Source organism: Mytilus trossulus, chromosome 3 (genome assembly GCF_036588685.1).
Source record: "Mytilus trossulus isolate FHL-02 chromosome 3, PNRI_Mtr1.1.1.hap1, whole genome shotgun sequence".
Lineage (NCBI taxonomy): Eukaryota > Metazoa > Mollusca > Bivalvia > Mytilida > Mytilidae > Mytilus > Mytilus trossulus.
The window spans coordinates 51106267-51237290 of record NC_086375.1 but is presented as its reverse complement, the minus strand read 5'-3'; the positions used below and the strand labels follow the sequence as shown (position 1 = coordinate 51237290).

The following is a 131024-nucleotide window of genomic DNA, read 5'->3' as shown; positions in this document are numbered from 1 at the left end:
TTCACAGAATACCCCAAAAAATAAAAAAATGATTTCAATTTCAAAATATTTTCAGATTTTTATGGTGTTTAAGGATGCATTCTTATTTTCAGTTTAGTTAAAAAAAAAATATTGTTACATTCGTAATTAATCAGTTCCTTAACCAACTTTGCATTCCGGCAATTAGTCTCCAATGTAACAATAATATATTTATTATTGTTACATTTGCATGTAACCGTAGCCAGTGCCATGTTTGCCTACAAAAAACGATTTTACTAGAATTATGTACATCCCATTTCATTTTGGTCTTTTGAAATTTCTTAGATATGTATTTTTTTCAATCATTATAACAAAAAAGTTGAAATAATATGCATATAAACTCATTATAGATACCAGGACTAAATTTAGTAGGCCCTATATACGCCAGACGCGCGTTTCGTCTTCAAAAGACTCATCAGTGACACTCGAATCCAAAATTAAAATGTTAAAAAGGCCAAATAAAGTACGAAGTTGAAGAGCATTGAGGACCAAAATTCCTAAAAGTTTTTTGTTCTTAAAATTGAGCAAAATAACAAAAATACAAAATTGACAGCATACCGCGTAAATTTTACACAAAAAAAAGCGTCAAGATATGATAATAATTATCAAAAGTACCAGGATTATGATTTTATACGCCAGACGCGCGTTTCGTCTACATATAAGACTCATCAGTGACGCTCATTTCTAAATAGTTAAAAAACCAAACAAATACAAAGTTGAAGAGCATTGAGGACCCAAAATTCCAAAACGTTGTGCCAAATACGGCTAAGGTAATCTACTCCTGGGGTAAGAAAATCCTTAGTTTTTAAAACTTACTTTTATTAACACCTTCAGATTGGTCCACTTCATCTATATAGAAAGTATGAAAAAAAGTTTAATTGTGGAACTGTGATTTTTTTCACGATAATAGCCCAAAAATAGGTAAAAATCGATACCGGAAAAATTGAAAGACCATCAAAATTGGGTATTTTCAAAGGGCCGTAGCAATAAAAGAAGTGCACCACCATATGATTTTTTCTTCACCAATCATTTTGTTACAGTCTTATAAACCCAAAAATCAGGTTAAGAAAAGTTTAATTCTAGAAATTTTTGGCTCCTCAGAGGTGTACGTACATCATTAATTTTATCAGTTACAAGATCGTTAAAATCATCACATGTTATTATAGTATAAAGCAGTTAAAATGGTTTTTTTCAACATTCTATGAATAATTTTTGATTGCAGTAGATTTTTATTCGATTAAATTTTCTCAATTAAATAATTAACTCTATAGAGCTCTATATTACCACTGACCGCTGTGGATAATAAACTAGGACTTGATAGTAAATAGCAAATTTAAGTTATTTCTAGTATATCATGTTCATATAGTTCTGTAGAACACGAAACTTATTGAAGTTAATGGAAAACAAAAACATAACGGATTTTCGAGAAAAAAAGGGTAAGGGCAAACTGAAAAAAATAATTGTTCTGTCACAATTAAATTACCTATTTTCCGTATGTCAAAACGAAGATTTTACATTGTCAGGTAGTGCCAAAGGCTATAATAGCAGGCAAATATGTCTACCTGACATTGCAAACCTCCGTAATATACATTAGACGATGATTATATATAGGACCTAAATCAGACATACTTTCACGATAAAGATCAATAAAGAAATCAATATTTTCAGATTAACAGGTACAAAATTGACATTTCTACAATTTGAAAACCAGAAATCCTCTTACGAAAACCAACCGAAGTTCTGATAAATTTATTTTAAAGAACTAAAATTCAATTGGAAGAAACTGCTATTAAAGTTGATGTTGACAAAGGGAGAACATGGACATGGAATAAACTTCCTCGTTGCAATCACAGGCACTTGTTAGGGTCAGACCCCCCTCCCTTATATGCCCTAATATAACACTTCTGACTTCTGACGAATCACGATAAGGATATTTTGCCGAATCAATGTAAAATGTTAATCAATTTGATGCTAACGGTAGCCCAAACATGACAAAATTTGATACACCAAAACTATAAAAGTAAAGAAAAGAAAATAAGAAAGAAAAAAAAAACGACAACGACAACTGAATTAGAGGTTGTATTTTCTCTAAATTCAGATTGTGTGCTGAGAAAAAAATATAAGTTCTTTTTAGATGAAGAATGTAAGGACAACAACACGAACAATGCAAAATGTAGAACAAAACGGAAACACAAAGCAGACTGCAAAAAAGGAATATAATGATAACATCACAAACCATTCAAAATAAAGAACATAACGACAACACCACGAAAAAAACAAAAAGGAGAACATAATCTGTATCCAGTGTATTATCGGTAATTCGTATATTTTCCCTTTGATCTTACTGCCTATATTTTTGAATATCAGCGTACTGGCCGTATCACTGAAAATATTATACAAATATAGCCTTTGTATGAGGTCGATACAAGGATATATTGACCTGAAAGAAGTATATTGACTGAGGACGAAGTCCGAGGTCGATATACTTCTTTGGGTCGATATATCTTGTATTGACCTCATACAAAGGCTATATTTGTTATATTATTAATTTCCGACCATATTTGTATCAAAATCGTCATTAAGGTTTGTTGGAATTTTTAAGATAATACATTGTTTCCTAGACAATAACAACATATTAGTTGTTATTTTATTTACTTTTTATTTTTAACATCTTATGAAGATTTTTTTTCGTCCAATAATTGATCACAGATATCATGTGTTTCATAGAGATTAATACATGGCCTTTTCCATATCAGCCTGGGTATCATCCCGAGACCCCCATATCAGCCCGAGACGGAGTCGAGGCGCTGATATGGGTCGAGGGATGATACCCAGGCTGATATGGAAAAGGCCATGTATTAATCGCTTTATCATATACTTCCGACAATAGTTTTATGTAAGGCAAAAAAACCCAAATGCAACAACTAAAACAGTCAAAAACATTATAAAGAAGTTAAGTTATAAATCCAATATACTATAATTGTCAACCAACAGCATCACTACCTCCATATATATGTACATTGTATGGTAACATTTCATATAGAGGCATTTTGAAACATTGAATATTTGGAAGAGTTTCATGATCATTATTACTCCATGTTTGTTGTACTATAAAATGATTCATAATTGCCAATGTCATTTGTTAGCTAGTACTAAACTATCCCCACAAATATGGCGTATCATAAGGGTCAAAAGTATATTTTGTTGCAAAAGCTATATCTTCAATTGCAAATGCTATATTAAATACTGCAAATGCTATATAATTATTGCAAATGCTATAATAAATACTGCAAATGCTGTAATTATTATAGCAAAAGGTATTTTACCTGTATTTGTAGCAAATGCTGTATACTTACGTATCAAAAGGCCCAAAAGTATATATAATGGTGCATTTGCCATCACAAATGTAGCATTTGGACTTAGAAGTATAGCATTTGCACTAATAATTTTAGCATTTGCCATCATAGATGTAGCATTTGGACTAATAAGTATAGCATTTGCACTAATATTTATAGCATTTGCACTAATTAAAATACCATTTGCACTAATATTCAGTTACCATTTGCAGTTATAAATATAGCATTTGCAATAGTTCAAATTATTTAAATTTTCAAGAATTGTGGAAACGCCTTGTTATTTCGTTTTACTTGAGACTCCACCTATTTCTAAATTTACCTCAGCCTCTTTTAATTACATAATTGACATGGCAGAATAAGAACTCTTCTGACATTATTCCTGTAAAATTGGTAAACTTCTACAACATGTGCAGCGTTTTTACGTTAATGGCATCTTTTTGAGCAAGTAAATACATACAAACTACTCACTGAAGTATAATTACTTCGAAAAGGAGTTACAACAGCTTCAATTTAAAAAATAAAAGGTCTATAGTAGAGGGTTAAGTATGTTTTTATTTTTTAAATATAACGTCCAGAGAAGGGGGTTCAATGTAAAATACGAGGGTCGCCCCCTTATTCCGACACCTCATTAGTCCGACACTCCAATAGTCCGACAAAGTTTAATAACTATACAGTAATAGAAAATCTTCTTCATGAGGGTGTGGATGGTGTTAACGGAACAGAGAATAATGGGTGAACAGATACAGAATAGAGAAAAAAGGACAACGAAATAAAGAAAAGCATTTAATAAGATGCTAAAATATAAATAAAAATGTACATAAAAATTAAAGTAAACAGAAATGTATGACCCCCCTTCAAATCCAGACAATCCTTCGTAGAATCGTTGTTGACATGGTATTTGAACTACTATTTTTTTTATATTAGTATACCACAACAGATACATGTAATACCATACCATCTATCTGGTATTACTATGAAAGATATACCATGACTCGAGAACCTTGCAAGTTTTGATAAACATATACAAAATGTGATCTATATGAGAACACGTTGTACTAATCTAAGAATATGTCATCAGATGTGGAGATGTCTCTCGTCATAAAGAATAGTGTTTACATGATAAGGTCTCGGTAACAGTAAAAACTGTAAAAAGTGTCATTTTGCCATAAAGTGGGACTATTGTATCGAAACATTAATATTTACATTCATCTATTATACTATACACGAAAAAAACTTTAAAACAAACAGAGAGCTATCAAATTGTTAATTAATAATACGCTCAAAAATAGGCAAGTTTAAGTTTAAACTGTGACATCGATAGTAAAACTATCAGTCGGTGACAATTTTTCTATACAAACAAGTGTGGACACAGATCAGTGTGAATAGTACGTTTGGATGTTTGACAGTGTTTTCTGACAAAAAGAGTTTTCTGGTTGTCCGCATTGGGTTCTATGTTGAACTGTTGTGCCCAGTGACAGTCAACCTGTACCAAACACTGAAAATGATAGTCGTTCATTCAATATTGTGTTTTACCGTGATCAATATATATAAGAAGATGTGGTATGAGTGTCAATGAGACAACTGTTACTCTCCATCCAAGTCACACTTTGTAAAAGTAAACAATTATCAGGTAAATCAGGCCTGTCATGAAGGAGACACTACTTTAAATCAGTGCTGACCGATCATATATTTTATTTAGCTAGACATTGCTTTCAATATTAAATCTACATATTTGGAAGAGATATATATCTGCGTTTTTTCATGTTAGTTATACGACCAAACTTCACAAATAGATATAGGAAAATGTGGTATGAGTGCCAATGATTGATTGATTGATTGTTGGTTGCTTTACGCCGCATTAGCACAAAAAGGCTATATCGCGGCGAGAGCTAAACTCTCCATACAACTAAAAATATATAACAGTTATAGCTAAAGGGACGACCTTTAACACGGAGCCTTGGCTCACACCGAACAGCAAGCTATAAAGGGTCCCCAAAATTACTGGTGTAAAACCAACGGTCTAATCTATATAAAAACCAGAAACGAGAAACAAATTATGAACCACATAAACAGACGACAACCATTCAATTTGATTCACAAAGTGTGTTCGCTAATCCGCATCTCAATTATTCTAAATCATGTATTAAACGTTGTTTGAGTAAATATATCCCACTATTTTCACTAATACATATCTACCAACCAACCTTGATAAATTGCATTATCTGTTCTTAGTCATTCGATGGACAAGGTCAAGTGATTTTAATATATATTTACAATGCAAGTGGATATAGAAATATGATCATTTGGTTTTCTTCCGAATGGCAGTAAACCCTGGCCAAAGTTGGACGTGCGTTTGGTTGTGCGGGATATCATGCAGAGAAGTGTATATAGAGAGTAACACGCTCTCTGCAGGTTTAGAACCATTGCAACAACTTCTTGACGGGCTGTCGGTGATTTTTGTCTGAGTATATTGGAGTTGATACACATACTTATTGCAACTGCTCAGTTATCCTTGTTCTTCTTTCGTTGTTTGTGTGTCCACTGTCCTTCTGTGGTGTTCTAGTTCGCTGTTTCTGTTATCTTGATCTATTTTCTTTTTACTAGATCTTCGGTTTCCACCTTTCGTTTCAAGGGATTGATTCATCACTATTAACTACACAAATAAAAATATTCGAGTTGGATAACTCTATGTACCCGCCTTCTTTGGTCGTAACATTTTCTACCCCTTGTACATGTATCACTCATCCGAGTTTTATCTAATTTTGTAGCGAACATTAGCGACTAATGTAGCGTCAGCGAAAAATGATAAAATCAGGAGACAAATTCAAACCCAGAACCTTAAAAAATTAGATGTGGACGAAATATGTGCTCCAAATAGATGAGCGATTCCAGATTCTGTCAATTTATTAAGACGCCCAACCGTGCGATTTGATGAAAATCGTGGTGACCAATCAGACATCGATGACGACACTCAATATAGGGGTTCAGATTTTATATCGCGAGCTTATTTTAAAATTCTCCAAAACATGCTACTTTTATACTGGTTGGGGGAGGGGCAAGGCTGATAAAATATAAACAAACAAGTTACAAAATACAAGTATGACAGACATGAACCAACGACAACCACTTAACTACCAGCTTTACTGACTTGAGACAGGCGCTTTAAGAATGTGGCGGGGTAAGTTATTTGAAGGCACCAACCCTACCCAAACCTGGGAAAATGGTGTAACAGCACAACATCCTGAAAACAAACTATATCAAGAATGTGTCCATAGTACACGGATGCCGAAATCACACTATCACTTTCAACTTAATAAAAAAACTACCTTCACCAAAAACTTCAACCTGAAGCAGGACAGACGGACGGACGGACAGACAGAGGTAAAACAGTATACCCACACAGAGGGTATAGATTGGGTCAACATTAAGATCAATCTAATTAAATTGCATTAAGATATTACAATACTAGTATAATATAGTCCTTATTATATCACCATAAGCCTCAGTCAGAGTCGGAGCCAAAACAAAATAGAAATAACAACTAACATATTCGTGTATCAAAGACGGTGACGAAATGTCATCCTTTCTTAATTGCGATAATGGAGTTCGGCAAGGAGAAAACCTTTCACCTTGCAGTGTATTTATAAAAAAGAAGATGTGGTATGATTGCCAATGAGACAAGTGTCCACAAGAGACCAAAATGCTACAGACATTTTACAACTGTAGGTCACCGCATGGCCGTCAATGATCTTGAAGACTTATTTTTAGAGAACGATGTTCCCCACTTGCAATGTCATAAGACAATTGTCTATGATCTATCAAAGCTCTGTTAGCATTTGAAATTTTTTGTCTAAATGTTGTACAATACAATGTTCAAATCGAACGAATCAGCATTTTGGTGACCGGCCCCTCTTCTCTAGACCTATAGTCGCCTGTAATGAATCTAGCTGATCTGCGTTGTATTCTTTCCAATTGATTTATATCATGTTGTGTATATGGGTCCCATATTATGACACTATATTCCATAGTTGATCGTACCAATGATATATATGCGGTCTTTTTGCAATCTTTTGGGCAGAAGCGCAGAAAGCCGAGTGTCGAATTGACTTTCTTGGCTACATTTGAGATGTGCGTGGTCCATTTTAGGTCTTCAGATATTTGTAAGCCTAGGTATGGGTTGTGTTGGACTTGTTGTAGTACATGTCCGTCTAGACTGTACATCTTCTGGCTTTTGTTCTCGATGCTAACTTATATAGCACTTCTTTGCATTGAAGCGCATGTCCCAGTTTTTGGCCCATACTTCTAGGTTTTGAAGGTCTCGCTGTAGGAGTGTGTGGTCATGTTGACTATTTATGTTCCTGTACAGGAGGCAGTCATCTGCGAAAAGTCTGACAGATGGTTGTACTGAATCTGGAAGGTCGTTAATGGGACAGAGGAAGAGAAGGGGTCCTAGTACTGTACCTTGTGGTACACCGGAGTCAACTGAAGCTTCTTCTGATTCCTCCCATCTACGACCGCTTTCATGTTCTTTTGAGTTAGGAACATCTCCAACCATTTGTTTAGTGGTCCTCTTATACCGTATTCATAAATTTTGTGCAGTAGCTTGTTGTGTGGCACAGTGTTAAACGCTTTGGAGAAGTCCAGGATAGCTACATCAATTTGTTTTCCTGCGTCAAAGGCTTTCATGAAGTCATGTAGTGTGACTAGCAGTTGGGTTTCACAAGAATAGCCTGACCTGAAGCCATGGTTTAGTGATGTAAGTTCTGTGTACTTCTCTAGGTGTTTGAGTATATGTCTACAGATAATATGTTCCAGTAGCTTGCATGGTACAGATGTTAGTGATACTGGTCTGTAGTTTTCTGGTGCCTGTTTATCTCCCTTTTTGAAGACTCTTGATATATTTGCTTTTAGCCAGTCTCTTGGTAATGTACCAGTGTTGATGGATTTTTGGAATATCATCGTAACTCCAGGTGCTAGTTGTTTTTAGCATTCTTTCAATATACGGTTTGGTATGCCGTCTGGTCCCGAAGCCTTGGAAGCATTCAATTTTTTCAGCAGCTTTTCGACTCCATCTGGTTTTATGTCTAAAGGTGATAATGTGCTTTTTATATGCTTTGATGTTTTGGGCAGAGTTTTGTCTTTATCTCTTGTGAATACTGAACTGAATTGTTTAATCAGTGATTCTGCTTTCCCTTTGCTGTCATTGATTAGGTGTCCATTGCTTTAAAGGGGTGTTATTCCAATGTTATCATGTTTTCTTGATTTTACATATTTCCAGAAGGGTTTTGAGTTGTTGTTTTCTAGGCCTTCTATGATTGTGGTGTTGATGTTGTTATACTCAGCTTTTCTGATTTGCCTCCCTTGTTTTCTTTTTAAACATTTTCCTGATTTTATGATTGATCCAGGGTATACTGGTTTTAGATCGGATGAGTTTTGATGGTATATGGTTGTCAAGGATCGAATAAAGGTCTGTCTTGAACTTGTCCCATAATTCCTGTACTGTGGCGCCTGTATGGTACATTTCAATTATGTTGGTTGAAAGGATAGTCAGGTCTTTGTGTAGATCTTCCCATTTTGCTTTAGAGTATATGTAGCATTTGCGTGGCTTCTTACTCTGATAATGTGGTTTTGTGTCGCAGTCTGTTACAATCATATCGTGGTCAGATATTCCTAGAGCATTAGAGGATGTTTTGATAAGTGACGGGTTTTAAGTCAGCATTATGTCCAGTAAGTTATTGCCTCTTGTTGGTGTTTCGTGTATCTGTGTTAGTGAGTGCGATATGATAACTTCCATTAGAGCTCTTTGGATTTCCTTGTCTTGTGCATTTTGGTTTACGGACATGGTGTTCCAGTTTATGTCTGGGCAGTTGAAATCTCAAGTGAGTATGATGGATTGATTTTTGTTTGAAATATGGTCTAATGATTTATCTAGTTCCTTTATGTGTTCCATATTTCTGTGTGGCATATAAAATGAGCCTATTATGAGATCTTTTTTGTCTTTCGTTTGTATATCTTTACCCATTCTATCTCACATTTTGTTACAAATTCTTGGTTTTCAATTGCAATAATGTCGTTTTGTACAAAGATGAAAACACCGCCTCCGAGTGTACCTCGACCATTTCTGTAGGCTGTGTACTTTTCTGGACAAACTTCACTAGACTTAATTTAAACATATTTATTTATAGTGGATTGGGAAACAAGTTTTACAACTTATATTAATCCCTTTCCACTTTGCGGGTGCGAGTGCTGCCTTGTAGCGGCATTAGCCTACTCTTTTTCGAAATCTACAAGGGTGTCTTTAACGTGCAAGAGATATGGCTCTCTCTTAACACGGGTCAGCCATTTATCGTCCCCTTCCGACGGACTATCATCGTTTCCTCAAGACCATACTCGCAAATGGTGTCAAGGGAGAGCCGAAAATTGAGTCCCTGAAATTTTCATCCCAGACGGGAATCGAACCAGGAACCTTTGTGTTAGTAGTCCGATGCCTAACCACTACACCACGGCTCTCTGTTCACTAGACTTAATTGCATCTTTAGTTGTTTTATTTCCAGGATGTTCTCCTTTCAGCCAAGACTCTGTGCCGCAGATGATAACACCTCAAACAATGCAAAATGAAGAACATGACGATAACACCACGAATAATGCAAAAAAGAAGAATATAATGGAAACAACACGAACAATGCATAATGAAGAAAATACCGATAACAACAAGAACAATGCAAAACGAAGAACATAAAGATAACCCTACGAATAATGTCAAACGAAGAACACAATGACAACACAACGAGCAATGCAAAATGAGGAACATAACGGCAAACACCCCAAACATTGCAAAATGAAGAACATAACGATAATACAAATAAAAGAAGATAACAATATCGCTACGAACTATGCAAAAGGAAGAATATAACGATACCACCACGAACAATGTAACATAAAGAACACAACGATAACACCATTAACAATGCAAAATGAGGAACACAACGATAACATTCACAAACAATGCAAAATGAAGAACATATCGACAACACTACAGCAATGCAAAATGAAGAACAAAACGACAACACCACGAACAATGCAAACTGAAAAAAAACAGGGATAACACCTGAAGCATTGCAAAATGAAGAACATAAGTATAACATAACCATAACACTAGGAACAATGCAAAAGCATTACAATAACACGCTAAACAATGCAAAATGAAGAACATTATAATAATATCTCAAGCAATGTAAAATGAAGAACATAGCGATTACAAAACGAACAATGCAAAATGAAGAACAGACAAAGAACCCATGAACAAAGCAAAAAGAACACACAGACAACAATGAAACCATGAACAGAGCAGAAAAGGAAAGAAAGACTTAATAGTGATGCTCTGGTTTTGTCAGGAATTTCTAATCTGTAAGTGGCAGCAGAAATTTTGCTTTTGGAAAGTAAAAAAATCAGGAAATTGGTCACATTATGTGATGTGAATAAATGTCTTATTTGTAGAATAACAAACAAGGATGAAAATATGAAAAATATCATTGATCATTGTGGAATTCATGTTTATATGGTAGTGACATCACCAAAATTCAAACTTAATTTGTGACAATATGCATTAGTAAAAGTTTCAAAACATTTGGTTAAGGTAAATTAAAGATGGAGAACAGAATCCAACTTTGGGACATACGTACAGACAGTTAATTAGTTGCTTATTAATCTAAAATCACTAGACCATGATCTATTACATAGAGCCCTGAAAAAGTTTTTTTACTTATATGTACTACCTATAGTATAAATGTAACTTTATATAAAATATCTTTGATCTTTCACAAGAAGTACCTATTAACTAACTTAGGCAGAAAGCTTAACATTGAAAATTGATTATTGTTTCAGTCACTGAACTATGACTCAGGGGGCAGGGCCTCAAACTAGTTGTCAAACTGATATATACTGACAGTAATGAAACTTTATAGAATATATCAAAGATATATCACAAGAAGTTTCTATCAAACCAACTAAACAACTAGATGCATCAGCTAGCTATGTCTTGCTGTCCAATACTTCATCATAGGTGAGTAAAAAATGGTATAACACCACTTATGAGACCTAGACAGGAATACCTCTAGTAATATATTATATCTTTATGTATCATGAAAAATTGAAAATGATTTTATTGGTTCAGATACTAGCAGTTTTTTTGCAGCTTTCAAAGACTTGACCTATCCACCTGTCTATTGTGGAATGCAGCATGTTACCTGCTAGATGTCTTTCGGTATTTTTCTATTGTGGTTGTTTTCATTAATTCAGGAATTAAGTGTTAGCAAGTTATCCACATCGTCAATAGATTCCAAACAATTCAGAGTTTGAAGACTTATAATTTAGAAACAGGTCTATGGTTGAAGGCTGCATGCATCAATCTAGATGTGTTTTGGTTATTTTTATCTTTGGGTTGCTGTCTCATTGACCTATACACCTCATCTTCTTTATTCATGTCTTTGTTTGGACTTGTTTGTTTGCTTTTTGGCCTTGAATGTTTGTCCCTAACATTTTATTAACTGTGCATTTGCATTCACATATCGCAGATCAAATTTATTTCATAGTGTGTTAATTTAAGTTTTTTGATTGAGTTAAGCCTGTCAATTGAGATTTTATTGAGTGTTTTTCTATGTTGTGATGTTATGCTATTGTTTTAGAAAAAGGGAGAAGGTTTGGTACCATTAAAACGTTTAATCCTGCTGCAAATGTTTGCACCTGTCCTATGTAAGGAATCTGATGTACAGTAGTTGTTGTTTGTTGATGTAATTTATACATGTTTCTCGTTTCTGGTTTTTATATTAGATTAGACCATTAGTTTTCCTGTTTGAATGGTTTTACACTAATCATTTTGGGGCCCTTTAAAGCTTGCTGTTCGGTGTGAGCCAAGGCTCCGTTTCGAAGGCCGTACATTGACCTATAATGGTTTACTTTTATAAATTGTTATTTGGATGGAGAGTTGTCTCATTGGCACTCACACCACATCATCCTATATCTATAAAAATAAAACTCAGATCTTATAATTTAAATAAGCTTTATTAATCTAATTGCATAGATTAAGACACATACATACATAAAGTTCTGATAAAACTTCAGCACCATGTTTCACACTCTCTATCTCACTAATGATTTGTCAACCAGTCAATTCAGGGATTTGTTTTAGTAGGAATAAAATTTGAAAATCTTAGTAATACCTTATAAAATATACATAAATTACTTATGGGTGTCTTTGAAAGTATTATTTCATAATAATGCAATACTATTTTATCTTTTGTTTTAAAGGAATAGCTATTTAACTGTGTAGTTTGTAAAAGAATTCACAGTTGTAACTTGTTGGGTGACCATAAATACAAGACTACCTATATTTAAATTATGTTTAATAAACATATAAAACAATTCAAAACACTGGTGAATGAAATTTCAATAATTTATGACACATTTTTAAAGGTTAGCTGTAATTCATATATAATAATCTTTAATATTAAACCTTTTGAATTGAATGGACAAATCACAAAACAGAACAATTATTTCATTTCAGAATGCAGAAGATCATCTAATAATAAATATCTTATATCTCTTTTTGATAAGTTTGTCATAACAACATTTATTTTGTTGGAATCTAAGCAAACAGAAACAACTGATCTTTTACTTCAGAATTCAATGACCTAACAAAAGTATATCACAAATAGTTTGTTTTTGTCAAATAATTTCTATTGCCAAAATATGACCTATATAAATTTTGAAGGTCAGAAATGCAAAACAATATACATCAGATAGTTCTATTACATAATGGTACAATAAATGATAGTGCTTGTTTAATCTTATGTTTAATACTTCAATATGTGTGATTGTCATAAAAAATACTTTGGTAGTCAATAAATCTAACTGTATGAAAAGTCATTTCTCTTTTAAATCTGATGGAAGCCAAATTCATGACGTGTTTTATAATGATACTCAATGTTCTGTAACATATGAATTTCTTCAGATCTTACATGATAAGACACTGAATTCTTATCTCAATCTAAAACTTTCTCTTGTGTCATTAAGACAGTTAGTAAATATATTTAGGTTTAACAAAATCTGTAATATGAAATTGAATGAAAATATGAAAATCTAAATGGAATGCAAAGTTTTGTTTACACAAAATGATAGAGTTCTGTATGAACTTACAAGTATGTGATTGTATCGTCCTTATACAAGTAGAATAAAAAATATGAAGTCACATAAAATGAATCTAACAAATCTTGAATTATCTCCCCTTCTTTTACTTGCACAACATGACATGCATACTACCAAATTTTGATTTCATTCACACATCTATATCAACTACACAATGACAAATCTATAAACACTAAAACACAGTACAATAGTATCACTCTAGACAACTTGGTTGTCCTTTCTAATATAGCCATTTGTTTCATGTTTAGTTTTCCTTTAAAATATCAGATTTTCTTGGATTTTATGTTTTATAACAAAATTGTAAAGACGTATTCATGTATATTTTTTTTGTTTCAATCTTGTGTAGAATTTTTGCTTCTTTTACAATTATCATTGATAAATAGAAACTTGTTAAAATGACTGTACATATAAGTACTGCATTGTAGTTTATAAATTAAAGGTATATTATTTTGGTGTATTTCTACTGAGTTAAACTGTAGTCTGTTATTTTTTTTCATGAGGCATACACTAATTTGTTGCAAGGATTATAAGTAACAAAGTGACTGTTTATTACTTTGACTTCACAAATGAATAACATTTTAGCAAACACACTGCTATTACAAATCATTTTTATGTGCAGTTATACTGCTATGACATTCATTTTTTCTTTGCAGTCAAACTGCTAGAACTGTTATCTATAAAATAAAGAAATATAAAACGATATTTAAGGAAAACAAAACAGAAACAAATATTGATTCTCGTTAAAAAATAAACAGTTTTTTTCAGAATCTGTTAAAGTCTGTATCACTTTAACAATAACAACATAGTTCCTAAACATATATACAGTATTTTATACCATCAAATTTCTTTCTTTCTTTCTTTTTTTTCCCTAACAACAGATTTGGTAAACTTTTGGGTGTTTACAATACATCTAACAAATGTAGACAAAATGTCAGGCAATTCAAAGAATCATTGTGGATTCTTTTTTTTTGTTTTTTTTGCAGGAATTTCTAATATTTTTGGTTTATATAAACAACCAAAAAAATAAACAAGACATAATGCGAGTAAAGCACATGAAATGGTATCTTGATCTCCTTGTATATTAAAAGTATAATTATTCTTAGAAACTTGGACAATATTCCCAATTAATATATTGCACTCTAATTGGTATAATATTTCCCATTATTTATTTAATATCTCTCACTCAAATAGCTCTGGCTGTAATATAGCCTTTTTGTGCTGAGTCTGCATAAAGCAAACACCAATCAATGAATTGTCTAATATCAAATAATACCACGAATAATATTTCCCAGTCATCAGAAATAACCCTTTTTTAAATTTTCAATAGCTGTAAATGTGTAAGAATTATGAAAGTTAAAAGAATAAATCAACAAACTATTAATTGTATTTCATCATTGCATGGTCTTTTAAATACATTTAAATACTTTGCAGTTCCTATCATAAAACATAAACCATCTCATAAGGCAATGTCTTTAAGTATTTGTAGCCAAATATAAATAAAGAGAAAATAAAAAAAACTATATCAACATACAACTTATATGTAAAAATCACAGTATTTTACATTCAATTCCCTTATATTTCCAACATATATATCCGTCAGACATAGTGGTCAATGATAAATAAAAATTTGTAGATTTTCAATTACTTGCAGAAATTTGCACTGCACTGCAGAACAGTTATATATATATATGAAAATGTATAATGTAAAAAATATATACACAAAATAAATACTCTCTCTAAAACAGACATGGATTTCAGTTAGACTGGAGCAGTTGATTGTAGTTTTAAAATGTATTCTCCAAAGAATGAACAGATTTCACTAAATAAAGGTCTTTCCTTTGGACATACTGCAGTACATTTTGTAATTAGGTCAATAATCTCCTGTGGACACATGTCCACCATTGTCAATTTTAAATCTTCTATTTTTAGATGTTTCAACACTTCATCGTCTGTAAGTGAAGTATAAGGCAGGTCTCCAAGATGAAACACTTCCCAAACAAAAATACCAAAAGCCCAAATGTCACTTTTCACTGAAAATTCTCCATCAAAAACTGCTTCAGGAGGCATCCATCGTAAAGGAATAAGATTCTGAGCATAGGGGTAATATTCCCCTGCATATGCATCCCGACACAATGATAAACTGGTTATCTTTAGTTCAAGGCGAGATGTCAGCAGCACATTTCTAGATGCTATGTCTCTATGAATATAGCGATGATTTGATAAATGTTCCAGTCCTGATGCCACTTGGTGGCACATGTTTGTCTTTTGTACAGCAGTTAAAGGTGGCACACGAGGAAACTGTCCACTGAGTCCACCTCTTGTTGCATACAAGAACTGTTTCAAATCACCCTGCAAAATAGGAATATTACAGATATGAAAACAAAATCTGTCTTTTAACTTTTCAGTCCTGTAATCAAATTATGTGTATTTGCTGACATCAGTCTTGGATTTTACTCTTTCAAAATTTAACTTTTAAAATACTTTTAGGTTGTACCTAACACCTGAACTAAAACTAAATTTGGCTCGTTTAATTTTCTTTAAATTTTGACAAAGTATTTAGTTTGACCCTTTGACAAAAATATAAAAATTTCAAAAACTTTGAACCAACCGTTTAATCAGAAAAATTACACTGGTTATATAGCAGTTTGACAAAACTTATTTTGATCATTGAGAAGCTTAATATTCCCTTAACAACACAACGTCATTAAAGCGTTCTCCTGATTTTACAGAGTTATCTCCCTGTAGTGTTAAGTACCACCTTAAAGGATACAGTAATGTATGATCCATTAGGAAGTATCTTTTGAGATGTTGGTGCATGACAAGTGTCAGTGCCACATATTTGTCATGGAAACTCTGATGTATTACACAGATATACATTTGATCAATCAATAAAATGGTTATTTTAGATAATTCTTCAAAGATTAAAAAAAATCTGTATTTAGTACAATGTTGTATTTTCAGGGCTTAAAATCCTTAAATCAACTAGAGTTCAGATTTGTGTTTACATTAACAATAACAGTTATTTATGTCACTATTGAATGGCTTTTTCAAATGTAATATTTTAAAACATGAATCCTGTTTTCAAGGATTTGTTTATCCGTATTCCCAGCATGATCATAATACATTCATTATATCACTGATTTTCACAAGAAAAGAAATTTATGTCCCCAGTGACATTAATTAACTACTTATTCTTGAATTTTTTAAAAAGTTCATTTATAAAATATATTAAAAATGAAGTAAAATCGATCAAATATGTATATTGAAATAATTAGGACATGCCATTACACATGAGATTCAACACTGTCATTAGATAAATTTCCTTAATGGAAACTTATTTCAACTAAAGTGTTTTGAGTACATTTAAACTCTTAATATGAGCATGTATGTCATCTTTTCTCTGTTCATCAATAAACAGAACAAACTAGCAAGAGCCATGTGATTTTTTTTGAATAGTAGATTTTCATTTATTATTTAGTTAAGTTTTCCAATGTTAAGTATAATATAGTTTTCCAATGTTAAGTATAATATTGGCTGAAGTGTGCGAAAAACTGATTGAACCTAAATAAAATAAATAGGGAGCATGTCTGTGGGACATAGATGATACCCATGCTTGCATAAAAGTTATACTGGAACATAACTCAAGAACTGTAAAAGTGATGCTATCCAAGTTTGCATTTGAGTTTGAGTTTTTTGGTAGTAGGCATTGTGTTTATGTTTACATATAGTTGAGGGAAACTAAAAATTCAACATCAAAATATTCACATTATTTTGGTCTGTTTTATAAAACCCTTCCCATACATTATAGTTATACAATGATGTTACTCACCCAATCACAATACTCTGTGATAACAAACTGTGGTTCTATCTCTTTACACACTCCTAATATCTTAGCTATACATGGATGATCTAGCTTGGAGTACATGTCTAACTCTTGTTTGAATTCATAGTATAAATGTTCATCTTTAACAAGCAGTGATTTAACAACAACAAGTGTTTCTGGTTCATAATCTTTAATGCCTCGAGCTTTTGCTAAGAACACATCACCAAATAATCCTTTACCTGCAATTAAAAGGCATTGAGTTTAGTTTTACAGATTATTCTACTATAGAAATTGCTATATCTGATGAAAATTTATTAAGATTTAAGATTTATGTTTTTGTTATATCTAACTTCTGCTATATTTAAATTTCAACTAATTCAGTTTTCTTCAAATTATATGTTGGAAGAATTTTTAGAGTAACTTGATAGTAATAAATGTACTTAGCTAAGAATCTTCACCTAAAATATACTTGTTGTAAAGCAAAAATGTTTGACAACAGTTTAAATGTCAGAAGGAGAACAGTATATCAGAAAATATGAAAACCAAAAGAAATCTGTAGGTTCAACACTTGGTCCGCACTTAAAGATGTGACAGAAAACAACAAATTATTAAAGAAAGTTAACTCTGGTGTTTAGTGGTTGTCGTCTGTTTATGTGGTTCATAAGTGTTTCTTGTGTCTTTGTTTTTTATATAGATTAGACCGTTGGTTTTCCTGTTTGAATGGTTTTACACTAGTAATTGTTGGGGCCCTTATAGCTTGCTCTTTGGTGTGAGCATAGGCTCTGTGTTGAAAAATGTTCTTTGACCTATGATGATTTACTTTTATAAACTGTGACTTGGATGGCGAGTTGTCTCATTGGCACTCATACCACATCTTCCTATATCTATCTACTAGATCTGAAGAAAACCTTCAATTTGTATCTTTTTGTTTAATTCTGTGGAAAGAATTTCTCGCTACATTGACGACCTGTTGGTGACCTTCTGCTGCTGTGTTTTCTTATTTGGTCGGGTTGTTGTCTCTTTGACACATTCCCCATTTCCATTCTCAATTTTAAGTATTTTTAAAAATAATGAAATAAACAATAAATTCCAGAACCTTGTTTTTTTTGGTGGGGTGGGGGTTGGAAGAACTAGTAATAATGATTCCTACCAAGCATGCCAATAGTTGCCAGATCATGTCTAGGAAATACAAGTCTGTCATAACTCCCTCTTCTACTTCTCTGTGATTGTGACTGTGATGTTGTTGATTGAGATTGTGATGAATGAGAGGGATGTGAACTCATCCCTGACACATGTGACCTGTTATCACTGTCACTACGTAACTGTCCACGGGATTCACTGTCTCGATCTTTTACTAACAGTTCATGCTGTTCCCTGTTAGCGTCACCATTCTCTGATTTAACTATAAACAGGAAAAGATTAGAATTGATTACTATACTTTAAATAATAGTAAAATTTACATTTATAATTACTTATGATGCTCAATATTTAAACTGCTTTTTGATGCAATTTCATTTTTAAAAACTAAACAATACATAGTGTGGCATAAAATAATAATTTGATAACAAAATAAAACTGTTTAATTGCAGATTTCTAATTGCATGTCCATTTCATTCAGATGGTTTTCTTTAATGAAAAGTATATATTAAGCATGCAGCTTCATAGATTGATTTGTGTTGCTTGCTTAATGTTCAGTGGCAAATATTTCATACAAATTGAAAACAAAAAACACTAAACCAAAAAGATGGGTTTTAACCAGTTCTGCTTCTGCAATCTAAAGAAGAATAACTACATAACTAGAGTGAAAGCATTTAAATAAATGATAAAACTTTTCAAATGAAAAGAAAATTATTATATACCCATAGATTTAGCAAATCTTTTCCTCCTCATAAACAATCTGTAGCTAAAGTATGCTGTAAGTGCTATGACAAGTGCGAAGTAAGCCCCTGCACTACACACTGCAATTATAATGGTCTTCACCATATCTATTCCTTCTTCTTCTTCAACCCCCTCCTTTCCAAACTCAGATGCACCTGAAATAATGAACATAGAAAATGAAGGCATCAAGTACAAATATATTGAAAGTATTCTCCCAGGTGCTTAATTTATCCTTAAAACAAAGATTAGAGTTAGCTCATAAAAAAGAAATTAAGACTTATGTCCAATATATTAAAACATGATTTCATGATATACTAGATGGTATATTTTCCAAATGAAGAAATTCCATAAATAGCTAATCTTCTATAAATGTTGGAAGTCAAGCATAGTTGGGGAACATACACAGTATTTGTCCAAATCAAAGGATAGAAAGATTATAATGCATTTACACTGCGTTTTACTCCCCAACTCTTTAATATGAATTTGAACAAAGAAACTGATGGAAACACAATTACTCACATACTTTTATCATTTCAAAAACAAGTTACCAGTCAGATATGGCGAAATAGAAACCACATGAAGAAATGATCCAGACAAATATTTCCGTAACCTTGCCCAAAAATGCAACAAGAATTCACAAACAACAATGTCTCTGTCTTTTGAAGACTGGATTCATCATAATTATTAAGTAATTGGTACAAAACTTACAAGCTTTGACTTACTCTACACCTAAATGAAAATGATTTTACCACTCAACCTCTTCTCATTATGTCATTAATGATGGGTGTAATAGGTTAATAATTAGGCTGTTGACAGTGATAACTGATAAATTGTATTTCCTTATAAAAACATCATTCTCATCTTCCAGACAGTTGTATGTATATTTTGTACAAAAAATGACATATACATCTTAGAAATAATAATATTCCTAATATCATATATCCAGGAAAAAACTTTGAGAATTGCAAAATTAACTGGAGTTTAGTACTTTCAAACTTGTCGTCCTTAAAATGTTCAGAGATACATCATCTGACATTTGTCACTGTAAAATATACAAGAGTTTTGTCTAGCATGATTTGTACAGGTTTCAAATGTCTTAAAATTTCAACTTTCAAACATCACATTTCAGTCTCAAGACAAGACCAAAAATTGCCTTATTTTAAAACATTCCAATCAATATTTAGATATATTAAAGTAACATACAGCCTTATCAAAAAAGATGTTTGTCGACAAAAAGTTATACAGAAATGTTAGATGTAGGTAAAACTGTTTTTGATTGATGTCTTATCTCATGTACAAATATACCTTTGGAGGAAAGTTGACTCGTTGGCAATCATACCACATCTCCAAATTTTTATACTAAATGGCTATTTTTAATAATTCCCGTCTATTATGTCATGTCTTCCATATGACGACTAAAGAACTGATATTTCTGAACTAAACTGACCAGACTAAAACATCCATTTCATTTATCCGTTTCATTTATCTATGATTGTAAATATGATTGTACAATTTGTCTGCATATGCAATTGGCTACTACCCTATCAGACATGTTGGATATATGTGTTCTCGATCTTTTAAATGAAATAAAAGTTTTAAGTTCTTCTTCCACTCCAAATATTATCAGTTTCTGAGATTTGAAATGAAGTTTTTTTTGCTTATTTTTTCTTTCAAGACAGTGCTATATATTTTAAACATTTATTAATTAGTAGCCATCCCATTTATATTCTCTGTCAATATCATGCAAAACCATCAAATATGCAAAGCATAAATTCTTGCAAGCAGAAACTCATAAAATGTACACTTTTACAGAAAAAAAAGGAAGCAAAATATTTAACAATAACTTTTCAACATGTAAAATTAAAACATTATTATAAACCCATAAAAATGATTTTCACTAACATTACGAAAAATCCTTTAAGAAATTTCCAATCATGGTAAATAGTAAACTACTTAATCATGAATATACGTTTTTATTTTGGCAAAGATTGATATGATACAATACTTGCTTATTTGCCTAACAATGCATATATGATGGGTTTGCATTAGTAAAAGCAAAACACAAAAGACATATATTTTTCTATCAAATATAAAATCTTTATTTCCAAAATAGCGTCCAATAAATAATATAGTCAGATATGGCCATGCATCACAATATGCATCAACTTATCCTTGGGAATGATAAACAATGTGTCATGTTGGTTCTCGTATAAACAAACTGGTCCATAATATGTGACATAACACAACAAAAATCGTCCAACAATTTCCTGATATAACACTGGATCCTCCATTTTTATTTCCGTACCAAACGTCATACGAAGCTACAAAATTGCATGGATGTGCAATAAACAATGTTATAGAAGTAGAAAAACCTAATTTAGTAATGATTTCTGTGTGATGAAATCCTGATAGATTTAGACAATAAATTGAGCAGCTTTAAAGTTTTAATACCATATTTATACCCTAGATTACATATTCTGGTCAGGAGAAAACATTAATTTGATTTATGCCATATAAATTGATTTCAGGGTACAAAACTCTATTCATCTCTTGTCAATTAAGAATTTTTTCAAAAGCTAGTTGTTTTCAACCAGTGTCAAACAGTAAGATAGTTGCTGTGCACAATCAGCATTTCAACATCAAACTTGTCACCATAAATTGGCCAACACAGCCGTTTCTTTTCAGTAATCCTTTCTTATGAAACATTCAGTGTAAACAAAGTGACATAAATTTCTCTTGATGATATAATTTGTAACTTTGTCACTTTTATTTTTTATCCTGCAGAGAGAAAAATCCAAGCTTGTCAAAATGTGCTGTTAGACTATAATTTATCCATGATTATCTGTATTACTGAAGGTATTTATTATTTTACAGATTTGTTTCTGGACTTTAAAAGGCAAATATAAATTGTCAGATTTCAATATAATTGATGTAACATGTTTCAGTCAGACCTATCCATGTTTCACCCTGATTTTTTTTATCATTATTAAGTACACTACAAATGTACATTATTTTTACATCTTTTGTGTATTGTAAATTTGGAATATTTTAAGTGTCTTTATAAATCTAATTGTTCAGTAATGTACATCAATGTTAGACAAATTAATTTGATTTCAGAAAATGACGCATATAAATAATGCTATAAATTTTGAATTACAAATTCTTATTTTTTTAGACAAAAATCCTGTCATAATTTTAGCAAATGACTTTCAACAAGTTCGAATACCATCTGACCTGAAAGCTGCTTCAGACATTACAAGGTTCAAAAAATGTTTTAGGTCCTTAATTACATAACAACATTTGAATTTGTGGTTCACATGTACCAATGAAATCCACAAATATTAGTATGCAACGAAAAAAATATGAATCCATAGTAATTGATTATTTCTGAAGAGTTAAAAAATCATTGGAAGTCTGGAGTCATCTACTTTGGACAGTTTGCCTCTGCTGAAAATTCTAATTTTCTACTCTTTATACAACACTCCCTTGCAGGATGAGCAAACAGAAAATATCTAATATAAACTGGTGCCATATTTTTGCTTAATATTGAAAAATGTACTTTAAATCTTCTTTGTTTTAGAGAGCATTCTGTCAGTTGATTGGTAAATATTTTGGACTCAGCTTACAGTAGTTACTTTTTACATCGTAATATGTTTATATATTTAAAACAAAGTTTGAATCTTTCCAAACTGTACTGATAACTGGGAGATCTTCTACAAAGCCTATGATTTGTATTGTCGCTCTATGATTGAATGTGTTGAATACATGACAGCAATAATGCTACATGCTAAGTTTGCATTCAGCCTTATTGGAAATTTCAAAAACTAATTAAACTATTAAACGGAACTCGGAAGGAATAAAGTACTGCATGAATTTTATAAAGAATCCTCTTGTATTTCATATCCAATCAGCAAAATAACCGACCCAAAAAGAGTACTTCAACCGATGACAAGTGTAAACAGAAGCATTTCTCTAATTTCTATGTTCAACTACAAATATTATATTGTAATATAAAAAATAATTAGAAAAATTATTTTCACAATAATGTTATACTCTTTGCTTTCACCTAATTTCTTTATTCGACAAATTGTCAAATCCTCTACTTCATGAGAATTGATTATTGTAGTAACACACTTACTGAGATAACAGGTAGACTAGCAATAGTGAAAAATCTAAAATCTCACAAGGGAGTTAACTCTGTAATATATGATAACTTACTTGCTACATTTAAATTGGCTTCCATGCGTACATTCCCTGCAGTATTATTAGCTGTACAACCATATCTCCCTTTATCTTCCATATAAACTTTGGTAAAATGTAACGTCCCATTACTCAATTTCTGAAAAATAAATAAATCTGTTATAGTCTTATAAATATAAAATATTTGTAGTCTTGATAGTTTCAAATATATAAATGGTAAGGTTTGTATGGTTTATTCTTTGTTTAGACTGGGAATGTCCTATAATAAACATGGTGAACCATATCATTTGAGTATCAGACCTCCTGCTTATTTTCAACACATTCAATGCACTGGGGAATGGATTTTAATGAGATAAAAATCAAAATATAAACAAAAATCTTTTTGGCTGCAAAAAAAAATTGTTTCATTCAAACCTACTGCATTATGGCATGTAAACCTGTTCAAAAAGTGAGGCGCTATGACTAATTACTGTTTAAAATGCAAAGTACCTACTTCAAATCTGTATTGAAAATAGATAATTTTTTAACGTAAATCACAGAGCGGATTGTGCATACATCATTTTGTTTGACATATAATCTATTTATTAGTGTAAACTTTACACTTTGGAATCTTTCTTTTATTACTTTCACTTGGTATTATGATGATTTTGTATATCATCAAATTACTGAAATGATAATGAAAATAGACCAACCAGTGTTTTATGGGAGAAAACCTATTTCTGCATTTACTCTTTTAATCTGAAGGTTGTGTAATGATTATTTATTCAAATATACTTCTAATTGAGTAGTATTAAATATCCTTTATTCAAAACTTGTATTGTCTAATTCTTCTGTTATGATTCACTATACATTAGCATGAGAATTTCTAACTGGTTAATAATGAAAATAGTTGAGCTAGAATTTTTCAATTATTTGATGTAGATGTAAACGAAAAATGAGGGTTGAAAAGTGAAAAAAAACCCATTAAAGTCCAACGGAGTAGATTAATATGGCCCCTTTATCTAGTTAAAATTTGGATTTTAAGGAAATCATCTCTGACAATGCATCTTAGCTAAAACAAGGACCAGAAATTAAAAAGGTCTCTTTTCAGAAATCTTGCCTATCAGCATTTGTTTTAATATATAAAATCAAATTAAAGTTATCCACCAAATCCAATATAAACAGCTAGGTTAATGTTAAGGGACAAGTAGGGTTCTTAGCATGCCTACTACTTTTAAACGACTACAGCTAATATTAAAAACAGCTGTATCATGAATTCATGAGCAAACGTCATCAAATGTCTACAACAATGAAACAACTCCAAAACACCCAATCAGAAATGTCTACAACAATGAAACAACTCCAAAACACCCAACAGAAATGTCTACAACAATGAAACAACTCCAAAACACCCAACAGAAATGTCTACAACAATGAAACATCTCCAAAACACCCAACAGAAATGTCTACAACAATGAAACAACTCCAAAACACCCAATCAGAAATGTCTACAACAATGAAACAACTCCAAAACACCCAACAGAAATGTCTACAACAATGAAACAACTCCAAAACACCCAACAGAAATGTCTACAACAATGAAACAACTCCAAAACACCCAATCAGAAATGTCTACAACAATGAAACAACTCCAAAACACCCAATCAGAAATGTCTACAACAATGAAACAACTCCAAAACACCCAATCAGAAATGTCTACAACAATGAAACATCTCCAAAACACCCAACAGAAATGTCTACAACAATGAAACAACTCCAAAACACCCAATCAGAAATGTCTACAACAATGAAACAACTCCAAAACACCCAATCAGAAATGTCTACAACAATGAAACAACTCCAAAACACCCAACAGAAATGTCTACAACAATGAAACAACTCCAAAACACCCAACAGAAATGTCTACAACAATGAAACAACTCCAAAACACCCAACAGAAATGTCTACAACAATGAAACAACTCCAAAACACCCAACAGAAATGTCTACAACAATGAAACATCTCCAAAACACCCAACAGAAATGTCTACAACAATGAAACAACTCCAAAACACCCAACAGAAATGTCTACAACAATGAAACAACTCCAAAACACCCAACAGAAATGTCTACAACAATGAAACAACTCCAAAACACCCAATCAGAAATGTCTACAACAATGAAACAACTCCAAAACACCCAATCAGAAATGTCTACAACAATGAAACAACTCCAAAACACCCAACAGAAATGTCTACAACAATGAAACAACTCCAAAACACCCAACAGAAATGTCTACAACAATGAAACAACTCCAAAACACCCAATCAGAAATGTCTACAACAATGAAACAACTCCAAAACACCCAACAGAAATGTCTACAACAATGAAACAACTCCAAAACACCCAACAGAAATGTCTACAACAATGAAACAACTCCAAAACACCCAATCAGAAATGTCTACAACAATGAAACAACTCCAAAACACCCAATCAGAAATGTCTACAACAATGAAACAACTCCAAAACACCCAATCAGAAATGTCTACAACAATGAAACAACTCCAAAACACCCAATCAGAAATGTCTACAACAATGAAACAACTCCAAAACACCCAATCAGAAATGTCTACAACAATGAAACAACTCCAAAACACCCAACAGAAATGTCTACAACAATGAAACAACTCCAAAACACCCAACAGAAATGTCTACAACAATGAAACAACTCCAAAACACCCAACAGAAATGTCTACAACAATGAAACAACTCCAAAACACCCAACAGAAATGTCTACAACAATGAAACAACTCCAAAACACCCAATCAGAAATGTCTACAACAATGAAACAACTCCAAAACACCCAATCAGAAATGTCTACAACAATGAAACAACTCCAAAACACCCAACAGAAATGTCTACAACAATGAAACAACTCCAAAACACCCAATCAGAAATGTCTACAACAATGAAACAACTCCAAAACACCCAACAGAAATGTCTACAACAATGAAACAACTCCAAAACACCCAATCAGAAAATGTTTCATTATTCCAAAAGAGCTTACCATTACTGTATGCATATCCATAATATATGAGAGAATATATTTTGTGTGATTGAATTTAGGAATACATACCTGTATTCTACTTGGATCAAAACTATTTTGATAAAAGTTTTTGTCCCAGAAAATCATAGGTTTGGGTTCTCCAATAGCTACACAATGTATCATGGCTGATTGTCCCTCTAAAACTGTTGTATTTATTGGAACAACTCGAAATTTTGGTCTCACTGTAAATAAAGTAAACACTTGAATAATAATGATTTTAAATCAATAAATCAAAACATATAATGGTGTATTTAAGTCAGTTATATTATTATGAAATTATACCATGCTAACTAGTGTAAGGAATATACAATGCATTTTGGGTCATCAAGAATGCACAGAAAATAATTCCAGAAATAATATATCATTTATCTTGGATCCCCCAAAAAATTAATCAATAATTCCAGTCCCAGAAAATTGTACTTTGACTTCTCAATGTAATTACTATGACTTCTTTCATTTGACAGAATGACCAATACAAATAGGGGTATTTTTTGCATTAGGGGTTTATAAACACACAGTCATATTTGACCAGAATGGAAACGTTAATTCTTATGTTTTTAGTTGGAGGGGGTATATCATGCTGCCAAATCTTATGTTCTGTGTTGGTGGAGTATCATGCGAACTATTCGCTTAACATTTTATGTCCAATCAATGGTCTGGGATGACAAAAAGCCAATTTCAACTATTGTTCTATCAGCATGACTGACATTAACCTTCTTGGATGATCATATAATTATATCCTAAATATTTTTCATCTTTTGAAGACAGTGACAATACCACTGAGAGAGGTAAACCATTCAAAATGACATAAGCAGAAAATGGGATTTTTAAGTGTACTTGGAAATACATTTGTACTCGAGTAAATTTGCATGATAAGGGTTATTAGACTTACTGGTACATAAATGAGAATTACAAAAGAGTCTTAATGCTGGATTATGATGAGTTTAAGTACTAATGATACTTCCTATGGTGAAGATTGTCTTATATTAACTTCTAGTTCAAGGGTCAGTGACAACATGATAAGTCTTATATTTGAATGTGGCCATAATGAATGTGGGTCGGGGGTCAGAGCGGACATAGAGATTAATCTTATTTTGGATTGTTGGAGTGTGGTTCAATGGTAAGTGTAGACAAATCAAAATCACATAAATGTAAAATGTTGAACTATTAAATAATCTAAGTTTAATTTTCTTATTTGAACATTTCTAAATCTAATAACAGCTGCCATTGAATGCTACTAGGACAAGATTCTCTTGAATTACACTGCACTTCTCAGATAAACAAGTATCTATATTATCTGTTAAGAGAAGTAATCTGACTTCCTATATCAAGTCCATGTATATCCAATTTGGTGAGCAGACAATTCCACTCAATCATTCTTTTTCCAAGTATTTCAAGATGTCAAAGTAATATGTAAAACTGAGATGATATGTTATATTAAGCATATCATTTGGGGAGGTTAACTCCATACAGTGTTTAGTAATGGTAGAAGGCTAAATTCTAAACTATTTTGATGCATTAGATTGCTTCCAGAATGTTCTGTTCTATCCAATTAAACAGAATGATAACGTTTCATGCATGTTATGATTTTTTGAAATTAAAACTGAGCACTAGTTTAATTTGTTGTCATGTTTTATGGTTTAGGCAAACCCATCTTTTTTTTATTTTTCCAACATGAATCTTAAATGTCTGTACGGCATGATTAGACTCTTCAGCAATTTTTTTTTATACAAAGGGTATTTTTATCACCTGCATAAAAGTTTTTCAGTTGGTTTTGCTATAAAGAAATGCAAGTTCAGATTTAAAGGTAACTAGAAGATGCTCATAAAATCGCAGTACAATTGGGCAAGTGTCGAAACAGAGTTTTTAAATTTCGTGGGCAGTACGGTACATAGACTGAACATGCACAAAAGCATATAAGACATGGATTGATAACTGTCTCTGAAGTTTTATATTTTCTCCAAAGTTGGCATTTTCTGTGGAAAAAAGATTGTTTCAAAGACCGATTTAAGAAGTACAAAACACAACCTTTTATATGTCAAAGCATTAGAGTTATACACTTACCAACAACATCTATATTAATGGTAGAATTTATTGATCCCTGTTTGTCTGTGTAAGCCATACATGTATATCTGCCTGAATCTGACCTCTGGACATCTAGGAAGGTCAAAGTGCCATCAATGTTTGTAATGTGTTCAGCAATGTTGATACTTCTGTCTTTAAACCAGCGAATCTTGACCTGACCATCCCCTTCAGCTTTACATGGTAAAGAGGCATTTTTGTGTAATTCAATGTTGGAGTCTTGTGGAACGGGATGGAATTTTAATTTTTCTGAAAAAATAACTTGAAATAAAATACTATTGGAATGTTGCAACTAATAGTCAAGAATTCAGTTTGATGACTTTACTAGTTTAATTTGCTGTTAAGTTTTATGGTTACTGCAATCCCACTTAAAAAATAAAAAAAAACCCAAATAGTAAAGTCAGAATTCAGATTACTTACTCTTTAGTTTATACCTCCAGACTGAAGTATCCCTCTGTTTAATTGTACATTTTAACAACTGTTTCTTTGTCAGCTTTATAACAAAGGTCAGAATGAGACACTTTGCAGTTTTTAAGCATTTTTGTCAGGCAAAGTATGATGGATTTTTTGGAAGATTTCTCAGTTTTATATTCAGTTTATTGATTACTCACGTCTATGTTTTTCAGACATAATGCAGGGGTTATAAAAGTATCACTTAAGTTGACATTAGTATAGATTGATGCCTGGTACTGTTTACCTATTAGTACAGGCCCGTAGCCAGGAATTTCCAAAGGGGGGTTCGTTTGACTCACAAACTCGACTTTAACAGTCATAATTCGAACAAAACATCGACTTTAACAGTGCTTATTTGTTTTCAAGGGGGGGTTCGTCCGAACCCCCCGAACCCCCCCTGGCTACGGGTATGCAGTAATGACTTCTCCTGTCACGGAAAATGTTAAGGAAGGTTTAAATCTCAATATTTTTCTTAATAATATTAATATGGAGTATTTGCAGGAATTGCCATGGCCCATTTCTGTGAGCTTCAATTTTGACTTCTTTTAATAAATGAACAAGTTTGAAAAGTATCACTCTTTTGGAAACCCCTACTTGAGATTTGTAAAATTTGGTTCATCAGTTAAAAATACATGTTTGCTTGCAAGCCTGAGAAAGTTATAAATGAAAAAGACTATCAACACAATATCTGTATACACATTGTTATTAATGTTAAGAGCTGTGCTTGACTTAAATCCTAACCTTTTTTATGGTATATTTAAAATATATACTAATTCTCACTAATAAATATCGTAACTTGAGTGCAAATATCCACCACAAACTTGTTTTATCCCTACTGACTTTATTTCCTCTTAATGTTTAATGATGATCCAACATGATGAGCATAGCTCAGTTAGACAAATTATTACATAAGAAATACCATGCAGTTGTAACACAATAATTTGTGCTATATCAGAGATCAAAACAGAATGTAAGTTAGCATGCAATTCAATTATCTGTTTTTAAATTACTCTGAAATTAACATGGTGCCAAGTGAAAACAAACTCCCACTTTTTTACGAAGTTATTTCTTCAATTTCAATCTATACTGGCGTTGAAATTAAACATCCTGATTCAGCCACGTGGTTACAATTAGTTTGTAATCAGTCATATAATGTTGGAGAATTAAATCTGAATTTCCGCTCCAGGAGATTCACATAAAAGTGATTTGAAGTTTACCTTGGATATTAATGCACCATTTCTGCAGCAATTAACCTATACAGTACAGCATATAAAATGTCACCATCATATGAAATATATCTATTGCCATTGATGAAATTAATTTCACCTTGTCAAGTTTGTCATTGGAGTTAATTACAAAGATGCCATAATGTTAACCAACTTGCTGTGATCAAGTTTGGTACTTAAATGTGTTTTAAGTTTTATGCCTCCAAGTAATTAACAGTACACGAAAGTCATAGAGTTCTAGAGTGAATCAGACTTTATTATCTATGTTCTTAGAACAGAGTATATATCCCTTTCATCTTTTACCTGTCACTATATATATATATTTTTGTATGTCAAGCATCTATCAAATTTTCTTGCAAATTTATTGCAAGCTGATTGCTAAAGAAATGAACTCTTATCATTAATAACTAACCCTTTCATATTATCACTTCTTATAAACTTAACAATTACTTAGGTCAATGTCTTATATGAATTAAATCTTGATATAGAAACAGTGGTTAAAACAATACAAATATACAAGTCTGTGTTGTCCAGTTGTCTAAGCTACAAAAGTATAGGTTCAAACTGTCTGTACTGTCTGAATACATACTTGTGGATCTGAGATAAGTTTCACTAGATATAACAAGATCTTGACCAGTTGTTCTAGCTACACAAGCAAAATAAACTGCCTTCGATTCAATACTTACTTGTAACTCTGAGATATGCCTCACTAGATATAACAAGATTTTGACCCTTTGTATTGGCAACACAAGCATAGGTTCAATACTTACTTGTAACTCTGAGATATGCCTCACTAGATACAACAAGATCTTGACCCGTTGTATTGGCAACACAAGCATAGGTTCAATACTTACTTGTAACTCTGAGATATGCCTCACTAGATATAACAAGATCTTGACCTGTTGTATTGGCTACACAAGCATATGTGCCAGCATCGTCAATTGAAACAATAGGTATCCTAAGAATACCCCGTTCAAGATCCATGTGATGTCTTGATGACCCCTGCATAAAATTTAAAAAATTAAAAACTCCGGAAAAGAATGTATATGAAAAAATTATACAATTATTTATATTAAAATGGAAGTGAAGAACTGTACAACATGTACCATGATCTACCAACCAGCCCAAAAAAATACTTTATAATATCTGCATTGAGACCAGTCTAGCATCACTTTGTGAGATTTTTACATATTTCTTTTAGCATATCTTTGAGATGGCCATTTGGGAATAATGAACTGCCCTCTAAATATGTTTTAAAATATCATTCAATGTTTCATTATAAATTGCATATTAGGTCTTGAACTATTTTTTTTTTGCAAATTACAGCTTATATATGTTTATACACTGCTGTCATAAAGAAGACCAGTGGTCCCTGTCTTATTGCTGAAGATTGTAAATTTACAAAGACTACAATACTAGAAGTTTTATCATTTTGATTGTATGTCTATTATGTTTTTCTCCAATCTTATAAACTATGTTGGCATAGAGTTATAGCCTTTATCCCCTTACTTCTTTAAAAATACTTTTTATAAACTAAGAAATAAAAAAAATCTTACAGAGCTAATGAGAAGACCATTTTTCATCCATATGACTCTGGTAATAGGATAAGCGGTATCTGCTTCCACCTGACATTGTAAATCCACATTGCCATCTTCTTCCACTTCCTTGTCCTGTGGTGGTCTTGTAATTACGGGAGGTACTACAACAGACAAGGATACAGGTGTTTTACCATCCTGTTAAACTAAGGATATAACTCAAGAAAGAAAATAATAAAGGCAAAAAACATGTATCAATAATTTCTATAGTTAGATGCAAGTCCTATACATGTATCATAGTGTTTAAACACATATCTTTAAATGGGACACTGTCTACATTAAGTTTTATATTTATGATTTTTCATTCCACTGTATGGCTTTGGAGAAAAGAGTATAATATAACTGAAGAGAGGGGAAATAATTAACTTCACACTGTATATTGCTCATCAAATTCAACCATATGCTTGTGAGTTGGAACCCACTCATTGTCCTACTATTTCACTAACCTATCAACAATGAGGTGAGAACTAATCCCATACAGGGCAGGATCACTGGACCCTATACTCTTAATGGATTGGGATTGGCAGTTTTTCTACTGAAGGTCAGTGATTCATTCTGGCTATCTCCAACGATAAAAACTGACTGCCATGAAAATCACAATAGTGTTGAAAGTGGCGTTAATCACCAATGAATCAATCCATGGTAAAATGTATTCAACTCTGAACTTTATTTACAAGGTATCATGGCTCTCTCCACCAAAACAATAACTGACTTCCATGATAAAACCATGGTCTCTGAAGGAGGTGTTAAATACCAACAAACTTATAACAAACAATCTATGATACAATCTTCCTTCCAGTCTTAGGAGGTGTCAAACACCAACAAACCAACAACAAACAATCTACTGTGGATTTCTTTTATTTTCGTGGATACCAATTTTCCTGGATTGAGGAAAACTTATATGGCTATGCTCAAGGATATTTAATTTCGTGGTTTTGGAGAAATCTGCATACAAGCCTATAGAAAATTTGGTATTCCTTGAACATTTAATCTCGTGGTTTATCTGTTCCCACAAAATCCACGAAAATTGGTATCCAACGAATAATAATGAATCCACAGTATGATACAATTTTCCTTACAGACTTTGTACGTTAAAACCACAAGTGCAAGAGAAGACATGTACACAGAACATTTACACTTCAAATAAAAAATCTAATTAAAGCTATCTAATTAATTCAAACATCTGCAAATCTAATATATCATATATTAATTATTTTTCTTTAGTTATTTTGTCCTCGCTTTACACTAAGGGATGATTTCTTTCTATTAGTGTACAGACCACAAATTGGATACTGAACGTCTTGAATTAATTGCTTTACTAACTGATTTGAAGCATTCCTTATGCTTTATCCATTAGCTTGTGATCTTAAGCAAGGGGAGCCAACACTAAGCAGGAAGCATTTTACTTTAATTTCCGCAGGTCAAAAAGATGCAAATGACTTAGGAATCAATTATCTGTACCGTTTCGATAAGATAAAAAACCTTTTAATTCATAAACCATACAAGATTCAAAAACTGTTGAGAGGAGTCTAAAATAACTGTTCTACCAGGAGATCAGACACATACATTGTTATTTTCCTATAAAAGTCATAATTTGTTTGGAATCAAATCATAAGTTTGACTCCTCGACATCTGGTAAATATAATACTTTTATTCCATTAATTTGTAATTCAGCAAGCACTTAAAACTGATGAGAAGTTCTCAAATCCTGTTTCTATTATTACAAATGCCTAAAGAAAGGGTAGAGAAATAAAGATCATATCTGAATTATGAAATGAATTGAGTGTTTGGCAAACTAATTTTATGAAACTGAAAGATAAAAATGAAATCTTGTAAATGGGGTATTGAAAACTGCATTGAAGAAATGAGCTTAATAAACAGCTGCTTAATGTCCAGTGTCATGTACAAAAAAGACAACACTGACAAAGTTGTATTGTTAGCTATGAGTGGTAATGCTGACTATATCCTATACATGATGTAATCACCTTTAAGTTATTTCCAAGTACTATGCATATACATAGATATAAAACTTAGAATGAAAGTAAAGGAAATCATATGAATGTTTCCAAGCATAAATGTTTTCCCATATTTTTCAAAACCATTTTACCAACATATTCCCCTATCCAACATGGCTGCAATAACCATGAAAAGACCTGTTGATTATTGCATTTAAGCATTTTCTGAAATTTCGAAACAATATAATTTTTTTGTTTTATTGTTAAGGAGCTTAAATTTGGTAATATTTGAAAAAAGAAGCAGTCCTTCCGAAATATTATTTTCAAGATGAGTTAATAATCGAAAAATCAACAAGTCCTAAAATGTTGGTTTCCCCTTAGGTAAAGTATTTAGCACTATCTCATTATATGCCAAAAGACAAAATGTCACAATGCAATCATAAACATAAAATTAACCAGTACTTTATGGGTATCAAAGTAAAATTTCCAATCCAAAAGTCATAAAAGATGCTCCACGATTTAACAATAAAATGTTCATACTATATGCCAACAGTTCATTTCAATGGAAAACAAATATGGCTAATACAATATAAAAAGTTCATTTCATCTTACAATAAAACAAATATGACAATAAAATTTCTTTCTTTATCCAAGCAGTATATGATCAATCATATAAAATTTGATTGCTGTCAAATTTTGCCAATAATTCCAGTTCCCTTGATTGCAGCTATAAACAAATGCCATTATGTAATAACGATTCCTATCAGCCTCCGAACATCAAACTACCGACTTATTAAACAAATGTTTCAGTAAACAATCACTCTTTTTCTGCATTGTGAGCATCATGGAATTAACACTAATAAACATTTTGATATTCAACTTTATGCATATCGTATTGGAAAACTAAGATAATTTGTAGAACTCATGAGACATTTGGGAGAAAGAAGACAGTTAATTATTTTATAGTCATATTGCTTGACAAATATCAGGATTTAAGCATAACCTTTGCAGAGAAAGAAAATTCAAACATCAATTTAATTAAATTTTCAAACAAAAGTAAAGGTTAGAACTTATAAGTTTCAATATTGATTTTCAAATATCTTAAAAGCTGAGTTGAGTTTTGCAACCAGTTGTTTTCATGTACAACAATTTGTATTCTTATATTATCAATGGTCAGTATCTTACAACTTCTCTCTTATATTGTTTAACAGGGTCCTTTTTCAAACCTATTCAGATATCAATATTTTTCATAGTTAAATAACAATGTTGAAGTACTGAATTAAAAAATGCCCTATTCTTTTATATGTTATAGTGTTGGTGAACCATGTTAAAAATATCTCACAAGTTGAAATTCTGCAATTTAATTTTATCAATAGTAATTTCTACTTTTATTATATGAACACCATAAATTTAAATATGAATAGATAAATAAAATTGAATTATTATATTTAACTGCTCTGCACCAAATATTTGATGCAAACACTAGTGATAAATTTGCATTTTTTCTGACATTTTAAATTAGGAATTCACATGCAAGTGAAATATAGGATATGATGCCCTATATCATGTCATTGTTTAGTGAACTGCAAAATCTAAGTCAAAACCCTATTTAGCATATATTTTGAAAAGTTTACACCATTAAGAGCTGGTGTACAGTGTTTCAAATTATTGTGACCACAAAAGTGACTGAATATTTTTACTATATATCAACGGACATAAATAAGATCAATGGATAGAAGAAAATACATACAGATTAGAAAATATAATGCTCTTATCTATTGCATTACATTATAAAAACATATATATAATACATTTGTGAAGCTTGTAGGATCTGGGTTGAAAATTGTAGGAGTTGAGTACACAATTTAGGTACTTCCTTCACCTTGCCCCCCCCCCCCCCCCCCCCCCAAATCCTCCAATCTGCCATCTATAAACTGAGCAATGATCTATATTTTGACATACATGCCCTTTAGAATGTGATATAATTTCTTCACCTGATGACTAGAGAACAAAGTGATAGCTATCTTTGTTTTATATTGTACTAATATTTTAGAGCTTAAAGGTTTGCAATTTTACAAAAATTCGCGTCTTCTCTCACAGATAATGTACTACTCTGTATGAGGGGGAGGACAGGGGTAAGGGAGACAGGGAGAAAGGGGGTAGGAGAAAGGAGAAAGGGGGTAGAAGAAAGGAGAGGAAGGCTGGGAGAAAGGAGAAAAAGTTGGAGAAAGGAGAAAAAATAAAATATCTCTCCTTTAAAAAAATTATCTAATATTTCAAGAAAAAATATCTCAAAAGGAGATATTTTATTCTAATGGGAGAAAGGAGAACGGGGGTAGGAGAAAGGAGAAGAGGGGTGGGAGAAGGGAGAAGGGTACCCCCCTGTCCTCCCCCTCCTGTATGACAACCCATAAAACATGTGGCATAGGTCGAAAATACCTACCAGACACTATGGTCCAAACAGTTTGATTTTTGATTCCAGCTAGATTTGAAGCTCGACATGTATAGTTTCCAGTATCTATCTGTGCAGGGTGTTTAAATACAAGGTTGTTTCCATCTACAAATATGTTTCCTGTTGTTCCTATCTTGTCTCCATTTCTGTCAAACCAACTGTATTAAAAATAAAACATGTTTTTGTTTATAAATGTTCATGTTACAATGTGTTATTAACAAGTAAAATACACTTTAGATTATAATGCTATATAAATGCATATTAGTTTTCTCGCTTGAATTGTTTTACATTGTCTTATTGGGGCCTTTTATAGCTGACTATATGCAGTATGGGCTTTGCTCATTGTTGAAGGCCGTATGGTGACCTATAATTGTTAATGTTTGTGTCATTTTGGTCTTTTGTGAATAGTTGTCTCATTGGCAATCATACCACATATTCTTTTTTATATTTAGATATATATGTCAGTTCACATTGCCATAACTTAACACCAGACAAAACCAATTTTTTTTCAAAGAATCTTTATTTGGAATAATCTTAAAAATACAAAGAAAAGTTAACTTGGCAAGCAAGAAATTTATTTACCACATTTACTGTTGTACACTAAATGACAATCGACATAATTAGAAGATATATAAGTGGTATATAAGTGGAAAAGTTCGTATTACAATAAGTATGACAACGATGTTGTTGTTACAGACACACCACAATGATAATTCTTTGTTTAACATCTGGTCTTTGTTTAGACCTGTATAAATATGCTGACTTTATTGCAAAAAGATAAATCAATTCGCTTTCTCATTCAGGACATTATTTTTTCTTATGTGTTACATAAACAAAGTAAGATAATGTATCAAAGGGATGGGTTACACAATTGATAATTAATGTTTTGTCTAACTTGCTTATTTCATATTAATTTACATGTCTGAAGTAGATTTGTCTTACTTATTCAAATACCAGTGCAAATATCTGTTTTCTAAGAAATTGCACAAATACCTCAACTGCAAGAAGCTGCATTTAAGCAGTTTTTAATTTCTGTTTTTGTTTTTGCTACCAAAAACAGGAGAAAAAACCTGATAAAATAATTGATCTGAGCATTTTCTATCTGTATTAAGACCATCACTGTTTTATAGCTTTGGATGTTAACTCATGTTAGATTACCATAGCTATTAATGTTTTTAACAGGACATTGCCTTTATATTCTCATTAGTTCATGATAAATGTTGATTCAATGGCTTGAGAAAATAGCATAATAGTTAACCAACGTAAAAGTAATAGCACATTTACAGATAATCCTGTCAATTAATTCTCCTCCCTGATTGTCAAACAAGATTGAAATCTACACACAAAATACACACGAAAAATTTTATTGTAAATTGTAAAATATGTATCGTAATGGAATTCTAGCATCTTGATGTTATTCTTTGATTATAACTTTGAATAACCTAATCCAAATTTTGTTATCTTAGGCAATAGTTCTTGATAATGTTTTCTAGTTTCCCTACTTATTTCAAAGAAAATTAACTGTGGCATCAACTTAATTTATTAGAGAGAATTACAAAGGGCAGAATTTTTTTTCTAATTCTAAAATGATACAATGCCAGGGAAGAGAAATCCACACAATTACAAATCTATTAGGAAAACTGAAAATGACATTGTGCAAGATTTATAAATATAGTTTCTGATACCATCAGTACACCATAGGTTACCATACCACTTCAGAGAAATCTTATCAAACTTACTGATAAAATCACGAAAAAATATCTACCATTATGTAAGAGTTTCTGGTGTATACTGGTACTAAAATTCCTATTTGCCATTTTATGATTGTCTGGTCTAATTCATTTAGTTTGGACTATAAAATATTAATTCTTCATTATTAACTATCTACTACTTCATTATATTCAGAATTTTCCATAAATTGATCCAGATAATAAAGAGATGATTTTACATGAGGAGTCACAAAACTTAAATGCTGAAGTAATAAATATAATATTACAATTTAAATTGAAATAACTGTTATTTAAGTACATAATGTATTTCTATAGTCTACCTCAGACTTTACCAGCTCACAAAAGTTTATAAAGACATCAGTGCAAACTAAGTGTGTGGTTCTATGTCTATGCTGGGTTCCAGACTTTCTCATTTAAAAAATGAGAGGGGGTTGGAGGGGTCCTGATCCCAAAATCCAAGGTTTTAAAACATCAGATCCCGAAATCCTGGGCTTAAATACATGAAATCCGGAGGTCCCGAAATTTGAAAAAAGAATTCCCAGATCCTGAAAGGGTTAATCCTGAAATCCCAAGCTTAAAAACACCTGATCCCGGAGTCCAGATAAAGGTCCTATCCCCCCTCAAAAATTGGAAGATGCAACAGAATAATAAAGACATCTATAGTTAAAGAATGGTCTTCAACAAAAGCCTTGAATCATCAACCTCTAAAACTCAGGGAATTCAAGCTAACTACTGTCAGGGTTTATTGGAATATAAATAATCAACCAGATGCTCCACAGGGCGTAGCTTTATACGACCGCAGAGGTTGAACCCTGAACGGTTGGGGCAAGTATGGCCACAACATTCAAGCTGGATTCAGCTCTAAATTTGGATTGTGATTAAATAGTTGACACAGCATAGGTTTCTGACACAGAATGAATGTGTTCTAATGAACTTAATTTTTTTGTTTTCTCTTTGAGCAATGTACTATGCTGTTGAATATTAATCCTCTCAAAAAAATGTTTGAAGAAATTTTCTTTTTATTTATGAAATTTCAAATGAGAAAATTGAACCCATTTTTTTTAATCACATCCCCTTTCCCTTATTTCAAAACTAATCTCAATTAAAATTTCTTATGGAGTTTGCAACAATAACTACTCATTTAAATACATCATAACATATTAAGATGTAAAAAAACTGCTTGTTATCACTGAATGGTAAAGATTATTTTACAATTTATCAGTTTGTAGTAAAAAGTGAATATACATTGTATATTGTATATAACAAAGATTTAAGTTGATTCTGGACAAAGAAAGATAACTCCAAATAAAAAAAATTCTTACAATTGTAATTAGATATTTCTTGCTTACTATTCTGGACAAAGAAAGATAACTCTAATTAAAAAAAAAAATGCTATTTCACAATATTGTGCAATAAGATATTTCTTGCCATTGTGCAATACTGTGCAATTGAAAAGACTTGCTATTGCACAATACTTAATATAATAATTTTAGATCCTGATTTGGACCAACTTGAAAACTGGGCCCATAATCAAAAATCTAAGTACATGTTTGGATTCAGCATATCAAAAAAACCCAAGATTTCAATTTTTGTTAAAATCAAACTAAGTTTAATTTTGGACCCTTTGGACTTTAATGTAGACCAATTTGAAAACAAGACCAAAAATGAGGAATCTACATACACAGTTAGATTTGGCATATCAAAGAACCTCATTTATTCAATTTTTGATGAAATCAAACAAAGTTTAAATTTGGACCCCGATTTGGACTAACTTGAAAACTGGGCCAACAATCAAGAATCTAAGTACATTTTTAGATTCAGCATATCAAATAACCCAACCGATTTATTTTTTGTCAAAATCAAACTAAGTTTAATTTTGGACCCTTTGGACCTTAATGTAGACCAATTTGAAAACGGGACCAAAAAATAAAAATCTACATACACAGTTAGATTCGGCATATCAAAGAACCCCAATTACTCAATTTTGATGAAATCAAACAAAGTTTAATTTTGGACCCTTTGGGCCCCTTATTCCTAAACTGTTGGGACCAAAACTCCAAAAATCAATACCAACCTTCCTTTTATGTACATAAACCTTGTGTTTAAATTTCAAAGATTTCTATTTACTTATACTAAAGGTTTGGTGCGAAAATCAAGAAAAATGCTTATTTGGGTCCCTTTTTGGCCCCTAATTCCTAAACTGTTGGGACCTTAACTCCCAAAATCAATACAAACCTTCCTTTTATGGTCATTAACATTGTGTTTAAATTTCATTATTTTCTATTTACTTAAACTAAAGTTATTGTGCGAAAACCAAGAATAATGCTTATTTGGGCCCTTTTGTGGCCCCTAATTCCTAAACTGTTGAAACCAAAACTCCCAAAATCAATCCCAACCTTTCTTTTATGGTCATAAACCTTGTATCAAAATTTCATAGATTTCTATTAACTTAAACTAAAGTTATAGTGCGAAAAACCAAGAAAATGCTTATTTGTGCCCTTTTTGGCCCCTAATTCCTAAAATGTTGGGACCAAAACTCCCAAAATCAATACCATCCTTCCTTTTGTGGTCATAAACCTTGTGCTAAAATTTTATAGATTAATATTCACTTTTACTAAAGTTAGAGTGCGAAAACTAAAAGTATTCGGACGACGACGACGCAGACGACGACGCCAACGTGATAGCAATATACGACGAAATTTTTTTCAAATTTTGCGGTCGTATAAAAACAAAGAAGATTTCTCTGTGAAAAATACAGATTTTTGGGCTATTATTGGAGAAATTACATGCTTGTCAATCCATTCCCCATTAAAAATATCGCTTCCTTAGATACAAACAGGGAGACAGAGAATTTTACACTTATTGTCATCCAATCAGAACCGTTGATACAACATAATTGTATTAGAATTATGATGTCACTATGACATATATATCAAAACATTATAGTCCAATAAGGAGTAGTTCTTTATGTATTTTAAGTGACACTTGTTGACCATAGGTCAATCAGCGTAAATGTGGTCATTGAAAAATGTCAATATTTTCTTTCTGTGGTGTAAAAGTATAATAATGAAATGGAAAAAGCATGAATCATATTTTTATCTTGCTTCTAAAATTTTTTTGATAAACTAAAACTGAAATTTCAGGAATTTTACTATCAACCTTGACCATTAAAATCTTATTTTCACTAGTAGATTGTAGTTTCATTTCTTATAAAAAAAAAAAATAGCCATCAAAATGCACCTGTAAAAATAGCGATTTTGTGATCATATGTTCTTATATCTAAAGTGTTCATATCTCAAGTAATCAAAATCAAAAATTGTGCAGTTAGAGATTTTATCATTGATATGATGTAATAACAATTACATAATGAACACTGAAGTCTTGAAGGTCTATTTACAATGTGTTTGTTTTGTTTAAAAAAGATTTGTTTTATGTTTGTTTTATGCATCAATAGTCTACATGGGAGTATATTTTGATCAAATTATGCACAAAACATTATAACGTTAATTAATATAAAGACCCTAATAATTTCGACAAAATTAATTTATATAACTATGATCGCTATATAATTAAAACCATCCTTTGATATTAAAGCCTTCAAAAGAAAGATTCCATTCAAATCATGTTCGTGAGTCTATTTTCCATGTAAAACTTAAGAATGGTTTCTTATGACGTTTGAAATGGCTGATTAAGACTGTGTTGAACTGATCAAGTCTTCCTTTACACTCAGCAATAAAATTAATGAGAAATAAAATCATTTGGCATCAAAAACAATCTACATATTTCTTGCAAGAAAAGAAATCGTATTGTATTTTTTAACATTTTTTAAGAAAATCACTTAATTATGTTTTTGTAAGTAAAATTAACAAGAAAATGTTTAATATAGATTTTGGAAGATGTGGTGTGAGTGCCAATGAGACAACTCTCCATCCAAGTCACAATTTATAAAAGTAAACGTTAATAGGTCAAGGTACAGTCTTCAACACAAAGCCTTGGCTCACACTAAACAGCAAGCTATAAATATGAATGAATAGAAATCTTTATGGCATATTACACCATATAACACATCATACAAATAGAAGTATAAGACATAACACAAAATCACACATACTGTAAATAAATACTGTAGGATTTTGCTTATTTTATGCAATATGGGCTTTGCTCATTATTGAAGGCCGAACGGTGACCTATAGTTGTTAATGTCTGTGTCATTTTGGTCTTTTGTGGATAGTTGTCTCATTGGCAATCATACCACATCTTTTTTTTTTTATATAATGTTTAATTTGTATATAAATTGGGTACTCCAGACAATTACCAATAGTCTAATCAAGGTTGCAAGTACAATGTATTATACTGTTACATTTCCTATAGAGGAAAGTAAGTTAGTTTCTTACTTTGTTTTTTCAAGATTTTAAAATGTAAAAATGGAAGGGTATTTCATATGATTGCCAAAGAGACATTTATCTACTAGAGTTCAAATGACCTGCCTTTGATAATGGTAAAGATGGTCTGAGAAATGAGTCTTATCAACACAAAATACTGTATTTCAAATGTTTGATATATGCATCCCACATACATCCCAATTTAAAATTTCGATTTAAAAACAATAAACTTTTAATTTGGCTTCTTGTTTGTAGAAATTGTCAAAGACACTAAAATTCTTATTTATATGTTAGTTTATCGGATCTCTAAACAATTTATTTGTTATTCTACAAGACAATTACTTTAAGTACATCAAAATCATTAAAGGTTCAAAGCCAGACAAATGCTTTAATGACAGGTAAAATAGATATTGGATAATCTTTGGATTTCTTTACCATATATCGTTACAAGATATAATAAAGGAAATTATCTAGCTAGAAGTTTAATCCAACAATTAACCATTTATTCCTGATACAAATCTTTATTTCCTTCCATCACAGAAGGATGCTTCTTTCTTCCTGTAAAATTCACACATCTAAATTCAGAGCATACCTTATTTACAACTCAATTAAGACAGAGCATACCTAATTTACAGTTAAAGTCAGAGTATACCTAAGTTACAACTAAATTTAGAGCATACATGATAGAGAACTGAACTCAAGAGATAGTTTTACATAATTTTTAACTAAATATTAAGTATATAATTATAACCATGCATTTAAACCTACACTGTATATGATGTTTTCCTCAGCATCTATCATAGCTATGTAACCCAGAATTTGTTTTGCATGCCTTTCTCTTTTTGGTATTTTAATGCATGTATTATGATATATATGCTGAATATGATAATTAACATTTATGGAGGATGTTTTATTCACATTTATGTGGAAATTGTAGAAATTAAAATATTTATTTCCAAATTTTAAACTTTTAAACTGCCATGCTAAATTTGAAACCATATTATATTGCAAAATAGTGTGAAATATCTTTTATCAACTAAATATTTGCTATTGTCTACGTCGTTCTGAATCTTAGTTTTAAAACTGCTATTGCCAAGGTTAACCTGAGATATTTTTTTCACCGTTCCTTAATTAACCAGTAAGTGTCCAATACATTAGGTTTAATTTTAATATGGTTTAAGCTGACACTTTATAACAGATGTTCTTTAACTCGACATCCAGCAAGTTTTTTTCTACCATGCAACCCTTTAGATGTAAACAACACTGGCTAATTTAGTTTAGCCTTACCTGATAGAAGGCTTTGGTTGGCCATCTGGCTGGAATACTTTGAGTGTAAAAGGCTTATGTATAGGTACAACTATTGGAAAGTTTGGTATCAATCTTGGTTCAAATGAATCCATTCTAAAGTCATCTAACACTGAAAAAGAAAAACAAAATCTTTAATCAAGTGGTATACAATATACTATATATACATGTGTACTAACAATATTATTTACAACAAAATATTTGATCTGTTGAACTTTGGTGAATATATTTTTTTGTGAACATGCCCTATCACTTCATTCTGCAGTTATTGCAAACTACAAAACTGAAACTAATTTCTCCTGTTAAAGTGGTTGTTTTCCCCCCTTAAATAGTTGAGACCATACAGTGACCGTCTGCTGTTTACTTCTAGGTCATTTGGTCTCTAGTTGAGATTTGTCTCACTGGCAATTTCACCACATCTTCTTATTTTTATATTCACCAGTCACAATTTATATAGGTTTTTTATACAATTCCCAGTAATAAAACTTAAGTTTAGACCTCAAATAATTGGTTGCAGGAATAAAAAGGCTAGATTGAGGCAATTTTAAGTGTATGTCAGTCTAGATTTGCTGCAGAAAAAAAACCAACTGAAAAGATACATTGTGCAATCAGTTGTTCTTAAATTAATATTTCATTTTTATATTTACTATAATTCTAATACTGTATTGAAAAAAGGATGGAAAACAACTCCCTAAAAATCTTTTCATTTCTATGTCCTTGTACAACATTTTTCTGTTAAATTAGTCATTAGTGTCATGTGGGCCTTACTTAAATAATCACATACAAAGTTAACTTCTTTTGGACATTTGACATTCAAGCGACAAGTGATTTGTATGAATTATTGTCTGATATTGTCCAAATGACCACTGGTCAGTATGACTAACACCATGTTGCATGAGAAACAAGCAGATAATTATTTCCTTTTGACACATCATTATCCCATCATTACTTGTATAACAATGTCCAGTTTCCTGGCTAATCATGATCTATGACCAGTACTATTGACCAGTAATGACCTAAACATGAGGGTCAGTGTGAAGGATTATAAAATTTCAGCCCTGATTTACTGACCAAAACAACAGATAGAACTACAAAGAGATTGAGGTCTATAAAAAAGATTTTGGGCATTAGTCAATGAATAGCAAACCAACATTAAAGAAAACAAAAAAGATCTTTAGAGGTCACTAATATAAGAAAATATTATCTGGTTGCTAGGAAGACTGACGTGACCAAAATTTCAACAGATAAATGACAAACCTAATTTTATATATTGCTGCCATTCCAAATAAGTCTATTTTTATAAATGTCCATAAAATAATGCCTGCAAACTTTAATTATAATTGACAGCTATGTTTCTTGTAGAAAATTTCTAATAGTAAATTTGGTCCAATACTTGACTTAATGCCCCTTGACTTATTTTTCAACTGGGGGTCCAATAAACCCCATTTACATCCTCAGTTAAAGAGGGTGAATCAGTCATCATAGATTAAAAACAGGGGATCACATAAACCCCATTTACATCCTCAGTTTTAGAGGGTGAATCAGTCATCATAGATTAAACGTTACTTTTATCCCCACTGTATTAATGTCACTGTAAGACAAATGATAACGAATAGTTATTACTTCAGCTTATTTGTCACTAAAACAAGTAAATGAGGTTGTTTTATCCCAATCAAGAACTGCCACTCACGCTTCAACATCCGTTAAAGGCTTAAAAATCGTCAATACTGTGTAGAATTGTTATTAAGTGAACTAACGGACCCAATTAAATTGATTATTAGAGAAATAATAATTTGAAACTGATTAAGGTCTTCGTGATTCAACAGTTTTTCCGACAATAGTTGATGAATCTGACCAACCTGTTCCAATTCTTTATCTAATGGAATGTATTGTATTAAGGGAAGCCATGTAACCAATTACAAGCCTCTAGTAAGATTACATCTAATTCAATGCAATATTAAAACCTTTTTTATGTTCAATTTGCATCCAATTTATAGCATCAGATACTTATTACAGAATAATAGACTGAGCTTGTTTGGCTTTACAGGTCTCTTCATCAATAGTCGTCAAATTTCTTCCACGTCTGTTGCAAAATGCTCACTTTTTAAATTACAAATTTCCCTATAGGAAACACAATCCTAATAATAAAATTGGAATTCCACAATGAAATAGATTTCTCTCTTCTCTACAGATTTATCAATTTAAAACCTATCGGATGTTTATTTCTCAGCGGTGCCATATTATCATTCTTCATTATCCATATTTTGCGTTGGGAGGGTATATATAAATTTAACAGTTTTTTAATTATTTTCCACTACAATCTATCCATCAAAATGCTATTAGAGCATTGATTAACCTACATCATCTTAGAACTGAGTTTCTTAGGTTTATGAAACATTTTTTTTTCTTCAATTTTATCTTTATTATATAAATTTTAAAGTTAAAGTACAATATTCTATATCCTTTACTCGTAACAGTAACTGTGTTAAACAATATGTTAACACAATATGAGAAGTCATGTAGGATGTTGACCAGTTTATTCATATGTTTTGGAGTTTAGTATTGCATCCATTTTCTCTGAATAATAGTACACACATTTTTATTCATGGGCCAGCTGAGGCCTGCCTATAGGTGTGGGATTTGTCACTGCGGTGAAGACCCATTTGTGGCCTTTGTTTTTTCTGCTCTTGTCCGCTAAGTATTGTCTCTTTGACATATTCCACTTCCATTCTCAATCTTAAAGTTCGGTTATTTTTTGTTGAATTAGTAATAGGATGTCTAGTATGAGATGACTTCAACTTAGAATTATACAAAGTAGTCAGTGACTGTGTTTTTATTTACTAGCACTTATAGTAGAATTCACAGCGTATCCAGTGATTGTGTTTATTTACTAGCACTTTTAGAAGTATACTCAGTGTATTCAGTGATTGTGTTTATTTGCTAGCACTTTTAGTAGTATACACAGTGTATTCAGTGACCGTGTTTATTTGCTAGCACTTATAGTAGAATACACAGTGTATTCAGTGACTGTGTTTATTTGCTAGCACTTTTAGAATTCACAACAGGAGATACCAAATTCTGATGTTTTCTTAGACTCAGCAACAGTATTAAGTAACTAATTTACTAGCAAAAAAAACATGATTTTATCTTAAAACATGGTGTAAAAACACTACAAAATTAGCAGGAAATTCATTAATGAGGCTATTTCTTTATAAAAATCAACATGAAACCATTTATGATAGAGATCAAGGATCATGTAAATAAATGAATATGTTTTTCTTATGCAATCGAAAAAACAGAAAAAACTCATTTATATTGTGCTATAAACAGATAAAGAACTTCAAGTCTCAATTGTATACTTAGGTGTCAGAATGATTGTATCTGGTTCAATTTTAAATGATAAAAAGTCAGAATTTGTTAACAAATATGATAACCCAACGATTCTTTCTAACGTTTATTATACATCTGAAACTGGCATAAAGTATATATCTATGTATCTGTTTAACAGAAAATGTCTAAATACTCTCTTCTGGGAAGTGTATTTATCAAATTGCCATCAAATCTTATGATAAAGTGTCCATAGAGGGCACTTTATAGTCATTTAGTTGCCTGTTAACAAAGCAATAAAGTCAATTGTGCAATCAACCTTGGTTTTCTTGCCAAAAAAATCCTCAGACTAACATTCAAAATGCAATTACTGTGTTATAATAGTAATCAAATAATGGTCATTTGTTAATATTTGATGATAATGACCACCAAGTGGTATATAAAACTCTCACACATTCCTCCTACATGTAGAAAACAACATTACAATTATTATCAATCATTTGTACAGTTTACCAATTGTGGAAAATTACACAATAACTGATGCAAAATTGTTGAAATTAGTTTTAAAAATTCCCATAAGCTTTTTCTAAAATTACATGATAAACTTTGTTTTCATTCTGCGATTTATGTGCATGGAATGAAAAAAAAGTCATCAAATCTATGACTTTTTTACAAGTCCCCAAAGTAATAACATTTCTAAAACATTACACATTTAACTTTAAGTACTGAACTCATAGATGTAATTGGATTTTTTTGTCATGCAAACTACACACAACAGAACATTAGTTTAAAATAGTTTGTTGATATAAACCAATGTTATTGAATAATACATCCATAAATTATCTACAACTCAGTAAAACCATGTTTAATGCATTAAAAGATATAACTAATTACAGTAAATTCACAAATTCGTGCATGCAATTACAAATGCGATTTTTGACAATTGACAGTGGACAAAGTTGTAAGGTTAAATCATTATATTTGAAGTAAATGTACATATAAATACCTCTCATTGCAATTTTCACAATAGTAAAAAAAATATCAAAAAAAATTCTGAAAAACTTTTATTTCAAATTTTGTAGAGGTCAAAGTTTTTCTCTCACACATGACTTGAGTTAAGTCAATATATTATTAGATATAAAGACTGATGATTTATTTTGCACATGTTGCTACTGATGAACACCAAATATAAGTAATTTACAGCTAAGTTTATAGGGACCATCTACATCACGCTGTGAGTGCATTGCCAAAAACTTCCAACAAGACTGTCTAGATGAAGAAGTTCAATAAAATCACTGTAGCTTGGATGTAGCAGTTATTGGCTGGTATTTCTCATGAACACCTACCCCACAATTTTTTTAATCTTTTCTTCATTTACGGCAGAAAAGTAAAGTTTAAATTATATAATACCATTATACCAGTGACATTTTTTTTGTGTAAATGTGTTTTGTGTCGAGACATAACTACAGTTATTACTGGTACATGTAATATCATATTAATATCTTGACACTAACACTCTGATCTTGCTGCTATTTTCATATCAAAACTGATAATAATCGGCCATTATTTATGAACAATCAAGTATGAATATGATCAATAGATCCATTTTTACCAGGAAAGAGCTGCCTTTCAATAAGAAGGCAAATCCAAAATGTTACAGGTTTTTTTTTAAGAATAATATTTTGTTTTCTTTTCCAAATCATCACTTTTTATGATATTTTAGTAAATGAGGATTGTTATATGGGAGGTTAATTGCTGTATGATGAATTTGGGGGCTCTACATTGTTTGTAATGAGAATCAAACGAAGTAAGATTATTTTTTATGTCAGATCAAATTTGGATAGGGGAGGGGCAAAAACTTATACACAATTAAAGTAGTTCCAGCTGATATGTTCAGTTTAATAACACAAATACTTCATTTCATATGAAAAAAATAAATGAAATTGAATTTAATATACCAATTGGTGGGATTCAATATATATTTACATAAGAGATACTTGAAAGACCATAACAAATCTTTAGAGAAAAAAAACCCAAATGCGTTTCTTAAATTTTGTCTTAAAAAAAACCAAATACCTAAGATTGTCTCTTCCCCTCAAAATATATGATCTTCTATTCTAACCATACTGTAACATGACAGAGGTCACACTAATCAGCCGGAGACAATGAGTGCCAAGGGATTTCAAATATCACTTTCAGCTGTTAGTTCATTCTTCTTTCCTATTTGTCCAATGATGTAATTATTTTATGAAGACCAAATGACATTTTCAAAAAAAGCTCCTCATTTTGCTGTCGTCACTGCAGCATACTTTTATTGTAACATGATATCTTTTACATGACAAGTCCATTTATTTTCAAGAGCCAGCTGTTTTGAACTCTTTAAAGCTTAAAACTGTTTTATAAGAAAGGCATTTAACCCTTTTCTAAGTATGGGAGTGCAAGAGTCTATAAATAAAAAAAAGTGCATGAAACTAAAACTGACAGAAATTGCATGAGACTAAAGTTAACTGACAAAATTGCACGAGACATTAGGAAACTGACAGAAATTGCACAAGACTAAAGGTAACTGACAGAAATTGCATGAGACAATAGGTTACTGACAGAAATTGCAAGAGACAAAAAGCAATTGACAGAAATTGTACGAGACTATAGGTTACTGACAGAAATTGCAGGAGACAATAGGTAACTGACAGGAATTGCACAAGACTATAGGTAACTGACAGAAATTGCATGAGACAATAGGTTACTGACAGAAATTGCATGAGACAAAAAGCAATTGACAGAAATTGCACGAGACAAAAAGCAATTGACAGAAATTGTATGAGACTATAGGTTACTGACAGAAATTGCTTGAGACAATTAACTAAGGAAACTGACAGGAATTGCACGAGACTATAGGTAACTGACAGAAATTGTATGAGACTATAGGTAACTCACAGAAATTGCATGAGACAATAATAAACTGACAGCAATTGCATGAGGCTCTAAGTTACAGAAAAGGGGGGACTTACAAACACACTTCTGATTAAAAAATCAGATACTGAAATATATTTTTTCGTACATCCAAAAGACAGGTTCAATATTTTACATTGCACTTTTGTAAATTGGCATCAACTAAAAGACAAATATTATCTGCCACAGAGGAAATGATAATTATTTTTCTCTCCTATTTGCATAACTTGATGTTCTTTATCAGTAACTGATTAACGAGGTATTCATTAAGAAAACATATGCTTATCCAGAAACCAATTAATTCACCTGAAATTACTTTCATAAATGACTTCTTTCACAAAAGATGACATTGTCTGTTATAAATTACTCTAAATTTCCTGGTGCAATAGTGCATACATGTGCATTCGGATGCAATTACTTAAAGATAGGTTCTCATTCTCTTCTGATTTTTATAGCATATTAAAGCAATTTTCAGTCATTTATCAATTGCAATAAGTCAAAAGTGCATCTTTTATAAGTGGTTTCATTTGAAGATTGATTGATATATTTTAACCTAGAGAATTTATAAATTATTTTATAACCTTCGTTTTTACAGAAATTTGAAAAAGAAATACAGATGGATGACAAGTTTGAGAAATTAATCTCTGATCTTGTGAGGGTGTTGATTTCACCAGCGATGTAAGTATCATTCTGGAAAGGAACATGTCTGAGTTTGAACATCACTTAGTCACACAGAGATAGTTAATCATGTACAAGTATCCTTATTGTGAAATTTATCTAGTGTAGATTGAATTTCCAATTAATGAAATTTTTGTGTGGCCTCGCACCTGTGTCCAAAAAATATTGTCAAGTACAAGTGACAACCAAATACCTAAATAGATTCCTGTGCATATGTTATATGGTATTTATAGTGATTAAGGTGAAAAATAGCAAATTTCAAGAGGACTTTAAAACTTTTATTAAAAAAAATGAAAAAATTGAACATAAAACATATCTTTTTGAAAGAAATATTGATTTTCAGTTTGTTTAAATTATATCTATTATGAACTGTTTTCCTCTCAACTTCCTCTGGACAAGTTTTAAAAAAAAAAAAATTCACAGTAGAAAAAAAATTCTGAACAAAAGTAAAACTAGCCAAACTTAAAACCTAAGGACCTCTTTCATTTTAATTTGATCTGTCTACTTAAGATGTGATGGTTGAATGAAAAATCTTAACCTGCTTCCCCAATAAACTGTAATATTTCCTAAATCTTCTGTATTAGATTTCTGATTTATTACTATTATCAGATGAAGAAAGTCATTTTTGAGTCCAAAGATTAATGAAGAGAGTGAGAATTCACAGTTTTAAACTGCCAATTTGTCTTTCTTATGCTCGATCCAGATGCAGCATTACAAATCACTACAAAATCTGTTCATTTTTTTCCTTTGAAGCAAATGGGGTCAGCTACCCAAATGTATAAACTTGACATCTAATTATTTGTTTTGATGGTTGAGGTGAAACTGGTGTTTTTAGTTCAAAACAAATAAGATAATATGACTATAGGATAAAAAATTTCATTAATTTGCTTCAAAAGAGTTTGTTTTCAAATATTTACATAAGTCTGTCCAACTTTCCTTCACCAATTCACAGAAAAAATATAAGCGTTGCTAAGAAGTTTCAAATGTTTCTTTGATCCTTTCTTTTAAGTGAACAACACCCCAAAGTACTTTTTGTAAATTTTAACGAAAAAATACCATAGTAACATTAGGGTAAAGATTGTTTTGACAGTTAAAAAGTATATAAAGGATTACGTACATGTACATCTAAAAATCAGTTTAAAATGTTTTATATACAACTAGAAATGTCTTTAAAAGGGGTAGAGACCTTTAAAATTGTTTTGTTGTTTCTTTTTTTAATTATTGAATCTTTTTGGGTTGTTATTCTATATCTATCTACTTTAGCTTACTTCAATATCATTACAAAAAACTTGAAATTTGGAAATTTCTGAAAAACAATTTTTAAAGGAACGAGTTAAGTACATTTATCAGTTATTTGAGCAGAACTAAAAATGTGACCTGACCTCTTAACGACCATGACACAGGATTTTACTGGTGATGTGACCTCAAAACAACCGTGACATAGGATTTTACTGGTGATGTGACCTCAAAAACAACCATGACACAAGATTTTACTGGTGATGTGACCTCAAAACAAACTGTAACACAGGATTTTACTGGTGATGTGACCTCAAAACAACCATGACACACAGGATTTTACTGGTGATGTGACCTCAAATCAACCGTGACACAGGATTTTTTATTGGTGATGTGACCTCAAAACGACCACGACACATGATTTAACTGGTGATGTGACCTCATAACAACCATGATAGTGATGATACTGCTAGGTATCAATATCTTGCTCCTATTCAGTTGCTCTTATAACACCTTTAAATACCATCTTCTGTTCATACCTAAAGCATCACATACCCGTAGCCAGGGGGGTTTCGGGAGGTTCAGATGAACCCCCCTTGAAAACAAATAAACACTGTTAAAGTCAATGTTCTGCTCAAATTGTGACTGTTAATGTCAAGTTTGCGAGTCCAACCAACCCCCCCCCTTGGAAATTCCTGGCTACAGGCCTGCATCATTGATATCTCAACTGATCATCTAAATGAGACTACATATGAAATTTGAAAAGAACATTGCTTACTGGTCAACATTAACTCTGATGTAAATGTCTGAGCTGGAATGTCTCGACTACTTCCTAAGCCTTCACATCTGTAGCTTCCCTCATCAGCTGGACGAACACGAGGAAAATATAAAGTGCCATTTGGGTAAACTGTATGCCTATCAAAAATACAAATGGTAAAATAAAATACATTAATATTTCATAGCAGATTTTCATTATCATCTCATCATAATTTATATTTTCATATTTTTATTCAGCAGTAATAAATTTCTTCAAGAAAGGAAATTAATGGGTTTTGCCAATATGAATTCTATTTTCTGCATAATAAATTTATGTTAAAACTAATTCAAAGAAGCATTTTCATCCCACAACACTGATAACCAAACATTTTCTAGGAAAGTATAGTACCAGTAGAAGAGGTACATTTACAGTACGATGTGGTTTCTTATTCTATTGAAATGTCATGTCGTTTATAATGATATCATTATTCTTAAAATATTTTTTTAATAGATCATTCCCATTGACGGAAAGTTGAATTCGTAAAATCCCCCCAAAAAATCACAGTAAGAAAAAATTGCCTTTTTCTGTGCAAAGTTGTGGCAAATTACCTAGTATTGTTCGTAATCTTTTCATGCGTAGAAAACCAGTCTATTCTGTGTGCATTAACAAATGGACAATCTAACCAAGCAGGATCATTCTTCATGACTAGTAACGACCTTGTGAATTTGTCCTCTATCAGGTGTGGGGTACCAGGTGCTACAATAAGATAAATGTAAAATAACAATGAAACTAAGAACTTTGATTTTAAGTCTATGAAGTCTTTAGATGTTTTTAGCATTAAAGAATATATAGATAAGTATATGAACATGTTTTGTGTATTGTTACACATGGCCTGTACTGTGATCTTTGCTGTGGTCTCATACCACCATCATATAATTGACTTGGTTCTAACTACATCTCATCAAATGACAAATTATCCACTTGATAGAAAAGCTATTTCATAGTGGCTCCTTCTACATGAGACAGGGTTCTCACTGTAAGATTCATTGATGAATAACTTCTCATTTTTATTGTGGTGTCCCTAAAAACATTGACAAAGTCAGATACATCTTTATCTTATTAAGAATATGAAAGATAAAGAAAAACATAAAGGTTCTTCTCAAAGTTTATGCTTCCAAAAACAAATTGTGTTCTAACCATGTGCTGTTTTATGCAATACATATTGGCCTTGCCTTTTGAACATTAAGTCATGATCACAGCATACCACAAGCTACTATCAATTAAACAGATTGGTGTGTTAACATAGCAATAAAGAATTATTTATTGCTTATCTCTTACAATTAAACTCTACCTAAAACACAACATTGACAGATTACAGAATCTTTGTAATCAATAAAACTACTAATTAGTCCTAATAAATGGCAAAGTCAAAGAATTCTTTAACAATGAAAGAGACACAATGATTCTACCAACATCAAAGATGGGGACTGGGGACTATTACCACCAAAGATAAAAAATAATAAATAAAGAGTATCTTCAGAAAACAATGATGAGCACTGGAAACTATTGACATTATTCATTATTTAGAGGTGAATAAAGCTTTTCTAACCCTTTGTGAGTCTGCAGAAACCTCAGAAAATTTGTTGCAAAGGCATTAAAATTGAATGATTACTGCATCTTTGAAACCTTTTAAAACAGGCAATTACACACTCAATATACACTTTCTTGATCATAAAATACAAGCATAGGAGGTATTAACTCTATCCTAAGTAAGCCTGTAATTTACTGGGTTTTATTAGGCTATAGTACTTTACAGTTGTTGATCAAACTTATGCATTAGAAATAATGATATATATGGGAAAAGATTGGAGGGCAACAAATTGCTGTGTATTACATTTATGTCCCCAGATTGGAGGGCAACAATTGCTGTGTATTACATTATGTCCCCAGATTGGAGGGCAACAAATTGCTGTGTATTACATTATTTCCCCAGATTGGAGGGTATCAAATTGCTGTGAATTACATTATGTCCCCAGATTGGAGGGCAACAAATTGCTGTGTATTACATTGTGTCCCCAGATTGGAGGGCAACAAATTGCTGTGTATTACATTATGTCCCCAGATTGGAGGGCAACAAATTGCTGTGTATTACATTATGTCCCCAGATTGGAGGGCAACAAATTGCTGTGAATTACATTATTTCCCCAGATTGGAGGGCAACAAATTGCTGTGTATTACATTATGTCCCCAGATTGGAGGGCAACAAATTGCTGTGTATTACATTATGTCCCCAGATTGGAGGGCAACAAATTGCTGTGTATTACATTATGTCCCCAATGTCAAAAAGTTCAAAATGATAATAAGAAAATGTGTAGAACAATCAAGGTGTTCTGCAGAATAGGAGAGTTTGCAGAACACCTTATGAACGTCACAGTCAATACTTTTGCATGACATTTCACATTTGACATTTGTTTAGGTTGGCAGTAATACAAAAAATAGAATAGTGGTTTCTGAACTTATCTTTACTTGAAATATCTTCATCATTTGGGTTTTGTAAATCATTCTATAAATGCCAGAAAGTACTTGTTTACTTTTGATACAACAATTTCATAATCTTACATTATTAAATAAGATATGACATTACTTTCAATCTAAATACTTTTATCAACATTTCATTTTGATTAAATTTTTCTTCATATTTTTTCTACAGAATGAATTTCTTTTTATCTTTCAGACCATTGTCTGAGCAGAAAGTTGATGAACCAGGGTTATGTGAAAGAATGCCAACATATTTTTTCTAAAAAAAAAGTTCATTGGAAGATACCAAGAACTCTTTGTTAAATATTTTGTATCATTAATACAAATAATACATGTTGGTTTTGAAGTATAGATTCTGTGTTCTATATTCGTGACAATTTTAATTCATGTTATTTATATCCACTTCAGGAAAGTAGCGAAAAATTAATTGCAAGAGAAAATTTGTTACAGTATTTGATACTAAGTGACATACTACACAGTTGATTCAGACTGCTTCTATAAAGTGGGTCTCATTGGGATCTAAGCATGATGTGGGATTGCCGATTTTTTTTGTAAGCGTGACACGTGAAAGTCAAATTATTGTGGCGTGAAACCCCGGGACCTGGGAAATGCCAAAAAAAAGAGAATTGCTTACGTACATAGTGTAAGCGGGATATGGGAATCTGACATCCGGGATCAGAACCCCCCAATGAGACCCCCTATAAACATAGCAGGTAGCTTGTATAAAACTAATACTGTTGTACTGTGGACTTTGTATGCTTTACCTCTATCTGGCAATGAAGAGTTAAAAGAGCTGCAGTGCCTTTGTAGAACATGGGTTTATAACAAATTCATATGATCTGCAAAATGAATTAGGAAGAATACCCTTGATTTTGCCCTGAGAAGGAAGGGTCATCTTAACAAAATTTCTCTAGAAAAGAGATGCTCTTATTTAATTAATCTTCAAAGAGATGGACATAATCAAATGCAAGAAGTCTGCACACACAAAAAAACTATCTAACAACAAAATGCATATATTCAATTATGACCATTATTTTAAGAGCAAATAAAACTCTTTGTGCTTCTCTAAACATTTATAGATGTAACAGCACTAAAATGTAGTTATAATCTGATTCTAATTACCTCATCTTTGAAATCATTTAAACAAGCAGTTTTATATATGATATATGTTATTTTGCGCCAATAAACTACAAAAACCAAGGAGGTACTCTGATTGACCTTTATATAGAATTTTATAAAAGTCATGTAAAAGTTGTAGGTTTTAACATAAAAGCATGTTAGCTCATTCATCTTTGATGTATAAAACAAATGAATACAGTCATAACAAAATTCTTACAAGTTATCATAGAAGTTTATGGTTTGTTCCAATGTAAGAATGAGTATGACAGAAATTAAAAAATTAACATTACAAAAAGGAGATTTGGTGTGAATGCCAATGGACAAAGACAAAGGGAAACAAGAATGGGTCCATAGTTCAAAAGATGCCCCACTCACAGTTATAATTTTCTATGTAGTGACTTGTACAGTGGACCATGAATTGGGGTAAAAAATCTTATGTGGCATTAAAATTAGAAAGATCATATAATGGGGAACAAGTGAACTAAGTTTTCAGTTGATTGGAAAAAAATACTTTAACCTGAAGCAGGACAGACGGTAAGACAGACGGATGAGCGGATAGAAGAACACTCAGACTGGAAAACATAGATAGAGATGAGATTTCTTTTCAGAAATATGATAAAATATTTTGAAAATACATCTAACCAACCAGAATACTACATTCAATTAAGACATTAAAATTATATAACATTCAAAGCACCTGTAGTTTCAAAGATACACCGAAACTCTTAAAAAGAAAATATCTACCATTAAAACTTGAATATACTGTTAGCTATAAGAGACTCATAAGATGTTCTGTGTGGTATAAAGTAAACTATTACAATATTTGTTCGTAATGTTACATATGCTTGTCAAAAAATTCTACAAAAAAAGTAATATAAAATGTTTGATCTCAAAGAAACGCACTAAAACATTTCCATTATAGAAACCTGTATCTAATTACATAATTATTAAATACTGCAATTGTTAAACCATTAACAGAAACTCTACAAGACCTATGTGAATGTATGCAGCAGGCAGCAGTTTCTGGTTATGCAAAAAATCATGGAAATGTATGACAGAATTTTGACAAATTTTTACTGCAAAACCTGAAATTAGTGTCTCAAATGCCATTAAATTTCTTTTTCAACTAATTGATATAATTACAAGCAATTTGTGTCTAGTACTTTAACGAGAATATAATGATGTGAGCAATACAAATCCTTAGGATGTCTAGATGTAAACAGATTATTTGATAAGTGCTTTGCACTTATGTTTTACTACAAATCAATTAGGTTTTGAAAAAAAAAAAAATTTTCAGTAAATGTTTAGTGAAATAAAATAAACCTTGTAATTACTCCCTGAAATTTTGTCATTTTATTCATTATGTAATCTATAGTGACACTAATCAAACAAAATACACATATTATAAAACAATTTACTGGTACCTAACTTCTGTCTATTAACACTGATTATCAAACAACTGTAGAATTATTATTTTATGTATCAGTTTAATATTTTCTCATATTTTAGAAAAACAAAGGATATGTAGTATTTGTAAATTTGTCCCAAACCTCATAAAGTTTTCAGCAGATTTTATTTTAATTGAACTTAAGATGCTGGCAAAATAACAGCAAACCATGTTTTTCTATGTTTATTGGTGTCACTGTTAATGTGTTACTGGTTTTTCAGTCAATCCTGTACTTAAGATGTTATGACCCGGCAGCTAGTCCACAAACCTGGATCATCCTGCCTGCCTTGCTCTATCCTCTGCTATATTTCTCTGCCTAAAAAAAGTAAATACGATAATGCCAATGTAATTGTATACTGCAATGGTCTTCTTTTAAATGTCTTACCAGGTTTATTGAGTAAGAAGTCACCAGTACTGTCGATGGCCCCTGCTACATTCTCTGAGCGACAAGAGTATATACCATTATCCTCAGCATTGATATTACTTATCCTAACTTTATTGCCACCATCTACAATCTTTATTCTGTCTGTGTTAAATAGTCTACAAAACAGAAAATAATTATATTAGCCCGATATAATATGAAGAGTTTTTGTGTTTTTGGCTTCTTAAGATTTGGCCAATCTGCAAAAATAAAAGCATACTTAATAGATATTTAATCTACAGTCTTATATGTATGCTTTGGGTGCGGGAATTTCTCGCTACATTGAAGACCTGTTGGTGACCTTCTGCTGTTGTGTTTTTTTATTTTGGTCGGGTTGTTGTCTCTTTGACACATTCCCCATTTCCATTCTCAATTTTATATTTGGGCTCCATTTTGAGAAGCCCGAACATGAGAATGGTGTGAGGCGTTTATTTACCACACTGTATACACTTAGATGTATGTGAGAATATGTCTACTTAGAACCCCAGCAGCAGCAAGGTCATCAAAGTTTTTACTGCCAGATAGTCAACCTTCACCAAAACATCAATTAATTCCTACTTTAGATTCATATGCAACTAAGACAACCAATATAAGATACTGAAGGGCTATTTTTCTTTGTTTAAATGGAGAATTGATATATTTTAATGTGCTATGATCCATATTTTTTTTTCAAAATTCTTAAATTTTATACATTATCACCCACATTTATTTACTTTACAGCAATTTTTGCTTTTCAGATCTTTTTTTGTCATCTTAATACATCTGTTACAAGACTATGTACTTTGGATAACAACAGATTAAAGTAATGATTTGATTACTATGTCTAACATCATTGCAACTGTTGAAAATTTTCCATCTTCACTTTCTTTTTTTGGAGACAGGTGCCAGTAGCTTTAAAGCATAAACTACTTAATCTTGACTTTATTATCAGTGAGACACAGATGCCCTTGGTTGAGCCAGATGTACCCACCCTTCTAGAGCACCTGAATTATGCCGTTGCTCTTACTGTGTGTGGGGTTAAGCTTGCTAAATCTTTTGTTTTCGGTGTAAAGATTTGTTGTCTGATTTGTGGACTTCTTATGAATATGAATAAAAGAACGTTAGAGAAGAGGTTAATAAGACAGCAATCCAACGACATACTCAAACTAGAGAAAAAATCTTTTGGTGTCATTAAAGTTTTAATAATAGACAAGAGACTATATCTTAGGTCAAAATATTGGTATTAAACTGCAATCAATCACATTTAGAACACCTGGGGTTAAAGTCATAAAACTTTGCTCAGTGCTCGGAGCACAAAAATCATGCTTCAAACACAAAATCCTGCATTTTGATTGGTTGATTCTTGAGTCTGAGTACAAAAATCGTGCTCGAAAGTTTTTTGACTGCAAGGCCAGAGATTCCTCTGACAAATAGACAGCACAATCAAAGACAAAACACCAAAGAACAGCTCATGCCTTAGATAGACCAGTTGTGAACAACAGAGGCTACCGTGATATATCTGACATCAATGCTTTATTCTTAAACGGACCCTGAAAAACAAACAAAGGCAAGCCATAACTAAGGTTCCGTCAGCCAGATTTGAGTGTTTGTACTCTTACAGTAAACAGAAATGAGAAACGATAATTAATTTTGGTTTTCTCTTTAAAATGATGAGAGTTTCTGACATGAAGAAACAACAAAATATAGCAATCCAAATACACCTGAACATAATTATTGCTGGTATATGATACATAAACAACAAAACACAAAAACCATAGCATGTTGTGACTTAGGTTAATCAATTACAATTTTTTCCTACGGTGGTTAAATAAACTTCAAATTGCAGTCTGATTCTGTTATGACAAGAAGAAAAATTAAAAGCGAGATAGCAATTATTCCTAATTACTTTTGTACATTACAGAAACGAAATTTTACTCTAAACATTCCCCCGGTCATTAATTAAATTTGTCGGCAGCATTTTCATGCCAATTTTTGAAGCCAAAACTATACGTCAACATATATACTTTTTTGCACATTATCAAATGAAAAATAGAAAGATTAATTACAGGATTTTTTTTCAAATTAATGATGTTCCTTAAAAAATGTAAAGGAAATTCATCAGAAATGTATACAAAAAAATTAAAACTTATCCCTACTAAATCAAAAATTGGTTATAAATAACAGGAAATAACCAGACCAAAAAACTTTTTTTTTCTCTATATCTTACAGAGAAATAAATCAAAAAGTTAAAAGCAACAGCGACCTTATTTTTAAACTTTTTTTTTTTATTATTTAAAGGTAATTATTAGTATTAATTTCAAAGGCAAGCAGGTTAACTACCATAAAAGACTTAGTGAATGTCAAAAAAGGTTAATATTTGTATTTAGGTGCTGTTAGAATAGATCAAAGAAAATTGTTAAAAGTTATCAATCATAAATAAATACATGATTGGGAAACAATTCCTTCCAGGGGTAGTGGTTTCCTGAGGAAAAAGTTCAATTTTCATGGTTCTTTTCCACAATTACATCACAATTATTAATAAGTAACTTTCAACAACAGTATTACAGTATACTATATCAAAGACACCATTAAAGGCACTAACCAAGTTGAGTTGAACAAAGCATTGACACCAATATTCATTCAAATAGCATATTGAACTCATATGAAAGATAATTGATTGAATATTCCAGAAAATCAAATTTGAAAGACTGCCAGAGACGTATGACCTAACACACTGCAAACTCAAGATGTCAACCTTCAACTCACACTGCAAACTCAAGATGTCAACCTTCAACTCACACTGCAAACTCAAAATGTCAACCTTCAACTCACACTGCAAATGACTATACTCAAACATACTGCAAAATCTTGAAGATAACCTGCTATGAAGACTATCAATCACTTTTAAACCAAAAAGACTGCAAACTCTAGATATTTTAAACCTGCAAAAAAGATGACCACTGACTAAACTCAACCAACCTGCAAACTCTTGAAGTTAACCTGCTACAAAGACTGTCAGTAACTAACCAATCAAACTGCATGCAAACTTTTGATGTTAACCTGCTATAAAGACTGCCAGTAACTAACCAATCAAACTGCAACATTTTGATGTTAACCTGCTACAAAGACTGCCAGTAACTAACCAATCAAACTGCAACATTTTGATGTTAACCTGCTACAAAGACTGCCAGTAACTAACCAATCAAACTGCAACATTTTGATGTTAACCTGCTACAAAGACTGTCAGTAACTAACCAATCAAACTGCAACATTTTGATGTTTACCTGCTACAAAGACTGCCAGTAACTAACCAATCAAACTGCAACATTTTGATGTTAACATGCTACAAAGACTGTCAGTACCTATATGCACAACCAATGAAACTGCAAACTCTTGATGTTAACCTGCTACAATAACTGTCAGTAACTAACCAATGAAACTGCAAACTCTTGATAAAAATATATTAACCTGCCACAAAAACTGTCAGTAACAACAACCAATCAAATCCCAAACCCTTTATGTTAACCTGATTATAGAGTTTGGTTTTTGTTCTTTGTTGAAGGCCATACAGTGACTTACAGTTGTTTACATCCATGTTTTTGTCTCATTGGCAATCATACCACATTTCTTGTTTTTATAAAGTCAAGAACATTTGACTCTCTTTATGAATGGCAAATCATTGTATCACGAACAGCTGTTAAATCTGTAGACATTATTGGACTGACTAAAATATGTATTATAGACAACTTGAGTATGTTTACTCTGTATGATACATACTGTGGATATCTGGTTAGTGTTAGGAGCCATTTTATATCTGGAAGATAGAAATACTTCTATCATCAACTCCCAATAATCAAGAAAGTAATGGAAAAATCTATTCCATAGAGTGATCATTTAGTGAGAAAGTATGGCAATTATATAATAAAATTGTGGATATATATGGTGAAAACTTCATGTCCAATGTCAATTGTCTCTATAAATTGTCTATAAATGACTAGGGAGGATCAAACCGATTGTCAGGGAATCTAACAAAGTTTCCAAACGTGGTTATTTCCTGTCCTCCGTTCATCTAGTGCAGTAAATTACAATATAACTCATTTGTTTATTGAAATTTACTATTTCAATTTAGATTTAATGATTACAGTTTATTGTCTGCTAGATGCATCTTCTGCAATATATTCTTGTTCTAGCAAGCTGCACTTTAATTCACGTGTACCAAAGAATGGATTATAGATTATTTGACAATAAAGGTAAAGAGATGATAATGTGTTTAAAGAAGAAAAAAACTTTTTTCAATAAAAATTAGAGAGATGCACCCAAATTGTTGAAAAATTAAATGAGAAATAGTTACATAAGATTTTTCAATGACAATTATCCTGTGGATGCTGAAATAAATTGCAAACCAAATATATTTTTTGCATTTAACATATATTTTATTGTTAATTTCTAATAGGCAACTTTATTTAGCTGAAGTTGAACGAATTCTGCTGAAGGCAACCAATGGTTTACAATATTATAAAAACAAAACAGATTCATAAATCCATAATTCCTTATATATATCCTATATGTGGGGGTGTTCTCAATGAGTTAATGTGACAGTTATCACTCGATTTTCTGTGAAAAATGTCTTATTCTCCAAGTTAATCTGTCATAACATTAATGTCTTGACGAGTTATTACAAAAAAACGCAGGTGACAAATAAGAAATCCTAGAAAAATATCATATGTATGTAAAGTTCCTTACTTGATAGTTCTAAGTTACGACTTCAAGCATATGTAATGCAAAGGGGTTACCAGATATTAATTCCAGTAGCCATAGCCAAATTCTATACCAGAAAAGGGCGAGACAGATAGAACATTTGAGGAATAGAAATGTTTTTTTGTTCTGATACTATTCTATTTTAACAAAAAAAAATCGTGCTTACATAAAACAGCTGGAATGATATGTGCCTCTTAACTATGCTTGTAACAAACTGACCTTTCTGTAAACGAACGGGAGGATGCCAAAAACTCAAAAAAAGTACCAGCTGTTTTATTTGCCCACCAAAATAATGTAAAAAATTGTTTGTTAGGATTATTATTCATTTAGAAAAGAAAGCCAAAAAACAACTCCAAAAATAAATGATGTGATAAGGTCTAGTTTTAATGTTAATAGTTTGTTCCTGTGTCAAGTTAAGACACTTATATGTCAACTCATTTGTCTGGTGGATTTTTTAACATAATTTATGAAGTGTTGTTTACATAATGACAAATAAGTATACAAAAGTAGAAGACATTTCAATAAATAAAGCTTATGGCTTTCATATAGCTATCAAATGCTATAATGGAAAAATGACAGTTTATAGCCTCTCTGTGGACTGATCTTGTCTTGCTTTTCAACATTACTGGAAGTGTACCCAGAAAGTTACAGTCAGAACTGTCAAGAACAGGAAATATCAATTATACTTCACACCAAAACTCACATAAACAATTGGTAAATAGCAGGAAAACTTAATCTACTTCATGGATCAAGGAAAATTATTTTAGTGTAGTGTTAAAATAAAACTGGATTTATAGCACAAAACCTGCTACTTGTATCATCCTTTATTTCTAAAGGTTCCATGGAGTTGAAACTTTTGAGACCAAATGAAATAGGCCTAAACAGTATCACAAGAACCATAGTCAAAAACTCAAAGTCCCTGCTATAGTCAACAGTACTGAATGTAAGTCAGAAATGTTGCACGGAGAAACAAGACTAACTTTCATAAGGATGAGATTTTTTAAGACCAATATCTAATGCTGTTGTAAAGTAGGCATGCAATTTTATAATGTTTAAGTGTTTTGACCAAAACCAAAGCATTATAGCCCTTAATATTCTGGACCTTATTACATCATTCTACAACTTTTTTTTGATTATCAGACACATAAAGGTTTATATGTCGAAATGATTTGAACAAAGATCTCAATTTTATAAATCATCAACAAATGTATAAGATATCTGACAAAACAACGACAGAAAACTAGAGGCTCTGACCCTAAGTAAAGAAAAAATTGTTAAAGGACAAAAGGCTAACTTATAATAAACCCTAAACACAAGAATACAACACTTGCAAGGAACCAAGATGTGCTGCAAGCTTATATCCAATTACAGCATATATCATGAAGGTATGACTTGACAATTAGCTTAGAAAAATGTCACCAAAATTTGAGATTTTCATATAAGCTTTCAGCAAGAAGAAAGTATAGAACCTGAGACAACTGAACAGAGGTTAAATAAGTAAATAGTTTTTTGGGAGTAGGAGTGATCACATCAAACAGCAGTGAAAATACTAACTTAGGTTTCAGAGAGTCTGTAATGCTAATCACTTATCCTAACCAATGCCAAAAATTGATCTAATACTTTTATTAGATTTAAATTTTTGACCTTTTCAGATTCACTACATTAGTTTTCCAATCTATCTAGACATTACAATTAAATCTCATTAATAACTAGCTTTTGATACTTTAAGACATGTAATTAAAGACTCATCAACGGCATTTGGAAGCCAATAAAAGTAATTTCATGCTTGGTGAGGTGACAGTAGGATAGATGGCACAAAATCAACATGAAATGTTTTAACCATACCTGGCCTATGATGTGTGAAGCTTGGTTTATCAATTTTATCTACATCAAAGTAGATATATAAAGTTTATCAAGTCATCAATTACTTATGATCTTTTACATTCATTTTACAGATTAGTTTAATACTAATGAGGTTATGTTAAATGGCTATGTTAATAAGTAAAGAAAATATATCAATTCTCAAAACTTTTTTACTATCAAATAAATGAGAAGAATTGACATGATTTATATGTTGATATGAGAATGTGTATATTTCTTATCATTTATTTGCAAAAAGTTAAAAATAAATCATAAATCATGGGTATTATAACTTTTAAATACCCTTGCAATTAAAAAACGTTTTTACATAGATTGTAGATATTTTGATATTGAAGAATAAAATATGTAATCCAATATATTCAAAGTATTATAGAAATGAATAAATAGAATGTGTTGCAATTAAGAAGAATAGCATTTGACATACATCTACATATTTTACGTACAGAAATATTTTCATGGCATTATATACATTTGGAATTAATGAAAAATATTTGGAAACAATTTCACTGCAGCAAATTGCACTGAATACCACACCAAAAACTGCAAACATGTGCCTCCAATAAAACAGGCATAAGTTTTACATGTACACATATTTTTCAATTATGATTACATAAATACAAAGATGATATCTTACTGAAAATAGCAAAGTTGTGTCAATTCATATTTGCACTACCTTCAATATAACCTGAAGAAACCATAATTCTCCTAAAAACATGCTGCAACTTTAATATACTATGAACCTGAAGAAAGCATTCTTTTCCTAAAAACATGCTGCAACTTCAATATATCCCAAAGATTAAACTATCCATTTCCTAAAAACATGCTGCAACTTCAATATAACCCGAAGAAACTATCCTTTTCCTAAAAACATGCTGCAACTTCAATACAAACTGAAGAAGCCATCCTTCTCCTAAAAATATGCTGCAACTTCAATATAACCTGAAGAAGCCACCCCTTCTCTTTAAAACATGCTGCAACTTCAATATAACCCAAAGAAAGCATCCTTTTCCTAAAAACATGCTGCAACTTCAATATAACCCAAAGAAACTATCCTTTTCCTAAAAACATGCTGCAACTTCAATATAATCCAAAGAAAGCATCCTTTTCCTAAAAACATGCTGCAACTTCAATATAACCCAAAGAAAGCATCCTTTTTCCTAAAAACATGCTGCAACTTCAATATAACCTGAAGAAACCATCCTTCTCCTAAAAACATGCTGCAACTTCAATATAACCCAAAGAAACCATCCTTCTCCTAAAAACATGCTGCAACAAAGCAATATAACCTGAAGAAACCATCCTTCTCCTAAAAACATGCTGCAACGAATCAATATAACCTGAAGAAACCATCCTTCTCCTAAAAACATGCTGCAACGAATCAATATAACCTGAAGAAACCATCCTTCTCCTAAAAACATGCTACAACAAATCAATATAACCTGAAGAAACCATCCTTCTCCTAAAAACATGCTGCAACTTCAATATAACCTGAAGAAACCATCCTTCTCCTTAAAACATGCTGTAACTTCAATATAACAAATGTTAGGACATGTTGGTATGTTGTTACTGCAAGTGTGTACAAACAGTAACCAGAATGATTTAAATCTGTCAGACTCGAATTCTAGCAATTTTCATGTGATGTATAGATTCTGTCAGGCCAAGGAAAAAGACATTTATAATATAGACATACAATCATATAGCAACAGTGATAATGACTGAACACTGTTCTAGAAACACATATTTTATACTGTAATCCAACAGCTGGAGCCAAAAAATATCTGTAAGTAAATCTTTATTAATGTGCACTAATCCATATTTATAAAAACATTTTTCAAACTTTAGATGTTTGAAAACTTCTGTTTTACTATCTATCAGGTACAAGGTCTAGACAGAGAGTATTTCTGGATGTACAAAAAAAAACCATAAAGGTCAGGTGGGTCAACAGTCATTGGAGGAAGATAATAATTGATTATCACCAAATAAGGTAATAATAATTCTTCTGATTGAACTCCAGGATACAGATAGGCTGAGGTCAATATTGAGATAGATAGATACATAGATTATTGCTTGCTTAACACCCAGTGGTCAACATTGAGGTAGATAGATAGATAGATACACAGATTGTTGATTAACTTTGAGGTAGATAATTCAGCTTATTGTGCAATGGTCAACAATAAGAAGTTTAATGCATGTTAAGAAGGTTGTGACCATGTCCCAGAATATAATATAATTAGTATATTGTATAACAGTTTGCTGAGATTAAATGTCAAGGACTTAATTTGAGTTATATTATAGCATTTACCCTGTTGGTTACGCTACCCAACTTACTCACTAAGAATATCAGTACACTGTTAATGAAATATCTTTAATATTTGAAAACTTCTCATCAGCTTTAAGAAACCAGACATTGAAAATTTATGAACCAGAAGAAAATACTACTTCAATTTAAATTGACTGAAACCAAGAAAGAAACTTCAATTCTCAAGAAGCATGAAAATATCTGGACAATTAGCTGTAAAATTAGGCTGAACTTTATACTAATAAATAGTTTGTTGCACTGAATAGTCCTGGTTATTAGCAATTTAAGAGCGAGATTGTTTGTCATGGCATGCTGTTTAACAACATTCAAATAGCTTTTTTATAGTGCAATATCTCACAAACTGTGAAACATACAGATTTTTTATAGATTTTGTATAATACTACCAATACTTAACAGTATATCTTGCTTATCGGATATAAACCTAGGAACAAATGCAATTACCTTAATTGCTTGATTATTTTTACAAATTCCCACAGTTTTGTTCCCTATCAAAACATTTATGCAGTGTAAAAGTGGATAAAGCTCTGCACATCATTTGCTCTACCAGTAGTGGCAGTTTGACAAATTAGCTCCATTATTATGATTTATACAACATCTTCCCCCCAGAAGAAGGTAATTGGTCCCTACAGCTGGGTGTATGTACTGTCATTATATAAACAACTTTAATCCAAGACAGGACTCCTTAACAAAATGTCAAACATAATTTAAACATTTTCAATTGCTTCCATACAATTGTATTTAATGCACATTTCAGAAGTCTAGTTTGAATGGAAACCAGACATCATTTAAAACAACTGGAGATCTCTTTCATTGCAAAGTATATGTCTTCAAGTACTGACCATTCAATAATCAAATGAAAGCAAAACTGATAACAGGACCGGTTGACCAAAGCACAATACAAGAATAAGTTTAAGTTTCATTAAACAGTCATTAAGAAGACAAAATAACAGACAAAGGATTCAAACTTTTTTTGTATTTATCAACATCAACTATTAATTATAAGATGGGGTTGAAGCTATTTTAAGTTCTCTTTTTAAGTAACTTTGTGATGTAATAACCACGAATTATAGTCCTTTATTTTTAAGGATATAAACCCTAAGCACTGATCTGGATTGATTTCTAATTATCTGCATTGAATATTCAGACATCATCTATAGGACCTTACACCAAACATGTGTAAACATAATCTTAATGTCAAGGGAATGAGAATTAATTAATGTCTCTAAGATGGTATTCTAGTAATAAAACTGATAATACATTGCAACAATTATTTTATAACTTACAACAAAAGGCAAGTAGATGAGTTTGATATAAACTAATGAATTACATCTCCTCTGCGTTTAGAGAAAATGACAGGTAAGAGCAAGGGAAATCATTGAGTTTCCAAAAACAAAATCCAAAGCATTGCAAAAATCTGGTGATTTCTGGTAAGGCTGTAGTGTAGAATCTATCAAATTTGGATAACAAACTAGAGGCTAAAAGGAGCATGTATTAATCATCTGAAGTCTTGGCATATAACAGATTAGATCTAAAAGTGCAAGGAATGATTATTTCCAATTTAGAAGCCCCTCAATGGACCTGGAAATCAGTCATAAATATTTTGGTTGATGATTCCAAGTACATGTATGTATTCAGCTGGTGCGGGAAAAAATCATAAAGAATACAGAGAAGCAACTTGTTATTTAAACTATTTGTTGTCTGAAATGTCTGATGTACACAATAAAATACCCAAAAACAGTAGCAGAACATCCGCCAGGGGGGTTGAAAATGGAGTTGAAAACTTTTCATTGCTGGACAGATAATGGACGTGGACTAAAGTGGTGATAAAAGCCTATCTTTTCCCATCAGACAACATGTGATAAAAAAGGCTGTCAAATCCCAAAATAAGAATACTGATATAAAAAACAAGGGAAAATGCAACCTAATCCAACGATATATATATGATCAATCAATATTAAGTTTTCACCAGTGACCAGTAAACCTTAATGTTTTGTGGTATAATTTAATTACAAGAAGAGATAATGGCAGCTTTGAGATGTCAGAAGTCATACATTTTGTGATGAAGTTTACATTAAGTATATAATTTTCACAGGTTATATATATATTCTGTCAAGCTTGGCCATGGCACATGATAAATAATTTCATCTGAGATGACCTGAGTGGTAAGATGGTCTGAAAAACCATCAGGTATATGTCTGTGTTATGTTTTTAATTAAATTGACCAAGGTCATCATGAGGTTACTTGTTAAAAACAACTTGAAATGACCAATGCCAGAGAATGCTATTTTAATTAAAAACAATCTTCAGATTGACCAAAGATTGAATGTGTGTAACTGACCTAGGTCAGTGCCTTATGGGATTCATATTTTTCCTATTGAAATTCCAAAGTCTAGATTATTTTTGTACTTGCCAAACGTTTTTTTTCCACAACTCATTGATAAGACAAAAGGGTTTGTCAAAATGTGACTAAAATAAATATAGTAAAAAGTACTTGTGGCTTTTCATGTGAAGTTTGTCAGTTCCTAAAAGTATTTTGTATGAGCTGCTCTCTAAAACTGCTCTACATTATCACAATTTATAGATATACAGACACTTGACACTGTAAAGGGTCAACTTCGTGTTGCCTCTTCCACACAAATAAATGAAAAGATGTCAACTTGCCCTAATCGATGATTGGCATATGAGGCACAGGGGCACCAAATAAAACTTGTACCAGTTACTAGTATTCTTATTAAGAATGCCTGATAGTTTATTTTTCCTGTTTCAACATCTTTATGTTCAGACCAAATTAACCTATCGAAATAACAATAATTGTATTAATTATGGTTGTGTGTGTTAAGTTTGAGCCTTCAGTTCTGTTCTGTCTATTAATTGATGTCTCTTTATTGATAGGGTTTCTAATAAAAAAAAAAAAAGTTTTTACGAGTTACATCTCAAGAAAAGAAAATTTCAAAATTTGTTGTTGCAAATAGTCTTTATTTAAAAAAAAAGAAAAAAAAGAAAGGCAGAACATCATCCCTCTGACCTCTAATGATCGGGATAATATTTTTAAACTTTAGCATGACCAGTAAGATATTATAACTAAATAAGTTTTAAACCAGATGCTTCGCAGGGCGTAGCTTTATACGACCGCAGAGGTTGAACCCTGAACGGTTGGGGCAAGTATGGACATAACATTCAAGCTGGATTCAGCTCTAAAGTTGGATTGTGATTAAATAGTTGACACAGCATAGGTTTCTGACACAGAATGAATGTGTTCTAATGAAATTAAAACTTTTGTTTTCTCTTAGAGCAATTCACTATGCTGTTGAATATTATTCCTCTCAAAAAAATGTTTGAAGAAATTTTCTTTTTATTTATGAAATTTCAAATGAGAAAATTGAACCCATTTTTTTTAATCACATCCCCCTTTTCCTTATTCCAAAACTAATCTCAATTAAAATTTCTAATGGAGTTTGCAACAATTACTACTCATTTAAATACATCATAAAATATTAAGATGTAAAAAACTGCTTGTTATCACTGAATGGTTAAGATTATTTTAATTTATCAGTTGGTAGTAAAAAGTGAATATACATTGTATATTGTATATATAACAAAGATTTAAGTTGATTCTGGACAAAGAAAGATAACTCCAAATAAAAAAAATTCTTACAATTAGATATTTCTTGCTTACTATTCTGGACAAAGAAAGATAACTCTAATTAAAAACAAAATTGCTATTTCACAATATTTTGCAATAAGATATTTCTTGCCATTGCGCAATACTGTGCAATTGAAAAGACTTGCTATTGCACAAAACTTAATATAATAATTTTAGATCCTGATTTGGACCAACTTTAAAACTGGGCCCATAATCAAAAATCTAAGTACATGTTTGGATTCAGCATATCAAAGAACCCCAAGATTTCAATTTTTGTTAAAATCAAACTAAGTTTAATTTTGGACCCTTTGGACTTTAATGTAGACCAATTTGAAAACAAGACCAAAAATGAGGAATCTACATACACAGTTAGATTTGGCATATCAAAGAACCCCATTTAATCAATTTTTGATGAAATCAAACAAAGTTTAATTTTGGACCCCGATTTGGACCAACTTGAAAACTGGGCCGATAATCAAGAATCTAAGTACATTTTTAGATTCAGCATATCAAAGAACCCAACCGATTAATTTTTTGTCAAAATCAAACGAAGTTTAATTTTGGACCCTTTGGACCTTAATGTAGACCAATTTGAAAACGGGACCAAAAGTTAAAAATCTACATACACAGTTAGATTCGGCATATCAAAGAACCCCAATTATTCAATTTTGATGAAATCAAACAAAGTTTAATTTTGGACCTTTTGGGCCCCTTATTCCTAAACTGTTGGGACCAAAACTCCCAAAATCATTACCAACCTTCCTTTTATGGTCATAAACCTTGTGTTTAAATTTCATAGATTTCTATTTACTTATACTAAAGTTATGGTGCGAAAAAACCAAGAAAATGTTTATTTGGGTCCCTTTTTGGCCCCTAATTCCTAAACTGTTGGGACCTAAACTCCCAAAATCAATACCAACCTTCCTTTTGTGGTCATAAACATTGTGTTTAAATTTCATTATTTTCTATTTACTTAAACTAAAGTTATTGTGCGAAAACCAAGAATAATGCTTATTTGGGCCCTTTTTTGGCCCCTAATTCCTACACTTGAAACCAAAACTCCCAAAATCAATCCCAACCTTTCTTTTGTGGTCATAAACCTTGTGTCAAAATTTCATAGATTTCTATTAACTTAAACTAAAGTTATAGTGCGAAAACCAAGAAAATGCTTATTTGGGCCCTTTTTGTCCCCTAATTCCTAAAATGTTGGGACCAAAACTCCAAAAATCAATACCAACCTTCCTTTTGTGGTCATAAACCTTGTGATAAAATTTTATAGATTTATATTCACTTTTACTAAAGTTAGAGTGCGAAAACTAAAAGTATTCGGACGACGACGACGACGACGACAACGTGATAGCAATATACGACGAAAATTTTTTCAAAATTTGCGGTCGTATAAAAAGGCAATGGAACCTGGGTTTATCCTCATATCCAGAATGATGATCTTTCTTGAGCAAAGAAGTTAATGGGGAAGGAGATTTATCACCAATACATCATAGTCTGACTATAGCCACAGAATATCCACTTCTCTGCCATGATAACTATAACATAAATAATCTACTTAAACATGTAAATCTCTATCTTCTTGATAGATATAATGTATCATGGCCTAAGTATGTGTGGTCATACACTCTACAACTGACCTTTATAAAATCTGATAATAAACAGCTGGTGGGATACATTAGCCAACATAGTCAAGAACCATTTTTACTAAATTTATTCTGTTTGAATTGAGCATTGGACAGTTAGGAAAGGTGATTACATCATTCCTTTAATTACTCCACAAAGGTGTAGGAATAGGAAATTATGACACACATGTAGAAAAGTTGAAAATGAGAATCAAGATTCAAATGTATTTTATTTAATAAAGTAAAGTCTGACATGCACACACTTAATTTGTGAAATAATCCTTGTGTGACATTTGTTTGCCCTTTTTTTGACTGCTGCAACTTTGATGTAAATAATATTTTTCTAATCATTTTTAAAAATCTATCCTCATAAATTGATAGAAATATGGAAGCTCTTTGATATCATTCCTCAATCTAAATAAAATGAGTTTGGGATTAGATACAAATAAGAAATTCATTCTCGTTTATCTATTAGATTTAGCTTCATGTATATGATTTTCAATTTTTCTCTCTATCTTTACAGTCCATCTTTTTTATAAGTTTTCTCAGTAAACACTGCTAATATCTTTAAAACATAAATGATCCAATCATTGATTTTAAATAGGGTTTTATAAAATTATCACACAATTTCATGCAAATTTGATATAAATTCATCTTTTTCTGCTCATAAAGACAAATTTTATTGCAGAAAACACATTAAATGGCCATATAACTGTCTTTTTATAGCATCGATCAACATGGCAGTAACCTGACACCAGACAAAATACCTTAGCTTTTACCTGTAGTTAAAGCCAGAGTAAATAGGATATCAAAAAATTAGCCCAAATGCATAAAATGTTTTAAATTTTGAAAGCCTCAGTAGATTTTATGAGTATTTTATTAGTTATACTGACACCTTGTTGAGCCATCCATGATCTACAGGGGATAAAGCCAGCAGACAGAAACTCCATCATAAATTATAACTATAACTAGGTGCAATTTAAGACACTCTAATATCACTTCAGTTTTTGCACCTCATATTTTAATTTTAAAAGAATTCAAGGTATTAAAGTTATTTTATCAAACTTTTGAAAACAGATGCTTTAAAAAAGAATTATGCAACCAAACTATGATAAATAACTAATAAAGCACCACAATTTAATAGATAATGCACCACATCTAAAAAATTTAAACAAAAAAACCCTCAGATATTCAAGGAAAAAAACAACAACAAAACTAAAAATTTTAGACTTATTATCATAGGGTCACAGAGCAACAAAAATCTTTTGTACCTACAAGAAATCTGCTAACAGACAAGTTTAAACTATAAATGAAGTTACACCAAGTAAGCTTCCATAGATAAGATTTTAATAGTTTAATTCATGGACAATGTCAACTTGTTTAACTAAAGAAATAATCTTACACCACTGGGTACTGCAGTAGCTTTTCCTGTATTGAACCTGACTAAAATTCCAAATAAAGGAAATGTGTCATTGCGTGTGATATAGACGCAGGTTAAACACACTTTATTCACGTGAATAATTTCAGAATCAAGTTAATTTCAAAGTTCTTCTTTAGCGTGACTTAATATTGAACTAATGACCAAAATAATTTCAAAATACAAAAAATATTGTTTTTTTCGTCATGGTAACATGATTCTTGATTTTCAAACTGATAGTTGTAAACTACATGTGCCCTTTCAAATAGATCAATAAATGAAAATGCAATCATGTCATAAAATTAATTGCAATTTAATCTGATTACATCTTGCAGCATCCTGATATCTTGAGGGCACATGCATCAAGTTCATTCTTCTGTAATCCCGACAGAAAACACTTCAAAATTCACATAAGTTGACATTCATTTTCCTGTTTTCATTAAGCTTAAATTCTAGGTTAATATTTTTCATAAACAAAAGTACATTTAAACATTACAAACTGCTGTAAATACAGAAATTATTGCAAGGTTGTTATTAATGTCAGTAATGTGACTGAGTGAGCATTGCAATAATAATAACTCACCTTCTGATATGGTCAATTATATGCTTATATATTAAATACATGTATACTATATATATAATATTAATATCAACTTGACTTGTTTAAAACATTTATCATGTATTCACTTGTGTATACTATGTTTGCATTTTAACCGTCAGGATTTGACGTTTTGCAATAAAGTTATATTACAGATATGGATACATATATCTGTATGCAGCTTTTCCTTAATCTCTTAATTTAGTTGTACAGGTAAAAAATGCAATGATAAATGCTTGCAATATTTTTTTTTAATTTACAATAATTGCCTTTTTACCTGAATTTGTTATGGTACCAGAGAAAGGTAGGCTCAGGGTTTCCAGTAATCTGACATTTAAGAAGTATTTCTGATCCCAATGTTATATTCTCTGCTTTTGGTCTCTTTAACTCTACAGTCGCTTTTTGGTCGATCCCTGTAAAGAGAAAATATTACAACAAATTTAAAACAAATTTAAAAATAATCTGAAAAGTTTTATTTCCACATATTATCACGTATAAACTTGCAGGTGCTTTTAATGCAGTATGTAATTCTACCATCAATTATTTATTCTACAGATAAATCTGAATGGAAAATAGTTTAAAGTACAATTATATGACTGCTTATACTTTCCAGACAATAACAATATTTATTTGTCTTGGATAAAAAACGGAATCAAATGTTCAATACACCTGCTGTATAGAACAGCATTCTGTCAAAAATCCATTTTCACTTGGTCTCAACGGTAGTGATAATTTTGAAAAGAAAATATACTACATCTACAAAAATCTAAATTCTTAAACAAAAACAGAAGAAGAGTTGAATTTTAAACAGATATCTGACATCGATCCAAGCATGTGCAGATTTTCAATCAACAATTAAGTTGAATGTATAAACTAACGTAATCTTTAACAGCTAGGGTATATAAACTACCATCAATCAAAATAGGAGAGGTTTTTTTTTAAATCTTGCAGCAATGCATTTTCACTAAAGAATAGTAATCATATATAAAAAAGGAGATGTGGTATGATTGCCAATGAACAACTATTCACAAAAGACCAAATAAAACAGAAATTAACAACTGAGGTCACTGTACAGCCTTCAACAATGAGCAAAGCCAATACCACAAAAAGTCAGCTATAAAAAGCCATGACTTAATGACATATGTAAAACAATTTAAAACAAGAAAACTAATGGCCTAATTAATGTACAAAAAAATAAACGAAAAACAAATACTTTTAATTGTACTTGTAATTGTAACACATCAACAAACAACTTTCACTGAATTAAAGGCTCCTGACTTAAGACAGGCACATACATACAGAATGTTTGCTAGAAACTGCTTTCCAGATATTTTTACAAACAGTTTTTGTTTGCTTGCTTTGTGTTTTTTGTACTTTTGATGAGTCTTTTCTTGTTTTAAGAAAATCAATTTTATATAAATATCTTCTATGTAGTTGTAGGTTGTTTGGCTTGTCCAGTAATTTATCACTTTAACCAATGCTTAAGACAACTGTTTGCCATTCTTCATTATTGACTTTGTTATAAGAACTTGTAAACCTTCAGCTGATTGACAGCTCCCTACAGTTTTTACTTTCTAATTGACCATACAACACTTGTTGTTAAGCCTATCAGCTGAAGCAAGAATTAGCACAATCCAAGATAATGAGATATTTTACAAGTAATTAAGAAACAAGTGTTTTATGTAAAGGTGTCTAACATTTCAGTGCTATAACCAATGTATATTTTGGTATATCAAGTTAATTTGCTTGTAAGATAAAGCATTCATAAAAACATTTTTTTAGTGAACTGACCGATAATTATCATATCCTTGCACAAGTGTTCAATTATTTCCTTATTCTGATAAATAGCCCAAATGAGTACACAATCAATCATTCTGTGTAACTGTTCTTTAAATCACAAGCCGGTCCCCTTTAATCCTTTCAACTAAGGTGACCAATGTCGCCTTCTTAATGCAAGACCATTATCTATACTTATTTCAGTAATGTGTTGGCAGACAATATCCAAAGGTACTGTCAGGCACGATAATTACTTAGATCACCTGACAACAGATCAGGGTAGATAACCCTTACAAATGTTTCTAAAATGGACATAAGATAAATGAATAGCTTTTCAAAGTAGACTTCAATCCAATTTTCTCTTTTTACTATAAACCTAATTTGTGTAGCAACCTATTAAACTGTTACACTGTATCAACTCTTGCAACAAGAAATTACTGATAGAATTTTTTGTGATAAAATAAAATAGAAAAACTGCACAGATCGATGGAAAACAATGAACTACCATATGCAGACTTCTTTCAGCTGAAAATAAATCTGGGTAACTTTACCTACTTTTCTAACTGCACTGCCAATCCCTTATTGGTTATATAACAATCATATAAATGGAAGACAAGTTAAAAAAACCAACCCTATAATTTGTAGGATAATATCTATTTCACTACTGCATCAGACTTAAAACATATAAATCATCGCTACAAACTCCTTCAGAAAATTTCATGTTCATGATAAATGCTAAAGTACATCTGTATCTCTGTAATCAGTTTCAGATTTATGATCTTCAAAAGTCTTTTTTGTCGCAAATGATATCTAGATTTTTTTTCAATCGAAAAAAGACCACAAAAGGTATAATTTACGTATCCAACAATCGGAGGTCAAATGTCTTCCGAAGGAGTTAATCTTCTGTGAAATCTTGTAACAGTTCTATTATAATAGCAGGTTATAGTATCGCTGACATGTATATTATGTACAATTTTATCTAAAAATGGCTATCTAACAAGTTGGCTTGTCATGCAAGCCTGCCATTATTTATTGACGGCTTTTCATACCAAGATGAGGTTTTAAGTTATTACTACTAAGCTATTTGTTAAGGGGTGTTCTTTAAAACTTTTTCATAACATTTCCTGATTTTGAATGAATTTTTACTTACTGACACTTACAAAACATATCAATATCACCATGAAAGGGAAAATGAGATTGGTACATTTAGTAAGATGAGCTAAACTTTGTACACTTACATGATAGTGCATTTTTTTTGTGTCTGAAAAAATTAATCACTCTTTCTTCACTTTAAAAAAAAATCAAATTGAACATTTTTTGAAAAAATTATGTTTTTGCCTTTTTTGCACATCTGAAAACAGAAAAATTCCATTTTTTTTCTAATTATTTGAGCACCAAAAAAGAAATAGGATACTGACAGGCAGAGATACTTAACCACTATGGAATCCGGGTATACAAACTGATCATTAAGGACATTAAAGTTGCAAGAAAACTTTCTTATTACATTGTAACAAAGTTGTTTACCTACATGGACGATTTTTCTACCTTCTTCTCTAATGATCACCTTACTAACATAAAGAATTGTAGAAAGGACATCTAAATGAACTATAAAGAAAACACACACAATAGGAAGGGACATCTGATGGTCATAAATCAGCTCAAATCAATCTGAGGGCTAAACAGCCATGATGGACAACAAAAAAGTAATATACCTAGGTGATAATTATCTCCCCTGGTGGCAACAGTCTATTCTAACGGCTATTATGAATACTGATAAATAGTGGAAAAGTTTCAGGTGAATATGTAATGTAATGTATTGTTTAAAACTGTTACTTATGGGCTAAAAATGGGAACAAACAGGAAAGGGAAGGAAACCATTATTATACAAGTAGTAAATTCTTCTGATTTTCAAATGCAAGAGCCCACAAAACCAGTCCAAGCAGTAAATATATATTACAAGTAAAGATGCTGTAAAAGAGATTAGATCATAGAACATTGCCACTCTAATTTGAATTACCTCAACAGCAATTTTCAGCATGTCAAATTCTATAAAGCATGTTGAATTTATGAGGGTTTTTTTTAACAACATTGTATAAAATCTTGCACATCCTAACTGTTAATGTTATGACATGCTATAGCAATCAATCAAACCAGATTAGATAGACTAAGTTAATGGCCATTTTATCCCACATTTCCCCCTCATTTCAATTTTACACCCAACCTAATCAAGTATCCTTACAATTAAAAGAGTTTCACTTCATTCATGATTTTAACAATACATTATCAAATTGCTGTAAACACAATTATGCAACTTAACAGATTCAGTAATTATAAGGTAATATGCATAAATAATTTATAGAATGTGTCTGTACAACTCATTTAAGGCACTTCCATCAAGCTTATCCACAGTATTCATTGAAAAGGCACAGTAGACGACCCAAGGGATTCTTTTGAAACTCAATTTCCAAATCATCATATCCTGGTGAGCCTACGTAATATGGTGGGCTTATTCATTGCATTGAGATAACATATGTCATTTTCCATATAACTTCAGCCCTTATAAAAAGCTCTTTTTATAGACTTAACAAAAACTGAATCAAAATACATGTATCTAAAACTTACATTAGCTCTTTTGTCTATGCAAGTAATGATAACTAATGCAACAAAGATATTTCAAAAGGTCACACCAATAATATACACAAGCATTATCTGTTGGTTTTGAAAGTCCCCCTCCTCCTTGTCATAGCATCAATTATTTTATGATTTATCATCTAATCTTACACAATTTCAATGGCACAATTAACTTTTTCATTTTTTTATGAAGTAGTGAAATATGTTCAAATTATCTAGCAATAAAAGAGGAATGTTTAGCCTGCATCATTTCAATAAAAATACAGTAAAAAGCATATTAAAATGTTGCCATCTGTTTTTTGTCCCTGTTTTATCTTCTAACAGATCGCTGACTGGGGCATAGACTTCCTGCTGCTTAAAATTTGTACACAGCTCTGGTTACTATCTGTCAAAATATCAACCACTATGGTCTTACAACATCATCAGTCAAAAAAAATCAAATGTCAAAGTCGTAAATTTTCTTTGACAAGATGAGAGAATATACTGATTGGAGACTAAGAAATAATTATTCAGATTTCAACCTTTCAGACTCATTTTCAGTTCTGATATGTAAAATATGTTCTTATAAAATACCACACAGCTTGAGGATTATGAAGATGAACCAAGCATAATAACTTTCACTTTGTCTCTTAGTAAACCTCTTTAACTGCTATTTAAGATGTTTTAAATCTTTTCTGTTGACTCTCTGCAATTGAGAATTTTGCATTAACTCTCTGCAATTGAGAATTTGCATTAATTTCTACTAGTACAAAATGTACATGTACTAGCTGTCTGCCGCTTTTACTACCTCAGCAGAAAATTTTAAAAAATAATGATAATCTTTTTCATAGCCAAAGACAATATTGCTAAATTGTTTTTCAGTTAATCAAATTAATAGACTTGTAATGTCAGACAAGGACATTAAGTTAAATGACAAATGTATTTTTAATCCCTCAATAAACATTAAAGGAGAGCATAACCAAAAAAAATCAGTTTTGGCCCACCAACAAATGCCTTGCAATAATTGATGACAAAAAACTAATGTAAAATTTAGTTTTAACAAGCAGAGGCAATGTTCCATGAAAAGCACTAACTGCTTTCTTTTATAAAACAATTTAGAGTTGAGTTTTTACATTTGATGGGTGTTTTGGATGTGATGCATGGAAAAGTTACTGTCGATCTACAGAATACCAAATCTACAGAATACCAATGCGTCATTTTCAGATTGCATTTGACTTGACAATAATCATTTATCATCTCAAATTTAACGTTCAAAAGTAAATTAGTTAGTTAAAGTAAAAGCGTTTTGAAGTTTTACACATTTTGTCTTTGACAAAAAGACAAAACTATTGGAATTTATCTCATATCAAAACCTTGATAAATCTGAGGAATCATATTTTTCTGTTTCATAAATAAATTCTACATCTGGTATTTCAGTGATATAAATGTATTGATTGAGAAGGAGAAGTATAAAATACAAGTTCAGGTACATTGTCTGTAGACAATGCTGGGCCCTGATTAATTTCTTCCTAGTGTCTTTGTTGTCATTTAACAGTAAACCCTTAAAAAATATGAAGGACTTCAAAAATTATCCAACCTGCGGGAATACAATATTTATAATATTGGCCATGAAAACCGAATAATATGCTCTTCAATTTATCATTTAAAATTATGCAGCAATATTGATGCAACAACAGATGGTCATTAACATGATATAATAGATATTTTTGTTACAGAAAATTCTTTTTAATAGTTCCAGGTTAAAATTTTCCATATCAAAGTTTTTGCTTGCTTGGTTTTTTTTTAAGCAGAAAGGGGGAGGGGTTGTCATTTGTATATGTCTTAAGGTCAACCCTTTTCCAACATTTAAATGTACTTGTTATACTTTTCTAAGGTAATTCATTGAATATAAATTATCCTCTCTTCAATAACTTAACTGTGTTTATCTCTAATTCTAAGTTAATATTTAATGACTTTAGACATGCTCATATTTTCCTCAATCAATGTATATTAATAGTGATATATTTTATAGGACGTTTATTGTTTAATTTGTAATCGTATGAAGTCACTTCAGACATGTTCACATTTTCCGAGAGCTTTGTTCCAATACAAACACAATATCGGCTTGTCAAAAATCGTATTCAATAATTTTTTAATCTGAAAATAAGAAACCTGACACTCGGGTATGGTCAGAAAACCCATTAAATCACCATAATAATCAGTCAATCATAATCGGCAATAGTTGACGGACAATAGCCGGCTTTATATTCAAACCAATGTCCAAAAGAACACATAGTAAACAATAAATCTGGGTACCTAACAACCAATACTTAAATGACAAGGTTAAAAAAATCCCTAGAGTTATCCTCAATAATCTAATCAATCTCTATTACATTTGATTCACAGCGCTAGTACACAACATCTGCCCCAGAACAGTGTCAACCAATGTTTTACTTTTGTAACCATTTTAGAAGTAAATTAACAGGACAATTTTTATCATCGCCACAATCTAAGATCACGATGATTATTAAACATTTATAGTGCTGAGATTTAATGGAGACACTAAAACAAGAATAGTTAAACATGTCACTAGATATAATAAAATGACAGCAAAATATAGTCCACATGGAATCGTTTTCTTTAAATAGTATAAATAGAGTCATTTCAGATTGGAGTTTTTATTTCTGTCAATGAAGGATTTTAGATTTGTCCTTGATGAACAATAAACCATGAAATTGATTGAACATGTTCTTACAGCTTATAACATTGTATTCACTGATACTGTATAAAAATAACTTAATCGAAGTTCAATCACATTTATTTTGTCCATCAACAGCAAGCTATATAAAGGTGGACGAAAGATACCAAAGGGACAGTCAAACTCATAAATCTGAAACAAACTAACAATGCCATGGCTAAAAATGAAAAAGACAAACAGACAAACAATAGTACACATGACACAACATAGAAAACTAAAGAATAAACAACACAAACCCAACCAAAAACTAGGGGTGATCTCATATATAAATGTCTATTATATATTTACAATCATCGGAGATTTCAGAGAGATGTCAACAGTCTCAGTCCAAATTCCAAATCAACTTTTCTGGACCTGTTCAGAATTCAAATTTGTTAACCTGCAATATTTTTAAAACTCTTATGTTCTAAACATTTATCTACAATAACCTATCTACTTTTTTAACTGTACCAAACTTTTAAAAGATGAGATTGTTTTTGTCACTCATGTTCCTTACTGAAGGAACTATTTTTAACCAGTGCCAAAGTAATATGTATAAATGAGGAGATGTGGTATGATTATCTATGAATTATTTAAATGCTCAAAAAGGTGCAAGCTGATGGTCCAAAACACTCAAGATTGTTAAAAAAAAATACCCTTGATGATTACCTATGAGATAACAATCCCCCAGAAAACAATTGACAAGGAAGTGTAAATAACTTTAAGGCAATGTATTGCCTCATCAAGGAGTCCATCCTCAGACTGTTAAAGTTAAGAGGACAATTTCTTTGAATTCTTTTTGTTTCTAGGCCATTTCATGTTATGCCCATTGTCTTGATTGTTGCAATCTATTTCCTAAACTCCCTCTTTTAATTTTTCAGTCAAAATTTGTTCAACTATCATAAAGATGGTATTACATACTTACGTGTTTCTGTATCCAGATATAATGACAGTGTAAAATACCAAACAAGATTCCTTTAGAATCAAGTATGGCATACTTTACCATACCTTACAATTAATGCTATCTTTTCAACTAATGATTGTGCTCATCATTTTTAAATTAAAATCAGAACTGATCGGAAATTTAGAAAGATATATTTTTAATGATGACACTGATGAAATCCACATGTTTCCAAAAAATTAGTTCACCTACATATCTAATCTTTGATTTCTAATATTACAATCGGTATTTTAAGTTTATCTATATCAAGAACTTGTGCACTTTTGTACTTTTAAATCAGTCAAAACCTAAATTCAACACTTTTTTAAGTATCATGAAATTAAATTGAGGTGAGTACCAGTATGTCTGAATCAAATTAATCACAAACAGTACGGGGCCACACATCTTTCTATGTTGTGTTTTGTGTACTATTGTTTGTCTGTTTGTCTGTTTCTTTTGTAACCATGGTTTTAAAGTTTTGATCTATGAGTTTGAACATCCCTCTGTTATCTTTGGCCCCTCTTTTACTTGAATTGATCAGATTTCTAAAGCTATTTTAAATTAAACTTTGTTAGCTTTTTAAAAACTTCAAAAATGGAAACTTGAAGTGTGACGTAAAAAATCTGTAAAATTTCCATCTCCGCATAGAAGTCTTTTTAAAAATTTAAGCAGGCTGCCAAGGTCAAATTGCCATCTGGAGTAAAAACATAGCTTAGTCAGTAGATGATCTTTTTACACCCTTAAAATTTGATTAACAGTTCTGATCAACAAAACAAGGGGATATTAACAGAAATAAACAGTGGTTTCATAATCCTACAAGTAATCTTTTTCCACCTTAAACTTTATAAAATCATGACAACAACACATGAAGGGATGGCAACACAAGACAGATGCCAGTAGCTTTATCTATCGGCACTTCACAAAGGGGATAGAATTACCCAGTGCTGGTCAACGATAAAGGTATGTCCAGAGTTATTCATTTCACCTTGTTTATACAGTATAAAGTGCTTGTTTTCAATCTCAGTCAGATTGATTTCATCAAACAAGATTTATTATTAAATCTTTCTGGACACAATGACCTTTTGGGTGATGAAGGGCACACCTGTTTTTAAAACAAGAAGACACTTGTGTTGAGGCTTCTTTTGATATAAAGACTGTCATGAAGTTCCTGTACTTTGGACAATCATTAGAATGATGGATCTTTTCATAAAATTTCTTGGCGGTTTAGAAAATGTTTTGCCTCTAATTTCTCACATTTTTCACAGATTTGAACCAAACTGATATGAGAAAGGCTTATTTGCAATTAATAAGTCAGAATTTGCTGCAGCATTCTGAAAGTGGAATGTCAATTAAAGTGTGAGACCTCTAACTTTGCACAATTCAACAATCACTAAAGTGGCAAACAAAATTAAGTAACATGTAAGTAAAAATACAAAAAAAAAACATCAATTTGAATTTCAGTATCAAAATGTCTGTTTTTGAATTATTTATTAAAATCTAGTTTGGTTGTTTCAAGAACAGTGAATTATTTTTTGGAATATCTCTATTTGATTTGTTTTTATAATAAAACCACTGGAAGGATCTTGAAACATAGCTTTATCAAGAACTCTATAGCAACACGGTCTGAGGGCACTATTCAGAAAGATTCTGTAAATATCTATAATATTTCCAACAGAGTCATTTGAAAACCATTTCAATGGCAGATCAAAAGAGAGCTGAATCTCATGAAGTGCAAAACCCTTGAGTTAATATATTTTTGACTGTTTTTAATTTATTGCTATCATAATAAATTTATGCTAGTATTATTATTTAAAAAATCCATTAAAAGGAAGTCACCATTGTGTAAAAAGCATATTCCCCCTGCTAAGCCAGATAATTTTTTCATAAATTTTAAAGTGCTTTAAAGTTGTTAATCAATGTTTTTTTCATAGATAAATAGCTTTAATAAATGTGTTGTGAGGTTTAATAACAATAAATTGATTAACACGAGATACTGTCATGAAAATCTCACACGGTCCAGGTGTAAGCCCCACCTACTTCGTCTAAACAAGTTCATCAATTCTTCAAGTGTCATGAGTTTTGTTCAATATTCAGTCATGTTTGTGAAAGAGAAACACAGTACTTCTCATCTCAACTGAACTAAATGTAGAATTTATAAATTTATAAATACCAGTAGTAGAATGGAATGAAAATAAGCTCCCACGCCTAAACACTGCCTGTCAGACTTCATGCCCCAGAGTCAAAACAAAATAGAAGACAGAAAGAAAGCAAATATCCTGTCTTTAAATAAATGTCATGATATTCAATTAAATTTATGATCCACCTTTAAAAATGATGGCATACCAGATGAAATATGTTTTTAACCTTATATTCCTTATTTTAACTGTTTAAATATTCTGTAAATTACAGTAAGTGCTCGAAACTTTGCACCAAGATTTCAGTATACAATTTTTATTGAATTTTTTTCTGTTTGCTCTCTCAGTTGTCCTTTAAAAGCAATCAAAAGAGATGAGGTGTATTGAAATTTCAATGACTGTCAGCAACTCAACAATATAAAAAACAACAAGAAATATTGAACAGAAACTTTTCATAAGATAAATTCAGAGCTCACTAAACAGTCTACTCAGGAACATATATATATAGAGATTTACTGTTCCAGGGCCCTGGACTCTGGTCCAGTCAACCTATCCAGTAAAATACAAGAACCTATTGTATCCTGGACATACTCACTTATACTATGAATATATCATTTAGTGCTTTTATGGTTGTAGCAAATCTGTTGTCATTATTTCTTGCTTTTAATCCATTATCATACTGTGTGGTTTAAAGTATTAAGTTACAATTATTTATGACTTAAAAAATGATACTTGTGGGTTTGATAAACCTACATTATATGTCAATTTCATGCCTATTTGTCAATTTTACACATTTCTGCTGATACCTCTTCTTAAGTACATTCAACCTATTCCCAATAGAGCAATATGACATTTCACAGAACACCTCTAGAATAAAATGCAAGGCATATTGGATTACTTTAAGTCTGACAAAGATTAACCTAATAATAGTTTTGATATGCCATTGACACTTCATTCTTGGTTACTTGTGACCACTGATTTCCCTGATTAACCAAAATCCACTTACAGAACATCCTTGGTACATTTTTTGTACTAAAAATCAAAAACAAAAACAACAAAAAATCATTCATACAAACAAGCAGTCATTCAGTCTGTAGTAATCCATCCAAAAGTCTGTCTTCTGATATCTAACTTTTGTTTGCCTGTACCAATATTTTTATGGTAAAGCATGGTGAAATGTGGGATCTCAAAAATTCAAAAGGTATCATGCCTTCTCCTAGAAATAATGTATATATCTTTAGCTTGCACCCAATTCTGAAATACCTTTTTCTGAAGCTTAAACTTATGCTTGTATTATGTTTTACATCTTAACATACGAACACCAGATGTCATAAATTTCTTCCTCAAAGTAAGGTTCTGGTTGCAAACTTTACTTATTTTTTTTTAAATATGCTGGTTCGTGCATTGTAAATTGGCATTTTGTACATAAAAAAACACAGGTGCAATTAATATTTTCATCTGCACTTTAACATCGAGATTTTAATTATCAATAATAGTTCAGCATGTCAACACTTTCAGTAAACATGTTCAAATAAAAAATATTGTCTTCCCTTAGTAACATAGCAACACAGTTAAAATTCAATTTATCATTACTGATGATTTATACATTTATTCAATAAAATGCATTTACTTAATCGAAAATGTTTAGTCTGAACAATTAGGAGCGTTTCATTTTAAAAGGTTTGATTAACCCCACATTAAGATACGGGTAAACTACCAAAAATAGTTTTCCAAACAAACATTTTATCAAGTTATAATAACCATAATATATTATCGACAAAATGTCAATGTCATCTCAACAAATTTTTGTCATAAATGAATCAATTATTCTTCATTAATACTTTCCAAGTAGTCACTTTATTCTCTTTCAGATTACCCACTTAACATGGGAAGAGTGCTAGCACAGCATTTATTCCATTGTTATTTCTTACCATAATACATTGCACCATATTAACTCACATCAAAAATCAATTACATGTTAACTAAGTACTGTACTAGGTATGTATTATTAGTAGTTAAACTTCACAAAACAGCGCTTGATGAAAAATGTAAGTCATATAGTTGGAGACCCTATGAGATAAGACTTTTACTTCGAAAGACCAAGTTCATTCTTAATCTCTTAAACTGAGAAAGTAAGTTATCTGTACTCATCATGAGCCTGCTTACATTTTCCAAAATTAAACTTTCAAAACTTTTACAAAATTACATCTGTTAACATTTGTTTTCTTGCCTTCACTGCCATTGAAGATAAATTGAATAGGACCGTCGCACCGATATTGTTCATGTGCAACAGTTAGATGCTCAGTTGACTTTTTCTTAAGATTTACTGAGTTTACAGTCCTGAGCAAACTTTACTTTCAGATTTACTGAAATTCAACAAGAAAATATGTAATTCACCAAATAAAAAATTAAAACTGACCAATCATCATGCCACAGAATTAATTAACCCATTTTTTTTTTTATAGCAATCCTTTTAATTCGAATTCCCGTCCCTGCTCCAGCCCTTTAAATATCCTCTTGACTAAAAAGTTACTTAAAACAATGGCATAAAGCAAAGAGAAAACTTTTGATTATGATAACTTGAGTAACATGATAATAGATTTTGCTCATACATATGGGTAACTACAGGATAATAAATCTGACATTTGGTTAAAAAAACAGACAAATAGTATGGAAGTGAACTTAAGTTAGATAAATAGTTTAATCATACAACTGAATATTCATTACTCAAATTTAAATCAGAGTATGGCATCTTATATAACTCATAAACCATCATCTTGGACAATGCCTGCCAACTACAGAATGAAGTTTCTGTACATCCTCTCAGTCTTGTGTTTCAACACTTCCGGCAGTTGCATCACCTGGAAACTAAGATTTTTGTGATTATCACAAGAACAATCTGGTTAGAGAGAGATGACTACAGCTATAAAGACAATGGCAGACATGGGGAGAAGGTGCCTGTGCTGAACTGTCTATCCTAAATCATTGTTTACTGTACATATAGAATGCTGTAAATCACATTCAGGTGATAGCATAATGCTAAACTCACAAGCTTTTCATTATTACAACATCATTTCATTGACAAATACACAGATGTATTTTTGTAAGAAAGATGAGCTTTATCACTATTTTCATGTTTTTTTGCATTATTTTTGTATAACGGTAAATGACATATTACATATAACATCTTCTTTCAGGTTTTTTCACTAAATACATGTATTATTTGCCTGAATACTAGTACTGAGTGAGTACTGTATGTTTTTTGAGAATTCTTAACATCATGGATAACCTTAGTTTTAAGTTACCCTTAAAATTATGACATCTCAACAAAGAGAATTTACTTTCTACTGTAAAACAAATGTTGTTTTTGAAACACTGCAATGTAAACACTCATCAGTGGTGCAAGATTCAGAAATAATTTAAATATTTTTTTGCAGTCACATAATGTTATAACCAAATGTATAACCCTCATTTCCTGACATTCAGTGTATTTCTTAGTCCGTTGACTTTTAATTCCTCTAAATCTATTTGCTTATTACTTGTCCTTATTTACACATATTTTGATAATATTAAATATTAAATACAGGAATCCTCATTCAATAACTGTATATAAATATATCATAAATAGGAAAATTTGTAAGCCAAATAGACTCTCCTGGATGTCATATTAGTGTAATTCAATTCATTTTTTTATAACTTTTTAATTTTTCTTTGAAGAACTTTAATTTGTCTATAATATGATTTATGAATTATGACACCTTTTGATATAATTCTGTGATAGATAAATGTCTGTTAAGAAGGTTATTAATGTCTTTTTAATTATTTCTCTTATATGCTAAAAAAGTTTTAAGAGATTAGCCTTTAAGCTTAATGTCTGCCTGAAAAAGATTTTTTTAAAGTCAGTTACGCTAAACCGAAAGTGACTCCCAAACCCCATCTAAAATCTTGGGTGAAATTATAAAGTATCTTATTTTATACTTTTTTGCAATCATTATAAAAGAACACCAAAGGATATGGAGTATCCATTCATGACACAAAATCAGAACAGGCACAGCAAAAGAAGCCACCAAAACCCTTTTTTCTGACAGTATGCAGTATGAGTTATGCTCATTGTTGAAGGCTGTTCGTTGACCTATAATTGTAAATTTCTGTGTCTCTCTGTCTCATGTGGAGAGTTGTCTCATTGGCAATCATATCACATCTTCTTATTTTTATAGATTATAATATCAGAATCACTTTGTTCAAAAAGGATTCTTTCAAAGTTATAATCTAGCAAAATAAATCAATTTTCACATTATATAAAATAGCATGAAAAGTGTCTATTTAAAAAGTTGTATAATTTTATTGATACATAATTGATATTTGAATATTATTGCACTATGCAAATAACTGAACCTTAATAAAAGAATGGCATTAACAATGGATCTTGTTTGTAAAAAAAGTGCCTTCACAAAGACAGAAATTATATGAAGCCAGAATCCTATTAACCTAACTGACAGGCTTATTACTGTAGAGAATTTTGAAGAAAATACAATTATGTTCAACAAATAAAATCAATCTGACTGTGACAGAAGGCTGATTACACCTGGGAGTAACATCAAAGTGACATCAACCCAGGTAGTCACAAATTTAATTACAGGTGTAAATTCCTTATTTCACAGGTCAGAAAGTGATGTTTTAAAGATCAAGAGATTAATCTACTTCTGCTTGGTTACAAGGTACATTCTTACAACTTATCTAGGATCTGTAATTTGTGGGTAAAAACAAACAATTGCTTGTGTTTTAGTTTCATTTACAAGTATCATGGGATATTCACTAATGTCTTTTATTTACCAGATGAAGTTAAATGCATGTCATCTTTCCCATGGGTTAAATATATCATTCTAGTTCAAGAATGAAAATAGCAACTAAGAGAATAGACATGGATATCTTCATTGTAATCTATATTTTCAAAGATTAATTTATAATAAAATGTACATTCTATTTGTATAGTTTTCAAGATTGAATAACTTAGAATCAGTTTCAACCACATTCATAGTAATATGTTTCTATATGTTAACTGCTGTGAAAAGACACTCCAGAACACATTACAAGACGAAAGACCAAAAACAGTCAGTACAAGTGTACCAATAGAGTTGCATAAAACATAGGGCATGTATCCCATCAGTTAAAACAGCCAGCACATGTAACCTAACATATAAACAAGTCAACAACAAGCACATGTGACCTATCAGGTAAACAAGTCAATAGCCAGCACATGTAACCTATCAGGTAAACAAGTCTACAGCCAGCACATGTAGCCTATCAGGTAAACAAGTCAACAGCCAGCACATGTACCCTATCAGGTAAACAAGTCAACAGCCAACACATGTAGCCTATCAGGTAAACAAGTCAACAGCCAGCACATGTGACCTATCAGGTAAACAAGTCAACAGCCAGCACATGTAGCCTATCAGGTAAACAAGTCAACAGCCAGCACATGTACCCTATCAGGTAAACAAGTCAACAGCCAGCACATGTAGCCTATCAGGTAAACAAGTCTACAGCCAGCACGTGTAGCCTATCAGGTAAACAAGTCAACAGCCAGCACATGTAGCCTATCAGGTAAACAAGTCTACAGCCAGCACGTGTAGCCTATCAGGTAAACAAGTCAACAGCCAGCACATGTAGCCTATCAGGTAAACAAGTCTACAGCCAGCACGTGTAGCCTATCAGGTAAACAAGTCAACAGCCAGCACATGTAGCCTATCAGGTAAACAAGTCAACAGCCAGCACATGTGACCTATCAGGTAAACAAGTCAACAGCCAGCACATGTAACCTATCAGGTAAACAAGTCTACAGCCATCACATGTAACCTATCAGGTAAACAAGTCAACAGCCAGAACATGTAAACTATCAGGTAAACAAGTCAACAGCCATCACATGTAGCCTATCAGGTAAACAAGTCAACAGCCAGCACATGTAGCCTATCAGGTAAACAAGTCAACAGCCAGCACATGTAGCCTATCAGGTAAACAAGTCAACAGCCAGCACATGTGACCTATCAGGTAAACAAGTCAACAGCCAGCACATGTAGCCTATCAGGTAAACAAGTCAACAGCCATCACATGTAACCTATCAGGTAAACAAGTCAGCAGTCAGCTCATGTAACCTATCAGGTAAACAAGTCTACAGCCATCACATGTAACCTATCAGGTAAACAAGTCAACAGCCAGAACATGTAAACTATCAGGTAAACAAGTCAACAGCCATCACATGTAGCCTATCAGGTAAACAAGTCAACAGCCAGCACATGTAGCCTATCAGGTAAACAAGTCAACAGCCAGCACATGTGACCTATCAGGTAAACAAGTCAACAGTCAGCACATGTAGCCTATCAGGCAAACAAGTCTACAGCCAGCACGTGTAGCCTATCAGGTAAACAAGTCTACAGCCAGCACGTGTAGCCTATCAGGTAAACAAGTCAACAGCCAGCACATGTAGCCTATCAGGTAAACAAGTCTACAGCCAGCACGTGTAGCATATCAGGTAAACAAGTCAACAGCCAGCACATGTAGCCTATCAAGTAAACAAGTCAGCAGTCAGCTCATGTAACCTATCAAGTAAACAAGTCTACAGCCATCACATGTAACCTATCAGGTAAAAAAGTCAACAGCCAGAACATGTAAACTATCAGGTAAACAAGTCAACAGCCATCACGTGTAGCCTATCAGGTAAACAAGTTTAACAGTCAGCACATGTAACCTATCAGGTAAACAAGTCAACAGTCCACACATGTAGCCTATCAGGTAAACATGTCAACAGTCCGCACATGTAGCCTATCAGGTAAACAAGTCAACAGTCATCACATGTAACCTATCAAGTAAACAGCCATCACATGTAACCTATCAGGTAAACAAGTCAACAGCCAGCACATGTAACCTATCAGGTAAAGAGGTCAACAGTCATCACATGTAACCTATCAGGTAAACAAGTCAACAGCCAGAACATGTAAACTATCAGGTAAACAAGTCAACAGCCAGCACATGTAACATATCAGGTAAACAAGTCAACAGCCAGCACATGTAACCTATCAGGTAAACAAGTCAACAGCCAGCACATGTGACCTATCAGGTTAACAAGACAACAGCAAGCACATGTAACCTATCAGGTAAACAAGTCAACAACCATCACATGTAAACTATCAGGTAAACAAGTCAACAGCCAGCACATGTGACCTATCAGGTAAACAAGTCAACAGCCAGCACATGTGACCTATCAGGTTAACAAGACAACAGCCATCACATGTAACATATCAGGTAAACAAGTCAACAGCTAGCACATGTAACCTATCAGGTAAACAAGTCAACAGCCAGCACATGTAACCTATCAGGTAAACAAGTCAACAGCCATCACATGTAACCTATCAAGTAAACAGCCATTACATGTAACCTATCAGGTAAACAAGTCAACAGCCAGCACATGTTACCTATCAGGTAAAGAAGTCAACAGCCATCACATGTAACCTATCAAGTAAACAGCCATCACATGTAACCCATCAAGTAAACAGCCATCACATGTAACCTATCAAGTAAACAGCCATCACATGTAACCTTTCAGGTAAACAAGTCAACAGCCAGGACATGTAACCTATCAGGTTAACAAATGAACAGCAAACACATGTAACCTATCAGGTTAACAAGACAACAGCCAGCACATGTGACCTATCAGTTGTCACAATTTTGAAGCTGTTGTTTAGATACTACATCAGAGAAGGAAAACTAAAATGTCTATCAAAAAAAAGTAGGCTGATTTGCACTCCATTAAAGCTCAAAATCTATATTTGAAAAAGATAGAGCCTTCGTTTAGTACATCTGTTCCTAGAAGCTGTGACTAAATTTCTTAAGGATAATATCAAGCAATAAAAAAAAATCACATATACATTTAATTGTCTACATATGAATCTTCAATACAAACACAAAAAAATAATTCAATATAACTTCCTTGTTGGTAGCACTTTCACTTTAAAACTAAATCTATTATTTTAAAATGATTTGAAACCTTGAAATCAAATCAGATATACCGACAAAGATAGAACAATTCATTCCATTAAAAGGTCTATATAGTGTACTGTAATGTTCAAGCAGTTAACATTTACTGCCAGACTTACAATCCCCACCGCAATAAAATCTAAGAAAAGTATATAATAAAAATTTATTTTAAGAGAGGAAAAATATTTCTCATCTGGATATTGACAATTACATAGAGTAATTAGATTTGATTTACAGTGTAATCTGTAATTGACAAAATAAACTGGATAAAAATAGAAAAAAATCCTCAGTTCTTAGTGTTTTAAATGGAGCAGGACAATGTCCTCGTCTATAATAACCAATTCGCTCATTTTTACAGCAATTTAATCATTATTTAATTAACCAGTCTTTTAAAGGCATTGATTATGGTATACTTAAGAAAAGTGACAAAGTATGAATCTTTGTATGAAGCCCAAAAAATACAGTTATTTCCAGGATATCAGTGAGTGCCTTCTATTACTATTATGGTGGTCAGTTTTTATTTGAGTTTGAACAAACCTCAGTTATGAATTCAAGGGGTTGATAGCATCTGTTTGGCTAGTGTATACAATAAATAAATTTAGACCACTAGGCCACTGTCAGGTCCCCATTCTAAATAGACTTAAGAGGGAAATGTACTTTAACAATTCTGACAGTATAAATGGCTTGATTAGCAAAATACGTCCTGAAAAGGTATGAGGGTAAGCATACAATTTCAGAAAATAAAAGGACCTGTAAGGAAAAAGAACTATATTTTTGAGGGCCTAATAATTGTTACATATGTAAAAACACTTAAAGGAACCATAATAATAAATAGTAAAAACTATTAGAAAAATCTTAATAGTACTAGGGAGTATATGTATCTGTTGGTATTTATTGTCAGGAGAAATAATTTTTACAATGGATTATAACATTCAATTGTCCATTTTATGACTATTTTATTGCCCAGTTTGACAATCTCATAAAACTTTATGGTCACCGCCTCATTGTAAACATCTGAGGTTTATTTCAGGTCAGATTTGTGGATGTACACATATTTTTGTTGAATCAAACCCAGTGACATCAAAATGTCAAAACAAGTCTATAGTTAGCCTTTTGAAGATTGGACACTAACCAAGGTTATCTTTGTTTTTGTCAATGACTTAAGCATACCTTGTCCAATATCAACAATACTCTCTGAAATATATCCGTTAGTGTGTTTAATTTTGAAAACCAAGATTGTACAATATTTAGTCTTTAAACTTAGATACAACATGTATTGAAATACCTATCCCCTTCCTCCGACATTCTCTCTGAGTGACTTAAACCCCTGTTTAGACTTTTAAATCTTTTGTAAAAGACCTTTAAGTAAAAAGTTGTGTTTGTTCAATTGACAAGATCAAAGCCTATTAAATTAGATGCCAATCAAAAGAGAAATGATAACACACAAATATTTCCTACAAGAAATATGTGAGTATGAATAGTGAGATTCAATGTTTAATGATAAGGGATCTGGTCTGTAGGGGGCGCTGCATCTTTCAAGTTGATGATGCAATATATTTTTCTCTGTCAACTTCGTTATCCTCAATGACCTTATGTAAGGGTCAACAATTATGTGAACAATTTATTAATTTGCTAACTAGATAATTTACAGAATGGCAATTAAGCATGACCTGAATAATTGATTGAGGCAAAGAACTTAGAGAAGTGATAAACAGCAAAATGCTGTAATGTTCTAAAAAGTTCTTTGATGTATGAACTATAAAAAAATCCTGCACACGACTGCATCATAATCCAGAAACCTTCTAAAACCAGGGGCAAACATTAAATAAAATATCAAAATATATTATCTTTCAGGTAGAAATATCAAACAGATTTTTTAAATAATGATTTTTGTGGTTCACATTAATGTTGTCAAAATGTACACAGAAATTCATTTTCAATTACCACAGCCTTTGAGCAGCCAATAAAACGAATCGGTCCCTTTGGAATTGTAACATAATTGGTCAGTCAGAGGTTGTTACTTCAGGGGAAACCAGCTGGAGATTTTCGGGTACAAAACAATTTAATTAATGCAGATCCATAGCCTAATCATTCCAATCCAATGCATCCCTTCATTATTCTTTTGTCATAATATGATACAATGACAGAATTTTTGCCAATTAAACTAATAAAAACTCCATGTTCACATATTGAAATCAACATAAAAACTGAATGAAATTACACTTTTCTGATTGATTTTTTTATCCCATTTTTTTGTATAGTAATCGGGGAAGGGAGGTCCATAAGCGGCACAGCAGATTGACAAAACCTAGTTTGAGCCATCTGCATCGATACTGATTGTTAGCAAAATTTTACAAGTTATGTTATACTATCATGACTATAAGTTATGTCACTTTGATAAATAGGATGCAATATCAATCAAAACGAAAAGCAGGAATAAATAATCTTCCTTTAATTTTAACAAATTAAGAAACAGTATCAATTATTAAATTTGCAAACATTCATATTTCCCAACAACATGCCACAACACATATATGCACATTATTGCAACTTTGATTAATCGTAATAATAAACATTTTAAATAAAAATAAATTTCAAGTTAATATAGGACAGTTATTCATTCATTAATGACATTATGATATTCATGTGAGATATCACATTAAATTGTTCTGAGCAAGTGCTGATATTAAAGGAACAAAAATGCTTAACCGATAAAAGCCAATTAAAGCCAAAGACAGAACAGAACCATCCAGTAATGACACAACTAACCATCCAGTAATGAAACAACTAACAATCAGTTTCTCATATGAACTTGTTTAAACTGATGTTCAAAAGTAACATAGCAATCTTTTTTCTTGTTTCATGGTTGAAAGAAAAATAAATGTATTCTTTGGTTAACCTGTCAGCGGAAATGACTTATAACTGCCGAGGAACATTGCCTAAGCATTCTTCAGACCAAGATCATACCAACCCAAGCCTCATTAAAACCTGTAAGAATTAACAGGCTTGTCAGAGTCAAGTGCTACATTCATTTTTCAAACCTGAAGCTTTTCATACGTTGGAAACAGTTCCTTATCATCTTTCTGGCATAAACAATCCATCTTCTGCCTTCTATAAATCAAGCATCATGTTCAAGAGTCTTTTCTTAAATTCTAAACACAAATGTAAACATTTCATTCATTTTGTTTATGTGTGTTTTGTGATAATAAATCTTCAGAAAATTTCATGTTTTTAAATAGGGGACAAACAAAAAAAGTTTTGATGGGCCATTTATTTTAGATTCTAATTATCCTCCCTTAATATAAAATGTTTAATCCTCCCTAAATATAAAATGTTTAATCCTCCCTAAATATAAAATGTGTGTCATATTGTTCAGTGATCTGAAATCTCCATTAATGAACAATCTAGCTGTAATTTCCTGCACATTTTGCTGCTGCTTTAATGCAGCTGGCTAATAGACTATAATCAATCAGGACACACCCCATGTACTTTCACTTTATGTCATATACCAGCATGGTTATCAATGTTATAAAGTTATCATTTCCTTTTGAAAACATGACTTTGTAAAAAGATTGAAGAATTTAATGAATTTCCATTTTTGTAATACTTTCTTTCACCCACCCGTAGGTTCATTAACTTTGAAACATCTGGTGTCAAAAGGACAAACAGGCAATTTCTTATAATCCTTCGGAGAGCAATTTACCTACCGAGTTAAAATCCCTTAAATATCATATAGATGGCCACCAAACACCCTTCTCTTTGTACCTACTAATTTTAAAGTCCTAAGTATCTGTAGGTTTCATTGGGTTTTAGATAGATCAAAGTAAAGATTATACATGTCGCTGAATAATAATTTACCTATCTGCTGTTGCTGGGTTACCAAGTTTAATTCGATTTAGCGTTGATTTTTACTGATCCCTTTGGATTCCAACAGACAATGATCAGCACACATGGATAATTTTTATACTCAATTGAAATTCAAAGATAAATAGAGGTCTGGAAAAAATCTTCAAAGCTTGCATAATAGGTAAATAGAGAGTTTGCACTTTACAAAGCCCAGCATAAGCCTCATAAAAACCCCTGGTGCATGTTTCCCCACCCTTATCTCTCTATTTATCAAGTTATTTATGCCTTTATGTTGAATAACTGGATCTGGTTATTTTATCCTCTCCTGGCCTAGGACCAGTATTGAATGTCATCTCTCGTTTGGTTAAAAAAAAAAAAATTATGAAGCCAAACTTTAACACTATTTATATTCTTAAATAATCTTAAACAACCTTACTTTTGACTTATTTATGGTAATTGCCCAAATTCTTCAGCGGCTTATTTAGACCAAAAATATTGCTTTATACATCCCTCTTAAAATCCTGGCACTATAAGAGTTTTACTTGGAATAACAGGCACAACATTAACCAATACTTTAGGTCGTTATACTTCTGCTGTTACAGGGATTTGAAAATTTAAGCAGGATAAGTATAACAAGTCTCAAATTAGACTATTTCTTGACAGCAGTTAACAGATCTTGTCATCAAAGAAAGACACTTGAGAAAACATACAATGATATAACATAATATTACCAAATTAAGAATCAATAAAAAATATTCAGCCAAAATAGGAATACACTGTTACTTCAAAGCTTTTTAAATCAGTTGAAGTTTTTTTGAAGTGACGTATTAGAAATATTTATGTTTTCAATTAAGTTTAGTTCACAAATTGTACTCTATAATCACATATTAACTCTGGTTAATACTGACAATCTGACGTTAAGTCAACATTGGGTTAAAGTTAAACTTTCTTAGCATACTCAGACAAATTGTTTCTAAACTTTCAAGTAAGATTTACAATATTAAATACACTAAAAACATAAAAAGTCTGACACTTTTATTTGAGAGGGTTAGATCATAGGAAGTTCTATAAAAATTTGATTTACTAGGTAATTAGATTTATGATTGAGTAGTTGTTTTATCTTGTAGGAGACTTAAAAATGGTCTGTCAACTTTTTTAGACTCCAATTGAGCAAACAGAATACAACTGCATCTGTTATACTTAACTTTCTCTAAGTTAATCCATAAGTCAGGACTGATCAGTTCCCAATGATACCACTGAAACATTTTAATAACAATGTTGTATACTCAAAATTGTACTTTGTTTCACAGAAAGACAGAGCAAATAAAATTTGAGTCTTCTGAAAATGATATCCACCTTTATATCCTTTGTCTGTGGCAGTGTAGCCTTTGAAAAAAGTTTTATTCTTATTAAGTCAGAACCCATCAGTTATAAAACTGTTATTTGAATGTTACTAACCCCGATAGCTGTTTATTTCATATTAATAAACATTGCTATTTCATTTGAAATACACATTTTAAACTTTTCATTATTTAGCCTGTACTTTCAATAAAATCTACTTGAAATACACTTTATTTCAATAATTTCAATTAAATTACATCAAAATGTTTATAGAAAGATCTTTTAATTTGTCATAACATCTATTTAAAGTAAAAATAATGACAATTGCTGCATTCTTTTGAACGCTATCATTGCACCATGGAAACATTGCAGTTGGAAGCTATTTAAGCAAGCGAAGATTCATGCAATCAAAACATTAAATTCCCATAAATTGCAATCAATGATTTATAATATTGGGTAATAATCTTATTTCATTGTCCCTCAAACAGCAAATAAAACATGAGACTGTTTAACTTCCTATCTGGCACCTGTCCACATGTCTATAATGCTTGCATCAAAAACATGATCACCCCTTTAATATTCATTTTTTTTTAAATTTTTGTTGATTTTTTGTAAAATTATAAAGTTGAGATAATTTTTGACGAATTATTATTTGATATGAAAGGATAATCATACACCATTATATATTTTAAGAAGTAAGATGTATACTTAATAAATATTAAGTACTTAAAGTGGCAAAGTTCACTTCCTCTGTGCATTCCTAATAAAGCTGTACATTCATGTTTTGATGGTATCTGAGATACTAAGTCTGACGAAGGTTTCTGAATGAAGGACTAACTGACGTCATTGGACCATATCTGTCATATGCTATCCTATGAAAACTTTACAATTTCTATTTTCAACCACCTGCGCTACCTTACTATTCAACCTTGAAAGAAATTAATAGACTTCAATGAATCAACTGTTTCAATTGTGACAACCCAATGAATAGAAAAGTATCTAATTTCTCTGTAAATTCCAACAGAGACATGCCCAAAGCTAATCAAAATTATCATCATTTTTATATCATTCAAAATTTGTCATGGTCTTAGCTATGTAATTATCATATTTTAACATAGAATCAAATCATAAGGTTTTGTAAAAGGCAGACACATAGGCTCTTGTGGTAAAGCTGAGGAGACATGTTACATTCTCATGTGAAAGTTGCACACATGAGCTCTCATAAGCTGAGAATACACTCCATTCTCATGTGAAAGTTGCACACATGAGCTCTCATAAGCTGAGAAGACACTCCATTCTCATGTGAAAGTTGCACACATAAGCTTTCAATTGCTCAGGAGACATTACATTCTCATGTGAGTTACACACATGAGCTGTCATAAGCTAATGAGATAACATATTTCATGTGAAAGGTTTACACATGAGCTCTCATAAGCTGATGAGCCATTACATTTTTATGTGAAAGTATAATGCCCATGAGCTCTTATAAATAGGCTGATGAGCCATTATGTTTTCATGTGAAATATATGCCCATAAGCTCTCATAAGCTGAGTAGACATTACATTCTCATGTGAAAGTTACCCACATGAGGTCTAATAAGCTGAAGAGATATTTGATTCTCATGTTAAACGTACATACTCACACTTTTATCAACATTTAAGCTCACAATTTTCAACGCTTTTATCAAAATTGGTTCCCTATCAAAGCCCTTTCCTTTTATATTTGGTTGTAAGGACTTTCTTTTTTCTTCGTCTTAATATATCTTTCACTTATAAGCAGTGTGTTTCTGTTACCTAGGACCTATAGCTACACTTTACTGTTTTTAAAAATCATCAATTTAAGGAGAACTAGTTTTATAGGGAGACATATGCATAATTATGTGTCACATCACAACAGCATCACATGTTTGCAGGATTGGACCAGTAAAAATATAATGATCTGTTCACTGGATTCTAATGAAAGGATTAAATATTTATGATCTTTCCTTTCAATGTCACCTTGAAAATACTTAACGTCTGTTTAATTTCTTTAATTGTTATAATGTTTACGTTGAAATATCATATACACAATAAATAATCTTACTTTTAGTTTTACAACTCTTGAAAACCCTGAACCAAATTTTGAAATATTGCTGCCATTTTCCACTCATAGGAAATCATATCTCACTCAATTATTGCTCATAAATCAGCTGAAAATTTGACCACTCAGTCTTCAAACTTCAAATGAACTATAAACTGTGTGACTTTTAATAGTCTGACAATTTGTCTTAGTATCATATTTGTTAGGTATAAATTTTAAACCTTAATCATGTGTAAGCACCCATCATGGGCGATTACCAGCACTGAAATTTGAACCATATCATTTTCATCTTTTACAATAATTCATCAGTTTGAATTAAGATCTTCAAAATATCTCAGAGATGTAGCTTATGAAAAGAAAATAGTAAATTGAAGAGTTTCATTTTGATGTTATTGTGTGAATTTAATGTCCAACTGGTAGTAATATATTAAAAATGTCAGCTTAACAATGAAACATTTTAAAAATCGTAAAAAACTTGCAAAATGGTGCATTTGATAAGATCGCAAAGATAATATAAAACAGCACATTTTTTGATTGCATTTGATGAGGACAGACAAGGTTATGCAATGGAGACAAAAGGAAAATAATCCAATAAGTAATAAGATAGGATCAAGATAACACCATTCTTGTCACTGGGTGCATTTTTTTGTATCAAAATCTGTTCTATACAATATGTAAAGATCAAAAAACTATAAGAAAGGGTTGCATGGTAAACCTGTATGTTTTATCCTCATAACAAACATACTATTGTGTTTAACTCAAAACATTTTGGTTTGGTTTTTTAACTTTTATATGCACCTTTGTCTCCTGATGCAGATTTTTTGTAATCAAGATGGCAATTTTTTTAATGGAGATTGATCTTTTTCTTGCTTTTCTTTCTAAACCGAGTGACAGATTTTGAAACTAAAAAAAAGTCTTTTAAAAACATTATTTTTTACACTTCAGATGAAAATTAGTAATTCAAACATTTAGGAGACAACTGTTGGATATTCTGGCACAACCGACAGAATTTTTTACGGATTAAATATTTATTCACATCTGTTGATACATGTACACATGCTATTTCTTTATCATTTATTTTTTTATTTTTATCATTTTTGCTCACAAATAATTCCTGCATTTATATGCAGAATATGCATATTATCCTGTCTTGTGCAAGATTATTTACTTTCAGCTTTTAATAGGCTGAAATAACCATTTTCAAAATCACCCCCCCCCCCCCCCCCTCAAAAATTCAAATCCTTTGAGTTTCCTGTGAAAAGTGGAACAGAACATTTAATTCACCCTAGGTTCTATGCAGGACAGATTGTTTCAATAGTAAAGAGAAATTTACATGAAATCCCTTTAATACATAAATCACCTATTCAAGTTTAAGCCATACATAAGTCACCATTGAGCTAAAATTGGATAATAAATCCCTCTATTTCTAAATAGCCATAAATTATCCAAACATCCTAGATAAATGGATAAAAACAACAAAAGCCCACCCAAATACTGCTGATAACTTCTGGGGTCACTAGATTTTCAAACTAGACAATATTATCAAGTTTGCAGCATTTAATTATCTGAGATGAAAACAATTACATTACTGAATAGTAAACTAGATTTATCAATTAGAGGACAAACACAAAGTGTTTGGAATTCTTTGTAATGGGTGTCATAAGTGCAAGGTTACAAGTTACCAAAGGTCTCTCATTTTTACATAAAATTATAAAATATGCATCAGGATCATTGTCAATATATGGAAAGATACAAAAGCATTTCTTTTCAATAATTTTGTCACTGTCACTTATTTTAACAGAATTACAAACTTTTGCATTTTCTTCAAAATACAAATGATCCTAACACATGCTTTTATAGTTCCTCTGTTAGTACCTTGGGACCATTGATTACATACTATACCATCTCACTAACTCATGTTTACCTTGTAGATTTTACACTGATTGCAAATATATGGATTTAATAGATGCTCAGATAAAAATCTCAGGAAATTACAAAATTATGTGTAATTTTAGACATATCATTAAACCACCTTCTTACATAAACAAAATCTGTTTTTGAAATCCACAAAGATATTTCATCAATCAATTTTGGGTGATTAACCTTTTCCACACTGCTGACAGAAGTGAACTGTAACTAATTTAAATTTATTTATGAAACTACCATCAAAGTTGAAACTTGAAAGAGGGCACCTGCCAAATTTCTTTACTTTACATTAAGTAATGAATTTGGGGTCCATTGTTGAAAAGCAGTGGTTAAATTAGGCACATCCATCAATGTCTGACCTCCAGGCACTTAAGGTCAAAATGACCACCAAGTTCTATTATCTCTTATCAGTATATTGAAAGACTATTGATGTGTGAAAATGCTATATTTCTTCATTTCTGATAACTTTCATCATACATGTAACTTGGAGATTAACGAAATTAAACCTACAAAGCCATACTGATTTTTTGTACACTTATTCGCTGAAGTTGTCATAATTGTGATGCACTTTTGCAGCTAACCTTCTACTAAATCTGTCCAATATATAGTTTAATTATTTAACTCCTAAATAATCAATGAAACAGACAATTTCATTTCTGATTTACTGTTTAACTTTAAAAAAATAATATCAAAGTCAACTTGTATTTCTAAAAACAAATAGCAGCCTAAAAAATGCTTTGAGTATTAATTGTATTTGTTTTGATAGTACATAGTATGGAGTAATCCCATGGCCCCTGTAAATTAACAAAGATAAGTGATTATCTACTGTTTATAGTTACACAAAGGAACTGTTACATCAGAGAGAAACAAACACCAAATCTATATCATTATATATATCCTACACTATGTCTGTAAGTGTAAACAATGGAATTGTTTATTTTCATTTGTACATACATTCATATAGCTAGAGGTACTACTTGTTTGTCTACACAAAGAGAAACCTTTCAAACTTTTATCTGTAACATGTAAAAACATATGGGATCTACAAGTTACTACAACTATGTATGTATGTGTGACATGCATAGTCATTTATATAGATAAACATTACTGGAGGGGTAAAAACCAATTAATGTTGCTATCATCTAATTTGAAGCTATCAAACAAGTTTCTTTTCCAAATCAGTTCTCATAACTTTACATTTGATGCTGTAAATGTTGGCTTTTTTCAATACAGACTGTAACAAGCATTCAGATCAAATTATTTTGTATTGTTGGGTTGTTGCTGCGCTAACATTTACAATGCCTTTTATCAATTCATATTTAAAACCAAGCCTTCTGATTCAATCTTCTGTAAAAACTGAAAAATCTGCACAGGAAATTTCTAGTTACTGAACAAGTAAATTGTGTGTACTATATTCATGGGTGTGTAATTCTAAAAAAAAATATTGTAAATTCAGAAATTAATGTGAGGTTTTAATTATTTGAAAAATGCGAAAGAGCTGTAAATGCAATAATTTATACTCGCATTTTCAATTATTTCATATAAATTCAACAAGAGTTTTTTCAAAATCATAAAAATTAAAATCGTATTTAAGTCTAAACACAAAGTCACAAAATCGCAATAATAAATGCGCAAAAATTTCTGAATTCACAGTAAATGAATGCATGTTTCTGCCATAATTGAAGTTACGTGAAATTTTTTGGATGATTTTATGCCAAAAAGCATAGAAATTTAAAGAAACATGAGAAAATATTTTCGGGGGGGGGGGGGGGGGGGGGGGGGGGGGGGGGGGGGGGGGGGGTGATCAATGGTGGGGTCTGACCCTCTACATGACCTCCCCTGTATCTGCTATCAGTATTTAAAAGACCTCCCTTTCGGCTTTTACAATACCAAAACGTTACTTGTGATAGAAGTCTTAAAATCCAAATTATATGTTGTTAAAACTATAGTGTTTAAGATGGAGGCTACTGTTTTGTCTCCAATGCAAACTTATCTTCCTTTCACATAGTTTACAATCCTGACTCAGCCACAACCTACACAAAACATGTCAGACCTAAATTTTCTTTGCTAAGAGACAAATCAAGCCATTATTCTTATAGAAGGTTTTATAATGACAACCAACACAGTTTTGATTACTGTATAATAAAAGAAAATAACATAATCACCAAGAAAGTATCAGAATTCATATACAAACTAAATCATTTATATTACAGAATTCTGAAACAATTGAACTATTAATCCACAAGATCAAACCAATATACTTCCGAGTGCAATTACTGGTATAATCTTCACTGCAGTATAACATATGTTCTTACATGTTCAAATCCGCCATTAAAGTTTCATTCCTGTTTACCATGTAGCTTAATCTCAGATTATGAGAGAATTTGTCAACAGTAATTATTGATGAAATATATAAAAGAACAAAAGGAGTGTCACATTAAGTTTAGTTCTAGACATATCAGTCTGAGATTTTAGCAGAAATCAGAACTATTAGATACATTAAAAGAAATGATGCTTATTTTGACAGCATAAAGAAAATGTCCCTAGTTATAATCATATTCACTCCTCTAATGAAAATCACAGCACATTTTAAAAATATTACTGTATAGATTTTAAAATGGGAAGCCAAATAAGCATTCATCATTACTAAGTCCAATGAAATAACATATTTTGTAATCAGTGACATAATCCTCAACAACCTTCCTCTGACAGTTGGGAGGTCAAGGTCAAAGGTTAACCTGATTTGTTATTTGGGAGAATACTTTTAAAAAAACACCACAATTCCCTCAAAATAAAATTTCAGCAAAACAAAAAGTGATTTCTATGAAAAATAAACAAAAGGGGGTTAGTTATTTCCTAGCAACTTAACAAATAAATGTGACTTACATTGAATATTAAGTGTAGCTTCTCGGCTCTGTAGTGAAAATCCAGAAGTAATGTTTGTAGCAATACACTGAAATGGTCCAGCGTCTTCATCTCTGGTAACACGTAAAATACGAAGATAACTGCCTTCCTGAAATCTTCTACTCGTATTAGTAACTGGTTTCCCACTTTGTATCCAGTCAAATATTATGTGTCTACGATTATTAACATCACACAAAAGAACTGTTTCCGTTCCTTCTACCACAGATTTGTCCTTTGGTGTTTGACTAAAGTAAAAAGTGTCTTGTGCATAACAAACTAATCCTGAAACAAAAACCAGATTTATTTAAAGTATGAATGTATGAAATAAGAGTTTGTCACATGTTTGTTGAAAAAGTAAGAGTTCATATAGAAAATATTGAGTTCAGTCAGTCAGTAAATTATTTCACAGAAAAAAAGAATCGACAGTTCACATATTGGCTCAAAATCTTTTTTTTTTGCTCTCATTATAAATCATTTGTAGTCTACTTTTTTTTACATTTGTTAACTTATTATTTCGTAATAAGTAGGATAAGTGGTCTAACATCCAGTGACATTAACTACATGCTTATCAAGATTAGTACATGTTATATGAATATGGACCAAACCTGGTTTTAGACCAATATAGGCTGAGGTAGATATTTAAAATGTCCACCAGACCAGACAGTAAGAATCTGTAGTTGGACACTTTAAAATACAACTCACTTGACTTCATCTCAGCATACCCGATTTTCCTTTTATTACTAAAATACTGAGTGCATTAATTAAATAGGACAGAGAATCAGTAAATATTAGTTTTCAAGTCTATGTTTAAACCATTGATAGTTTGACCTCCTGTACTTGATGGGATCACTCTACCACAAGACCATTGAGACAGTTGTTAATTAGTAGCTCTTTCCACCTTGACAATTGAATGACCTTTTGATTCTGTTCATTTTTTTTTATTTCTATTCCCACTTGTATTGAAATGGTTTGAAAGCTGTTGAGCAGATATTTATTACATGTATGCCCACTAGTTTTTTGGCTTGCAAGCCTACAATCTTTTAATATAAGTCTCTTATAACCTATTTCGATTTTTTCATGAATCTATTAAGTACAAGATTTTGTTACTTATGAATTGGAAATGTGTTTTAAGTGCACCTCGTAATAAAGTAAGTGAAAAGGTGTATTCTATTAGTTATGTTAATAGGATCTTACACAGTACAAAATAAAATCATTAGGACATTTGTAAAATAAATCAGGATCACCTTCAATAGCAACCTTGGATATCACAGATAAAAAAAATAAACAATCTTATATTCTCATAGGCCCTATAATCCTAGGTTGAAGCAACTTGCGCAAGGAAAAAACATTTTATCAAAGAGCTAATGGCCATTAGGATGAGAGTAAAAAAATATGCAAGAAATCAATTTCTCATTACTTAGATAACATATCAGTATATAACTATCAAAAGAAAATTGAACATAAATTGTTAAGTATTATTTGAAAGTTTGTCCATCATGTTAATAGCATATAAAAGGCCACTGGATAATCAAAAGTACCAATAACTAGTGAATGACAACCATTTTTTGGTAAAAAAAGTAACATCTCTTCGTTGAAACCACTTGAAGGTATCTGAGGAAGTGATAGTACTTGTACACTTACCAAAGTATACAAAGAAGCAAACTTGGTTATGAGGAAGAAACATTCTTACAAAATACACATAAAAATTCCCTGATCAAAGGTATTCTAAATTTTGAAAAGTAATTATACTCATATCTTACAAATTTTGGACAATAGGAACACCACAGGAAATCTAACAATAAATGCATTCAAAAATAAAGGAAAGATTAGTTATAAATTTAAACCAGAAAGTTGATTGTGACTTTATTTTATTTTGCCAGAAATTTGTCAAAAAAGTCTTTATTTATTCTATAAGCATCCTTTCTAAACTGTCTTCATCACATATCAATGAATCATTACAATCATACTGAAACAGTACAATTAAGTTTTCAATGAAGTAATTTCGGAAAAGATTTCCTATTTGAACAAATGAAGCACTGTGAAGCCAACATTTTCAACACACCAAACTGACTTAGTTCTTTTTGATATGATAGTACATGTAGTTTCATCTAAAAATATGAGGAAAAATATTTAAAGATTATAAAATTATACATGTACATGCTGCGAAGTTAAACTTTTGGATTTTGTTTGTTTTTTAAAAGGGATTGGGTTGCTTTTAAATTTCATAATTTAGGTAAAGCATAAAATGATTTAAAGTGTTTCCCTACACAACCACAACAAACGCAGTCACAACTTATAATCAGTAAAATCAAATTAATACTCTGTAGACCAATATGGTTATCCATTTTTATCTCCAGATATATCAGTTTGTTGTGTGTGCTATCAGAGTTTACTAAGTTGCTGGATTTATACCCCTACAGTGTGTGACACTCTTGTTTACAAAGTTTATCTTCCTGTTTGAATTCTACCCTATAATAACTTGCCCTGTCAGCAAGCCCTGCTTGATATCCGTGTTATTATCACTTTAGAGTACTATTTGTCTATCCTAGTCATACTTGACAGTTACACTGTTGGTTTTATTACTTTCTCAGTGTATCTAACAATGTTCTGACATTCTGATCTATAAGATACAATAATTGCATCAATTCTTATTATGTACAACACACCAACCATTCTTTCTTTCTTTCATTCTTATGTACAACTTTCTTTCATTCTTGTGTACAACACTATAGCTACCAACCGATTTATCTTTCTTTCATTCTTATGTACAGCATATATAATAGCTACCAAACGTTCTTTCTTTCATTTTTATATATAACACTATTGCTATCAACTATTCTTTCTTTCGTAAATTCTTTTTTATCTCGTATAACTCCTTACTTCACTTTTTATCATTTTTTAGAGGGGGAAGAGAGGAGGTGGTAGTAATAGAATATAAAGCACTACTAAAACAGTTCTATAGCCATTTGCGACACACGATTTCTGTACTCAAAAATAATTTTTATGAACTTTTGTAACTAAATGTTATGAAATAAGTTGAAAATGTATACATGTAGGTACTCATAGTTTTGGGTCATGGAGGTTCTTCTTCAAGCCAAGCAAGACCTGAGTAGCAGGTTTATATCAGAAGACCAAAAACAGTATTATAAATGATACAAGATATCAATTTTAAAATATATAGGGTCAAACATTAACTAAAAGGAAAAATCAGGGTAAACCAATTTCAAAAGGCTGACCAATAATTTAATCGAATCAAAGAGAGAGTAAATAACTGGCAGTGTATACATACCCAAGCATTAAAACAAAAATGTACCTGGTTGTCACATCAGCCCTCAATGAATTTATTTAATACTAGACCAAATACAATTAATTTCAATACTGTATTATTGTATGTGTGTGGACCAACCAATATTTGTTTAAACACTAAACACTGCTGAATTCAGCAGGTGATGTATTTCACAAAGAAATTTATTTCTGTCCCATTTTTCATTCTTGACAAAATATTTCCAGATGCAAGTCTGGAATGAGTCACATTGCAGCTTTATTTCTTTAAATAAAGATTAAGTCTCAATGGATAAGTCTAAATACCACACATTTTTGATAAAGGCATATGTCAACAATTGACTTGGATTACCAGGCTAAGCTATGTAGTATTATGTTTTAATTCTGCTCCCCATTTTACCATACTATACCAAATACGATTGATGAATAACTACTAAAATTAAGTGTTTTACTGTAATAAATTGAACATTTTTGTTTGTGTAGAACACTCTCAGATAATCTTATATTTTTTTCACAAATATTTCTAGAAAACCTACTGAATAGAAAGAAAGAAATACTATTAACCAAATTTCTTACTGTAGTAATCAGAATACCAGTATATATTTTTAAATGTTTGACTGGTAAATTCAGCACATATTTTTCTTGACATGGTTTAAATATACACAGTTAACTGGTTATAATATACCTCATAGTATAAGATTTTTAAACATACAAATGTTCTTCATATGTTTTTCTTATTTTTAAAAATCTTTGCAAAGCTATTATGAAAACCAATAAAATATTATTCTTCAGGATCTTTTTAAACACCTTGCATCTGCGTTCAATCAAAGATTATCTAAAAACTAATGGTATATCTATCCATAAATCATTCAATAATTTCTTAAAAATGTAATAGACACTGTTAATTAATTTACGTCTTTTTCACAGCACAGGTTTTATGCAAATACCATGTTTAATCAAAGTTATCTTAATTTGTAAATATGCAAATAACATGTGTTGGATAATGCTTTATAAATGATATCAAGGATTGTATATTAAATATAAATTTTTTGGTGATATAAATACATTTTTTGGCCTAGCTCCTTTAATTTTATTAGAATATAACAGTGAAACTGATAAAAAGCAATTATTCTTGAAATGAAAAAATAACATAGGACATAATACATCATCTATCTTGTATAATAGTCCCAGATTCAACAACATTAAAATCCCATATAGTGTTGTCAGTGAAGCTTGTTTTCTTTTTGTTTCTTGGTGAAATAAGTGGAAAAACGAATTTTATAATGTGTTAAATGTGGATTTAGGAAGTGTAAAAATCTTAGTTTGACATTTAATAACATGACATTAATAACTCCAAAATATGACCTTAGGCAAGTGACATAGCTGTGAAGGGTAATTATCGTGATTATCTATTTTGTTATAAATTAGGGATATTTCACACCCCTTTCAAGGCGATAAACTATTAAAATGCTATTAATTTTGGGGACTTATAGAAAACACCCTGCAGAGAGTAAGGCCTGACACCTCTTGTAATTACAACATGTGCATGGGAATCTTTAAAACTCACTTACAAATAAAGTAATTTCATAGTAAATTTTGGTATTATCATAGTAAAACTACATGATTTGATAAATTTACCTGAATATCTATAACCATTAAATTGTTCAATGAATAAAGGGTTGTATTCAAAAGCTTTTTAGACTTACCAATAAAACACAAAGTTATAAAACATATCCTTAAGATGAAATTGTAATCCATAGTTAACAAAAAAAAGTCACGTTTATGAGATACACATCGCACAATTTTATGTGCTATTTTAACATTAGCACAAACTTTAAATAACTGTCAAAATATTTGTTATCTTAGCCTCTGATCGACCGACTCACTCTACAAATTTCAGCAGCTGCGCATTCGCGAAATATAATCCTGAAGTTGGGCGGTGATTATATAGCTTTTCGCTCAGAGTGACATACGTTATTCAATATGAATTCCAGTGGATGAGTATATATATGTGATAACATATAAACCGGAGAATTAATAATAGGTTTAAACACGTTCGTATTAAATGTGTATTATTACATCAAACCGACACAAAGACATTTATAACTGTATATTTTGTTTGTAGCCGATATTCTTCTAAATCATTGTCTTCAAGTCGACAAAGGTATCAGAAATATGTTTGCATTTTGCCTTTTCTATAAGTAATCTATTATTTATAGGATTAAAAGCCTGAATACCCGGTTGTTTTTTTAACAGCTGAAGAGTAACGCTTGCCATGTGCTTTTGTTTACAGTATTTTTTTAATTCCTTCGACCAATCAGAAAGATGTCTTCTACTAACCACGCCTACTGGATTCAATCAAAGTACAAAAATACTGTTCACGCACAGGACTGATAAAGGACTTAAAGAGAAAGGTTCCGCATGGGGTTTACAGAGTTAGTTATCTACACAACAAGGAGTTTTATGCAATAATAAATCACTACACAAATTATTCTACAGAGTTGAGAAATCTTGAAATAACAGAAAATCCTTTTCACTGAGAATTTTACAAAGAAAACTTGAGAAACACCCTCTTAAAGAATCAAGTACAGAAATTAAGGACAAAATCCAGATCCTACATATAAATGACAAAATAACTTACAACGGTGATGTTGTTTTTTTTGTGTGTGGTTTTTTTTGTTGCTAAAGCATGAGAACAAAAGTAGCAAACAAAACTAAGCCTTTGACTTCCCGTGACGGACGACAGCATCGTAGTTGGACATCACGGTATCTGAAGACACAAAAGGCTCAGTGCACGATTAATCGAACTTAAAAAATGTTTGAGCAACAGAAATATTTTTTTTTCAAGTTCGAATAATTGAGACGTGGAGCATACATCAATGAGACTGCTTATAATGTGATTAGGTCTTCAAAATTTGTGTATATCTTTTATAACAAAAAAGTTATGTCATTCTTTCGAAAAAGAAATTACGGTCACAAATCTGAATTTTGAGCAAATTTACAAAATTTCGACCTCATTTTACTCAAAAATTAGCACATGAAGGTAAATTTTTTATTACATATTTGATTTAATCAGGTAAAAAATGGCCTATATGCAAATTTCACGAACTTGTAAATACAGGATCAAAACTGTATCGTATGCCCTTAAAACACGGTCTTCAACAAAGCTTTATATTGACGAAATTCAGTACAGTCATTTCAATCTTTATGTGTTCCGAGTTTAGACAAACTAAGGACACCATGAAGATCTGCAATTTTTTTCGAACAAATACACACTAACAAATCACCAGATACAATTACAGTTCAAGAGTCCTTATATCAGGCTTTCTGCACTAGGTACGAGGTTGGCATGGTGGGGTATAGGACACGTCATATAAGTTCTAGTACCTTTCTTTTTGTGATATTTTTTTATTAAACTGGTAATATTTAATCTTTTTCGTAATATCTGCACTTTGGCATGTCAATTATATATATAATTAGCATTGTCCATTGGTACCTCTTGCAGTTGTGTCACTTTAAATAGTACTGACTCCTAAGCACCAGGCACGAGGATGACATACCAGTTATGTGCAACTTCTTACAATATCTTACCATATAAATAATTGTCCCGATACTCATTCATTTTAATATGCACCCACCATGGCATATAGCACCGTCCCTTGGTCACGGTCTCCTGCAGTTCAGCTAGGTATATTCAGCCTACTTACAGTATTCTTTTTTGTTACTTTCTAGAGGTGTGCCTGAGACGAAGGTTTTATGTATACTCCTATATATATTCTAATATATGAAAACTGTTGTTTCTTTTTTGTGTTTGTAACTATATGTACTGTAGTTTATTATATTTGTAAACTAATAATATTATAATGATACTGTATTATGCTCCTTGTGAGCCCGTTTTATGGAAATAAAGCATCTTCTTCTATATACACGAAAGATGAACATGATTATGATAAACTCCAAACTTATTGATCTTTTAAAACAAAATTACCAATTTTGGTCTCCAGACAAACAACATCAACATTATTAGCAATCTTATGCCGAATTTGACTTCTGAATGAAATTGGACCGAACATCACAATAATCATCATTGTTGCATTAATTTCTTCTATGTATACCATGAAATTTCAGTAACAAAAAATGAATTCGTATTTAGATTTTTTGTCTCGTTCGTAGCTAAGTCCCCGTTAAAGTGACAAAACAAACATATAAACTATGCATAAGTTTCAAAGTTAATGTCATTATGAACCATAATCTGGGAGCCTGGTCATAAAATCTTTACGTCACTGACTTACCCCAAATGGTTTCCCTTAAACTGGCATATTCACAAACTAATACAATGTTAAAGCCGCCGCTGCCACCGAAAACACCACGCACTAGTCTTGCTTTTTTGACTCGGCATAACTGAGGCAAAACAAAAATGCTGATGGCATTTAAATACAATCTCCGTAACATGGTATCATATGCATGGGGAATGTTTACTCCATATGGTATTAAATATAAGTGCACCAGATGCGCATTTCGACAATGAATGCGTCTTCAGTGATGCTACAGACCCATTGCTTTTGGAATAAGAACATGTACAATAGAACGTTTCAACTTTGCATTGGATAAATGTGGGGTCATACATGAGAACCTGAGTCCTGAGGTTAAACCGGCAATCACGGTAAAATTTTAAATGTAAGAAAAATTATGATGCATACCAAACTGTATAAGATCGTATAATATATATGTGGTTTCAACTTCAGTTGAAATGTGACAGCCATGAATCATGTAAACAGCATAATTATTACGCTAAAACGATATTGCAAAAGGACAGTTTTGTCTCAGACGATTTAATCGAAGTCTTTGGAAAGATATGCCTTGCTGATCCACCCCCCCCCAAACCCCCCATAAAAATGTCCACCGTCTTGTGAAAAGATGTCATTTGAATAGAGTGGTTCACACTCAAACGATATTATGGATGTTCTGTGTGGCATTAAAAGGGACATATTTTTATCAAAGTACAAACTACCAAATGTAGCAAAATTTGAATATTGACAAAGTCTAGCAACTTTGCCATGGATATTTGACAATGTAGCAACATTTGGCTATTTGACAATGAGTAGTAATAAAATTAACGGTATCAATTTTCTTGCACCAGGTGCGCATTTCGACAATACATGTCTCTTCAGTGATGCTCGAGGCCAAAATATTTGAAATCCAAAGCTTATATAAAAGATGAAGAGCTATAATACATTTGAATATTCGACAATGTAGCAACATTTGGATATTTGACAATGAATAGCCACATTTGGATATTTGACAATGTAGCAACATTTTGATATTTGCCAATGTATAGCAACATTTGGATATTTGACAATGTGTGGCAACATTTGGATATTTGACAAGGCGTGGCAACATTTGGATACTTGGCACTTTCTATAATTATTTGTATAATTGACTTTGATACAATTTGTGGCAACATTTTGATACTCAACACTATGTATAAACATGTGGATATATGACAATGTGTTTCAAGATGTTGATACTTGACAATATTTGAAAACATTTGGATATTTGACAATGTGTTACAAAATTTGAATACTAAAGTACTTGATAATGTGAAGCAATATTTTGATACTTAATAATATGACGCAACATGTGATACTTGCCAATATGTGGCGATATTTGCATATTTGACAAGGTGTGGCAACATTTGAGTGTTTGTCAATTAATGTGTGGTAACAGTTGGAAAGTTGACAATGCGTGGCAACATTTGTATATTGGACAATGTGTGGCAACATGTGGATAGTTGACAATGTGCAAACATATTTGGATATTTGACAATGTGTGACAATATTTGGATGTTTGACAATGTGTATTAACATGTCGATAGTTTTCGATGTGTGGCAACATTTGGATTTTTGAAAATTGTTGGCAACGGTTGGAAAATTGACAAAGTGTAGCAACATTTGTATACTTGACTATGTGTAGCATTAATTGTATATTTGACAATGTGCGGTAACAGTTGGATATTTTACAATGTGTGGCAACTTTTCGATATTTGACAATGTGCAGCAACATTTGGATATTTGACAATGTGTGGTAACATTTAGATATTTGACAAGATGTAGCAACATTTGGATATTTGACAAGGTGTGACAACATTTGGATTTTTGACAAGTTGTGGCACCATGTGGATATTTGACAATGTGTGGTAACAGTTGTATATTTGACAATGTGTGGTAACAGTTGTATATTTGACAATGTGTGGTAACAGTTGTATATTTGACAATGTGAAGGAACATGTAAATAGTACAATGTGTTGCAATATTTAGATATTTTAAAATGTTTGGCAACCGTTTAATTCTAGACATTGTGTAGCAACAGTTGGATATTTGACAAAGTGCAACAACATTTTGATACTGGACAATGTGTGGCAACTTTTGGATATATGACACTGTGTGGCAACATTTGGATATTTGAAAATGTTCGGCAACATTTTGGTATTTTAAAATATTTGCCAACAGTTGGATATTTGACAATATGTGGCAACAGTTGGATATTTTAAAATATGTGACAACAGTCTGGTATTTTACAATGTGTGGCAACAATTTGTTATTTTACAATGTGTGGCAACATTTGGATATTTAACAATATGTGGATATTTGACAATGTGTAGCAACATTTGATTATTTGACAATGTGTGGCAACATTTGGATATTTGACAATGTGTAGCAACATTTGGATATTTGACCATGTGAAACAACGGATGGATATTTGACAATGTATAGTAACAGTTGGATATTTGGCCATGTGTAGCAAAAGTAGGATACTTGACGATGTGTAGCAACATTTGGATATTTGACATTGCAGCAACATTTGGATAAATGACAATGTGTGGCAATATTTTAATATTTGGCAATGTGTTGCAACATTTGGATATCTGACAATGTGTGGCAACAATTTGATAGTAAACATTATGTATAAACATGTGGATATATGACAATGTGTTGCATGATGTTGATACTTTACAATATGTGAAAACATTGGGATATTTAACAATATGTTACAAAATTTGAATACTAAAGTACTTGACAATGTGTAGCAATATTTCTATACTTGACAATGGGCGGCAACATAGGGATACTTGCCAATATCTGGCTATATTTACATATTTGACAAGGTGTGGCAACATTGGGATATTTGACAATGTGTGGCAATATTTGGATATTTGACAATGTGTGGCAACATGTAGATAGTTGGCAATGTGTGGCAACATTTGGATATTTGAACAAATGTAGCAACGTTTGGATATGTGACAATGTGTTGTAACAGTCGGATGTTTGACAATGTGAAGGAACAGTAAGATATTTGGCAATGTGTAGCAACATTTGGATATTTGACAATGTGTGGCAACATTTGAGTACTTGGCAGTTTTTGGCAATATTTTGATACTTAACACTATGTGGAAACATATGACAATGGGTTTCATGATGTTGATACTTTACAATATGTGAAAACATTGGGATATTTAACAATGTGTTACAAAATTTGAATACTAAAGTACTTGACAATATGTAGCAATATTTTTATACTTGACAATGGGCGGCACATGGGGATAATTGCCAATATCTGGCTATATTTGCATATTTGACAAGGTGTGGCAACATTTGAATAGTTGACAATGTGTAAAAACATTTTGATATTTGACAATGAGCGGCAAAATTTGAGTATTTGACAATCAATGTGTGGTAACAGTTGGAAACTTGACAATATGTGGTAACATTTGTATATTGGACAATGTGTGGCAGCATGTGGATATTTGACAATGTGCAAACATATTTGGATATTTGACAATGTGTGACAATATTTGGATATTAGACAATGTGTAGCAGCATGTAGATAGTTTGCGATTTGTGGCAACATTTGGATTTTTGAAAATGTTTGACAACAGTTGGAATATTGACAAAGTGTAGCAACATTTGGATACTTGACTATGTGTAGCATTAATTGTATATTCGACAATGTGCGGTAACAGTTGGATATTTAACAATGTGCAGCAACATTTTGATATTTGACAATGTGTGGCAACATTTGGATATTTGACAAGGTGTGACAACATTTGGATATTTGACAATGTGTGGCACCACTTGGATATTTGACAAGATGTAGCAACATTTGGATATTTGACAATGTGTGGTAACATTAGGATATATATATGATAATGTGAAGGAACATGTAGATAGTTGGCAATATTTAGATATTTCAAAATGATGGCATCCGTTTAATTCTTGACATTCTGTAGCAACAGTAGGATATTTGACAAAGTGCAGCAACATTTTGATACTGAACACAATGTGTGGCAACTTTTTGATATTTGACAATATTCGGCAACATTTTGGTATTTTAACACATTTGCCAACAGTTAGATATTTGACAATATGTGGCAACAGTTGGATATTTGAAAATCTGTGGCAACAGTTAAATATTTGAAAATATGTGGCAACAGATGGATATTCTACAATGTGTAGCAACAGTTGGATATTTTACAATATGTGGCAACATTTGAATATTTGACAATGTGAAACAACGGATGAATATTTGACAATCTGTGGTTACAGTTGAATATTTGGCAATGTGTAGCAACATTTGAATATTTGACAATGTGAAACAACGGATGAATATTTGGCAACGTGTAGCAATATTTGAATATTTGACAATGTGTGGCATCATTTGAATTTTTGACAATTTGAGTCAACATTTGGATATTCGACAAGATGTAGCAACATTTGGATATTTTACAATGTTTGACAAAATTTTGATATTTTACAATGTGTGGCAACATTTGGATATTTGAAAGATGTAGCAACATTTGGATAATTGACAATGTGTAGGAACATTTGGATGTTTGACAATGTGAGACATTTGGATATTTGACAATGTGTAGGAACATTTGGATATTTGACAATGTGAGACAATGGATAAATATTTGACAATGTGTAGCACCAATGGGATAGTTTACAATGTGTGGCAATATTTGGATGATTGAAAAAGTGTTATAACATGTGTATGGTTGACGAAGTTTTGCGAAATTTGGATAATGCAGCAACATTTGAATATTTGATTATTTTGCAACATTTGGATAACGTAGCAAAATTTGGATATTTGATAATGTATGACAGCATTCCGTTTGAATTGTTTGAAAACTAGTATTTGTTTTGGACCCTTTATAGCTTGCTGGTCGGTGTGAGACATGGCCGGTGTTGAAGACCGTTCCTTGATCTATAATGGTTTACTTTTATAGTCGTGACTTGGATGGAAAGTTGTCTCATTGGCACTCATACCACATTTCCTATATCTATATATGGATAGTTGATAATGTGCAGCAACATTTTGATAGTTCACAATGTGTGAAAACATTTTGATAGTTCACAATGTGTGGCAAATTTTAGTTCACAATGAGTGGCAAATTTTTTTTGATAGTTCACAATGTGTGGCAAAAACATTTTGATAGTTCACAATGTGTGGCAACATTTTGATAGTTCACAATGTGTGGCAAAATGTTGATAGTTCACAATGTGTGGCAACATTTTGATAGTTCACAATGTGTGGCAACATTTTGATAGTTCACAATGTGTGGCAACATTTAGATACTTGACAATGTGTAAAACGTTTGAATATTTGACAATGTGAAGCAACATTTGGTGAGTTAACAATGTGTGGCAACATTTGGATACTTGAAAACTTATGAAAACATTTGGATAGTTGACAATTTGTGACATTTGGATACTTGTCAATGTGTAGCAAAATGTGGATAGTTGACAAAATATTTTGCCATGGATATTTGAAAATGTGTGAAAACATTTTGCTACTTAATTGACAATATTGGGCAACATTTTGCTACTTGACAATATTTGGCAACATTTTGATACTTGACATTATGTAGCTATATTTGGATACTTGGCAATGTGTGGCAACATTTGGATATTTGACAATGTGAACGTAGCAACATTAATTGGATATTATCTTATGATAGATGTTTTGCATTGATTAGGTCTAGATAATAATTCGAATGATACAACCACAGAAATTATTATATGTGTTTGGAAAATATATTGTTGTCTCCTGCCATTCAAATTAAAGTATTCATAATCAGTTTGTTTTTAATCCTGTTCAAGAAAATTGAAAGTGAAACTTGTTCCAACTACAATTTTACAATTCAGATTTTGCTAATGCCTTTGAAATATATTTATTGTATCTCTTTAAAGTCTGGTACAACAATGTTCTGCCGCCATAGGCAAAACAAATAGTTCTTTATTGGAATTAGCAGAAATATTGCCATACGGGTTTGATCTAGCAACTAAGAGCTTAATCTGTGTTGTTATGAATCAACTAAGCCAGTATACACTTGATATACTTTCAGACAGTAACTTCCAACTGTACCTTATATATAGAAAATAAGTTTGAAATTAGTTTAATTACAGGATATTCTGTACTAGCAACTGTCCTCATTTAATGACACTAGATGTCTACATGGATCTTAAATCTGATTTAAAGCTGTAGAAAACTATAAAGTTGGACTGATTAAGCCCAACTTTGTACGACTTCACTTCATTATATAGCAAAACCCACGATAAAGTATTGGTAAAAACGTTTAAGTGAGCTATTAACTCTGACATCAGTTTTATCCATCGGAAGTGCCAAAGAGAGGAACTACTTTCTTTCCGCCAAATGCTTGCCACCGAAATTATTTAATATAAAAGGCCAATAAAAATTGTTATCAACGTGACAAATGACTGAATGGTATCCGTTGTAAACAAACATAAAGCAAACGTTACATAAAATAATTATGAGACGCTTTATATAAAACGTAAAATACAAAAAACCAAGAGGTCCAACGTGTAAGGTATATAAAATTATTAAAACGCAATGGTGTTCAACACTACACTTGACGATCGGTTTCTAATAGTGAATTTCAATTGTACCAAGACCATTTTCTAATTTGTATAAGAAATCTTTTTCTTATTCTAATATGAAAGTATTGAATGATTTACTATTTTCGATAACAAAAAATGTGCTAATGTGTAGCAGAAATATTATTACTCCTACTTGTCTGTGAACTATTAAGTAGGCCCTCTTTAAAATCTAATGGTATATCTTTTTATATTGGATGAATAATGAAAAGTTTCATTAATTGAAATACTTATGTATGCATATATTTGTTTAATGGTCTAAATGAAAATAAGTTACCGTCTGCTGTATAAAATATCATTCAGTACACATCCAACAGATTTTAACATGTAAAGCCGTCAGCGCGATCGTGATCTATAACCCCCAATTCAAAGGAGACACGGACTTAAAAACGAACGAAAAAACAATTAACATACATTCTCCCGAACTTTTTTTAGAAGCATAACAAGACAAGGGATATAAATGCTAGAGAGCACATGTAGCGAAAGTTATTATTTTGTTGTTGTTGTGTAAATACGTTTTGTCTTATTTGCTTTCTTAAAGGTTTTGTTTTGTTTAGAATTCAGTTTTAATTGCAGGTCTTTTATTTGTTGTTAACTTCATTTAATTATTGTTTTGAGAGGATTTTGAGATTGGCATCTTGTATGGAGACCTAGAACTGTCAACTGTTTATCTTTTATGTATTTTTGTTGTATCGATAGGTTGCTTTCTGATTAAAGTATAACCCACATATGTGTTCAAAGCTTCGGAAAGAAAGAGCTCCATACACAGTTCACTCTCCAGCATGCCACCTTATATAAAAAAAAAGAAGATGTGGTATGATTGCCAATGAGACAACTATCCACAAAAGACCAAAATGACACAGACATTAACAACTATAGGTCACCTTACGGCCTTCAATAATGAGCAAAGCCTATACCGCATAGTCATATAAACTAATTTATCTACTTGTCTTTTTCAAACTCTACTGAAAATTAGATAACATGCAGTTACGTATTTCGGTCCATTGAAATGTAAGGTGTCTGAATCCTTCAACTCAAGAAAAATAGACACTTAAAGACTGGAAATAAGATAAACGGTCGTACCATTAACTTAGCTTAATGTATAAAGAGGCAATGGCTTGTTTTTGACTGTTTCAAAAAAGTACACGATCCAGCGAATATAAAGATAAAATATTGGATGAATCAAAAAATATAAAAAAAATCATCATTTGGTTATCTAATGCTTCATGTTAGTTCTGTTTCGTACGTTACCGGGCCTTAAAATCGTTGGTTAACAATATCTCCTTTTTACAGCTGTTTGGATTCAAAGTCGACCTTACAACCTCTTGTCATTTAGTAACCCTTACAATACCAACTTCGTGCCATTTACATTAAAACTAGCTGAAATCATTTTATAATGTAAATACAACTGACACCGGGAAACCTGACCGCTATAGTGAAATTCAAACCAATCTCCCAATAAACCGAATTGAACACGTTCTTCAAATTCCGTAAATCAATTTAAAAGATGGTTAAATTAAGAAATAACGGCTATACCATATTACATTAACAGGTAGTTGTGTACTTTAAATGATTATGTTATTGATACCTAAAACAAAAATCAGTTTTTTTTCACATGAGACTTAATTTTAATTAAAACGACGATGCTGTCACAATCGATTCCTTGAAATGGACGAATTTGATATTATGAAATTGAAAAAAAGAAGAAAAGAAAAAAAATAGTTAAGAAATGGAATCGTGTTCAGTAACATTATTAGTTTACAATTCTCATAACAAATTACCGTTGTGATAGGTTAAAGGGCACTAACTACGAGTTATATAAATAATATTAAAATATGTTTGTTTTGTTCATTTATATTTAATGATGATGATTCGCTTTTAGCAGCCAGTATAGTTCCATTTTGTCAAAATAAGCTAAGAAACATCGATGATGAATTATTCACTTGCAACTGAATAATTCGAACTCATTAAATCCATATTCATGTGACCTCCAATTTAGCCCCTTAACTAGATATGGATTACGCATGCAGAATGCTTGTTATGTTATTAAAAAGGAAAATAATGTCAAAATTAAAGGTAAAACACGCGCAGATAATCATTTGATCAACTGATTCGAACCACAAAAACTCATTCTTATACAGGGAATATAGATGAATGATATATATTTTTAAAATTAAACAGACTTAGAAAACCATAATCGCACGAGTTCGCTCTCTCTATCTATCTTTATGTTTATGTCGCTTATCTGACCGTCGGCAGTCTTTGGATGTCAATACATACGAAACGATGATATACATATTATCCAGCCCTTGCCTTGTAAATTGTTTATTTTATACTTTTTTTATAATTTGGATATACGTTTTATATAGTATGTGTAAATCCAATGTGAGAATTTAAGTTAAATTGGTGTACATGAATTTTACAGCCAATGGCCCTTTGAATTACAACTGAAAGAAGCAGTTGCCATTTTCAGTGGAAAAGCTTTGTCTTTTTATAAATTATCATATAGATTAGGGACCTGTTTTCGCCTACATTTAATATACATGTACATTAAGGTCAGATTAGTATACAGAGATACCCGTTCATACAAAAATATAGAGAAACCGGCGTTAGTGATACAATTTTCCTTCATTAGAATTACACAGCACCAAAAAAGACATTAATTTTGTTTATCTTTTGGAATTTCTGCGCAAGTTCTTTACACGTGCTTACACGTAGTCATAATACCAACGTAATAAGTAACATTTTTGTTGCCAAATTCTACATTTATTTCCTTCTAAATTCAATTATTTCTGAATCAGAAGTCGTCTGTCACGTTATTTTAACATTATTCTTTCTGAGTCTTGTATCTCAACCGTCTCGACCTAGCTAGTGCAAATGAAACCAATTTGTTTCTAAATTAATAGCAAAAATATCATGCATTAGCCAAAGAAAACACTCTTACCTAATGAAATAAGCAGATTTTTGTATATTACACAAAGTATGTAATTGTTATATTCATCATCGCCTCATCTAATCGGTTTCGTTTGTGGGGATATTTCATCTCCGTAGGTGCAAATTAATTGGCGCACTAAAATGTAAGAAACTAATTTACATTTAAGAGAATTCTATGTTAAACGAGTAAGAGTTCGTTGGATGAGATGACGTTTGAGAAATCTGAGAAATCGTTGTTTTTTTTTTAATCAATTCCAAATTCGGCTTAACAAAATGCAAATTTGTGACCAAAGAGCTATTCGGAGGTGAAATATCCCCACAAAAAAAACGATTAGATGAATATACATCAATGTCAGAAGCTGTAGTGGTCTCCTAACATTGATGCATATGTGGTTCTCTCTGATTTAGAAATGATGATGGCGATTTGTTGGTATGGTGCATCATATTATACACAAACGACCACAAGTGGGCACTCATAAAGAGTTAAATTTTGAGTACCTTTTGATGACTCTTTAGGAACTCTATAAAAATTCGGGCTAAGGCGCCCCAAAAAAGTCTTCCCGACTCCGGGTTCATGGTTTGTTTCGCTGTGTTGAAGACCCACTGGTGGTTGCATTAAAAATTCTTTATTTTAACTCGCATATTCGTATTATATGAGGATAACGAAATTGGAAATCTTTATCAATTTGATTGGAAGGCTCAGATAGCACATGTAATATCATTTTACAGTATTCGATTATATTTTATTATGTTGCAAAATATGTTTGTATCTTACTGGTGTACTATTTAAAAGTAAGTGAATGGACCGATCTGAGGGTTGATAAACCTGCTCCTGTTAAGATATATTTTACTGATACAATGTAAATATGTTGGTGACGGTTCGAAAAAAATAAGCAGCGTGGTACATCTCTCCTAGTAACATAATAACACAGAAATCTGGGTTCTCGTCATTTCACAGACGTGGACAGGTTGTATATAATCACTACCTATATGACAACAGACACAATCATTAGAAATCACAGATCGAGAAGATATTCCTCCAATTAGCCAGCCCTCATGTTTTGCTTCATGCAGAAAGACCAATGCTAACAGCAGGCATTTTTTCTTTCAAACATCGCAAAGGTTGTAATTTATCAAAATCAAAACAAAAACTATCTACAAGACTGGAATGAACCATGCCAATGCTTATTAAAATAACTAAAAACAAACATGATTTTTATCCGTAGAATCATCTTGAAGGTAATTATCTGGAGAAATCACTCATCAGAAAGCAAAAGATTTAACCCATTTTGTATACATATGATGTCTTGAAAGTGAGTGATGGATCACGGACATACATATTTTTAGAAAATATTTTCGTTTAATTATCAAATTCTCTGGGAGTTTCTGTTTTTTCTTGATACCATAATTGGTTTACTTTTCTACATAGTCCTATATCTTTTTAAACTTGTTTTATACAATGGAGTCCAGGACTCTCATTATCTAAAAAAAAAACAAGTCAAAATGTCCTTCGATTTACAAAATAAACGTATCCATGAAAAACTATTTATTAAGTAACTCGAGTGACAGAAAAGTTAGCTTTGTCAACATTTCATGTTATAAGACAATTTATTATGAATAATGAGAAAATAGACCGATATTTACTAAAATTAGAACAAAAATTTCCAATAACTGCAAATTAGGAAATCAATGATCTTTTACAATGTCCTTTATTTTAGACAAACGGCATGAAAGGGGAAACGCTATCAAGTTCTGCTTGTGAAGAAAGAGTGCCCTGTTTTATACGTAATCCGTAATCGATGAACATCTAAATCAATGCATTTTTTCCTTTTTAACATGGGCTAATATTATGAATGCTTAAGTATAAATTGGCGGTTTAATGTTGTAATAAGTGTGTTGTGTATTTGTTTGTCTTTTCGACATTTCTATCGAGCCAGCGACATTAAAATTCGGACTGTGGTTAAAGTTTTTTTATTGTATGCATCACTAACTTTCAAACCTTCAAGGGTTCAAGACATTTGGACAGAAACTTGTTTAAAATTTACAGATATTCTGTGATTATTTGTTATTACATGATACATTTGTAAATCTTCACATATTAATAAACTTAGAGAGAAGCTTTTCTTCAAATCCATAAAATTTGAACTTTTTAACGGACAATGCCAGAGTTTTGAGACATGTAACTACGAATCGTTATTGTGATATCGGTACACAATTCTAATGGTATATTTCGACGTTGGGTTGCTGTCTCATTGTCTCATTCCTACCGTCTCTTTATTCCTACAAAACTGTAAATTACACGTGTCTTACATGCATTGAGTTAACACCTGAAAAGTGACCTTTGTGAGGGAGTGGAAAGTAGGTCCTCTTTGTTCAAATGTTTTATTATCAAAAATCTAAACAAATTATGTTAATTTAAATTGTCTTTTAAGACAGGTCAGTTTATAAGCATTAGATAAGTAAGGTTGCGATGGTTATCATTATCAGATTAACCTCATCTATTGGCACACGGATATGAAAATATATCTTGTATAACATAGAAAAAACAAAGAAATGTACATTTCAAACGGAGAAACAAACATTTCGGATGGGTAGATAACCTTTTTCTGTCATTTTCCTTTTAAATAGACATTAGTAGTGAGATATTTTAATGAAAACTTGTGTATTTTTGATAACATTATGAAAGAGCCGAGACAAAGATGTATGGGAGAGATCTAACAACTTGTGAGTCAGTCTGAATCAAAGGCATCTAAATAGAATCAGAGATAAATACATTATTTAAACGTTTGTGATAATTAGTTAACTAGTAATCAAAGGTTATGAAATTAAACAATTTCAAGGACCTCCCATTCATTACAGACAAAACTCATGTTATGTAATGTGGAAAACAAATAAATTGTCTGAAGGTCTGAAAAATAACAGAAATCCAGAAACAACAATCAAAACATTACACTTCTTGTGTTCTTTGTTAATGGGAAATGGCTATCATCATTATTTCTTTAAATCAGTATTCACAGCATTGTCAGATCAATTTTTATTTCAGTACATAACCAAAAATTACATAAAGGAGGCAGTTGCTGCCTCTAACTTTGAGAAAACATTTTTCTAGCTCTTTTCGGACGGGCAGAAAGCAGCATAGTCTTTGGATTGATGAAAATAAATATATTGTAGAAGTAAGTATTGTGAGAATACATCGATAACCAAAGGTGGATTCAGGGATGGGGGATTGGTGGCCACGAACAACCCTTTTCGTTGGGAAATTATCATGAAAGGTAATCACCGAAGCATGGCTGCAGCAAGGCCCCCTTTCATAAAAAGTTATGTATCCGCCACTGATAACACAAGCAAACTATGCATGTAAAGGAACATCATATAATGTCTATGTTCCTGCTATAGGATTGTTTCAACAATGGATTTACCAGTTACATTCAGAGGAATCATTTCCTAGAAATAGTTTTATGCTGTTCAACAGTTCTTGGACATTATGGCGACTTAAATGTTTTTCATACTTATCATTTGTCATATTTGACAAGGCTATCAATTCCAAAAGCAAGTTTATAACTGCATAAAATGAGCAGAAACCGATTTTTAGATGATATGCGTGATTTTGTGATATTTGGATAGAAATATTAACTTCAGTGTAATTTATCAAACATTTTAAGTAATGGTTTTACAGTAATGAGTTTACAATATCCCGTCACCTACAACTTTATGAGGGTTTTATTTTCTAATTATTGATATTTGAAATGTTAAATGATGTCATGTCACAAATTACATTTAGTCTAGTGTTTCATAGATCAGATGTAGGATGTAGATACCAAGGACATTCCAGGTAAAACAGGTATTCAAGAAAAGAGAGAAACAATCTCGAAGAACAATTGATTTGTGACTTTTTGTTGGTTCCTTCATGCTCCATAACTAAACTGCATGAGGACATATTGAAATCATAATTATTGGTTGGAAGGATCTTAAAGTTTGATCTTTTGAAAACAAGAATTTTGAAAATGTGGGTCATATAGGGAAACCTGGGAACTGTCATTGAAATCTTGGTCGTAGAGAAAAGGAAGTATTGCCATTGTAATGTTGGTCATAGGGAAAATATGTAGTGCCATATGAAAATGTGGGGCATAGAGAAAGACAACAGAAGTATACCGCTGTTCAAAAGTCATAAATCGATTGAGAGAAAACAAATCCGGTTACAAACTAAAACACATCTACTATAAGAGGAAAACAACGTAAAACAGAAACACTGAAGTGCACCAAAAATAAATGGCAATGCAACATAAAATTGAGAAAAGTAATGGGGAATGTGTCAGAGCGACCACCACCCGTCCTTAGAGCAGACAACAGCCGAAGGCCACCAATGGGTCTTCAATGTAGCGAGAAACTCCCGTACCCGAAGGCGTCTTTCAGCTGGCCTCTTGAAAAATATGTATACTAGTACAGTGATAATGGACGTCATACTAAACTCATAAAATTATACACAAAAAATGTAAATTAAAAATCATACAAGACTAACAAAGGCCAGAGACTCCTGACTTGGGACAGGCGCACACTTGCATAGAAACACACTATTAAATAACAACTGCCATATTCCTGACTTGGTTCAGAACATTTCAAGAAAATATGGTTGGTTGAACCTGATTGTGTGGCTAGTCAAACCTCGCGCTTTATGGCAATGACAAATATACCGCTAAAATGATAAACATTACATGGCAATTGATATTGGTCACTAATGGAAATTGGACGTTGCATTAAAAAGCTGACAAATGAGAATAGTGGTTCTGCATTGAAATCGTTGTGAAAACTGGGTACCTACATTAAAATATTGGTCATAGGGAAAAATCATCGTATAATCCATTTGAAAGACTTTTGAAGGGAAAGGAGGTATTGCAATATATCTATGCAAAAATTGTACTTTCTATGTTTTTGTTTTGTTAAACGGAGCACTGTGCCACCATTGAAATATTCATCTTGGGAACAAGGCAGTTCATCCAATAAAATGTTGGTCAACGCAAAAGGGAGTATTTCCATTGAAATGTTGATCATACAGCAAAGAGGGTAATGCTTTTCAAATTTTGTCGTAAGTACAATTGGATAAGTCATGGTGAAAATTGGATACGGTCGTTAAATGTTGTTCACTATAAGCATTGGGTACTGCTTTTAAATTGTAGATCATAGCAAGGATTTGTATAGTGAGATCCTTGATCATAGAGAAAAGTTGATACTTCATCAAAATTTGTTGGACATTATAAAATAGGATACTTTATTCGAAATGGTTGTCACGAGGGAAAATTGGGCACTGCCTTAGAAATGTTACTTGTAAGGTAAATTGTGTATTAACATGTAGGTCATAAGAAACAAGAGGCTTTAAAGAGCATACGATGATCACCTAAGTTTATGAGCATCTTCAACAATGGACACTCTATCATTGTGGACTAGAATAGAATTCATGCTGATCTTTGTTGTTGTCGATCTTGTGTAAAACCGAGGGAAACACATCAACTATAAGAGGAAAACAACTACAACACTGAAGCGCAACAAAAAGTAACGACCATGCAACATAAATAGAAATAAACTAATAAATAAAAAAATGCTCTATTCCTGACTTGGACATTTTAAGAAAATATGGTTGGATAAACCTGATTTGTGGCTATGCAAACCTCACACTTTATGGCTATGATGAATATACCACTAAAATGACAAACATTACATAACAGAGCTGTTGTCATATTGATATTGTTCATAAAGAAAATCTGATGCTGCTTTAAAAAGCTGACCAATTAGAATACAAATTGAGAGGTTTAGATAGCTTCAAACCAAGGTTTAATCAACCGTTTTCCTCATGAAAAAATGCCTGTACCAAGTCAGGAATATGACACTTGTTATCTTTTCATTTGAAGGGTTTTAGCTTTTGAGTTTTCCTCAGAGTTCAGTGCTTTTGTGATTTGACTTTTTAAAAATTCATTTTTTTTTCAATAAAAAAAAAAGGGATAACAAAATTGTCAGTCAAGGGCAAATAAGAGTCTACTAATGATTTATTTTCATCGTTTTTTCAATTTATTATTTCAACCATGTGAACATATATGCAGATCTTGGCTTGCTTATTATTTTTCAATGCATAGCTTCTCTCTATCTATCGTAGCTTTAAGACAATAGGCAACATGAAAAAGGGTATATTTTGTTATTCAAGGGCAATAACTGCTTAACCAGATGCTCCACAGGGCGCAGCTTTATTCAACCGCAGAGGTTGAACCATGAACGGTTGGGGCAAGTATGGACACAACATTCAAGCTGGATTCAGCTCTAAATTTGGATTCTGATTAAATAGTTGACACAGCATAGGTTTCTGACACAGAATGAATGTGGTCTAATGAACTTAAAATTTGTGTTTTGCCTTTGAGCAATTCACTATGCATTTGAATATTAATCCTCTCCAAAAAATGTTTGAAGAAATTTTCTCTCTTTTTATTTATGAAATTTCAAATGAGAAAAATTGACCCCCCTCCCCCTCAATTTCTTTTCACATCCCCCTTTCCTTTATTCCAAAACCGATCTCAATTCAAATTTCAATTGGAGTGTGCAACACTAATTACTCATTTAAATACATCATAAAATATCAAAATGTAAAAAAAGTGCTTGTTATCACTGAATGGTAAAGATTGTTTTAATTTATCAGTTGGCAGTAAAAGTGAATATACATTGTATATTGTATAAAACAATGATTTAAGTTGATTCAACTACTATTCTGGACAAAGAAAGATAACTACAATTGATTTCTTGCTATTGCACAATATTGTGCAATTAGATATTTCTTGCTATTGCGCAATACTGTGCAATGGAAAATACTTGCTATTGCACAATACTGTGCAATTGAAGATTTTTGCTATTGCGCAATACTGTGCAATTGAAAATTTCTTGCTATTGCACAATACTGTGCAATTGAAGATTTCTTGTTATTGCTGAGTACTGTGCAATTGAAAATTTCTTGCTATTGCACAATACTTAATATAATAATTTTGGATCCTGATTTGGACCAACTTGAAAACTGGGCCCATAATCAAAAATCTAAGTGCATGTTTGGTTTCAACATATCAAAGAACCCCAAGGATTCAATTTTTGCCAAAAAACTAAGTTTAATTTTGGACCCTTTGGACCTTAATGTAGACCAATTTGAAAACGGGACCAAAAATTAAGAATCTACATACACAGTTAGATTCGGCATATCAAAGAACCCAAATTGTTCAATTTTTGATGAAATCAAACAAAGTTTAATTTGGGACCCTTTGGACCCCTTTTTCCTAAACTGTTGGGACCAAAACTCCCAAAATCAATACCAACCTTCCTTTTATGGTCATAAACCTTGTGTTTAAATTTCATAGATTTCTATTTACTAATACTAAAGTTATGGTGCCAAAACCAAGAAAAATGCTTATTTGGGCCCCTTTTTGGCCCCTCATTCCTAAATTATTGGGACCTCAACTCCCAAAATGTATACCAACCTTCCTTCTGTGGTCATAAACCTTGTGTTTAAATTTCATTGATTTCTATTTACTTAAACTAAGGTTATTGTGCAAAAACCAAGAATAATGCTTATCTGGGCCCTTTTTTGGCCCCAAATTCCTAAACTGTTGGAACCAAAACTCCCAAAATCAATCCCAACCTTCCTTTTGAGGTCATAAACCTTGTGTCAAAATTTCATAGATTTTTATTTACTTAAACTAAAGTTATTGTGCGAAAACCAAAAAAATGCTTATTTGGGCCCTTTTTGGCCCTTAATTCCTAAAATATTGGGATCAAAACTCCCAAAATCAATCCCAACCTTTCTTTAGTGGTCATAAACCTTGTGTTACAATTTCATAGATTTCTATTCATTTTTACTAAAGTTAGAGTGCAAAAACTAAAAGTATTTGGACGACGACGACTACGCCGACGCCAACGTGATAGCAATATACGACCAAATTTTTTTCAAATTTTGCGGTCGTATAAAAAGTCTTTTGGCAGTTTGAGTGTAAATGGACAATTTGTAAATCTCATCATTCTGGCAACAGTTTGGCCATGAAGCTTTTCTCTGTTCAAACCTGTTTTCAAGATAATAGACAAAACTTGAAATGTATCCTTATGTTCTGTTTTTGTCAGCTTTGTCAGCTATGTTGGTTGGCAGCCTTGCTCATTAGACACTTGATATTCTCATGATCATTAGTCCAAGTTTGTTAAAAGTCCAATTAGTTTCAGAGTAGAATTTTGGAAAAGTAAATGGATGTATGACAAAGCTTCACACCATTAGAAAAGTGCAATTGGACCTTTGTACCGGGCCAGCTAATGTTAACATACCGAAACTAAATTAAAGAAAATAAATGTTTAATGACCTTGACCTTGAACTATAACATATTGAATTCAAAATCGACTTCTTCCCTTTCCATTTTCATTCCTATCATAATCCAAGTTATCATTTTCATTAGACTAAGCAAGGATTTATGAAGTAAGATACTATAAATCTATTAGTCCTTAGAGTTTGACAAAGCAAAGACAATTAAGATCTTTTTTTTTTTATGGGAGTAAAAATAAGCAATTGCAAACTTACAAATAACAAAATTTATATAAAGGAGTGTTTTAAAAAGAAATAAAAAATATCTGCATTATTGTGTAAGTTGTTACATACATAAATCATTTTTTATCTGTGATATGTGGCTTCAAATGCTCATAAATGCAATTATTCTGAAGTATTATTAAAGCTATTCCATGTATTAAAATTTATAGGTATCTTTATTGCACATGCAAATAATTAAACTGGTGTAATATTTGGCTGAATGAACATAGTAATTGCAGAACTGTTCCAAATTGTTTAATTTCCATAATTAATTGTCATGTTATTATATAAACAGTATAATTATAATCATCCTGACAATAATTAGTAGTTTCACATCATCAGTGTTGAACAATTGAGATAGCATTTAAGTTACTTGTAAAATTATAATGTTCTGGCAAGGGATTAAGAAAACATTGAGAATTTCATCTAGTTTCATTCTGCTTTTCACTTTTGAACATTGGTAAATACAACCATGAATATGATAGTATGAATAA

The 131024-nt window shown here is 31.6% G+C and overlaps 1 protein-coding gene and 1 long non-coding RNA gene across 3 annotated transcripts; one reads left to right on the top strand and one right to left on the bottom strand.

Annotated features, from left to right (window-relative positions):
* Positions 1–12415: 12415 nt before the first annotated feature.
* LOC134711764 (inactive tyrosine-protein kinase 7-like) lies at positions 12416–110338 on the bottom strand. 2 transcript variants are annotated; one of them, XM_063572631.1, is made up of 17 exons: positions 110289–110338; positions 104752–105051; positions 74722–74857; positions 58182–58336; positions 53301–53448; positions 52714–52850; positions 43725–43854; positions 36317–36483; positions 31880–32022; positions 31178–31325; positions 28627–28893; positions 26593–26744; positions 23497–23617; positions 19260–19433; positions 18551–18802; positions 17407–17639; positions 12416–15926 (listed from the first exon to the last, which is right to left on the bottom strand). In XM_063572631.1, exons 1-17 carry the CDS (start codon positions 110326–110328, stop codon positions 15336–15338), a joined length of 3294 nt encoding a protein of 1097 aa, XP_063428701.1. In that variant the 5' UTR covers positions 110329–110338; the 3' UTR covers positions 12416–15335. The 2 variants fall into 2 exon arrangements, with proteins under 2 accessions (XP_063428701.1, XP_063428700.1); XM_063572630.1 differs by lacking the exon at positions 110289–110338 and adding an exon at positions 109758–110257.
* LOC134711767 (uncharacterized) lies at positions 29738–55480 on the top strand. Its single transcript, XR_010106233.1, has 3 exons — positions 29738–30067; positions 50617–50699; positions 55427–55480. It is a non-coding gene; the product is annotated as an uncharacterized LOC134711767 (long non-coding RNA).
* Positions 110339–131024: the final 20686 nt, after the last annotated feature.

Coding starts and splice junctions, on each gene's coding strand:
- LOC134711764 (XM_063572630.1), bottom strand. CDS start 109,809: ATGGATTACAATTTCATCTTAAGGATATGTTTTATAACTTTGTGTTTT. Junction 43,855..52,713: donor ATCAGAGTTAATGTTGACCA/GTAAGCAATGTT, acceptor TTTCTTTTTCAG/TGTTAGATGACTTTAGAATG. Junction 28,894..31,177: donor GGCATATCTCAGAGTTACAA/GTAAGTATTGAA, acceptor TTATTTTTTCAG/AAAAATTAAAATTCCATCCC.